This window comes from Hemicordylus capensis, chromosome 3 (assembly GCF_027244095.1).
Source record: "Hemicordylus capensis ecotype Gifberg chromosome 3, rHemCap1.1.pri, whole genome shotgun sequence".
In the NCBI taxonomy this organism is placed as follows: domain Eukaryota; kingdom Metazoa; phylum Chordata; class Lepidosauria; order Squamata; family Cordylidae; genus Hemicordylus; species Hemicordylus capensis.
In genome coordinates, this window is record NC_069659.1 from 70948428 (window position 1) to 71092606 (window position 144179).

The window sequence follows — 144179 nt, forward strand, 5'->3', positions numbered from 1 at the left end:
GGGAGCACACACAACTCCCAAACCAGGATAGGACACAGGGAACTATTATCATAATGGTTTCAGAGGGCAGGTAGGCAGGGCGTAAGGCTATGAAACCTCCCCCCCCCCGCAGATGATACTCTGAAAGTTGCTGGGAGCATGGATTGTGCTCCTAGATGAGCAGCATTGCGCCAGGCTGTGCAGAGCTCCAGAGACCAGGGCGATGTGTCCCGGCCTCCTGGTATCCCAAATGCACCATGCGCTGAGTGTGGTGCATTGGGAGATGGGCACTCTAGCCCCGCCACAAGGAGGCACACAACTGCGGAGACCAGGTCAAGGGAGTGCTCACTCTTTGAACCTCGTTTTATAGTGAGGCTTAGTAGGAAGGTTTGACACCATGGTGCCACCAGGATCGGCCCAATCCCAGTGGTTCACATGCACATGCAAAACTGGACTGGGCTCTCTTAGCCTGTTTTTGCACACGTGTGTGAATAGCCTCACTGTGATGCTCCATTTTGATGTGGTGAAAGAGCTACAGCACATATGTGGTTTGGGTACTTTCACAGAGGTCTGTCTTTTCAATGACATCTTAATGTAATTTCTCCTCTATTCATGAGCACATTTGCTAATAAGCGGCCCAGACTGTTATTTCAAGTGGCAGTTAGAATGTCCACCTATGACTAAATATGTTGTACTTGTGACTAATGCCCCACTCATTATTTCATATAGTTTATTTCTTCTTTTTGTTGTTTGTCCTCACCAGCCATTTATATTGTAACACTGAAATTAATGGGACTGAGCCACATCTAGCCATAGGCAGAAACACACCTTTATATGATATTTCAGAGCCTTATGTGAACCATTCCATTATCCTAGTGATGCATAATAAGTACTGATCTCAGCTAAAATTCATTATGTTGACATGTAAAAACAGGTTATGTTTAAAGATGACACCAATTTCATGTTGTTGACAATAATGCTTCACTGATTCCCAGAAGGGAATTCAAAGTTATTCCTTGATTATGTATAAAAGAAAATGCTTTTTAAAAAGCTACATTGCTGCTTAAAGGGGAATGGTGTTTATCTTTGTCTCTTGACTAGGATGAATGATAAGTACAAAGTAATCGATACACATAAATCAAAGGAAAGATAAAAATGAGTCACAGTGTATTCTCTAAATAACATCTGGGGGGAAAGTGAGGAGGTAGGCTGAAGCGTATGTACAATCATGCTTGGATAACAAGAGACCACTATAACAAGAGACTATGCAGATTCATAGGATTTTTGTTCCTGGTTTTTCTATCATGTGAGGGATGGCTATGATGATCAACAATGCCTCCTTCCCTCTGCAGCTACCTGTGACAACTATGTGCCCGTTGACTGGATGCCAGTCACTTTCCAGTTGTTCCTAGCTGTTTCCTGCTCTAACAGCCCATAACAGGACCAATTGTCACGCCCTCGATCTCAGACAGCGAGGAGGAAAGGGAAGCTGTCAACATTCCAGCTGATGCTGGGGTGTCCGAGGGACAGAGCCCGGCTGTCAGTTTCCAAGAAACGGCTGAGGCAGATGATTTAGAGCAGGCACAACAACCTGAGACAGCAGAAACCGTGACGGACCAATCAGAAGAGGAGCTATGCAAGCAACCTCCACTGACTCCACAACAGAGGAGAATTACAAGATGAAGAACACAGCTAGAGACTATTAGGAGGAGTAAACACCTCTTGCAGAGGGCTGATAAGCCTTGAATTCCTGTCAGCTGGGAGGTCTCGGCTTGTGCTATAAATTGCGTCACCAGCTTTCTATTCACTGCTGGAAAACAACGATTGTCAACTTCCGTGTCGACAGCTTGCAGCCAAGCCCGATAAGAAGAACTGTATCCGAGCCATCTCTTGTTTCTGCAACTTCGTTGGAGACCGTGAACTTCCCTGCCAGGTGGCCAGATACTGACACCAATGCTCTTATTGCATGTACTAAATGTTGTGCCCTCAAGTCGGTGTCAACTCCTGGCAACCACGGAACCATGTGGTTTTCTTGGTAGAATACAAGAGGGGTTTACCATTGCCATCTCCCACATAGTACGAGATAATGATTCCTTTCAGCACCTTCCTATATTGCTGCAGCCCGATTTAGGAGTTTCCCATATTCTGGGAAACATACCAGCGGGGATTCAAACCAACAGCCTCCTGCTTTCTAGGCGGGTCACTTCCCCACTGTGCCATTAGTTGGCATACCTAGTAAAAGTCATATGATAGGAAACTTTCTAGAAGTCCAAGTTTGTGATATCCATAAACATGCTTATCTACATGTTTCTTTATTTATATCTCTGTAAATATACCGTGTTTCCCCGAAAATAAGACAGTGTCTTATATTAATTTTAGCCCCCCAAAATGCACTAGGGCAATTAGCGGTACATCAGAAATTACTGCTAGGTCTTACTTTCGGGGTAGGTCTTACTTTCGGGGAAACAGGGTATTTATATTCCACCTATCCATCTGTAAAGAGATCCCCAAGGTGACTAATGAATATTATAGCAAATCAAATTAGTTGATATACTGGTGATGCAATGCGCATGATGGAGCTACACCAAATTCTTCTCTTCAGACCTTTTTTTTAAATTGCGTAGATTAAAAGGAACAATATAAAAGCTGCAAGTAAAGAACAAATGTTTTGACATACAAACGCCAACTTCAGTGTTCCATGTCTCACTGCTTAAAAATCCACACTCTTATATCCCAAACACTCCCTAAATCTAATCAGGTACCTGATTAGCACATGAAGAAAAGGGGGAGGAGTGGAAGGCAGAAATTGATGACTCACCGCTTTGCCTGCTTATCAGCAACTCTAACAGAAAATGAAAGAGGGGAAGGTGTGAACTAATTACTGCTTACCTGTTAGTAGCCTATGTATTTAAAAATTTCAGATTACAATAATTTATTATATACCACAAGAGAGAGAGAGAGAGAAAGAAAGAAAGAAAGAAAGAAAGAAAGAAAGAAAGAAAGAAAGAAAGATGGTATTTGTTGACACAGAATCACTCTGATAGTGGTTTATTGTACTGTTCCTTCTGCTGCATATTTCTGTTTACTGTATATTTCTGTTTGTTGCTGGTTATATACCGTAATAAAGAGCTGAATTGAATCAAACTATTTGTTGACACTATCAAAGAACTCCAAAATTTTGGGAGACCATATTTTCATGTCCAGTTCCTAATAATCTTGCTCAGCAAGGCTAGCTGTCATATACATTTAATCACTCTAGTTTTAAAATTAATAACACAGAAGCTGTAGGATGCAGAGTGCAGCTTTCCTTGTTTGAGACATCTTCATAAGATTTTCACAATATCTACAATTTTTAGAGGCTATTCATGGTTCTTGTCAGAGTGCAATACCTATAAATCTCTCACCATTACAAATCTTGGCTTTAATTTGTTCGTTTCTTGCTTATATGACAATATACACTAAACAAGAATCCTGAAGTATAAGTGTGGCTGCCAATAAAAGAGCTTTGTGTTTCTGTAATTTTAATATATTTCCATAAATTACTTAAAATGTCATATGAATTAATTAGAAAATAGCACACATCTTCTAACCAGCTGCAGTTGGCAGGGCTATAAAGAAAAACTAGGTCAAATTGAAGTTGTACCATTTAAAATTAAGTGTTCACTATTTCCTATGTTTCTGTCTAGTTGCAGTGCCATCAGTGACCAGGTGATCATGCTGTTTTTAGAGTCTTCCTTTTCCATTTAATTCTAATTGGGGTTCGTGTGTGTGTGTGTGTGTGTGTGTGTGTGTGTGTGTGTGAGTCTGCTCATCAAGCAGAACATTTTACACAATCTGATTAGACAGTGTTAACAAAGCATTTATGCAAACTGCTACTATAATCACAATGTAGCCTGCCATTTCAACCATCATTATTGCATTGCTGATAAGGAAAGAGAGAAAGTGCTTTTGTGTTATACATCAATAATTTGTTAAAGAAATTTTAAGATCTCAGTATCTGCACTTTCTCTGAGAGAAGGATTGAAAGAGCAGACTACACTTGAAAACTGTCACTGTCAGTAATGATATTCAAGGGACCAGAGAATAGCTTTTTTGCTTTTTAAACAAAACAAAACCCTGTGGGCAATCCCAGGTATGTTACCAATTACTTATCCACTTGTCCATCTACCTTTTGTTGCATGAATATTTCTCACAGTATGAATGTCTTAAGACCCACATAGATGTTTGCTACAGCAGATCACCAAAGAGCTGTTACTGAAAAGAGAGAAAGAGTGATAACAGTTGATAATGGGGCCACTGCAATCTGAACCGCTCTGCAGCAACCACTGTGCACAATAGAAGAGAGGCAGATATCTACAGCAATTATTTTAGCTTTGCTGATAATAAACCATTGGGCAATTTGGTCAGTGCATTTGCTGACAAATTTGTTTTACCCATGGTTGCCTACAAGCTGAGCCTCCTGATGGCCTAACGTACTAAGAGACAAAAAGTATTTAGGAAGACTTCTGGAAGGGGGAAAAATTGTGCTCTCCTTGCTTTTGGTAATCCTCATTTCTTTTCCTAACACAAGGCTTCTTTAAATCTCATCTGCAGTCACATCCTTCTTCTCCATCAACTGTAATGCCTTCAAGAAGAGCTCTACCAAGTGAGGGCCAGCTAAGTGGATTTGTTGCACTTGGCAATTCCAGCTGTCCAGCTTCTCTGAAATGTGTAATTGGGTCTTTGCTCATGCTTCATCAACCCCTTTTTATAAACGAATCTACTGCTTAAGGAGCCTAATTGGAAAGCTCTGTCCATTACATCTTGGTTTTTGTGACTTCAGTCTTCTATTGGTTATTACTCAGAGGCTCATCCGACCGATAGTGTTCAGTTGTGTCTGTTGCTTATTTGCAGCATCGTGGGTGGTTTTTGCGGGTAAGCCTTGGTTAGATCAGGGGGAAGGCATGAATTTAATTTAGGGTTTGTGGTTCGGTTGGCTATTGTGGAACCCACCAACATGATTGGCCAGTCGGAATGATGGGGCAGACTTGTTGCTTTCATTTAAGCCTGACCCCATTTGCCTTGCCTTTTTCCATATCACAGTCTTAACAGCCTTCACACTGTGAAACCTGAGTGAATGGACTTCAGGTACAGGTTACTTTATTGCAGTGCCGGGAAGGAATTCTCTGCAGTTACTGATTGACTCACAAGTGCATAAATGTTTGTTATCCCTCATTCTCTTCCCTGTGCTTCTTTGATCATTGTCGATTTTCATTGGGTTTTTAAAGGAGGCTCTCTCTCTTGGTTAGTTTTGTCAGAGCTTGGAGCCTGAGTTCAGTGGCATTGTGATGGGGTGGGAGTGGGGAGAGATGGGTTGACTGCATCTTTTACAATCTAGTTTAATCAGATCTGGGAGCCCATTAAGGAGCTTGAGGAGGTGGGTATGCTTCCTTATGGACCAAAAAATTCTTGAAGGTGGTTTTGATAATTCCTTACTTGGTTTCAAGTTTAATTATTTCTGACTCACAAATTTATATTTGTCATGTAAATTGCTATTCCATTTTCATGCAATTAGACTTAATTCACTCTGCTCCTATTTATGTGGAGAACAGTTTTATGCTTCAAACTGTCAAGCTTGGCCTCAGGGGTTTGATGCCTGTTCTTGCCTATGCTTCCATTCTATGGGTAAATGATTGATTGCACTGAGTTATAATGAAAGTGTAGACTCCACTGACCCAATCATTTGTGAAGCCCTTTCAATAAAATTATGGCTTGGTTAAAAACCTAGGTTTTGTGTCCTGGTTTTCTTTCACTTCAGCCTGGAAGAGGAATTGTTCAGTATCATTTTAGTTCTTCTAATTGCCACAGTACTATTAGTCTATTTTGTATGGTCTGTTCGGTCCACTTTGTTTCCTACTGATTCACACAGCTGATAATTGCATCAAGACTGATTTGGACTGTGCATGGTTAACTTCTTGAGCTCACAATGCCATAGAATTCACTGAGTTATAGTCTCAGGAAAATAGATACCTGCCTTTCCTGGGAACATGCCTTTTGCCCCAGTTCCATTTTATAACACCAACAGTGTGCACAGGTGATGGATCCCAAAGAGGTGATGGATCCCCAAGATGTTTGTAATAAAAATCAAGAGCTACAGGAGGCAGTGGGGCAGAGGCGTATATAGGGAAAATAACGCCTAGGGCAAGCACTGAAATAGCGCCCCTGTCGAAACATCTGATGCCCATCTTTCAGATAACTTTACCATAATATCAGCTCAAAAATACAAGACAAGTTCATTTATCTTTTAATTAACAAATTATAGCACTAAATGAAACCGGGAAGACCTGAGATCAAATCCTCACTCAACCATGAAACTCATTGGGTGATTCTGGGCCAGTCAAGTATCTCTCAGCCTAACCTAACTCACAGGGTTGTTGTGACGATAAAATAACCTTGTTATGTTCCTCTGAGCTCCATGGAAGTAGAGCGGGATATAAATGTGAAAAATAAAAATAATAAATAAATAATAATTAGCATGAATGTGGAAACCCACATCAAGGATTCTCAGATTCATCTTGGGCTATCAACCACCTTGGCATGGATTCACACAATCATGCTAATGTTGGTAACCCACGTGAAAACTAAATTAGAAAAATTGGGTAAACCAAGCTCTAGTCACAAAAATTTATCTAAACCCTTATGCCTGTTTATCCAGTTTTATTTGTTAATTACAGAGCATGTCTGTCTGTCTGTAAGCAGAGTGTTTGATTTTGTGTGGGAAGCGGACTGTATAAATGTTTATGGTGCAAAATCAGATTACCCCTGTTGGTCCAGTAGAACAAAGTCAGTAAGAAAAATAGTATGCAGCCAGCCAGTGAGTCAGCCCATCACATACCAAATGAGGTATGTGAGTTTTCGTGTGACTCAGAACTCTTTCTCAGATTGAATGGTCAACAAATTTAAAAGGAAACAAGGTATTTTTGAGTGTGGGCATGATAAACAGAAATATCTATACTGTTCCTTTTTGGAATAAATGTTCTCCCCCATGTAGCCTGAAGAAGAGCTCTGTGTAACTCAAAAGTTCACATGCTGTATTTTGAACACTTTGCTCCTAAAATAAGACATGGGACTGAGCAAGATTGCAATGGTTGAAATGGGGCTTTAGTGCCCTCCACATGGTTACTTAGAAGTAAATTCAACTGTACAAAGTTAATTAAATTTATGCAGATATATTTGATTTATTTATACAGAGAATTCTGCATTTTTGGTACAGAATCTGTGTTACCCTAGTGCAAAAAGTACAGAGTGTACACAGTATGGCAGGAGTGAGCTAACTTCAGTTTTGTGTTGTTTTGTTTGTTTTAAACTAGAATCCCTGTGGTCCACTAACATGCTTTAAACAAAGCAAGAGCGCACACATACTCAGCATCCCTTAACAGTTAAGACATACAGTCAACCCCTTGTGCTTCCCCCCAACCAGCGAGCACTTGCCGTTTATTTCAGGCAGCCTTTGCTGCCTAAAAGCATCTATTCCCCTTTCTCTCCCTCCAGAGATGGAGAGAAAAGAAGAATAGATGCTTTCAGGCAGTAAACACTGCCTGAAATGACTCCGAAAAGCTTGCTCAGGCTTTTTGGAGCTTGAGACCATGCCCCCTTTGTATGTGATGTCAAAGGGCGTGTGGCATTAAGCTCCGGGGCTCGAGGCCACACCCCTTCACATGTGATGTCAAAGGGGGCATGGCCTCAAGCTCCATCGAGCAAGCTCTTTGGCATCATTTCAGTCAGTGCTTGCTACCTGAAAACATCTATTCTCCCTTTCTCTCCCTCTCTGCCTGAAATAAACAACAAGTGCTCACTGGGAGAGGGGTGGTAGGGTGCCTTTCTGACCACAGTTGGGGGGGCAGGGCATGGCAGGCACTTTGCACCCCCTTGCAATGGCACCCAGGGCATGTGCCCTGCCTGACCCACCATCGTAATGCCCCCGCAGTGGGGCTATTCACATGATTGGGTGGGTGTGGGGGAAGGCTGGTCCAACTCACCTTCCCCCCAGATGATCACAGAAATATTGCTGGGAGCACAGACTGCGTTCCCAGATTATCTGTGCTATGCTATGCAGCACAAAGCTTCGGAGGCTGGGATGATGCGTCCCAGCCTCCGGATAGCCCAGAATGCACTGCATCATGAGTGTGGCAAATTTATGGAATCTCCTGGTAGATGGATACTCTAGGCACCCATCTCTGTGTCGCTCTAGCAAACACATGATCCTGGAGCTGGGTTAATGGTACACTAACACCCTTACCCTTAGCTAAAACCTGGGGTTAAAAGCTGGGCTAGGTGGCTATGCCCCACAAACAGCCTAACCCAGGCTGGACTTCCCTAGCCTTGGTTATGCTGTGCGTGAGAACAGCCAGTGTCAGTGTCTATGCTGGTACAAAATGTGTAGATTAGTTTAACATGGACTGTACATTGATTTGTCCCTTGGGAAACAGTTTTTGTTCTGGCTCATATGCACATCATTTGTAATATGGCCCCAAGTTACTTTGTCTAAGCTGTGGCTCAACAGTTATGCCTAACCAAGCTGCAGATGGCAAATTAGGCAAAACTTTCAATACCAAGGCTACCCCAATTATTTTGCTATCCAAGTGGTGTGTTGTATGATTCATGGGGTACATCACAAGCAGGGGCAGCTCTGCCATGAAGCCACATGAGGCAGTGGCCATCAGCAGAGCATTCCACCAGTGGCTGCACAGAGGCTGCACATGGATGCATCCCACCAGTGGCTGCACACTGATGCATTCCACCGGTGGCTACCTTGTGTATTTTAGATTGTGAGCCCGTTTGTGGACCCAGGGAAGCATCTTATATGTTGCTATGTAAACTGCTTTGAACACTTTTGTTGAAAAGTGGTATATAAATATTGATAGTAGTAGTAAGGGTGAAGAGGAGCAGAGTCTGCCCATGAGACAGGATGGACCAGCAAGGCTGATGGGAGTGGACCTTGTGAGGAGATGTCAGAAATGGCTCTTATCCAGGGAGTAGAATGCAAAGGTGGGGGGAAGGTGATGTATGTATAGCCAAGACACAAACAACCCAACCAACAACACCAGCAACCCATGTGATTACTTGGGGCAATACAGTTTTTAGCAGAATCAGTAAAGCACTGTGCGATCACACAGTTATATATCTGTATTCCTTGCAATATTAGAATGGATGCCAAGTTGTAATATTCAGGTTGCACTAAGTTGTGCCCTGGCCTCTTCTGAGATATTACAATGGATCCTGCAATCAGCACTAGGGGTGTGCATGAACAGTTCTGAAACAAACTAGTCCACTGCAAACCAGATCATTTCATAGGTTTGATTGTAGACCAACGAACCGGTCAAGTTCATAGGTTCAATCGCGAACCAGACCGGCCTTCAGGAAAGGGGCCCCAGTCTGCGATCGTGAAAAGTTGAACCTCATTCAAGGTGAACTGGCTCAGCAGTTCATGCTGCTATATAAAGGGGAATCTGGTGAGGATTCCCCTTTGCTTGTAAATGGTAATTCTTTAAAAATACTTATTAAAAGGATGGTGCTGTGGCGGGGCGGGGGGGGGGGGCTGTGAGAAGCACCTATAAAAGTAAATGCTAAGGTGCTTACCAGTGGTGCTACTGAGCAGCGGAGCTATCTCCCAGCCAGCAGCCCATGTGGCGCCACATCTCCCCACTCATCTGGCCTTCACACATGCACAGAAGCCATTTGTGTGGTCATGCATGCAAGGAGACAAGGTGGGTGGGGTGTTCACCGGATTCCTCTTAATATTTCAGCATGAACCGCTGAACTGGTTCGAGCTGGTTCAGTCGAACAGACTGAGCCAGCCAGTCGGTCCGCGGATCTATGGATCAGTCCAAGTTCGGTCCAAATTTGGACTGAACTTCGGTCCAAATGTGGACCAAACTGCACAAAAATAATCTGTGCACACCCCTAATCAGCAGTGGCTCATTTTTATTTTTTTGCTCTCTAAGAACAAATCTCTTGACTCTAAAACAAGTTAGTTCTAAAACCAGAAATTCTGAAGTGCATTGTTGATCCTCAATGAGCACATTGTTGATCCTGGTTTGTCCTGGTTTTAGAGCTAACTTCTAGCTAGATATTGAATGAATGAAATTCAGTAGTTGAACAAAGACATTTTTGATGCACTGAGAAGTTGCTACCAACAGTTTTCTCATGTCTCTTAGTTCCAGCAGTCACATTTATTTCCTTAGCAGTGCATTGCAAACATTGGCCTCAATCCAATACAGTGTTAACATGCTTAAGCCTCTTAAAATCAATGGGCTTAAGTGTACTTAACTTCATGTCAGCTTATAACACTTAAGTATAAAGATACCAGAAGGGATGATCCACAAAAATGCAGCATGTGAATAAGATATCATTCACTTACATTAAAAATATCACAGAACAGTTGAAGTGAATCCTTCAGGCAACTCAGACATAGTGCTACATATTGTGATATTGGAGAGCTGTGTTGTGCAAACAAACTCTGAGATTAATCAGCAAATACCATAATGTATGATTTGATTAGAATGCTCCTGAAGCAATATGGCAGGAATTTCTTTTATTACTTGTTCTTACATAAAGGAATGCCCCTGAGATTTGTTTAATCTTACTTTATGTGCACGGTCCGGAGAAGTCCGGACCGGCACCGAAGGGGGGCCTTGTTTTTAGGGCGGGGAGGGCTTGCTTAGCCCTCCCGCCTCCTTGCCCCCACCAGCGCCCGTATTTAACATTATAGGGGCGCTGGAAACCAGCCGCCCCCCCCCCCCGCCGCCGCCCCCGCCGCCGCCGCGAAATCACTCTTAAAAACATCCAGCCCTCCCTCCCTCCCAGCTAGCTGCCCGCCCGCCCCCCCCCCCACCCACCCACCCACCCAGTCGCTCACCCGGTCGGTAGATACTAAGCGAGAGGAGCTCCGGCAAGATCAAGTTAAACATCAGTATCCCCCCAATATAAATAATTGTACTACCTTTTGAAAGCGCTTCGTGAACTCAAAAGTTCCATTTGCTAATCACTATTACATTGTTTGGGCTGGCCAATTTTTCATGCATGCAGCTTGACAATTGAGCACAGTCAGACATTTGTATTAAAATGGGTCCAAGAAACAAATCTTTTAAAAAGCAAAACAAAAAACCACGTGCCCAAAAGTGGATTCTGGCTCAATTTGTAGTCAATATAAATTGTCATAGCTGGTTTCATTTCAAATTGGTCTATACCTCAGGATGGTATGCAGCAAAAATGGTTGAGGGATACAAAATGTTTAGAGGAAATCTCTTTGAATGTGGAAAGGTTCTTCTGTCTGTAGTAGCAGTCTGTTCCCAAAGAATGAACAAGTCAGGCAGTTAGCAGGCACTTTAGATGGCGCCATCTCCACAACCTGGCACCTTCACACAGAGACAACCACGTTGTCTCTGCTGCAGGTAAAGATCTGCTTGTAGCTAGCTGGGAACAGGAAGTTCCCTGTTCCCAGCATCCCATGGGGTGATGTCACACTGCAGACACCTGAGTGCTACTGGGCACTCAAGATGGCATCCACAGTGTGACCTCACCCCACCCCACCCCACCCCGCAGGATGCTGGGAACAGGGGACTTCCTGTTCTCAGCTAGTTATAAGCAGATCTTTACTGGCAGTAATGCCGGGCTGTGGAGAGGCAGTGGGGGGTAGCAGCAGAGCAAGGAGGGGCAGGCAAAACCTTCCCCTCCCCATCCAAAGTGTGGATTCCATCTGATTCCTCTGGCATTGTCATTATGTCCTATGTTGTTTAATATTATATGCCCTGGATATTTTATCATGAGCAATTTAAGTCATATGCATCATTGACATTGTAGTCTACTATGGACATAATGGTTCCATTGATTAAAAGTCAAAAGGAATTCAGTAATTGTCCCTATTTTCAACATTTGGTCTTTGTTCATGAGAACCAGCCCAATAGTTTACGAGTTATTAATCAATTGAGTCACAATGATAGTGAATTGTGATTAGCTGAAATTGGTGGTTCTACCTTGGGAGGCTACATCTGTAACTTTTTGGGAAATTGGTTGGTGTAAGCAGTGCTGTTTGCTTATAGGAGTACATTTGCTTTCACTCTGCTTTTCTCTAGATACATAAAGTACGTGTTATTTCTTTTTAAAAAATCTGTAATTTATGTATACATAGAAAAGCAGAGAGAAGGTAAATACACTCCTATATGTAAAGCATATATTATGCACAAACAAAATAATTGATGCGCTCATCAAATTTAACTAAAGCTGTTAGTACTATCCCTCGTACTCCTCACTGCTGGGGATTTTAGGAGGTATAACACAATGTTTTATCTTTGTAGATTCTACTGAAAAGCAACATGTTCGTAACAGCAAAGACAACAATCAAATCACCTCAAAATTCAGTTAATGACAACTTCATGATGTGTGAGGATACTCAACAGTCAGGCACTTTGATGTTTTCTTGCAAATACTTACTTCACTTCAGTTCTTCCCCTTTTTGTTGTAGTAGTTTTACTTATTGTGAGGGATTACTTTCTTATATAGAGATCTGATACACTGGAATGGGTTCAGATAAAAGCAAAAAAGATGGTGAGGAGTCTAGAAATCAAGACCTGGTTTGGTTTTGGTTGAAGGAGCTGTTGATATGTTGGGTTGTTTTGTATGTTGGTATGATTGGTTGAAGGAGCTGTTTGGTATGTTGTTGGCTTGGAGAAGAAAACACTAAGGGACACTTTGCCCCTGATGATAAGACGAAAACAAGTAGGTTGACATTACACAGAAGTAGATTCAGGAGAATTTCCTGACTGTAAGAGCTGTTCAGTTGTCTGCCTCACACTGTGGTAAACTCTCCAACAGTAGAGGTTGGACAGCCATCTGGGTGCAAAAGCAGATTACTGCACTGAGCAGAGGACTGGACTAGAATATCTCACAGGTCTATGGTTGTCTATCTCCCCAACACCCCACCGCCTTTATGAACCTGCAGAAACTGACAGCCAAAGTACACATATTGCATATTACTAATTTGCATATTATTAATACCTATTTTAATGAATTTGCATATCACAACTATACACATTTTTAAAACTGCCTTCTACTTCAGAATGCTGTTTACACATTTAATCCTTATGTGCCAATATGTAAGAACAAATGTATAATGACAACTCATTCTATTGAACATTTCACATTCATTCTATTTATCTTTAAATTATTTGACATAATCCAGCCAAAGTGAAGAATTTTTAAGCTCCATTGATTTAACTGGGAGAAATTTAAGAATGCTCTTGACGATCCATTTGAAAGCAAGGGTATTTATATAATCTTAACTTTTGCTTTAACTATGCTTTTCAATATTGAAAACTCCAGACCTTGTATTCTGGGATAGGGTAAGCATGAATGGTTCAAAATGAACCAGTTCACCATGAACCAGGCTGGTTCATATGGTTTTATTGTGAGCCAGTCTGGCACTCAGGAAAGGCAGCTGATCTGTGATCAAATTAAATCAAACTGTTCAATGTAGCCACCATTTTGTCAGCTTATTTGTTTTTCTCCCTTGCTGATTGGTTTTCTGCCACTGCCTTACAATTGACTTGCTATCTCCTTTCCTCTGGTTGGCTTGTTATAATTCAAAATCAAGTGCTGTCAGGGCTACTCTACCCCCATTGGCTGGGGGGAAGGGATAAAGGAGGGGAGAGCAAAAAGGAAGGAGTTTCAAACTGTATTTAAAGCCCAGGCAGACAGTGGCCGCATTCAGACATAACATGAAACTGGACTGGAGTTAAATGGGGCAGAAGTTCGAACTCCATTACATCCATATTTGTGCAACTGTGGTTTCGAGCCAACAGTCTGGCAATGCCAGTTCTATAGAGCTTGCTTAGGTGTGGCCTCGGCAGACCAAAAAGAGGGAGGGGATTCCCTGTCTTGAAACTAGAGGTTGCCATGATTGGATGAATGTCTGTGATATGCTTCATGGTTTGACAAATTAACCGTAGGCTCGCTGACCTCTGGTTTCACGTTATGTGTTAATGCAGCTAGTGCCTGGCTTTACTCTGCCTCTGGATCTCTGGAGGAAGAGCTGGCTTACTCTGAATTGCTGCCTTGTCGCCTTTCTTTTGCTGGATTCTGTCCTGCTGGAGCTGCTGCTGCCTGATATGCTCACTGCCTGCTGGTGAGCTAGATCAGTGGCCTTCTTCTGGTGGGGAGAGGGAGAGAGAGAGAGAGAGAGAGAGAGAGAGAGACTTTTCTGTCTCTCGTTTTTCTTTTTCTCTTACTGCTGCAGTATGAACTGTTTTTTGTTTTCCCATGTTCCAGCACTCCAGTGACTTCAATTGGTTGCTGTGGTTATTTTTTTTTTCTTCTGCTCCCCCTACCCAGCTTTTTTGGTTATTTTCTGTTATTTTCTGTTATGTTCTGTTATTTTCTTTTCCTCTGTGTTTTTGTTTTTTGTGGGTTGGTGGTACCTGCTGGTGCCAATCTTCCCTTCTGCTTGCTGTTGAGTGCCGTAGGTGGGTACTATGACTGGGCAGCAGAGTTAAGAGGGTATTCGTTACAGCTTAGGTCACAGCAATCCTCTTCCTCCCTTCCCTTAGACTTATCCCCCAAAAGACCTCCCCCCCAACAAGACTTGGTTCTTTGGGGGGGGGGATTTTTCTAGCTTCTGTGAGTGCACTATAGTGCTATAGATAGCACCATGTGTGGTGCACACAGCATAATAAATAGACCACCCCGTGTCCCACATCTCCTACAGGCACTTCCTCCCCATCCAACAGAGCTAGGACTTTAATTTAAAAACCTATGGAAGATGTCTGAGCTTATGCATAGAAGAGCTAGGAGCAGAGTGGCAGGCAGAGGGAGGGGTGATGCTGCTGGTCATGGGATGTGAAGGTGGCAAGACGGGCCTTCTCCCAAAGTTGTTGTCATCTCCCTAGAGGTTATTGCACATTTCAGTGGTTCTGCTCTATCTCTCAGGCAGATTCCAGATGGTCAAGCTTGGTGACAGTTCCTCTTCAAAATGGGAGCTATTATATGGAGTCCCTTGGGGCTCCATTCTGTCACCAGTGCTTTTAAACATTTACATGAAATTGCTGGGTGAGGTCTTCAAGAGATTTGGTGCAGGGTGTTATCAGTAAGCTGATGACACCCAAATCTATTTCTCCCTAATCATCATCATCATCATCATCATCATCATCATCATCATCAAATGGCTCTTGGATCCAGGCCTCACCCTGGTATTTCAGGTGGAGGCTATGGTCAGGAGCGCTTTTAATCAACGCCGTTTGATTCAACAGCTGTGTCCATTCCTTGAAGAGAACGATCTCAAAACAGTGATGCATAAACTGGTAACCTCCAGGCTCGACTAGTGCAATGCACTCTACATGGGGCTGCCTTTGTATGTAGTTCAGAAACTTCAATTAGTTCAAAATGAGGCAGCCAGATTGGTCTCTGGGGTAACCCAGAGAGGCCATATTATACAAAGTGCTGGTTATTGCCTTTAAAGCTGTGAACAGCTTGGGTCTGGGCTACCTTAAAGAGCACCTTCTTCGGTATGATCCCCATCACTCGTTGAAGTCATCTGGAGAGGTCCGTCTCCAGTTACCACCGGAATGTCTGGTGGCAACTTGGAACCGGGCCTTTTCTGTAGCTGCTCCTGGCCTATGGAATGCACTCCCAGCAGGTATCCACAATTTAGGCTCACTGTCAGTGTTTAAGAGAGCCCTAAAAACTTACTTGTTTGGCCTGGCCTTCCAAAGTTTGTAATTTTTTTAAAAAAGTATTTTAATTAGTTTTTAATTGTTTTTAATTGTTTTTATATTGCTTTTAGCACTGCGTTTTAAATGGTGTGTGTTTTTATGTCTTTTTAAATTTGTTGCACACCTCCCAGAGCCTTTGGATGGGGCTGTTTATAAATGAAATAAATAGATAGATAGATAGATAGATAGATAGATAGGGCAAAGGGGCCAAGAGGGTTCAAAAGCACCAGGCAACCCTACAGAATCCTCACAAGGATGATCTGGTGGCCCAGAATCCTGAGGAATCCATCCATCCATCCATTCATTCATTCATATGAGAAAATGGATGGCCAGGGAGTTCGGGAGATGGATCGGAAGATAGCTGCCTCTGGAACCTGTGGAAAAACACTACCACTGCATTCAAGCATAGCCAACCTAGAAGACAAGGATTTCAACAGTTCAGCCTTAGCTGTGCTCTGAGTGCACTTCTTGATTGTTCGTGGAATGCTAGAAGTCCCAATCCCCTTGTCCGAATCCTTTAGGTTTTCTCAAGAGCCTCCATATGTGCTATCGGTGCTTTAAGTTCACTCAATCCTCCTCATCCTCATTGGATGATACATGGAGGGGTGAGGGCCTCCTTGGAGGTCTAAATAGGACTGTTGCCATATTACCTTTGGCTTTTTTGGGAGGCATAGCCAGCAAAGAGGCCAAAGATATGTTTATTGAAAAAATAGTGCCCAATGGAGAGCACCTTATTAAACCAGACAGTACTAAAGCATTGAAAAATGCACGAACAACCCAAATAACTTGACTAACATATCTAATTAAAAGAGCTAACTAGTAAATTCTAAAAAAAGTATTGAAACCTATGAATTTCACTTTCTACACTTCTTTAAATCACAAGCTCTATGTAATCATTTCACAATACCAATTAAAAATCTATTGTAAATTCCAAATCACAAAAAATCAAAATAATTGTAAGTTTAAGTATATTTATTCATTTATTAACACAAACACACACAAATGACTAACAACAAGAACCAGAAACAAGGCAGTGCACAAGACAACCAATCAAAAACCCACCCACCCCATGCCAGGACAGATGTCTTAGGGGCTCCCCTAGGGGAGGAACCCCTAGGTCTTAGGGGACCACTAGAAGAGAGGGGAACACAAAATGATTGGCCCAACAACCCCCCAAGAAGTGTCCCACTAACACCCACCACTAGAAAACAAAGGTAAAAGCAGCTGAAGAAGTCCACCAGGTGGAAGGTCTGGACAGGGAAGAGTGAAAGGAAACTGCCCCACAGAGGTGACAAAGGAGGAGCAGGAAAGTCCAGCAACAAGACACAGCTGCCACAGCCTCATTGCAGCACCACCGCAGCATAAGGAAAGCTGGGGAGGAAGGCCAGACATCCAGCCTTGAGACTGTTCCTCAGTGAATGAGGGAGAGCAGCAGTGTAGCAGCAATGGCAGCTGTGGCCATGCCTCTCCTCCAAACCCTCCAGTGGCCCTCTCCTCTGCCCTGGGGCCCTGAGATATTTCACTTAACTTCATTTAAGGACCATCCCTGCTCTCAACATTTCACATGGAGATTTCCATGCTCCTGTCATGTGGTTAATTCAGCAGTTCTATGCCCTAATACTTCTGGGAAAGCAAACCTTTCTAAAGCATAAGCTTCATGTAATCAGAAAATTGTCACGGGATTAAAACATTCTAGGAAATCTTCCAAGTAAATTCTAGTTCCATCCATCAATAACTACTAGGATTTTGCACCAAAGAGCTATCAAATGTCACAGCATGGATAGGGGGGACTTATTTCCACATGGTTCAAATGTGATGACTTCCCATGGCATGATAATGTGCTACGAATCTCTATTCCATTTAAACAATGGCAAAAATATTCTAGGATTTATTTATTGTTTTAAGCCAGTTGAGAAATAAGCCAGTTGATGAAAATGGGAAGGGAATGCAAAACAATAATACAAACAAGGTCCTGCATTCAGAAGATACAATTATATAATAATTATATGGTATATAAAAATAGTTTAGAAAAAGAAATACTTTTAGTATAAATCTAGATCTAGTATAACATGAAGAACAAACAGGTGTAGTAGAATTGGGGGGATTGCTGTTATAATGGTTTTTAGTCAGACTTGTTGCCAAGTGCATCAATTTGAAATGGCAGCAAACAGATGATGGTACTTTCAACAGCTTCCTACACACAGATAGTGATAAAACTAGTGCAGCAAAAAATAAATTTATCCAGGCTTAAATCCAGCTTGGTTCCAAAAAGGACTGAAAACCTCGGAAGTCCATATATTACCACTGTATCCTTGGCTTACTCAGCATCATTTCTGTAACTGGGTCATGGGAAATCATTTTCATTCATGGCAAGACATAAATACATAACATTTTCTGCTATTGTGAAAAACCAGAGGATTCTGCAAACTCAACTCTTTACCTTCCATTTTTCCTTTTAAAACACTATGTACAGAAGCAAAAGTAATAGTTTGTGGTTTAGAAAAGTATTGGTTTGTGGTCTAGAGAGGAAGGGGAGGGAGATGGAGAGAAGATGTAGTCTTGCTGTAAGCGTCTTTGTTATAACTAGCCGACCCTGCACAGAGCATCTGTGCACTCTTTGGGGCCGGCGCTTACCTCTTCCACCCTGCTCACCTTCTGCCCCAGTCTCCGCTTCCTAACCACTGCCGGTCTGTGCCAGGCCCAGTCGCCACTCCTCCCCACCGCCACTTCTGCCCCCCCTTCTTTCCCTCCTTCTGGGCCTTGCCTTCGCGGCCGGGCTGGGCCTGCCGCTGCCTCTGGCCTCCGCAGCTGGCTGCCGCCGCCACGACAACCAATCCTCCTGGGTGCGCCTCAGCCAATCAGGCACCTCCGCCACCCAGCCAATCAGCTGGGCTCAGGGACGCACATTCCAAGGCACACCCAGGAGAATTAATAAAATAGATAGTTATAGTCAAAATGTTTATATTATTGTAATTGCTTAAAATTTTACTGTTTGACATCCAGACTACTTATTAGTAGTCCTACTAAAATTAATGGAACATGTTTCTCATGACTAACTTCTGACATTAATTTCAATGGGATTACTCATGAGCAATTGAGTGTGATGAAAGCCACTAAGGACAATTTCAGTAGTTTCTCTGACTGCATATATACACGGTATCTCTTACATTACTAACATCTACCTATGTATATATTTAATTCTCTAAGGCAGGGATTCTCAACGTTGGGTCCCCAGATTTTATTGGACTTCAACTCCCATAATCCCCAACCAAAGGCTTCTGGGGCTGGGGGTTATGGAAGTTGAAGTCCAATAACATCTGGGGACCCAAGGCTGAGAAACCCTGCTCTAAAGCATACCCATAGCTAATCCTGTGCTTGGCAGCTCTTGCAAGAGTTTGTGAGCAAAAGCACCTGACTGGGCAGTGGGGATTCCATATGTAGATAGGGAGGAGGAGCCTGTGAGAGCAGAAGCACCATGGTGATTGGGCAGTGGGGATTCCATATGCATATAGCAGGGAGGAGCCTGTGATGGTTAAGGTCAGTTGGAATGCAACTGTTACTGGTCGGAAGATGTTATTGATTGTAGAGGAGAGAAATCTATGCATCTATGTATGTATGTATGTATGTATTTTCTATACCACCCTTCCAAAAATGGCTCAGGGCAGTTTACACAGAGAAATAACAAATAAATAAGATGGATCCCTGTCCCCAAAGGGCTCACAATCTAAAAAGAAACATAAGATAGACACCAGCAACAGTCATTGGAGGTAATGTGCTGGGGGCGGATAGAACCAGTTACTCTCCCCCTGCTAAATAAAGAGAATCACCATGTTAAAAGGTGCCTCTTTGCCAAGTTAGCAGGGGTAGCTAACTTTTTATATAAAAAAGGATAGTGGGCGAAGAGAGGGGTCGTGAGGGAGGAAAGAGCCCCTTCAAGAGAAGGAGGCTGCTGCTGTGTGAATTAGATGAGGAAATAAGTTGAATAGGATCTGTTAATGCAGGAAGGGACAGAGAAAGAAAGAAAGAAAGAGAAGACAGACAGAGTGGGAAAGCGTGTGGAGGAGAGAGAAAGAGAGAGAAAGGGAGAGGAATAGAGAAAGAGGGAAGGGCAAGGCATGGTCCAGAGCCTGTCAGCAGCCTGAGGGGAATGAGCGGCCATGGCAGCAGCAGCAAGGAAGTGCCCAGTCAACCACTGCTGCTGTTTGGGCCATTGGCGGAGGGAGGCAGGGAGGCAAGGGACGAGCCCAGGCCTGTCAGTGGCCTGAGGGGAATGAGTGGCCATGGCAGTGGCAGCAGCAAGGAAGGTCCCAGACAACTGCTGCTGCTTCTGCTTCTGCTCCTGTGGGGAGAAGCAGGAGTGGGCTGAGAGTGAGAGTGGGGAGGTCTCTGGGGATAGGAGGCTGCAGCTTGGCCAATAGGTGCCAGCAACACTGCAGCCATGACCAAGAGGGGTGAGGGGGGATGGAGTAAAGGGATCGAGGAGTGACCAAGAGGTGTGAGAGGGATAGAAGCAACTGGATGGAGAAGAAAGAGGAGCAGGAGTGCGGCTCTGGTGAGGGTGGAAAGATCTCTGAGGTGAGCGGGGCTAAGGCAGGGGGTGAAAGGAGCAATCAAGTATTAGCGCGCAGATGCTCTGCATGGTTTAAGCTAAAAGCTTGTCCATCAGATAGGATGGACTTATCAGAGACTTAACAAAGCAAAATGTTTAAGGCTATAATACTCTACTATGTGAAGGGCAGGGAGTGCAGTTATGCAAGGGACCAATAGGTCCTAGTCTGTGTTGGAAAGGCACTGCTGGGTTCCCATCACTGACTTATAAAAGAGCAGTGGGTGGGGAAAGTTCATACTGATCCTACTATGGTGAAGTGTTGAAAGATGAAAGTGCAGGTTGCCAAATCTGCATGACTATGGGCCAATGACAATATCAGGCAACACTATTATATCACACATGACATCTGTGCGATGTAGTAGGCAGCCATATTGTATAGGCTGTCTACTATACAATATTGTATAGACTGTCTACTCAGTCTAGTTCAGAGGACAAGCAAAGAACAAGGAAGGATAGGACAAGCACAACCAAACAAAACAAAATAGGACATAACACATAAGCCCTATTCACCTATGTTCTACACTCATACAGTCAATGTGCACAGAAACAGATCTGTACATAGGTACACTTATTCATGTGTCATGTCAACACAGGTACAGCAGCACACTTCCTATCGGCATCATGCATTTAGAGAGCCTGTTTCCAGGTTCACTTTTTAAATGAGCACAGGTACAGTCATCCACACAAAGGCATGTGCATCTGAACTCAGGGATGACATAGTGTCGGAACAGGGCTATAGTGGAATGTAATTGCAGCCTACTACTTTTGTTTTGCTTAGAGCTAAGCCAAAATGCTCTGCCCAACCTTACTACCTTGTGTGCACACTGTGAGTTGGAGCCGGAATAATGATGGGAATTTGAACATGAACAGGAGCAAAGCGAACACTCCACTTGCTGCAAGTGGCATTTCTGCTGCCTGCTGCTGGGCACAGCTTTTCTTCAATATTTCTGTAATGAAAGGAAATGAATTGCTTAGAAAGGGCTCCAAGAGCTGTGATCAAGAGAGGAGTTCCCTCCTCCAAAGAAAGGAGAACACTGAGGCGTGAGGCAAAAACAGTTGCCTTCTGGCAGATATCTTTCTGAGGTGATTCTGGCAGTTAATTCTAAGGAAAGGAAGCTTTAACTCTAAAGAGAGAGGGAGCTTGGAAGGCTCTTACATTAACATAATCCACATTAAGGGGAAGAAAATCTGAGTTACATTATATCTAACTGATAGTGACTGGCATCCTAACTGAAGCATGCAGACTTCAAGGGACTTTGGGGTGCAAAAGGAGCCTTTAGTTTGAAAACACACACCCATCCCCCTGCATGTGTGTTGTTGCACAAGAGCCCTTAGAGTTGGGAGACTCCCGATGCTCCAGAAGGGCTTTACAAGTTTGGAAAGAAGTTGTTGGGGTTTGTTGCCTTCAAGTTAGCCTGCTCTGTGTGTTCCTATGTGGTTTCCTTTAGTTTACTTTGTAACCTTTAAGTACTAAACAAACAAACAAAACCCTGACTGTGCAAAAGAAAAACCTTGGCTTGTTGACTGAATGAAGATTCCACTTGTGATATTTCCATCATTTATTTATCTCTATATATAATTCTCTAAGGTGTACCCGTGGCTAATCCCATGCTTGGCAGCTCTCATGTGAGTTCATAAGCAGAAGCACGGTGGTGATTGGGCAGTGGGGATTCCTTATGCAGATAGGGAGGAGGAGTCTGTGATGGTTAAGGACAGTTGGAATGCAACAGTTACTGCTCAGAAGATGTTCTTGATTGTAGAGGAGAGGAATCTATATATAAAAAAGGATAGTGAGCAGGGGACTACAAAGAGAGGGGTCCTCATTGGGTGGTGGGGCACATAATGAAGAAGACGTTCTCTTATAAGCACTTTGTATTTTGCCCATAAACTTAATGGCAGCCAGTGTAGCTCTATCAGCAAAGGAGTGATGTGGTCTCTCCAAGATAAGAACATAAGAACATAGGAACAGGCCTCCTGGATCAGGCCCACAGCCCATCTAGTCCAGCATCCTGTTTCGCACAGTGGCCCACCAGATGCCACTGGAAGCCACAGACAGGAGTTGAGGGCAAGCTCTCTCTCCTGCTGTTATCCCCCTGCAACTCGTATCCTGAGAGGCATCCTGCCTTTGAGGCTGGAGATGGCCTCTAGCCCTCTAACAAGTAGCCGATGATAGACCTCTCCTCCATGAAGTTATCCAAATCCTTCTTAAAGCCATCCAGGTTGTTGGCTGTCAGCACATCTTGTGGCAGAGAATTCCACAAGCCGATTATTCATTGTGTGAAAACGTACTTCCATTTGTTGGTCCTAGATTTCCTGGCAATCAGTTTTAGGGGTGTGCAATTCAGGTTTTCGGTGATTCGGTTCAGGACCCGAACCGAATCACCCCCATTCTGTTCTGTGCCTGAATATGGGCTACCCAAATCACCCCTGATTCGGTTCGGATTCGGATTAAATCTGAATCCGAATCGATTCAGGTTAGAAAAATGGGTCCCAAGGGCAAAATAGTGGGGTGGGGTGGTAGTGCCCAATGGGTGGAGGCTACCACCCAAATTTCAGGGGGATTGGGCAAAGGGCTGGTTTTTGGGGAATTTTTGAAATTTTCGTGTCTTTGGGGCAGATCGGGGGCATAGTTTTGGATCTGTGCAAAAAGAGTGGGGTGGGGTGGTAGTGCCTAATGGGTGGAGGCTACCACTCCAATTTCAGAGTGATTGGGCAGAGGGCTGATTTTTGGGGAATTGTTGAAGTTTACATGTCTTTAAGGTTTTCCCCCATAAAGAAGCATGGAGGTGTCAGCAAATGTATAGCTTCACGTTGGGGGCAAAGGGGTGGCCTAGAGCAGTGTGGGGTTGGTGGTAGTGCCAGGTTGGGGCAAGGAAGCTACCTGAATTTTTTCAAAGGATTTGGACAGAGGGCTGATTTTTGGTAAATTGTTGAAGATTACGTGTCTTTAAGCTTTTTCCTCATAAGGTATACATGGAGCTTTCAGCAGCCCCATAAGTGCACTTGGGGGGTGCTGGGGTGGCCCAGAGCGAGTGGTAGTGTAGTGCACATAGGGTGCCAACCACCCCCATGGGTTTCTAACCCATGGGGTACAGGGTTCTGTTGTTTCTGAGGTATTCTGAGTGTGGATTCTATGATAACAAATGAGATTTTCAATGAGACACCATGAATCCACTCTAATTTGCTATCAGAGTGCTCGCTCTGCAAACCCGGTTTAATCCCAGTAGCTCCCACGATCATCCAAAATCGGGCTAGGCTCCCCTAGCCCAATTTCGGATGATCGTGGGAATAGCCTCATAGTATGTTTATAGTATAAAGAGCCCCTGGTGGTGCAGTGGTAAAAAAACCTGCCGCCCTGTAACCAGAAGGTTACAAGTTCGATCCTGACCAGGGGCTCAAGGTTGACTCAGCCTTCCATTCTTCCGAGGTCAGTAAAATGAGTACCCAGAATGTTGGGGGCAATATGCTAAAAAATCATTGTAAACCACTTAGAGAGCTCCGGCTATAGAGCGGTATATAAATGTAAGTGCTATTGCTATATGTACCACTGTTTTGAGGTCATTCATCTCAAGAAACAGACACAGTGAGTGCATCATCCAAAGCTGATAAAAAGCCCCTCTGGCCACCACCTCAAACTGAGATACCAGGGAGAGGTGAGGATCCAGAAGTACTGCCCGACTGGGTACCTGTTCCTCTTGGGGAAGTGTGATCCCTGTCATGTCCCCTAGCTCTGACAGCGAGGAAGAAAGGGAAGCTGTCGGCATTCCAGCCGAGTCTGGAATGTCTGAAGGGCAGAGCCCGACTGCAGTGGAATTAGCTGACGGTTCAGAACAGACTCAACAGCCTGAACCAGCAGAAAATGTCAGCGACCAATCGGGGGATGATTTAGGCATTGGAGCTCCACCGACGCCACGGCAACGCAGGTGTTTCAAACGCAGGTCACAACTGGAGGCGGTGCGGAGGAGCAAGCGCCTGTTATCGAAGGCTGACAAGCCGTAAATCCTGACACCTGGGAGCTTTCGACTGGCTCCATAAATTGGAGCCTCTGACTCCCACTCATTGCTGAGTTTCAACAATTGTCATTCACCCACAGCAAGCAGCCGAGCCGTGTACTTTGCTGGCCTTGGGCCAGACCTTGACAATCCCATCCAGAACAGGTAGATCAAAATCATCCCTGGAGTTCTGACCCTGCACAACAAGTACCTCCATCTTATTTGGATCAGTTTATTCTCCCTCATCTAGCCCATTACTGCTTCCAGGAAGGCATTTAGGGAAGTTATGCCAACTCTTGATGATGTTGACATGGAGAAGTAGATCTGGGTGTCATCAGCATACTGATAACATCCTGTACCAGATCCTCTGATGATCTCTCCCAGAGGTTTCATGTAGATTTTACAAGAGCATTGGAGACAGTATGGAGCCCTGAGGGACGCAATACATCATTATGCCTCCCACCTGACCATGCCCATTTTATGAATGATAGCCACTTAAAAGAGTTCTTCTTAAGAGCCCCAGATCCCTGGGTGAAATGAGTGGTGGTAGCTATAACTGAGCCGATAGTTTTGCATTTTGCTCAGAAACCTATTGGTAGCCAATGTGATTGATTTAAAACAAACCTGATAAACCTCAGAGACCATTCTAGCCAATACATTTGGAACCAACTGGAGTTTCCGAACTACATACAAATGCATCCCCATGTAGAGTGCATTGTAGTAGTCAAGCCTAGAGGTTACCAGAGTGCACCACAGTTCTGAGATCACTGTCTTCAAGGAATGGACATAACTGTTGTTTCAAATAATGTTGATAGGAAATGCTTCTGGCCATAGCCTCAGCCTGAGAAACCAGAGTGAGGTCTGGGTACAGGAACACTCCCAAGCGATGCACCTGTTCCTTCAGCGGGAGTGCAACCCCATCCAGAACAGGAAGAGCTATCTCTGAGTGACACCATCTGGAATCTACTGGAGAGATAGGAACAGAACTACTGCAGAGTTGTGCCACCTATTCCCAAATCCCCCAGACGATCCAGAAGGATACCATGGTCGATAGTATTGAAAGCTGCAGAAAGGTCCAAAAGAACCAATAGAGTCACACTCCCTCTGTCCATCCCTTGGTATTGTAAATCTGTTAGCTCGGCTCACCCAACAGGATTTGCAACCCCCTTCAGTATTCCCCCTGTGAGATAACAGAAAGCAGCAGCGAAGCTACATGAAAGAAAATAAAAGGCTCACAAAAATAATAGTAAATGAATTAAGTCCCCCTGAACTGAACTAGGTACCCCCCTCTAACAATAACTGAGTAAGAACTGAAAAGAAAACACAGAGTGAAGAAAGAAAGAGCGAAGGACACCAGAAACAAGGGATTAATGGAACAAAGCAGGAAAGCATAAACAAGGGCAAACTGGAATTCGGAAAAGTTAGGAATTCAGAATAGCACACGGACTGTGGTCAGCGACGCTGCTAGCAGCATCTGAGCAATTGATAGACTGCTAAATATATATGCTTCAAGAGAACCAGCAGCCAATCAGGCTTCCCTGAGTCAGCACTTCTGCTTCCTCTCTTGTTATCTCCTGCACCTGCGTGACTCCCACTGAGCTTGCCTCTTGAGACGTCTTCTCAAGGCAGCTGAAATCCCAGGCTCCTCCTTATCAGAAATCATGTCTGGCAGCTGTTCCGAATCCTCAGCTCCAGAGTCTGGTCTCCCTGCTAAATCCTGTTGCTGTGCCTCTGAGCTCTCACTAGCAGGTGAATCCTCCTGCTCTGACTCTTCTGAGTCAGAAGTCGGAGCCATGACACCTGGTAGAGATCATTCATCAGGCCATCCAAGGCTGTCTCCACCCCATAGCCCATTTGAAATCAATCTAGATAATCAGTATCTTTCAAAACTGCTTGGAGTTGATCAGCCACCACCCTCCTAATTATCTTGCTCAGCAAAGGAAGGTTGGAGACTGGCCTATAATTATCCATCACTGAAGCTTCTTAAGTAAAGGTCTCACAATTACGTCCTTCAAACATGGAGGCATCCTGCCCTCCCTCAGCGACACATTTAAAATGTTAACTAGGCCATCTCTAACAGCCTCCTTGCAATGAGTTATAAGCTATGTGGTGATATAAGGACAAGTGGTGTCCTCCCTGCTAGGTGTTATAAGGACAAGTGGAGGGCCAAACTCTTTCAAGGAGCTTGTCACACGTTGAAACTTATCCATTCAAATTGAGCCAGAGGAGTTTCTGGACACCTCCGCAATTGACCCAGCCATAACTGTGGAGTCCAAGTTGGATCGAATATGAGAGATTTTATCTGCAACGAAGTTGTTAAAAGCATCACAGCGACAGAGTGAGAAATCCAGATCTATGTTTAGAGAGGAGGAAACCTGAATCAATCCCCTCACCACTCTGAAAAATTCCGCTCTACATGAACTTCTTGCAGCACATGCAGAATAGAATTGCTTCTTTGTTGCACATAATTCCACAGAATAAGCCTTTAAATGGGCTTTGTGCCATGTCTTATTGGATTCAAGTTGAGTCTTCCTACACTTATTTTCTAGTCTTCTCTCTTGTCGCTTCAGCTGACGTAGCTGTTCAGTACACCATGGAGCCAGTTCTGAAGGCGCTTGGGGTGATATTATCTAGTGCCCTGGTAAGCTTCCTATGCCATGTCTCCACCAGGGCATCAACAGAATCACCAGCAGAACCAACTTTAAAACCTTTCAAGACCTCTTGGAATCCTATAAGATCCAATAGACTTGGAGGACCATCCTACTAGCAATAAGAGGAAGCTTGGCACAATAGGGAAGGAGGCCAAGACAGTAAATTGGCCTCAGCCCTCAGTCCCACTCTTGAAGACCACAACCAAAGGCCAGCCCCGTTTGGCGGCCGGCTTTGGTGGCCACCTGCAGGTTGCTTATGCCAGCAGCTGCACCGCCAGCTGCTGCCCATCCTAATAAGGGCCAGGAGGTCAGAAGCCCAACAGGTGCAGCTCTCACCCCCACAAATCAGGCAGATCAGTGCAAGATATCACAACACAATTAGAGCAAGCTCTGCCCCCGATAACAAACAGGCTGGGAAAAAGAGGAAAAGAGCACAAAAGCCTCAGCTAGTCCCTTTCCCTCACCCGGAAGGAAAGTGGTGGTAGAAGCCAGATAAAAAACTTCTTACCCCACAGCATGTCTTCCAGTTACCTTCTGACCTGCCTCCAGCTGCTGCCCACCCTAATAAGGACCATTATCTTATCAAATTCAACACGCAGGGGCGTAGCAAGGTTGGAGTGGGCCCAGAGACAAGATTTTAAAATGGGACCCCCCCACTCAAAGTCCAAGGCCTCCGCACACCCCAGGCCCCCAAGGATTTAAGTCTGATATTCCAAAATAAGTATGCTGCCTGGAAATACATTTCACTGAATACACACACGCACACGTCACAATATATAGTGATATACATTGAGTACTATACATTTGTTTTACTTTTAATGCCTAGAACACACTAGAAAGATGAATGATTAAAATGGGCCCCTTGCTGCAGATTAGCCAAGGAGACTTTCAACCATGCAGGGTGAGCCTATGTTTGTTTTCTCAGAATTCTGAACAAATTCAGTCAAGTTTGATTCCAGGAGGTTTTTCACAGGAGGCTTTTAAAGCCCTTTAACACACATCTCCTCTGGAAGGGAGGTGCTGCATTCACATGTTGGCCAGATTTACCCTGAAGTCCCTGCAAGTTATTGGGAAGCAGTTCACACACAAGAAAAATAAAATAAAATAAAAGCACAAGACATGCTTCACAGTTCTCACTCAGACCTTCTGGGTTGCAAAACAACTTGAACATAAGTGCATTTATAAATGAATGAATAAAATAAATATAATACTGTTTCTTCCAGAAGTTTTTGTAATTTTCTGCCATGAAACAAGCCACTTATAGGCCTTTTTAGATAGTTTTTTTTAAGCCAGCAAATTTTCCAAGCTGTTTAAAAATAAATATTCAGAGACTTCTCAGTCCCTCCCCCCCATATCAAAGCCCTATGGCAAGCAGATCCCTATATATCCGCGTGGGGAAGGTAACCACAAAAAGGAGCTCACACTCTACCTGGCAGCAGGGGGTCTTCTGCTGCAGAGAACAGTGGAGGCCTCTCTGGCTGCCTCCTCCTTCCTGGCTGGCTTGGGCCCTACTGGAGTTCAGGCTTCACAGAGGCCTACACGAGGCCTCCGTGGAAGCCCCGCCCACCCGCCGATCAGCTGAGAGGCGGGAGAAAAGGAGCTCTTTGCAGCTTGTCTGCTGCTCGATTGCCGGCCAGGAGAACAAGCTGGAGAGACGGCGAACAGGGCAAGTGGCTGAGGGGCCTTGGGGCTGGGCAGGGGGCAATGGGGAGTCACGTGAGGTGCCTCTGGGGGGCCCCTCCAGGCAGTGGGGCCCCCAGACAACTGTCTCCCCTTGCCCTATCATTGTTACGCGCCTGTCAACACGAGTCATCCTCCATTTGCACTCCAGCCATCTACCTTGCCACTTCAATGGCATCTTCTCCACAGAAAGTATGGAACATCTTATTTAGCATCTTCTACAGCTCCAAGAAGCATCACCACCACCAAATGATCATAAACAGGCAGTAATAGCAAGAAATATGTCAGAAAATACCCTCATACAACATTTCAACATTCTAAAGCATCCTGGTTTGAGCCCAAAAAGTTATAGTTCTTTAGCTCAACTATTTTCTAGTTCTTTAGCTCAACTCTAGTTTGTAGCTCTGAAGGAATTTTTAAAGTATCTGCTGTATTTGTGTTACTTTGTTTAGATGCCTAATTTCTTCAAAGGAACGGACCTATATTTTAGCACACCATTTTTCTAATGCAGTAGCATTTCCCCCCCTTTTTAATATACAGTCTCTGTATATTAAGATGACTTTTCTTAAAAATTTATCTTTGATGTGCTATAAATTCTAGGAACTGAATTTCTTTAAGTATTTGTACACTCAAACTTTCTTGGGGGGAAAAAAATCAAAGGTCAGAAAACTACACAAGTTAGAGAAATTATTCTATAGTGTATCATATGATTTGATGTGATCATATCTTTAGCCCTAAATATAATTTTGTCTTTCTCAGTTTAAAGGCTACACTGAAAATTCATATTTATTAATAGAATTAAAGAGGATGCATCAAAGCACAGCTGATATTAGGAAAGAAACCATAGTGAGATATTCATGATTGTATTTGTTCTACGTATTTGTTGTTGATCTCTTGATTTAATTACCCTCTGCAATACTGCAGAGGTGCAATCAGTTTTGAGGAACTTAATTGTGTGCAGAATTGCAACCAACATTCCATTTGATTTTTGGTATCTTTGGGTGATAAACAAGGGCAGTTCAAGCACATGAGCACAAAACAGGAACAGGCCTAGTTCCCAAAACTGAGTAGGACTCATCTTTTACTCCATTTATGTTCAGGTGAAATGCCCTTGTGTATCACCCCAAAGCACCAAAAAAAAAAAAAAAAGGGAATGTTGGAAACAATTCTGCACACATTTATGTTCCTCAGAACTGATTGCACCTTTTTCACTGTCCTCAAAGGATGTTTTAAGTGCACAAACTAACAGAAACATTGTTTACTATGACTAACATTTTCAAAGCATGATATGAATAATCTAAACTTGAGTTCAGGCAGCTGACAAAGCACATGAGTGGAATCTGGAATGTGGGGAAATCTGTATAGTTCTCTCAAAATTCTTGTTAAATTTTGGATCCCCAAAATTATTCTAACATTAGATGTGATATTTTTGTTACTCAAGAAGGTGCAAATTTAGTGCTAAGTAGAATGAAGATCAGCTCTGACTCAAGAGTAGGGGAGAAAACTGGTCTTGTGGTAGTGATCATGAATTGCCCCTTTGCTAATCAGAGTCTGCCTTGGTTTGCATTTTGATGAATGTTGACATGTAAGAGAGAGGATGAGGCTTTAGCTCAGTGAAATCATATCTGCATCTTTACATAAAGAGGATCCCAGGTAGGTTCACTCCCTAGCATCTCCAGTTAGAGCTGGGAGAAACTCTTGCCTGAAACACTGGAGATTCACTGTCAATAATTGTAGATGATAGTAAGCTAGATCTGACTCAGTATAAGGCACATTCGTACATTCCTAGGAAACGAAATCTAGGTATTTTCCCCCAGTTAAGAATTTTTATTAAGAAGTAAACCAAAGAAGACAGAAACAAGTCACATAAAGACAATATAAAACCAATCATTTTTCATAAGAGTGGGATATAAATGTAATAATAATAATAATAATAATAATAATAATAATAATAATAATAGTGCCCCGAGTGAGGCACTACCTTGGCGTGGTTGTGGGGCTTGTGTGCTCTGATGAAGGTGAGAGCTATGCCAGAGGTCCAACCATACTGGACAGGTCTCACCAGAGGAACCAGACAAAGAGTGCCTCCCCCATCAACAATATGGTGAGACGTAACTTTAATAAATCTATACCGGATCGGTCGTTGCCTGGGTCAACAAGGACCGCGCCAGATGCTATAGTCCCTGGACATCTGGTGGCAAGTGGGCAACAGGACTCAGGATCTTCAGTTGAGCAACCAGGGCTGGAGACAGCAAAGTTACTGGAAGAAACGTTGCTTAACCGAAAAAAATATACGAAAAATGCCAACAAGGAAATAATGATCTGCTATTAAAAGTCTAGTCCAACTAGAAGAGGTTATTTAAAAAGAATGTACCAAATTTGGAAAGAGAAGCATCCAGATACAGAAATAACAGAACAAAGGCTAGCAGACCAGAGAAGATTCATAATAAGAAATAAAGTATTCACAGGAGTAGAGCTGGAAGAACTGCAAAGAGCAACACAGGCTCAAGATATGGAAGAAGAATTATCACCAATTGAAGAAGTTGCTCAGGTGCAGGTGGAGGAGGTGTTGGAAATAGAGGATGCCACAGTTGCTGAACTGTTTCAAAATCAAAACCAGGCAACCTCCCCTTTGCCTTCACCTCAAAAACCCGAATGCTGTTTAACAGAAAAGCAACAAGAACTAAAGCAAAAAATAACTGAGCACATGAACCAAACAACCACCAGGGTCCGACTTCCAGCTCTAAAAACAGTTGCCAAAAAACAACTTGCTCAGGCATTAAAAGATGTCAATGCTGCACTTGCAGAAATAACAACCAATAATTTGCAAGAAACAAACCAACTAATGTACAGTGCAGCAACAATAACAACACAAGAGCTTGGATATAAGATCACTGGACCTGTCAAAAAAGAAAGCAGTACATCACCTAAATGGAAGATTAGATTAGAAAATAAAATCTCCAGGCTTAGATCAGATGCTAGTAAATTGAAAGATATGAAAGACAAGAAGCTGAAGAATGAAAACACCAAACAGTATCTGATCCAAAAATACCACCTAGATTCAAGGAAAATTAGAGAAGTCCTGGAAATAATAAAGCAGCAAATAACAGCAGTGTCAAAGAAGATTAGCAGATATGAAGCCAGAATTACACAACACAGGCAAAATCTCCAATTCCAGTCGAATCAGAGAGGTTTCTACCAAAGCCTAGAAGGAGAAACTGCAAGAAACGTAGAAACACCAAATAAAGAAGAAACAGTGAAATTCTGGGGGAAATTATGGGACAATCCAATAGATTATAATAAAAAAGCAGGCTGGATGAAAGAGGTCAAAAATGTAACCAACAAATGCAAGATCTAATAACACCAGAATTAATAAGTCAAAGAGCAAAGAAAATTAAAAATTGGACTGCGCCAGGCGACGATGAAATGCATGGCTTTTGGCTTAAACACCTAACAAGCCTTCATAAACAACTATCAAAACAGTTCAATCACATTATGAAAGGCGGTGATATTGAACAATGCCTAACAACTGGGAAAACTCATCTCATCATGAAAGACCCAGCAAAAGGTGCAGTTCCAAGTAATTATAGACCGATCACCTGCCTGCCAAGCATGTTCAAATTATTAACTGGAATAATAGCAGATGAAGTGATGCAACACTTATTAACTAACAAACAGCTTCCAGTTGAACAGAAAGGAAATTGCCCGAACACCAGAGGCACAAAAGACCAGCTGCTGATTGACAAAATGATTTTAGAAAACTGCAAGAGAAAAAAAAAAACAAATCTAAGTGTTGCATGGATTGACTACAAGAAAGCCTTCGATTCATTGCCTCACACATGGATATTAAAATGTTTAGAAACAACTGGTGTCAGCAAAAACATTCAGATATTTATAAAAAAAGCAATGAGCATGTGGAGTACACAGTTAACAATCAATGGCGAGGCACTTGTACAGGTTAGCTTTAGAAGAGGCATTTTCCAAGGGGACTCACTATCCCCTCTATTGTTTGTAATCGCCATGACCCCACTTTCACAAATACTAAACAAAACAGGCCTTGGATACCAAACATCTAAAACATCAAGTCAAATCAACCATCTGCTGTACATGGACGATCTGAAATTGTATGGAAAGTCCCAGTCAGAAATCGAATCACTGCTAAACACTATATTCAGTATATTCAGTAGCGATATAGCAATGGAGTTTGGACTAGACAAGTGTGCTGCATTAATAATGAACAGAGGGAAAATAACAAAAACAGAAGGAATAGAACTGCCCAATGGAAGGAACATCAAGAACCTAGAAGAGAAAGAACGTTACAAATACTTGGGCATTCTCCAGGCTGATAACATTGCACACACTGAAGTTAAAAGAAAAATTGGAAGTGAATATATCAGGAGAGTTAGAAAAATCCGCGAGTCCAAACTCAATGGCGGGAACACCATACAAGCCATAAACACCTGAGCTATACCTGTTATCAGATACAGTGCAGGAATAATAGACTGGACCCAGGCAGAGCTAGAGATGCTGGATCGTAAGACCAGGTAAATCATGACCATCAATCATGCTCTGCACACCCGCAGTGACGTAGATAGGCTATACCTCTCTTGCAGCTCAGGTGAAAGAGGAATGCTGCAAGTCCATCAAACAGTAGAGGAGGAGAAAAGAGGCCTTGAAGAATATATCAAGGACAGTGAAGAAGATGGACTTAAAATGGTCGAACGAGAAACTATTCAACACCAATGAAAGAAAGCAGGCCTACAAGAAAGAACAAGTCAAGAACCGAGCAGAAAAATGGAGAAATAAGCCCCTGAATGGTCAATATTTGCACAATATAACTGGAAAATCAGACATCACCAAGACCTGGCAATGGCTTAAGAATGGCAACTTGAAGAAAGAAACAGAGGGTTTAATACTGGTTGCACAAGAACAGGCACTAAGAACAAATGCAATAAGAGCCAAAGTAGAAAAATCCACAACAAACAGCAAGTGCCGCCTTTGTAAAGATGCAGATGAAACAGTGGACCACCTGATCAGCTGTTGTAAGAAGATCGCACAGACTGACTACAAACAAAGGGATGACAAGGTAGCAGGGATGATACACTGGAACATCTGCAAAAAATACAAGCTACCTGTAGCCAAGAATTGGTGGGACCATAAAATTGAAGAAGTTGAAGAAAATGAAGATGCAAAAATATTATGGGACTTCTGACTACAAACAGACAAACATCTGCCACACAATACACCAGATATAACTGTAGTTGAGAAGAAAGAAAAACAAGTCAAAATAATTGACATAGCAATACCAGGGGATAGCAGAATAGAAGAAAAAGAAATAGAAAAAAATCACCAAATACAAAGATCTACAAATTGAAATTGAAAGGCTGTGGCAGAAAAAGACCAAAATAATCCCAGTGGTAATTGGCGCCCTGGGTGCAGTTCCAAAAGACCTTGAAGAGCACCTCAACACCATAGGGACCACAGAAATCACCATAAGCCAATTACAAAAAGCAGCTTTACTGGGAACAGCCTATATTCTGCGACGATATCTATAACAACAGTAACAACATTGACAATAAAATTCTGGCATCCCAGGTCCTTGGGAAGGACTCGATGTCTGGATAAAACAAACCAGTCAATAACACCTGTCTGACTGTGTAAAATAATAATAATAATGAAAAACCTATCTATATTATTAATTCTCCTGGTTGCACCTTAGAATGTGTGTCCCGTCGCCCAGCTGATTGGCTGGACAGCAGAGGGGCCTGATTGGCTGAGGCACACCCAGGAGGATGGGTCGCCGCGGCGGTGGGCCCAGTCATGGAGGCCAGAGGTGGTAGTGGGCCTGGCCCGGCCGCTGAGGCGGCGGCACACGCAGCCGTGGAGGCCAGGTGGCACACTCAGCTGCTGAGTTGGGCGGGAGGAGGAGGGAGGGAGGGCAAGAGAGTGGGGCAGGAGGGCGGGAGGGAGGAGAGAACAGCCATCCCAAAAGAGAACACAGATGCTCTGTGCAGGTCGGCTAGTTTTTTGCAATTAATTACATCAGTAAAGAGAAAATATCTGGAAGAAGATAAAGCAAAAGAAATTTAGACTCTTAAAGTTATAAAATCTGATCTGATCAACTTCTTGTAAATTACATATCGAGAACAATATAAGTCAAATCCAGAAAACGGGAACAAAGTTTGACCATAACGGATATTATAATTTATAAAGGGTTCCCAAACAGACATGAATGATTCAGTAGACATATCATGTACATAAGCCGAGACTTTTGAAATTGAAACAAAGTCCTGCACTTTCAAAAACCAATCTAAGGAAGGCAAAATCCAGCTTTATCAACTAAAGCAGCTGCTAGTGTGCTTCTCATATCTGCAACTGGAATCTATAGAAAGAAGTACTGGAAGACCTCCTCAAATCAGGACTCAACTTTCCCCGCTGTATGGAGCATGTGGCTTGTGGCTGTACGTGAGGCTCATAAGAAGAGTGTGGGAAAGCCTGTTGGAGGTAATTGCTGTGCGTTGCCTGGCATATTTGAAGTTCTCCAGAGAAGAAGGCTTAGCAGTAGATGCTGTTGTATGAATCAGCCCTTGTAAGCTTAACCTTGACTTCGGCTCTCAACCTATTCATTAAATATAGTATATGCAATACAAGTATTCATTTTATATCTCTATTCATTCTCTCTGTTTCCCAGTTCTTTTTGTTTGAACCTTTCACACTAGTGGCTAATGGAAACATAAATAGCACAATGATTGCTCGACTGTGTTTATAGAACCTATATTTCCACACAACAACAAAAAAATGCAGCTATTACAGATTTTTATTCACCACACAGTTAAGCTGGCTTAAATTGGTCTCTTGTGGTGAAACCACTTAAAGGTCATTTGCTGAATGAAAAGCTATGGTTTTACAGCAACCCTTAATGTATTCTTCTTCCTCTGCAGTTTTATTGACTTCCAAGTAATATTCTTATTCTCTAAAGTGAAATACATAATGCTATACACATGATACAAATGTATTAATTGATCTAAACAGTCAAGTTTTGGAGTAATAGGACATGCTGGCAATGGTCTGATTTCATAAAATGTGAAAAAAATGTCAGTGTATTTGGTTGTAAAACCTGGACAGTACTATAATGTCCCAACCTTGCCTTGTGGTGGGTTTGCCAATAATCTCCATACACTGCAGCATTGGCCTGTGCACAGACCTAAAAGTCAGAGTTGGGTTTGACCCGACCTTTATTGACCCCACAAATGTCAGGTTGGGGTCCTTTGGACCCTTCCAAAAGTTGAGTCAGATTCAAGGTTGGATACAGTGTCAGTGTTGGGATTGGGATCAGGAATAGGTCAGAGTTGCGGCAAGCTGAATTTGTTTTGAATAACCATGGATGCTCACTATTTTAACCTGGAATAAAAGTAACACACCACCAGAAAATCGCAGAGGAACTACAACAGAGAATCCAAGGGGAAGTGATGTAACATCAGAGAATGGTGCAAAAAACTTGTAATTCAGTGGATAGTGAGTTTTAAATGGGCTAAAAAACTTTATTACTTCAAGAACAGATGTTTAAGTGCTTTGTTAATAATGTATAATCTCTTCAGCTTAGAAAGCAGTGTTTCTTCAATCATGACTCAACATTTATTGTATGACTAGGATCAGATATGAACACTCTGCCTGCATTGAATTATCTGACTCCAAAATGGTTTGGGCCTCCATGCATGTACAGAGGCTATTTGTGTCACCACACAATTTGCACGGTGATGCAAATGTTCTCTGGAGGTCATGTGGAGGTCTGAACTGGGCTGATCTTCAAGAGTCCTGAGCAGGGTTTGGAGGAGCCCTTGCTTCCTCCACCACCACCACTGCCACCACTATCTCCGCTGCTGCCTTCAAATAGTAGGTATCTAGCTTTTGTTCCCCCTGTCCTTTGGTTAGGGATTGCCCCTTTACTTGTATACACAAACCAATTTGGACCAGTTCTTTTAGACCTGGGGAAGGTCTTGTTCAAACTTGGATTGGCACTCTCCTTTGAGTGGCTGGCCCAGTTCGAACCCGGACCAGTGGAACTGGGCCTGTTTGATTTGAACTGCGGTTCAAATTGAGCCAGCTTGCACATCCCTAGGCTGCATCATTCCAAGCAGCTTATCCACATCATCAGGACTCAGAAACTTAAATTGATTCAGCATAACCTCACAAGAAGAGTTGCTGGACTCTTCTTCATTAGACTCTGCAACAATTTGGGGGTCTGAAAGTAAGTCCAGTATGAGAGATTTTATCTATGAAAAAACTCATTAAAAATATCTCAACAGGTAATTGATTACAAATTTTGATTTAAAGGCACAGGGGCATGTTTTAGCCTTCTTACAATGCTAAACAACTCAGCTTGCAGAGTGAGTTTGCAGAACTCCGCTTGCAGATGTGAGCTTGTGGATGCAATATGGACAGAAAAGAATTGCTTCTTTTTCATATGAACTGCCTGAGCATAGATCTTCAAATGTAATCTGCTGGATTCAAGTTGAGTCTTTTTCCCACTTGAGCTCCAGTTGTCTACTTTGCCACTTCAGCTCCCATTGTTCTTCGTATACCAAGGGACCAATTTTGAAGTGGGTCAGACAGGATGCTTAGGCGTAATCATGTCTACTGCTTTGGCAAGTTTGCTGTTCTAGTTCTCCACCAGGGCATCACAAAATCCCTGGCAGAGCCAACACTAAATCCTTCCAAAGCTTCTTGGAACTATTGGATCCAATAACCTTCTTTGGCGGACCATCCTAATAGGCTCCTCACCCCTCTGGAGTGAATGTGAATGTTATCTTTCCATACATTCTCAACAACAAATATTGAAATGGAAGAAGTAAAAATGTAAGGCAAGCTCTATTCAGTATATTCTATGAACAGAACACATGCATGATAAGATCTTGCTTTGACTGATTAATATTTTAGAATACATGTTACTGTTCATTGGATGTTCATCATATACATTGGATGAGGATGATGGAAGCATGACAGGGCTGTTACTAGGGGACCACAATGTTCCATCTGACTTGCCCAGCCTGGTGTGTGACTTGATGGTGATAGACACATGAAGTGTTATTCATACAGAAACATATACATGTATATGAACACATGTATGCACCCACCATGTAATGCCTGAATTACCCTAGCCCAACTTCAGTTAATTTGGATCCTGAAAATTACATTTTTTCTCTGCTTTCCTTAATGCATATTGCTACATAGTGTGGACTGTGTCAAGGAGATTTCTTATGAATGTATACAAGCCTGGCACTGTGAGATGTTCTCTGATTTTGAAAAGGTAACAGCAATAATGTTGTACTGTTGCTCTGTAACATTCTTTTGATGCAATGGGCTGGTGATCAGTGTCCTAGTTTTCCATATTTATGTGCAGAATCTCTTACATTTCTCTTTTAGCCCAATCTCTTTCTTAGCAACAGCAATTTTGTGCACAATGTGCTCTTAGTATACACCCGAGTAAAAATTTTGTTTGCAGGAGAGTAGTTTTCTGATTACTCATATTATTTATAACTTGCCTATCCCAAATATCAGCAGTAAGAAAAACCTCATGTTTCCCCCATTCCTCGCTGCACATTAGTGGGCAAGCAAATTTGCTTAATTGTGTTTTTATCTGAGCTACGAGAAATTGTGCCAGGTTGTTAGACATGGAAGACTGCTTAATACCAGTTTTGTCCCCAACTGGGGTCTCCAAAGACCCGGTTGCCAGGAAACGCAGAGCCAAAGGTACCTCAACAGGCGCTAACAGGGTATGGTCGCATTCAGTAGAACTCTCCAGATCTTTAATTGCTCAGAGAAGTCAGCGATCATCTGTTTATCTGTTGCCATCTATGCAGCAGTTGCTTGGCGGTACCCCCCCCCCACACATTTCATTCCTTCAGCTACATCAAACATTTCTACTGCTCTATTGAACATATTTAGAATGGATTCTCTTCTTTCTATTGTCCTGCATTAATTTATGCCATGTCTCCAATTAATATGCACCCTATTAAAATTCTTCAGAGTAAAACTCTTGCATTTACTTTAAACTTTCCTTCATATTCCAAACTCTTTAAAAAATGCATAAGCTTGAATGAATCCTTCCCTCTTGACCAAATGCTGTTTTCTGCAGACATTTGAATACTGTATATGGGAACCATCCACAGATTTTTTTTGACAGCTTGAGTACATTTCCAGATGGTGTGTAATCACCATTCCTTTTTAAATCTGTTTTTATAATGGTGATAATTAAGAATTATTTTCTAGGACTGAATAGACGATACATGCAAATTGCTAATTGGTCAAGAAAGTGGTTGGCAACAAAGGTGTTAGCTCAAATCTATTTTGGTAGTACAGGAAGGAAACATTGTGGTAGCTGTAGCTGAAACAAAATCCCACTAATTAGTCACTTTGAGGGCCAAAACCTTCTGCTTTAGATGCAGCATTGACATATGAAACACAATTATTTTATTTGTTGAATCAATCATCTGTTAACATTCCAAAACATTAATTTTGATAGTAAGTTGACACTCAGGTATGCTGTATGATAGCCTATACTCAAAGGCTTCTCAGATAACCAAGTCCTATATTCTTGAAATGTAATACACTAATATATGCTCAGTCAATTGACAAGAGCCATGATTGAAGCTCCAGTGTTTCTGCCAGACTTCCAAAGTACTGATGCCAAACTTCAGATTCATTCTAAAAAACTCATAGCTATATATGACAGAGCTGTCATTACACATTATATTTAATTGTGCAACATCATTCCCATCTACTTAATCAATTAATGTGGTCCATTTGGTATGCAAATAGCTATAATTAAAACAAAAATCCAAAACATAGTCATTATAATCTTAAACAAAGTTTGAGCTTAGAACAAAAAAATGTTACATGGGACAGAATGGGAATGGAAAGCAGACAGGCAGATACCTTACTTAGCACTGGTAGTGTTATCTCAAATGGTAGAGGTTACCAGTGCTGTACACTGTTGAGCTGGAAGCCCAAGTTCAAATCCCTGTCCAGATGTGATGCACTTTAGCTGGCCATGAGCAAATCTCAAGAGCTCTCTTCTCAAGTCATTTTCCACACATTAAGTAAACACTTAACAGGAGGTTATTGGGCTAGTGCTCACTTATCATGCCCCGTGGTGACTGTGTGGCTTTGGAAGATAGGAAGCTGCCTTATACCAAGTCAGACCATGCAAAGCAGATGCTCTTCCACTGAGCTATTGCTCCACCCCCAAAGGTGCCACATATGTGTTTCCCATCCAAGCACTGACCATACCAAGACCTGCTTAGCTTCAGCAAGATGGTTTCAGTATAGTGGCCCTTGGACCATGCTCTGGGCTTCTGTGAGAAAAGGGTGGTTTGCATGCACTACAGTATCAGGAAATCTGAATCAGAGGTACTACATTCTCTTTTTTTCATGAAAACCAAGTGTGTACACAATGACCTGGCCAGCAAACATCAGCATCAGGGATGTAGCCTGCTAGCGCATTCACTAAACATGCTCATGATAAGTTATGGAGGAGAGAGTGAATGTGATTCTGTTTTTCAGTGCTGTGCCAAGACTTTGGAGCTTTCCGAGCTGGGAGATGAGACTGGCATGCTCCCTTATGGCCTTCAGATGATAGAGCGAAACATGTTTTCTCTTAACAGGCCTATGAGTTGAATGGCTCATCAGTGCTTGATCTTATATCCCTCAAATCTTGTTTCTTGTAGGTGTTTGCTTGGTTTTGAGTTTATTGTGTCATTGTTTTTAACCAGATTGGTGTTACCACCTTGAGTATCTTGTTATACTCCACCTTGAGTGGAAAGGCAGAATATAAATATCTTAGATCTAAGCCTAACATATGAATTTAAAGTGGTCCTTAGAAAACATACCTGTCCAGGCTGAGGTCTTACATAACCTTCCTGAATGACTCCAGAAGTGGCAATATCTTGGCAATGCTGCCAGCCCCTTGCCCTAACAACACTGATGGTTGCTTTCAGTTACATCTCCCAGATCCCAGTCACACAGATCCTCCATACTGGCTCTGCTCCCCCTAACTGGTGGTTAAGTTGGGGGACTCCTGATAGTTTTAAAGGGCCATTCCTAAAGACCAGTGCACATAATACCACTAGACACACACACACACACACACACACACACACACACACACAAATAGTTTCTAATATATATTATGGTACAATACTATTAAATCAATCAATGATAAAAATAGAAGCCAAAGAGGTGTGTGCGTGAGAGAGAGAGAGAGAGAGAGAGAGAGAGAGAGAGAGAGAGAGAGAGAGAGAACAATATCCCTTCTGCAAATATAAACATGAACATATTATTCAGGATATTTTTACACCTGATAATAAAAACACCTTTGAGAATTTTTCACACAATTTGTGTGCCTCAGTGAATGTTTCTAATGTGAGATGGAAAGAGAAGAGAACAATTTAAAAACTGAATGTACAATTCAGCTAGGACTTTTAATTAGGCAAACAGGAACCTTCCAAAGTGGTGATTCTCTTTATATTAAGCAGGGGGAGAGCAACTGTCGTTTTACAACCTCAGAACAGCATCCTTTCAGTGGCTGTTGCAGATGCCTACTTTTTGTTTGTTTTTCAACTGTGAGCCTTTTGGGGACAGAGAACTATTTTCTTTTTACTAATCTGTTTCTATGTAAACTGCTTTGAGAACTTTTTGTAGAAAAGTGTAAATACTACTACTAATAATAATAATAATTGATAATAATAGTGATGATGAAGAAGAAGAATCAATAAACTAATCATGCATGTACTGATTTGTGATTCTATTATGTAGTACAACAAATTTAATTTCTGATAGAAGCTCTACTCCTGTATATAGGTAGCCACAAATATCCATTTCTGTAACTCTTGTCATGAACTAATTTAGTAGAATCCACATCTACTAACCTTTCTAGCAGAACTTTCAAACTGACTTACTCCCTGTAGATAAAACAGACAAAACGATTGTAGGCTGATTAACCTTGAAAATAGAACTTCAGTGACTCCTTCCATGTATCTTCTCAGATCACTCAGTGGCAGATTGTAACGACACTTAACTCGCACTGCTGAACACTTACGAACAGGAACAGTGATTTTGGATAACGTGCCCCTGTAACTGTTCACCAAATTAAAGGTCCCGTAATCTGACTCTCTGACATTAGAATAAAATGTGTGAAAGGGCTGTTGAAAGCTGTCATCTCTGTTATGTTGGAGATGCAGCTCCTGCATGGTATCGACTCTTAGCACCAGCACCACTAGAGGCATGAGGGGTAGAGACAGCCACTAAGGGCATTCCCTCAGTCCATGCTTTCTTTACTCTATGTACCCTTTGTTATACTGGTAGTCTCAGGTTTCATTCTCTTATCTGGAGAGACAGACTTCCTCTTTCTCCCTCTCCTCTTCCTGTATGTAGCTAGGAGTCAGGCATGTAGGCCTTATCTATCTCCCTGATGGATTTCCTAAATAAACTGCTTTATTTGGACTTCATGTCTCCAGACAACATTAATTAGCAGTGCTCCCTTACTGTGTACTTCTGCTGTAGCTGCGGCAGATAAAGAAATCTCCCCCCTGAGCTCTCTAACATGTTAGGGCTGGACAAATATTTGAGAACAGATTTTTCAGCCATAGAAATCATTATCTTGTTTGTATTGCAAGCCTAGTCCATCTGTAGCTTGATATTTATTAGCCATGCAAGCATAACAAGACATATTTCAATTCTATAACATACACATCTACAATTATTTAAATATCTCTAGTATTGATTCAAGAGCTGAAGTTTCCTCTTCCACTTGAATTGGAGTAATGAATATAAGGCAGGATGCAGGCTGCTGTTACACTTGCATAACGCAAAAAATGCATGCCTCAAAGTGGTTTGCGCTACTCCCTAAGGAAATTTTTCAAGATACGAAGAAGTTGGTGCAATGTGTTGTGCAACTATTAGCTAGTGTCTTATCTTACTCTACATGCATGCAACATCTTACCCTAGCACAACCCCCTTTAGAAAAATGCTTACACTAGTGAGATGGCATTATTTTAGAGCAATACTAGTCTGGATCCTGGTAAAGAAAGGATGAAAATATTAGCCTTGGGAAAGGTGTGGGAAAAGATAATGTATGTATCTCATTCACTAATGATGGTTTAACAATGGTTCACGGATGGTTTAAATAACTATTCAGCCACTTGTGATAGATTCACATCAAAAGCTGTAGGTCACTAAGGGACAGTTGGGGAAAAGAATGTGAAATACAAGGAATCAAGTGCTGGTTACTAAACCTGACTGTACAATTGCACAAATATTGGTTAAGATTAACAGTAGAAGGCAGAGGGGAAGTCCTAAGAAGATGTCAAATATTGTAATCCACAGCCATGTTTCCAACGTTTAAAGCAGCTGAGGATCAGGGCAGCACAGAAAGTTGCAACACTGCGCCAGATCATTCAACTATTTTTAAAGTATTATTTCAAGATCAGAGCCCTAAGTACAGCAGTGAGTTATAGTAGACCTGTACAACCTGTGAACCACCAAGCCAAATGCCAGCAGACAAGTATTACAGCCTTTCAGATGCTTGATTTATTCTGCCCCCCACTTTTTTTTTTTTTTTTTTGCTATATGGGCAATATCCCACTCTTACAGCTTATGGTGTAATAACATTCATGCTCAGGAACCTTTTGAGCTTTCCCCACAAAGGCCTTGGAAAGCTTGCCCTCAGCAAGTCCCCCCTTGCTCAAGCAATATTACACTTAGAAAGGAATAACAACAGTAGATACAGAGACAGGAGAAAACTTGCATTTTATTTTATTAGATTTTTATACCTGCTCACCCAGATGGCTCTTGGCAGTTCACAAGTATAAAAACAGAGAAAAACAAAATAAACAACTCATTAAAAACAAATAAAATTAAAACCAGTTTAAAATCATTTCAGTAATCACTAAAGGTCAGGCTAGAAATGTATGTTTTTAGGGCAGAGTTGTGCCCTCAGAACAGAGGATGTTGGCAAGCTGCTTTAGACAGTATGTCCTACCACCTGTTTTCTTGACCCTTGCCCAATTTGGCGCTTTTCATCTGCCAATACAATTTTAATGTCTTTTTATTTATTGAGATTTTATCAGTTTTATTAACGTTAACTGTTTATATTGTTTTATTTTATGTTTTAATTTGTACACTACCTGGAGATTTCTATATCAGATGGTACAGAAATACAAATAAACAAACAAATAAATAAAGCTAATATCAGAGAGTGTCTGCGGCATATTATAATGCTTCTCTGAGGGAGGGTGTGGTGAGCCCCCTGGGATTGGGACCAGCAGCTCTGCAGTTCCAAAAAGCAAAACTCAGGCCTTTTTCTAAAATGGTTGGTTTGCAAGAGACTGAAGTGTGAACTTTGGTTCTGCTGAGCCAAAGTAATTGAATGGGACTGTTTTCGCTATAGTCAAGGCCTGAAGAGAAGGGAAATTTACCCCATCCTATCTTGGAGTTGTTTTTGCATTGTCCTATGCTAATGTCAATCATGAGGACCAGCTTGAAACTTGCTATGTTAATCATATTTAGAAGGTCTTAGAAAATCACATTTTAGATATCAGCACATGTATGTATTTGGAGTACATATTTTCACACAATAATTGCTCAATTGCATTTATAAGATATCTCCTGATAACATTTCTTATATGCTATTTTCTAATAACAGTTCTTTGCATGCTATATCCTAATAACATTTCTTGGAACTGGAGGTGTCAATCAGGCTCAAGAACTGGCCACAGGCCGTCAAGCTAGGCACAAACAGGATTGTTGCCATCTAAATTCAGTAAACATGTTAGACGGATCCCACTTAAGTGGAGGGTGGGAAACCCGAAGACATTTACACTAGGATGGTGGCATTAAGAGTTAATGTGACTGTCTTTGATGGGAGCAATGACAAACAGGAGGCTGAGGAGAGTTTATAAAAGGGACATACACACCCCTCCCACAGGCAAGTGGAAATGGCAGGGAAACAAGCTGGAAAGGAAGCGACTCAGAACCCCAGGAAGGCACATCCTCTGGTCCCTGGGCTAATATGTGAGCCTTAGCCTGTAAAGTCAGATCTGTGCCTCACAGATTGCCATGGCATTCGGCTTCCTACGCTGCCTGGATAGCCCATAGCTCAAGGACAGTCCATCCTCAAGGCTCCGGAGGACTACAACCAACTGACTGGTAGTGTTATCAGCAACAATGCTTTCCTACAAAACTAACTTACCTCTCTCATCTTATTTCCATCAATACGTCTCATCTTATTTCCCCTCCATGCAATCTCTGCCCTTCCTGCTTCCCAGAAGGGTCACTCTCAGCCTCTGTTGGCTGGCCTAACAGCATTCTGCTTCGGTCTGCTCTCCGCATAACCATTTTTCCTCTCCTTTTCATTCCCTCCGCCTCTCATCCCCTTGCTTCTGTCTCATCTAATACGTAACCAGCCTCTCCCCTGCCCATATCTCAGCTCTTTCCACCTCAGTCTATAGACAATAAGTTGAACTTTCTCTCCCTCCCTTCCTGTGCTCATGCTGTGAAAACTATTCAGCATTTAGCCTGCCTAAGAAGTCAGAAAGGAATGCTCTTTTTCCTGTTAAGAATTGGAATTGCCTTGCATTATATTCTTGATATGATTTAACTGTCATAGAAATCATTGGAGGGAATGCCCATTTTAGCTGGAACTGGGCTATGTGGAAATTGTTTTGGTTTGTTACTAGGCACCAGTAGAGATAAGAATAAGTTTGGCCGCTAGCCAGACTAGACAGGAATGTATTTCGAATGTACACAGAGCAGAAATGCCTTTTAGCTGTTAACTGTTTCCAGTGAGGATGGATGAATGATTCTAAAATGTTGTTGAGAACTCTGTATTAGAATGAATAAGTATTTTTGCTTACATGCTTGTGTGCTTAGTTGCCTGAATGCAATCATCGTTTCAAAAAAGCCTTTTAAATTCTAGTCTGTGTGGGATGCTTCTTATTTCCCTCTTTCCCGAACATACATCCTCATGGTCTCATGGATAATGAAACTGAAATAGCCTGATTGGCTACATTTGTGCTAGTGACAGCCAGGCTGCTCACAACAAGAGCAGGATGCCTTTAGGAAGCTATTATTAGACATTATTTGAAGAAACCTGCACTGGATCCCTCAGAATTAGCCAATTATAGACCTGTCTCCAATCTTCTGTGATTGGGCAGAGTGATTGAGAGGGTGGTGGCCTCTCAGTTCCAGGCAGTCTTGGAGGAAACAGATTCTCTAGACCCATTTCGAAATGGCTTTCTGCAGGGCTGTGGGGTTGAGACTGCCTTGGTCAGCCTGATGGATACTCTCCAACTGAATGTTGACAGTGGGAGTGTGACTTGTTGATCCTTTTGGATCTCTCAGTGGCTTTCAATATCATTTGCCATGGTATCCTTCTGGGTCATTTAAGGGAGTTGGGATTGGGTGGCAGTGGTTCCATTGCTACCTCTCTCACAGATTGCAGATGGTATTGCTTGGAGACTGTTGCTCTACAAAGTGGGAATTACTGCACGGCGTTCCACAAGGCTCCATACTGTCTTGAGTGCTTTTTAACATCTGCATGAAAAGGGGAGATCATCAGGAAATATGGTGCTGGCTTGTTATCAATATTCATTTATTTATTGTTAAATTTTTATATTGTCTTTCATTAAAACATCTCAAGGTAGATTACAAAACATTTTAAACAGTATAAAACTATAAAACAGTTACACAATAGGAATACTAAACTGGAATATAAAAGTCAGTGTGGTGTAGTGGTTAGAGTGCTGGACTAGGACCAGGGAGACCTGAGACCTGAGAGTCAGTGTGTTGTAGTGGTTAGAGTTCTGGACTAGGACCAGGGAGATCTGAGTTCAAATCAGCCATGAAACTAGCTGGGTGACTCTGGGTCAGTCACTTCTCTCTCAGCCTAACCTACTTCACAGGGTTGTTGTGAAAGAGAAAGAGAAACTCAAGTATGTAGTACACCGCTCTGGGCTCCTTGGAGGAAGAGTGGGATATAAATGTAAAAATAATAATAAATAATAATAAAAGTACAAATCTAACTAAAAGTTTAAAAAACATACACAATGAGACCATAAAATTCAGAGCAGAATCAAGAAAAACAACAACCATATAGCTCAGGGGCTGCATAACTAGTTAGCATGCCAGCGTCTCATTTATTATCAGAATTAACCAAACAAATCACTCTACCAACTAAGAACAGCCATGCTCCACCACCCACAGAACTGAGAAAGAGCTATCAATCTGACAGTCTTTTCTGTGTCTGGATGTCCTGTGTTGATGACACCCCAAACTATTTCTCTATTTCAACTTCATCAGGTAATGGCATCACTTCTCTAAAGGCCTGCCTGGAAGTGGTAATGGGCTAGAAGAAACTGAAATTGAATTCAAATAAGACGGAGGTACTGACTGAATAATCAGGAACCAAGAGAGAGTTTAGATCTGCCAGTTCTCGATGGGGTTACACTCCTTCCAGAAAGAACAAGTACATAACTTGGGAGTGCTCCTGAATCCCAAACTTTCTTTGGTCTCTCAGGATGAAGCAACAGCAGGGGTGCTTTTAATCAGCTTCGGCTGATATGTCAGCTCCACCCATTTCTGGAGGAAAAGAGTCTTAAAACCGTGGTACATATGCTGGTAACCTCTAGCTTGACTACTGTAATGCACGCTATTGTGGGCTGCCTTTGTAAGTAGTCAGAAAATTACAGTTAGTGCAGAATATGGCAGCCAGCCTGGTCTCCAGGATAATGTAAAGAGTCAATATAACACCAATCTTAAAAGAACTGCACTGGCTGCTGCTATGTTTCCAAGTTTCTGAGTGAAAATCAAAGTGCTGGTTATTACCTATAAAGCCCTTAATGGCTTGGGTCCAGGGTTTTTAAGAGAGTACTTTCACGAACCCTCCTGCCTATTCACGAACCCTCCTGCCTGGGGAGGTCCAGCTATGGCTACTACCTCGTTTGGCGGCTGCTCAGGATTGAGCCCTTTTTGTGGCTGCCTGAGGGCTCTGGAATGCATTCCCTGTCAAAATAAGTGTTTCTCCATCTCTGGTTGTTTTTAAAAATACCCTTAAGAGGCACCTGTTTTCTCAGGCTTTTAATTGATTTTATATCATAATTGTTTTAATCATTTTATCCTGTTTTTATATCTGTTGTACTTTAACCTATGTACACCACCTAGGGATGCACATGTCAGGCGGTACTGAAATATGATAAAATAAAATAAGCTATTTAGGACTTTAAAGGTAATTAACAGCACTTTGTATTTTGTCTGGAAACTTATTGGCAGGCAGCGCAACTGTTTTAAAACAGGCAATATATGGTATCTCTGATAAACCTGGGAGACCAATCTGGCTGCTGCATTTTGAACTAAATGAAGTGTCTGATTGACATATAAAGGCAGCTTTATGTAGAGCACATTGCAGTAGTCAAGCCTAGAAGTTACTAGGTGCACCACAGTTTTTTATATACCTGCTCTTAAGGACTGGATTCTCCAGAACATGCTAAGGAGCATTACTTCTTGCTGGATTGCATGGAATTGTAGTTTCCAATTTGTTGCAGGTCCCACAAATTGGGCTGAGATGCATTAGTCCATGAGTCTAATACACTCCATCAGGAAACTATGAATCCCATACACCAGGGTTTCTTAACCTTGGGCATGGTTAAGGCCCTAGACATGGCCTTTGTGGCTGAGGAAGATGGGAGTTGTAGTCCAACAACATCTGGGGGCACAAGGTTAAGAAACCCTGCCATACACTGCAGAAAATTATAGTCCTAAAGATCCCTCTAATTCTCAGGAGCTTCTAGGCCTAAAGGATAAGGCCTGCAAGGACTCTCCTTTCTCCAGTGAACCCTTCCCATGACTGGGAAGAGTTGACAAACTGGCCTGCCCCCATGTGTGAACAACCTGGCAGACCTGGTTCCCTTTAAAGCCAGCAGCTAACTCTACCAGTGTCTCCTGGAGGCCAGGACTACTAGTATGAGAAAGCTGGCAGATAGATTTTGTGCCAACATCCAGGGCTACCCTGGAATAGGAGGCCAGGTTTACTCGTGACATGCTGGCCTTTGTTGCTTCAGGAACCAGGTCTACTGGTTGGTAGACCTGGCCTCCATAATTACATTTCATTCATTCATTCACTCACTCATTCATTCATTTATAACAATACCCTGATCTGGGAAGTTTATGATCAATATTCCTCCTATGCTGGCTAAGGAGGGCTTTTGGAGACTTGAGTCAAAATTCTCTAGCCTGGCAAATCTACCATGGTCTTTCAGAAACTGTCAACAACAGCCCTCTTTTGCTGAGCTTTTGGCTTGCTATTAAGTTGAGTCTGCTATTTATTACCTGATAGGTGATTCACTATATGTGGCTTCAGTTTGATTTGTTGTGTTTTTATATTTAGTTGCCTTTTTGAAGACAGCAGGGTGGTATATAAAACCTTATAGAAAGAAAGATGGAGAGAGAGAGGGTGGGTATGGGCTGATATACTTCACAAAGGTGTATCAGGCTCAGCTGAGTAACACTGTGTGATGCAAGTTGTGTGCATGCAACATTACCAGGCAGATGGAGCCTTGCATGGTATGTCAGCAACGGATTGCTATTGGAGAAATTTGTATTCCAGAACACCCATTTCCAAAAATTTATTCCATTTCTACTTCATTAAGATCCTCTGGGCCTGAATGATAGGCTTCATTCAGTTGGTTTACAGCTGTACAATGGGTTTCAGGGTCTGCTATTTGTGCAGCCTCCTTGTCTGGACATAGTTTACTTCCTTTTCATACTTCCAATTTAAGTTCTGCATTAATTGTCCTGCAGTATAGGAATGAAGTTTATTATCAGGCAGAAATTGGTCTAAAGCAGGCCTACTGATTTTGATATAGTCACTTTGGCAAAAATGGAATATGGATTATAGACAAAAATGAAATTATACACCAAATGGAACAGAAGTAAGGTTAATAATACCATAAGTGGCATAAGGATTAAATAGTTATGTTGTTTTTGTTATATTTGAAAACACAAATGTGAATAAAAATAAAATATTTTGCAAGGAATCTGTAAGAATGGCACAAAAAGCAGACTGCAAATGAATTCAGCATACTTTCTTCATTATGTTCTCTGAATTCTTTTTGCCATGGCAGTGTTTGGAACATAATTAAATGCAGCATTGTGTCGCATGTATTTTTTGTGATTATATTCTTTCTAAATGTCTGTGTGTATCCACACATTGTCACTCAGCTTATTTATTTATTTAGTACATTTAGTACCACCCCATACAAAAAGGTCCCTAGGCACTCCATAAATAAAAGTCCCTGGCTTCTATAATTTAGTTTAATTGATTTCTACAATTAAATTACAATCACAAAACGTGCAAAGACCAAGTCATCATTTATTCTCCAAAATTAAGTACTTACTAAAGTATTTTTAGTAGGTAAAGATACCTATTAACTGAGCAAAGAGGCACATATTAAAAGTACTACTACTTCTATTTATATACTGCTATTCAACCGTTTCCAAAGCAGCTTACACAGAAAAATAAGCAACAAATAAAATGGTCCTCTGTCCCCAAAGTGCTCACAATCTAAAAAGAGACATAAGGTAGACACTAACAACAGCCCATGCTGTGCTGGGATTGGATAAGGCAAAAGTGGTGATTCTTTAATATTTACCAGGGTGAGAGTCCAAACATAGTGCAGCATCATTCCAGTGGCTGTAGCTGGTGTTCTTTATGGTTTATTTTTTAAGATTATGATCCGGACCCTCTTTGCATCCAGAACCACGTTATTTATTTCTTATTCTTCTGTGTTAGCTGCTTTCAACTTCTGTTGAAAAGCAGTCTATAAATATTTGTTGTAGTATTATGGTAGTAGTTGTAGCAGCAGTTATCATGTGATATATTCTAAGGAATAACTAAAAAGAGGCTGTTTCCTGTCTTTTCAATAATTCTGACCTTTTTTGTGACAAATAATATAAGGGTTTGTTATTTGGAGGAGCAGGACCAGAGTTGCACGCATTTGGACGTAGGGAAACCTCTAGCTGAGGCAAATCTCGTTCCATGTTACATGCACATGTGGCCTCTGGCTCCAGAAGTGCCTTCTGTCATCTGTAAGAATAGCCCTTAGGTGTCACAGGACACTTCTGGAGCCAGAATACATACTGCTATGTGCCCAGTACTGTACAACTATGAAGGTTTTCTGCAGCACAGAGGAAGTTGGGTCCCCGAAGGATCGGTACTGGGACCAGTACTCTTTAACTTGTTCAAAAACGACTTAGAATTTGGGGTGACTAGCAAAGTGGCCAAATTTGCAGATGACAATAAACTATTTAGGGTAGTGAAATCCACAACAGACTGTAAGGAGCTCCAAAAAGATTTCTCCAAACTGAGGGAGTGGGCGACAAAATGGCAAATGTAGTTCAATGTAAGCAAGTGTAAAGTGATGCACACTGGGGCAAAAAACACCAACTTCACATATACACTGATGGGATCTGAGCTTTCAATGACTGACTAGGAGAGAGATCTTGGGGTCGTGGTGGACAGCTCATTGAAAGTGTCATCTCAGTACAGGGCAGCTGTGAAAAAGGCTAATTCCATGCTAGGAATCATTAGGAAGAGGATTGAAAATAAAACTGCTAATATTATAATGCCCTTATACAAATCTATTGTGCGGCCACATCTGGAGTACTGCTTACAACTTTGGTCACCATACCTTAAGAAAGATATTGTAGAACTAGAAAAGGTGCAGAAGAGGGCAACCAAGATGATCAGGGACCTGGAGCACCTTCCTTATGAGGCTAGGCTACAGCATCGGGGGTTCTTTACCTTGAAAAAGAGGCGACTAAGGGGAGACATAATCAAAGTGTATAAAATTATTCATGGAGTGGAGAGTGTGGACAGAGAGAAATTTTCCTCTCTCTCTCACAATACTAGAACCAGGGGTCACCCCATGAAACTGAAGGTTGGGAAATTTAGGACCGACAAGAGAAAGTACTTTTTCACACAGCACATAATTAATTTATGAAATTCTTTGCCATGGGATGTGGTGATGGCCAACAGCTTGGATGGCTTTAAAGGGGATTAGACAGATGCATGGTGGACAAGTCTAACAATGGCTACTAGTCTGGTGGCTGTGGGCCATCTCCAGCCTCAGAGGCATGATGCCGCTCAATACCAGTTGCAGGGGAGCAACAGCGAGAGAGAGGGCATGCACATATCTCTTTCCTGTGGGCTTCCCAGAGGCATCTGGTGGGCTCCTGTATGAAACAGGATGGTGGACTAGATGGGCCTTGTGCCTAACCCAGCAAGGATGTTCTTATCTTCCTGGTGTATCCACCCTCAGTTGTGCTGGATGTCAGCCATTCTTCTTTGGATCCAAACCATAGGCTGTAATTACCTGGAAATGTCTTGTTTAACTCAGTCTCTGCATAAATATGCATAAGAATCAGCTGATAGACTGTATTCCCATATATTGTAAGTCTTCTCAAATACCCATTATTTTCAATAGAATTTACGCAGCTTATGTGCAAAATTAGAGCTATGCCTCTGCAAAATGAGACAATGTAAAATAAAATCAGAAATAGAATAATTTTTTTGTAATCTGGGTTAGAGTTCCCATACATTTTTTCTTAGGCAACTGATTTTTCTATCATTTGATCTGACACTTTTCACTAGCAGGTAATTTAATAATATTTCAAATAGAAACATAACTACAATCTCCTGCACCCATGATGCGACTTTGGTCATAACATTAAGCTGTACCGATAACGAAGGCTGACATTCTGACTAAATTTACACGAGGAAGTCCCACTGTCCTTTTAATATCAATAGTACTTCCTCAAGTAAAGTTAGTCAGGATGTCTATCAGCCAGAATTTCTAGAAGAGTAGTTGTGTCAGTCTGTTACAGCAAAAACAACAAAGAGCCTTGTAGCACCTTTAAGACGTACAAATGTAGGTCAGCATAACCATTCTGGACTGTAGTCCCCTTCATCAGATATATAAATATTGAATAAGAACAGAATGTGATACTTAATGTGTGACATTAAGGCTTTAATTCTCTATCTCACCCCCCATCGAAACCAATTCATCTTATTTTCACTGAATATATTAGATCTCAAACACTCTCCCTTCATTACCCAAACAACCATTATATAGCAAAATATTCCATTTCTGTCTGAAATAAAATTTGCCAGCACTAATGTAATTGCTAATTAAATTAATCCTTAAAAGACAGAACTCATGCTATGCATGTTATTTAAAACCAAGAATAGTAGTTGGCATGCTCTCAAATTAATGAACACTGTTGTGTGATCCAATCATCTTTAGATCATGGTAATATGGGATGAGAACCAAATACAACCAATAGGGTTCCATTCATTGTAATACACACATTTTTTTAAAAATATATATGTTGAATTGATGTGCTTGTGTATGTGCATGTGGCTTTCCAGCACTGTTCCGGAATTGACAGAAAGGTAAGAACATAAGAACATAAGAACATCCCTGCTGGATCAGGCCCAAGGCCCATCTAGTCCAGCATCCTGTTTCGCACAGTGGCCCACCAGAGGCTGCTGGAAGCCACAGGCAGGAGTTAATGGCATGCCCTCTCTCCTGCCGTTACTCCCCTGCAACTGGTACTCAGAGGCATCCTGCCTTTGAGGCTGGAGATGGCCTTTAGCCCTCCGACTAATAGCCGATGATAGACCTCTCCTCCATGCAGTTATCCAAACCCTTCTTAAAGCCATCCAGATTGTTGGCTGTCACCACATCTTGTGGCAGAAAATTCCTACCACATTTCTACCATATCTTGTGGTAGAAACTGTTTACATGCTGGCCAACATCCTGACTGAGGAATCACCAGGGCTTCTTTCAAAGTTTCTCACAAAGAGCAGCAGCAGCAGCATGGCAGACTAACATAGCTGTGGTGTTTGCACATGATGGCAAATTTTGCTGAACTCTCCAGTCCCCAGATGCAGGGGCAGAGATGAAATCGTGCCAATGGGTTCAAATAACCTATTGTGCCCTGCCTCCAGGAGCTGTTGAGCCTCCAGGAGGAGCCTCTGAGCAGCCCCCCTCCCCCAGGTTGGTGCTCCCGCTGCCACCTCCAGCAGCGTCTTTTGGGCTCACTCGCCCAGGGAGTGAGTGGGGGGGCCATATGCACCTAAACATGTACACCACCACAGAGGGCACTGCCACAAGTGTGACGGCTGCCATTGTTCTGGACATGGGCCTACTCTTCCCTCCCTATGCCCCTGCCCAGAAGCATGCCCTGCAATCTCAAGTGCTTCTGATGGCAGGGAGACTGGTGAAAATTGCCCTCTCCTGTGGGCCCTCTGTTAGTCCAGAGCAACACAGCAGCACCCATGCAGTACCAGTGCTTCACTCGAAGCACTGTTGCTTCCTCAGAACAGAGCAAATAAATAGCTAACTTTCATTTTTAAGACTGTAGGGCAAGGATGTATAGTGGTTAACACAGTGTCAAAGGTGGTGGGGCAGATTAAGACCCCCTGCTACCTCCCACACACTCCAGAAGTGTTTGTAAATGTTGGTCATTCATTCCTATAGCAGGAACTAGTTGAGTCCTTGCCCTGGGTTGAAGGGTTGAAACCTTGCCCTGACTGCCTGGCACTGAGGTCGCCATTGTTTAGGGAAGGCAGAAGGGTTACTTTCATTTACTTTGGACAAAATGCTGCACTAGTTAATAGCGTGTGTTCCTTTGTTTGTTTCTAAAGTGCAGGGTTATCAGGTCTGTCAGCCCTCTGGTAATTACTTCAGAGCATTCCTGCCACAACCAAACAGAAAGCTAATTCAGATATTATATGATAATACCAGGACTATGTGGGAAAGACCTGACAATACCACAGAACTCCCCTGGGAGGATGAGGTGTACATTGGTTTATGTTAGCTTACTCTTTCAGTGCAGTACACTAGAGCCATCTTTCTCTTTAGTGCAGCCTAAGGATTGCAAACTCCCCAGATGCTGGTTTCTTGATTACAAGGAAGCAATTAGTAATGGAATCTAAATTTGTATTCCTCGAGATGGAGGAATAGAAACCCAGTGAGAGTAAATTTGATGAGCTGCATTTCAAAAGCCAGCACACCTAGAACAACAACTTCCCCTGTAGAAAGTTGATACAATACCATTTTAATGATGCCTCATAGTGCTGCTGTTAAAGAAATATTAATGCTTTCAATTTTCACTAGTTTTTTATTGTTTTTTTAAAGCAAATGTGTAATTTATACATTTGGGAGATATGAAGTTTTCGTCTAAATATAATTTAAATGCATTTCATTAATTCACACTGCTTGGAAGTTTAGAAAAGGCAAGATACTTCAAACAATTAAAATGTTTGAAGAGCTCCTACTTGAATAAACAAGGGTTTGGGGTTTTTTTAAGCACCAAAACCTGCAGCTGTCATTTGTCTTCTGACTGTTGTTCAGACTTGACACTGTGTCAGTCCCATCATTGCCATAGCTCTATATCAGGGGTTATCTGGTTATATCTGGTCACAATAAATTGTAGCTGGGAATGATGCAAGTTGTAGTTCAGCAGCATCTGTAATACCAAAGGCTGGGAACCCCTGGTCTACATTACACTGTGTTTCTGTTTGCCTTAGGGACCAAATATAATTGTTGTTTTATCATTACCTGATTGCCTTTTGGTGGCGATTCCCCACCTACTTCTCACAGAGTATCTTTTGGGCTATGCTGACCCATAATAGGGATGGTTGCCAGTAAGTTGTATAGTCCTCAGTCATACTGGTGACTGCAAGTATTGAGCTTAATTTTAGTAGAAAGTCTTTACAGCTTATATGTAGAAGTTAAAATGAGCATCTTAACTTGCAGTTGCCTCACTTTTTAGGGTACAAGCAAAAACTGAAAGCATCTTAATTCTTATCTAAACCAAAGGCTTTTGAATGACAATATATATTTCACGTTACTGCTGGAACTACATTATTACCTTAATCACTACCTTAAATCATGAGTTTTTCTGCAGGTCCAGATGAATAACAAACAGATACTGAAAATTCTTGCAGAAGTGATTTCAGAACCATTGCTGACATTCTGTGATACCTTATGGGGGTTGAGAAAGTGTTCCATCCTCACCCCCACCCTCCAAAAAATAACTATATGCAAACAAGGCTTGGCTTGCAGTGCTGTGCAGGCAGAGAGAGGGAAGAAGTGATCTTTACTTCTCTTCCCTCCCCAAAAGTGTCTGTTCAACATCCAGGAATATGCCCATGAAGGCTGTGGAATCCCTAGAGGTTCCCAGGCTTCTGCAAGTTACCAGTCTGAGGAGCCCTTCACTTATGGGTCCATCTCATTGAGCAAAAAGTATTATTGATAATATATTGGTGTCAATCAATTTCCGTTAGCTGCATTATCTAGACCCATTTCAAACTGGCTTTCGGGTGGGCTGCGGGGTGGAAACTGCCTTGGTCATCCTGATGGATGATCTCCAATTGGGAATTGACAGAGAAAGTGTGACTCTGTTGGTCCTTTTGGATGTCTCAGCGGCTTTCGATACTATCGACCATAGCATCCCTCTAGAACGTCTGAGAATGTTGGGGGTGGGAGGCACCGTTTTACAGTGCTTCCGTTCCTACCTCGCAGAAAGATTCCTGATGGTGTTGACTGGAGATTGTTGCTCTTCAAAATCTGAGCTTAAGTATGGTGTCTGTCAGGGCTCCATACTCTCTCCAATGCTCTTTAACATCTACATGAAACCACGGGGAAAGATCACCAGGGGATTCGGAGCAGAGTGTTATCAGTATGCTGATGACACCCAGATCTACTTCTCCATGTCAACTTCTTCAGGAGATGTCATAACCTCCCAAAATGCCTGCCTGGAAGCAGTAATGGGCTGGAAGAGGGAGAATTAACTGAAGCTGAATCCAGATAAGACGGAGGTATTTATTGTGCAGGGTCAGAACTCCAGAGATAATTTTGATCTCCCTGTTCTAGATGGGGTCACACTTCCCCAAAAGGAACAGGTTCCCATCTGGGAGTACTTCTGGATCCACACCTCTCCCTGGTATCTCAGGTTGAGGCGATGGCCAGAGGGGCTTTCTATCAGCTCCAGCTGATACACCAGCTGCGTCCATTTCTTGAGATGAACAACCTCAAAATACTGGTACATATGTTGGTAACCTCCAGACTTGACTTCTGTAATGTGCTCTATGTGGGGCTGCCTTTGTACATAGTCTGGAAACTTCAGTTGGTACAGAATGCGGCAGTCAGGTTTGTCTTCGGGTCATCTTGGAGAGACCACATCACTCCTTTGCTGATAGAGCTACACTGGCTGCCAATAGGTTTCCAGACAAAATACAAAGTGCTAGTTATAACTTATAAACCCCTAAATGGCTTAGGCCCTGGATATTTAAGAGAACGTCATCTTCGTTATGAGCCCCATCACCCATTGAGGTAATCTGGAATGGTCTGTCTCCAGTTGCCACCTGCTCGGCTGGTGGCCACACTGGGATGGGGCTTCTTGGTTGCTGCCCCAAGACTGTGGAATGCACTCCCTACTGTGATCCGAGCCTCCTCATCTCTGACAATTTTTTAAAAGCACTTGAAAACCTCCTCACACAAGCTCTCTCAGCTTTTTAAATTTTTAGTTTTTAATCTCTGGTTTATTTTTAAATTGTTTTATTGTTTTAAGTTTTTGTATATGTTTTTCAACTTGTTTTATGCTATTGTTAACCACCCAGAGATGAAAGTTTGGGGCGGTGTACAAATGTAATAAATAAATAAATAAATAAATAAATAAATAAATAAATAAATAAATAAATAAAATAACAATTTTTTTTTAACCGAAAAGGGGTTGTGCTGCTGCATTTGTTCTAAACACTTTGAAGAACCTTAAAGGTGCTCACAATAATCTTCCTCCCCTGAGTCCTGTCCCATTAATCAAGGACTTACTCCTGGGGCTAATGAAAGGAAGAGCAGTGGCAGTGAAGGGGCATGAAGTATCCTAGGGTTTCAGCTGATTGGCCTTTCTAAGTAGGCATGGGTCTGAAATGGCCAGTCCCAGAATCCCCATTGGCAAGATGATCATTATTGCCATTGTGTATATTATATGTCAATTGTGTTCTGTATGCTACTCGGAATAGTTTCAGGTATTTCTTTAATGCTTTCCAATACTTGGAAATATTTCCACAGTTCTCTGAAATTTCGTAGCACTTTTCTTATTTAGAGTGTAACATTTTGACAGCTACAGCACTTTCTGAACTGTCTGCAAGTTTCCATCTTCGGGTTTTATGAAGGATCAGGTGAATTTTGGAAACTTCTCTATAAAGTCAAATATAACAGTCATTACTATTGTTTAGAGAGAGCCTTGCTGACCTTTCAGGCATCCAGTCTTTGGCTCCATGAAGAACAGATTATCACTTAAAATGAGTAAAGCTAACACAGAGAAAGTTGGCTGTCACATACTACTCTGAAAAGAAATGTTCACGAGGAGTGGAATAAGACAGAGTCTTAACAGAGCTAAAATATGCTGGAAGCATTCTTAGATTACAATGGAGTCCGATTTTGTTCAGAAATTCCTTCACTTGTTTAGTGTGGCAAAGTTAATATACCTGGACTTTATTTCTTTCTTCAGTGTAAATGCAAAATACATGGGCTTGGATCCACAGATCCCACTACATACGTGGAAGGTACCACCCATTCAGGATTGTCTTTTATTTCCATCTAAAGTCCTCCGTGGTCCTTTGAAAACTGTATTCAAAGGGTTGTGTGATTCCAGAGGGAATTTGTGGAATGGGAGGGGCTGCAAATGGGGGAAAATCTTTACAGTTTCAAGATGCAAAACTGGTTACTTGAATTATTTATGATCTTTTTCTTAAAGGAGAAATGATATAAGGCAAGGCTAGCCTCCTATAACTTTTCTATGGGAATGATATCTCATATTTGATATTTGAGCACGGTTATTTTGAACATAGTTTCTTTGAACATTCTTATTAATTTGTTGCTACGTGAAAATGACATTCTTTAATTGTCCTTGTAATTATCCTGGTAAGCGAAACACATGGGCTGACATACTGCACAACATTATGCATGCAGTGAAATGTAACACTTGTGCTTACAATGTTTGTATAATTTTTGTGTTTGGGCAACTGCATGACTATTAATGAGCATATATAAGACTCAAGGAGCATTGATACTCTAGTCTTGCTGAAAAAAATTAGTGGCAATTTATTGAGGAACTATACCCAACACAGAAGGAGTAGGATATAAAATGAGAGCAACAGAATAAATACTTAAGGAAAACAGACCATTAATAAATTAATGAATCTTTAAGGCTGGTGAAATGGCATAGCATTAAAGCAAATAAGGCACAACAGTGGAGAAATGTCCTCACAATGCATTATAATACATGACAATGTGTTTTATAGCTGCTTCCCTTGTAAATACAAAGCAATCATGTTTAACTAAGACTTTATTCCAGAAAGAACTCAATTTTCTCCCTCTCCTTTCTCATCCATTTATTCTGACTCTCCCCCTACCCCAATCTCTACAGGATCCCCACTGGGACAAACTTCTAATCAACCAGCATGGTATAGTGGTTAGAGTGTTGGACTAGGACCAGGGAGACCCAAGTTCAAATCCCAATTCAGCCTGAAACTCACTGGGTGACTCTGGGCCAGTCATGTATCTCTCAATCTAACCTGCCTCACAGGGTTGTTGTGAGGGTACAAATAACCATGTACACTGCTCTGGGCTCCTTGGAGGAATAGCGGGATAGAAATGTAAAACAAACAAATAAAAACATAAAGGACTGCTAGATATAATACAACACATCCCTTCCCTTTAGAACCAACAGAGTTGAATTGATTAAAATTTGGTGACAAAGTCTTAAAGTCTTTTAGGTGGTCTCCTGTCACACACACTTCTGCTAATTTGGGGGGTTTCTGGCACAAGAGATATTAGTGGACTGTTTTGTTTTCTGGTACAGAGGATTGTACATCACTTTCATCAACCAAATCCATGAGGTCAAAACTGGAGGCAAGATCAAATTCCTCTACAGTTCCTCTCTTGAGATTAGTCTTGAACTGTTCTGGTTCTTTCCATCACCCAATATGACAGACTCTCCTTGGATTTCAATTATTTATTTTGGTTCAGAATATTAGGAACATCCCTTTATAAGGCAGCTGTACTCGAACAAAATCACCCACTTGAAATGTTTGACTGGAAAGACTGGAATCTGTTGCTCAGGTTGCCTCTTGTTACTCCATGGGGGTGATTAGTTGCAGTCTCTTGTGTGTAGCAAATGAGTTAAAATGCTTTTCCTGCATTCTTGTATCTACAGGTAGCTGTATGCTTAGTAATCCAGTGTCAATAAAGTGATACTGGCCACCTTTGCACATAGCATGAACCTTTAGGTTGATTAACCAAAGGTTAATTCTCGAAGCTGGGAATCATCCTGCAGATGATCGACCAACCACAGTCCGGCAACCTTCAGCTTCTGGGCGGAGGAGCCCTTTTGACTTCCTGGTCTGCCAAGGCTGAATCCAGCAAGCTATGGGCCACTCGCATCACCAGAGTCGACACTTTCAATGAGCTGTCCACCACGACCCCAAAATCTCTCTCCTGGTTAGTCACCGACAGCTCAGATCCCATCAGTGTATATGTGAAGTTGGGGGGTTTTTTTGCCCCAATGTGCATCACTTTACACTTTCTTTACATTGAACTACATTTGCCATTTTGTCGCCCACTCCTTCATTGGAGTTGAAGGAGTGGAGAAATCTTTTTGGAGTTGCTTACAATCTGTTGTAGATTTCACTACCCTAAATATTTTATTGTCATCTGCAAATTTGGCCACTTTGCTGGTCCCCCAACTTCTGGATCGTTTATGAACATGTTAAAGAGCACTGGCCCCAGTACCAATTCCTGGGGGACCCCACTTCCCACCTCCCTCCATTGTGAAAACTGTCCATTTATTCCTACTCTCTGTTTCCTGTCCGTCAACCAGTTACCAATCCAGACATGAACCTGTCCCCTTATTCCATGACTGCTAAGTTTACTCAAGGGCATATGGTGGTGAACTTTATCAAAAGCCTTTTGGAAGTCCAAGTATACTATGTACCAAGTATACAAGCAGATAACCTTTATCTACATGTCTGCCTGTTGACAGTCTCCAAAAGGTTAGGGAAATAAAAATTGTCCCTGCAGAAGCCATGCTGGTTCTCCTTCAACAAGGCCTTTTAAGAACATAAGAACAGCCCTGCTGGATCAGGCCCAAGGCCCATCTAGTCCAGCATCCTGTTTCTCACAGTGGCCCACCAGATGCTGCTGAAAGCCACAGACAGGAGTTGAGGGCGTGCCCTCTCTCCTGCCATTATTCCCCTGCAACTGGTTCTCAGAGCCATCCTGCCTTTTGAGACTGGAGGTGGCCCACAGCCCTCCGTCTAGTAGCCATTGATGGACCTCTCTTCCATGAAGTTATCCAAACCCCTCTTAAAGCCATCCAGGTTGTTGGCTGTCACTACGTCCTGTGGCAGAGAGTTCCACAAGTGGATCACGCATTGTGTGAAAAAGTACTTCTGTTTGTTGGTCCTAGACCACCAGGCAATCAATTTCATGGACTGACCCCTGGTTCTAGTGTTGTGTGAGAGGGAAAAGAATTTCTCTCTCTCCAAATTCTCCAAACCATGCATGATTTTGTAGACATCTATAAGGTCTCCCCTCAGTCGTCTTTTTTCTAAGCTAAAAAGCCCCAGGTGTTGTAGTCTTGCCTCATAAGAAAGGTGCTCTAGGCTTCTGATCATCTTGGTTGCCCTCTTCTGCACCTTCTCCAGTTCAATAATGTCCTTTTAAAGATGTGGTGACCAGAATTGTACGCAGTACTCCAAGTGTGGTCGCACCATAATTTTGTATAAGGGCATTATAATATTAGCCATTTTATTTTCAATCCCCTTTCTAATGATCCCTAGCATTGAATTTGTCTTTTTCACAGCTGCCGCACATTGAGTCGACACTTTCAACGAGCTGTCCACCACAACCCCAAGATCCCTCTCCTGGACAGTCACTGCCAGCTCGGATCCCATCAGCATATATTTGAAGTTGGGGTTTTTCATCCCAATGTGCATCACTTTACACTTGCTAACATTGAACTGCATTTGCCATTTTGTTGCCCACTCCCCCAGTTTGGAGAGATCTTTTTGGAGCTGCTCACAATCCGTTTTGGATTTAACTACCTGGAAGAGTTTGGTATCATCTGCGAATCTGGCCACCTCACTACTTACCCTGCTTCTAGATCATTTCTGAATAAATTAAAAAGCACCGGTCCCAGTACAGATCCCAACTTCTTACTTCCCTCCATTGTGAAAACTCTACATTTATACCTACCCTCTGTTTCCTGTCTTTCAGCCAGTTAGCAATCCACACATGTACCTGTCCCCTTATCCCATGACTGCTAAGTTTCCTCAGGAGTCTTTGATGAGGAACTTTGTCAAAAGCCTTTTGGAAGTCCAGGTATACTATGTCAACTGGATCACCTTGATCCACACACTCATTGACACTCTCAAAGAAGTCCAAAAGTTTGGTGAGGCAAGATTTACCTTTGCGGAAGCCATGCTGGCTCACTCCCAGCAGGGCCTGTTCTTCTAGGTGCTTTACAATTTTATCCTTGAGGATGCTTTCCATCAATTTGCCTGGAACGGACGTTAGGCTAACCGGCCTGTAATTTCCCGGATTGCCCCTGGGTCCCTTTTTGAAAATCGGTGTTACATTTGCTACTCTCCAGTCCTCTGGTACAGAGCCCGATTTCAGGGATAAGTTAAATATTTTATCAAGGAGGTCGGCAATTTCACATTTGAGTTCTCTGAGGACTCTTGGATGGATGCCATCCGGCCCTGGTGATTTGTTAGCTTTCAGTTTTCCAGACAGTTTAGTACATCATCTCTTGTCACTACTATCTGACTCAGCTCTCTAGCCTCCATCCCTAAAAAGCCTGGTTCAGGAACAGGTATATGCTCAGTATCCTCTGCCATGAAGACAGATGCAAAGAACTCATTCAGCTTCTCTGCAACCTCCATATCCTCCTTAATAATCCCTTTCACTCCGTCATTGTCTAATGGCCCAACCGCCTCCCTGGCAGGTTTCCTTCTTCTGATGTATTTAAAGAAGTTTTTGTTATTTCCCTTGATACTTTTGGCTAAATGTTCCTCAAACTCTCTTTTTCCTCCCTTAAGGTCTCCTTGCATTTCTTTTGCCAGAGTTTGTGTTCATTTCTGTTCTCTTCATTTGGACAGGCCTTCCAATTTCGGAAGGAAGGCTTCTTCCCTTCTATGGCTTCTTTGACCGTACCCGTGAGCCATGCTGGCAGCCTCCTGGACTTAGTGGTATCTTTCCTCCTTTTGGGTATACAATCTAACTGGGCTTCTAGTATTGTGGTTTTGAGTAAACTCCATGCACTCTGGAGCGAAGTGACTCTCCTGGATTTCCCTTTCAGCTTTCTTTTCACCATACTCCTCATTTTGCAGAAGTTTCCTCTTCTGAAATGCAAAATGTCCGTGTTAGACATCCTTGGTGATTCTCTCCCCACATGTATGCTGAATTTGATGGCACTATGGTCACTGTTCCCTAAAGGGAGAGAATCACCAAGGATGTCACTGTTCCCTTTTCTTCTATATGTTTAACAATTTTGTCCTTAAGTATGCTTTCCATCCATTTACCCAGCACCAAAGTTAAGCAGACTGGCCTGTAATTTCCAGGATCCACCCTGGATCCCTGTTTGAAAATTGGAGTCACATTGGCAGATTTTGAGCCCTCTGGTACAGAGCCTGGTTGTACATTATATATTTTTGCTAGGAGATCGGCAATTTTACATTAGAGTTCCTTCAGAACTCTTAGATAGATGTTGTCTGTCCCTGGCAATTTGTTAATTTTTAGTTTTAGGTACAAAGCCACCACTTCCACATTCTCCAAGCTTCTTTCCAGATATTCTCCACTAAGCCGCTGACCTCTTCCTCATACCAAGTTGGGCTCCCCCTTCAAGCCCTTGGGGCAACTCTACAGTATTATGCCAGCAGAGGAGAAGGAAAGATTCACACCTGGCACACAACCTCCCCTCCCCCTGCACTTCCTCTGCACATGCCGGGTATGTAAAGGGCAGATAGTATTGACATAGGCACAAGAGACTATGTCACTTTTGCCTAGGGATGTGCAAACCCGCTTGACCTCGAGCCTGTTCAACATCGAACTGGTCCAGCTCAAGGGCTCGCCTTCGAGCCAGAAACCCCTCACCCTTTAACACTAATGCCTCTGGTGGTTCCTCCTCCCTACCAGCCTCCCTCTGGTCTCTCCTGGGATGTTTTGGTTCCAGCCCTTGCTGAGGTGGCAGCAGCCACTTTAGAGGCCACCACGCATGTGCCCTGGCCCCCTGCAACTGCAGCAGCACCCCCTGGAGGTGAGTATGCAAACAAACAAGCAAACCTCTAGAACCCCTCAACTGGCTTGAAATCAAGCTGAGCCGGCGGGTTTGTTTGGGGTGCCAAAACCGAACATGCCCAGTTTGGTTCAAGTCTGGTTCATACTCGAACCAAACCAGGCAATCTGGTTTTATGCTCACCCCTACTTTTGGTGGGAAATTTGCACTTTATTTTTCTCACCCATCACTGCACTTACACTGGACTCCATTGCACTGGGCTCTGTTGCAATGGGTGTGGCCACCCCAGGTGTATCTTTAATGGATCATTTATGGAATCACAGCTGCACCTGGTGGCAGAATCCAACCTTCAGAATCCAACCTTCAGAATCCAACCTTCAGAATCCAACTGAAGCAGCATGCCCTTCCAACAGCACACACCTGCCCAACTTACTTTTGGGCAGGTGGAAGATGCTCCCATGTGTATCTTGTGAATGTTGCTCTTACTGCCCACACCTCCTTGCTGCTGCTCTGGATCCTCTCTGACATGGTGTGGGGGGGAGTGCTGCATCACTCTTTTCCTGTATTGCCCAGGAATTGGCCTGCTCCCACTGCTGGATGTCTCCTCTGGACCCACAGATGTTGTGAGGCTTGCAGGCCACCATAAGCTGTGGGATGAGATCCTCCTCAACATCCAGAAAGGTACACAGGGCATGCCAGTGGGCCTTCAGCCAACCCAAAACTGCTCTGCTGCCATTTGTATGCTGCTGTGCTTGAAGTTGAAGTAGAAGTTCCTCTTGAAGGTGCTCTGAGGTGCACATTGCGGGGTTCCTAGCCACTTCTGAAGGCTATATTCCTGGTCCCGAAATATAACAGGCTTCACAAGATGGCCACCAACAGTTACAGATGGTGCATTTACCCCTGAAGTTTTTATGTGAGTGGAGAGGTCCAGAAGCTTGCTGTGTCGTGTCTTCTCCCAGACACCCAGCATCCATGAACTGTCCAGTGGAGCCTACAATGCCTTGCAGGGTCATGGTATAGTGCTTGCAGCTGCAGTACTCATAATGGTGGCAGGGGCACTAGAATCTCTATGTGTGCCCCATGTATACAACCAATGATGACAGGAAAACCCTTCTGCAGGAACCATGCCATCACCTCCTGCAGGTTGCCCACCCAGATCACACCCGAGGTTGCCCACCCAGATCACATCCTCAAGGAACAGTTCATTCAAAAGATTAACTGCCTCCTGGAAAATGTTGCATGCTGTCGAGGTGCCAGCTGTAAGCAGGTTGCAGAGGTTTGAGTTGGAAGCCAACTTGTACAATGTGATGGCAAGGCGCTTACACCCTGGCACTGCATGGTGCATGAATGTGTCCTGACGGCAGAGGATTGGCTCATTTTCCCTGACAAGGAAGTCAAAAGTCTCTCTAGACATTCTGAAACTGTCCATGAATGGCTATTCATCCCGCTCTGAGATGTCTTTCATGGACTGCCAGGTGTTGTCATGTCTCCTGTCCATGGTCCATTCCTCCTGCATAAAGTGTGCCAAGGAGGATAGTGACTCCTCACTTCTTTATACACTTGCTTTGGCAGCTCTCAAGAATGCAGTCAACCCATTGTATCTCATTGAAAAAGCACAGAATCTCACAGCTTCCTGATGGGCAGAAGCTTCCCCCCATGCTCCCCAAGCTTCCAAGAGCCTTCAGTAATTTCCTCATCTCCTGAGATCTATGTCTGGCTTCCTCCTCCATTCTGTGAAGGACCATCTCCATGGTGCTGTGCACAGTCATGCTGGGTGCCCTGCCTGCACTGCAGTTGTAAAAATGTTCCTCAATGCCCAGAAAAGAAGTGGGATGGGTGGACAGCCATAGCCATCCATAATCCCTAGGGATGCCCTCCTATCCAGGAGGACCAATGCCAGCTGGTTATAGTAGGACATGCTTCTCAGCTCCACTCCTGACAGCTTGTTGTGGGTGGTCACCTCCTTGAACTTCTGGAGTCTCTCCTTGCACTGGGCTCCAATGCATTGGTATCCCCTCTGTGCCATCTGCCAGGAAATCCAACTAAATGTGGTCCCTGAACTGGTTCTTCAGTTATGACTGCACACTCTCAGAGGTCCAGAGGTCCATGAACACCCCTGTGTCTGCATCCATCCACAACTTGGGACAGACCTTTTTGCCTCGATCCCCAGCCTGGCTGCTCTTGGTGTCAGTACCATGATGGTGAGGCAGTGGAAGGTGACTGGGACTGCATGGCTGGTCCCAGCTTTGAAAGCAGGGGATTTGACGATCATGAAATTGTAACCTGTTGTCTTCATATGAGGGAAATGGTGGATGGATGTGGTCATCTGTCACATGCATGTTTGGCCAACCCACTGCGTTGGAGGGTGTGGCAGTAAACCCATGCATGCACAGCAGTTATGGTGCAGAGGCCAGCCCTCAAGGCCTTTTGAGAAGTATCAACTGTGCTCCACCAATTGCCTAGATGTAGAACAGGTGCCACTGCTCACTAGAGAAACAGCACATAAGAACTGTCATGACTCATAAATCACCATTTTGGCTCTAAATTCTAGTCATTTTCATTCTGATGAGTCATAGGCTCATTAATTTTTAAATGATCAAAATAGATATTTCAGGTGTGTATTTTTTGTATGTTATCATCAAAATCAGCTCTGAATTAATGCATCAAGGCTATGATTCCCTAAGAGCTTTTGGTCATCTGAAAACATGTTGCAAAATGGTGCCATATACCGGGTCAGACCATTGGTCCATCTAGCTCAGTATTGTCTACACAGACTGGCAGCAGGTTCTCCAAGGTTACAGGCACGAGTCTCTCTCAGCCCTATCTGGGAGATGCCAGGGAAGGAACTTGGAGCCTTCTGCATTCAAGCATGCAGGTTCTCTTCCCAGAGTGCCCCATCCCCTAGGGGGTATCAGTGATCACATGTTGTCTCCCATTCAAATGTAACCAGGGCAGACCCCACTTAGCAAAGGGTAGCATTCATGCTTGCTACCACCAAAACCAGCTTTCCTCTTAATACAGTCATTGTTTGCACAAACAGGTGCCAGGCAGGAGATAGCACCAAGGATGGACAGTGCTGAAAGATTAATGGAGGGGCTTGTGGGGAACAAGTCTGGACTTAATGTCCATTTTAAGGGTAATGTAAAGCAATGGTCATTTGATGGATGTCACTGAGAAGGCAGAGCCATCCACTCCCACCACAGCTTCAGTGTCCCCTCCTCCCAACTTGGCCCTGGCAGATATTTAGAGTGCTGGACTAGAACCAGGGAGACCTGAGTCCAAATCCCCATTCAGCCATGAAACTAGCTGGGTGACTCTGGGCCAGTCACTTCTCTCTCAGCCTAACCTACTTCACAGGGTTGTTGTGAAAGAGAAACTCAAGTATGTAGTACACTGCTCTGGGCTCCTTGGAGGAAGAGCGGGATATAAATGTTAATAATAATAATAATAATAATAATAATTAATAAATAAAGATGATGGTGGTGGTGGTGGGACCATAAAATTGAAAAAGTTGAAGAAAATGAAGATGTAAATATATTATGGGACTTCCGACTACAAACAGACAAACATCTGCCACATAATACACCAGATATAACTGTAGTCGAGAAGAAAGAAAAACAAGTCAAAATAATCGACATAGCAATACCAGGGGATAGCAGAATAGAAGAAAAAGAAATAGAAAAAATAACCAAATACAAAGATCTACAAATTGAAATTGAAAAGCTATGGCAGAAAAAGACCAAAATAATCCCAGTGGTCACTGGCATCCTGGGTGCAGTTCCAAAAGACCTTGAAGAGCACCTCAACACCATAGGGGCCATAGAAATCACCATAAGCCAATTACAAAAAGCAGCTTTACTGGGAACAGCCTATATTCTGCGACGATATCTATAACAATTGACAATAAAATTCAGCCATCCCAGGTCCTTGGGAAGGACTCGATGTCTGGATAAAACAAACCAGTCAATAACACCTGTCTGACTGTGTAAACAAGATAATAATAATAATAATAATAATAATAATAATAATAAAATAAATAAAATGAAACAAAGCAGGCCTACAAGAAAGAACAAGTCAAGAACCGAGCAGAAAAAAAGGAAAAATAAGCCACTGCATGGTCAATATTTGCACAATATAAGTAGAAAATTAGACATCACCAAGACCTGGCAATGGCTTAAGAAAGGCAACTAGAAGAAAGAAACAGAGGGTTTAATACTGGCTGCACAAGAACAGGCAGTAAGAACAAATGCAATAAGAGCAAAAGTCGAAAAATCAACCACAAACAGCAAGTGCCGCCTTTGTAAAGAAGCAGATGAAACAGTGGGCCACCTGATCAGCTGTTGTAAAAAGATCGCACAGACTGACTACAAACAAAGGCATGTCAAGGTAGCAGGGATGATACACTGGAACATCTGCAAAAAATACAAGCTACCTGTAGCCAAAGATTGGTGGAACCATAAAATTGAAAAAGTTGTAGAAAATGAAGATGCAAAAATATTATGGGACTTCCGACTACAAACAGACAAACATCTGCCACACAATACACCAGATATAACTGTAGTCGAGAAGACAGAAAAACAAGTGAAAATAATTGACATAGCAATACCAGGGGATAGCAGAATAGAAGAAAAAGAAATAGAAAAAATCACCAAATACAAAGATCTACAAATTGAAATTGAAAGGCTGTGGCAGAAAAAGACCAAAATCATCCCAGTGGTCATTGGCGCCCTGGGTGCAGTTCCAAAAGACCTTGAAGAGCACCTCAACACCATAGGGGCCACAGAAATCACCATCAGCGAATTACAAAAAGCAGCTTTACTGGGAACAGCCTATATTCTGCGACGATATCTATAATAACAGCAACAAAATTGATAATAAAATTCTGGCATCCCATGTCCTTGGGAAGGACTCGATGTCTGTATAAAACAAACCAGCCAATAACACCTGTCTGACTGTGTGTGTAAATAAATAAATAAATAAATAATCTGAAGCAGTGGTCCTTGTATAGAATTAGCAGGCTTTGCATTTCTTCAAACTTGCCCTTCCCTCATAAAACCTGCCAAATATATCCCCGGAATGCCCCCTTTATGTTGTCCCAGAAATATCCACTGTCTGGCTGCCAAACAAAAGTGTGTTCCTGCAGGGTGCATTAGCACATCATACTGATCCCCTAGATCATGGCAACATCACACATTAACACTTTGGGCCACTTGGACATTGGCCAGGTGGCACATTTGTGAAGTCTTACAGAGCAGAGTCACATAGCACAAATGCCGTGGAAAGCTGGAGGGAAATGGGTATGGGAGGAAGCAGCCCACATTGAAAAACACCATTGCTGGTACCGCCTTCTAAAGATGGGAGGACAAGGGGGATGGGGGGGGTGAGAGAGTCATGAGAGCTATGGAGCACACTTTTCTACTACAAGGGCCCCATGTTTTTTTTTCCATGAGTCATCGCCAAGATGGGTCACCAGAAAACTTCTGATGTTGCCGTATCTGTATAACGTTCATCTCCTGGAAGAGAACAGCCAAGTCCGAAAACATGCAATAGGAAGTGGGCATCTGCCAATGTGCTGCTTTCCCTTTAAATCCTGTGACTAGAGGGACATAGAGTCCCTACTGCCAAGCAGCAGTAGGAGTGGGAAGAAGACAGCAGGGGTAGAGCATTGGCTCTGAGAGGTGTCCAGTGAGAGGCGCGGCCAACCTAGAACTGACACATTTCTGAGCTGACCTCTTGATGGTGATGGGAGGAGCTTTGGCCTGAAACCCAGGTTACAGAGGTGACAGAATGTGGACGACATGAAGCAACCTTCAAACCTGAGGTAACAACAAAACTCACTACAAATAGAAGGTTCAAATTTTGGTTTGGAGTAAAAAAACAAACCCCTTATTTCTTCTGCACTATGGTTTGGTAGGTTGGGTGACGAAACCATGGTTTCACACATGACCATGAAATCAAATGACGATGATGATGACAATGATGACCATGAAATCAAACCTCTGGCTTGTTTGTCTCTGGTTTTGCATTACGTCTAAAGGTGGTCACTGTTTTAAGAATCACTTTCTCTGGTTGATAGAGATCAAAGATAACAGAATATACAGGAGCTCTCTAGAGCAGAGTTTCTCAACCACCGGTCCGGGGACCGCTGCCGGTCCCCGAAGGGTTGAGCGCCGGTCCCTGACTGGGAGTCAACCCCCCCCCCAACAACTGCAATCAAGGCACTCACTTCCTCAATTTTGCACATGGTACGGAAGAGGAAGAGTATCACCTTCTTGTCCCTTGCCTCCACGTGCTGCTGTGATCTTCCTACAGCTATTTTATTCCCTATCTTTACAGCTTCAAACTGTATGCGGTGTGGGGGCATGAAAAGGTATGCCACCTGAAGGGCTGCCACTTGAAGGGCTGCTGGTTCTTGCATGCTCATTGTTTGCAGCCAAAGGTTGATTGATTGAAACCCAGCTGCCTATTGTGGTCGAGGCGCCTTGAGAGGGAACGCTGTTTCCCTCTTGCATCGGTGGGGTGTTGTGGTCCCTCTGCCCCCTGTAACCCCCTGGTCTGCACCGCCGGTGGAGGACGGCGGTCCCCTTTATGACCTCGCCGGGTGCGGGGGACAATCTCTGGCCGGGATCATGCCGCGGTGAGGGCTAAGCAGAGGAGGGAGGGAGGAGGGCCGCCCTGGCTCACCTCACAGGTATGCGCGGGCAGCATGTGGGACCACGTGAGCTGCGTGGCCCCAAAGGCAGGCTGGTGTGATTGGCTCCCGCAGGGGAGTTGGGAGGGGGGCACAGAAGTGCACATTGTGAGAGAGGATGGGGAACACTTGCTACACTCTGGTGCGCAAGCACAGTGGCGGCAGCTCTTGGACCCAGGCGACCTTCCGAGTGCAGTCCGGTGCACCATTGCCTCACCCACCCTGAACAATGCCTCGTCTCCCCAGCGAGGAAAATGAGGCATCTACCACTACAACGCCCCACACCCTCCGCCATCTCAGAATCACCCCCTTTCTTTTAATGCCAGGTATCCACCGCTCTTCTTCACATTTTCTTTCACCATTAAAAAAAACCCAATTCCCAGCACCTGCCATGTAACAAATTTAACGAGTTTTGGAGGAGCTGCACGGGTTTCATTAGGTCCACCTCACAAAGTGCACATCTAAGAGCAGGATCCAGATCAAGTCAGGTGATCATGACCAAGCAGCATTGACACAAATGAGAGATGATTAAATTAATTTCAGTGGGTGGGCGTGACTAACGTTGTCTGGATCCTGCCCTGCGACTACACAACTCCTGCTAATACTCCACCTCCATCATGAGAGGGTTAAACTGTAGATTTCCGGCTCTACTGAGCTTGCCCTGCTCTCCTCTCCTCACCTCCTTTTTGCTTTGCTTGACATCCAGCCTGATGAAGCATTTTGGGGGATTCAAAGCTTGCTTGTGTGTTGTTTTCATTGCCCCCATGTAGCTTTTGAATTTTTCTAATGGCCCAACATCCCCTCTCCATTGAGTAATCACAAGCACCTCCACCCCCACCCCACACATACTGAAGACATACTGGTGACAAATTTGTTCACCCAGGCTTTTAGATTCAGGGGTTCTCAACCTTGGGTATCCAGACGTTGGTGGACTTCTACTCCCATAATCCCCAGCCATAATGGCCAAATGCCATTGTGGTTGGGGGTTATGGGAGTTTAACTGAGGGACCCAAGGTTGAGAACCCCTAATATTCCATGTTTGCAAAAGATTCCAAATTTAATTATTTTAATGCTTATATTATTTTAATTGTAAACTGCCCAGAGATGCAAGTTTTGGGCAGTATAGAAGTCTGATAGATAGATAGATAGATAGATAGATAGATAGATAGATAGATAGATAGATAGATAGATTTGAAACCCCTTTACTAACTGCCGGTCCGGGAAACTGCGCATGAAGAATGTAGCGGTCCTTGAAACTCTGCACGAAGAATTTAGCGGTCCTTGACTCCAAAAAGGTTGAGAAACACTGCTCTAGAGTGTGGAGAAGGGAGTACACTAAACAAAAAAACCCATTAAATATAGAGCCTATTGCAAATTCCCTGTATCATGGGAACAAAGAGAGGTAAGAGCTGGAAGCTGGGTATTACTTGTGTGGATGGTACCTAGTTAGTTCACTGTGTGGAATACAGTTTTTTTACTTGTTCTAAACATCTATTGAAATATTCTGGCTTTAATACAGAGATTCTGATGTTTAATGGTGCAATTTATACTGGCTTTGTAAGAACTAAGAGTGTCTATAGAAAACCCAGCAATCTGTATTTCAGCCTTATGCACCTGAATGTGCAAATGTATCAGAAGTTGAAGTGGGGTTCAGGGTTTTGAATACAAGATAATTGGTCATATAGACAAGTCTGTTTGCAATTAACTGTTAATGTTTGCACTGGTGATAGATAAATGTGGGATATAATGAGCAACTCTGTGTTTGAAAGGAAGAATGGAACATATCTGCTTCCCATAGAAATGTAGGATAGAATTGTTCTAAGAGAAAAACACCCACATGACACTGAAGCTGAAATTCTTTTTTAAAAAAAATGTTTCCTATAGGCAGCCTCTTTCCTTTCAAACCCCAGTTTAGCAAAGAAAATATATTTGTGAATGAATGGACATCATCCTCTTTGGCTGTTGTTGGCAGCAAAAGTGCAGGGGGTTGATGTTCTGTTGGAAAATGAGTTGTTTTCCTGCCAGACACTAGGAAGAAATGTGTATTTTTCCCCCTTCAGCTTTTGAAGATGCTCAGTTAAGAGAACTATGGCATGACACCCTAATTCTTTGATTCAAATAAATCCTCTTCCATAGCTGAGCCATTTTGCATCACTTTTATCTTGAAGTCGCTGTTACAATTTAGGACTCAATTCAGTGCTTTTTGTCAATGAAGAGTGGAGAATTTAAACCAGTCCTGTTCCATCTTGAATCACTAGATAACAAAGCTTACACTTTTCCAAATCTGGTGGGAGGCTAACACTACCTTACAAAAATGAACTAGAATAATACAATCCAGGACCACCAAAAATATGTAGTTCTGTAAATATAGACAATCCAATGAACCTAATGAAAAAAGCCTTTCTGTAGGCCATATCATATGAAGTTTATACAGAAAAGGGAGCAATTATGACCAAATATAGATTTTCTGATGAGACATTTTGGGCATAGGAAGGAAATAGAAAGAATATGTAAATTAGCTAGTGGTGATAGGTCAGAAAGATCTGGAGAAAACTGGAATATATCCCATCTGTCACATTCAATTTTGTTTTGTTTTGTTTCTTAAGTAACACCAGTGTACTTTCTCTCTTACAGTGTATATTTGACTGTTGCTTTTGGCATGCCACAGAAATGTGCTGGGTCCACTCCTGCCAAGTTGAAGCACATCCTCAAATAGTCATTAAAATTCCATTTGGACTGCAGGGATGCCCTGTGCCTCAAATGAGGTGGTGGAAAATGGCTAAATAATTGCAGTGATGGGGGAAAATTGAAATTTAGATAACGTCTTTAATGATGGGAGCTGAATGCAGTCATGCTTGAAAAGCATTTCCAAATGCACAAAGAGCTAACAAGTACACTGGCAGCTGCAGTATGCTTTAGTGCACTAGATAGTAGATATGACCAATGATCTAAATTCTTTATCAAGAATTTTTGCACTAGGTATTAAGTTGGAGTCAGGGATTACTTAGATAAGTGTCTTGCAGGGTTGGAGGCTTCTTGTTTGATTTGGGGCATTAGTTAAGAAGATCTTAATTCTGCTTCCAGTATATAAAACTAGGTAAATGCTATTACCTAATAAGGCTCTCTCACTAGCTAAAGCTTATGGTATATTTTCCCTTCGTTAGAATGTCCCCAAACCCTTGAAATACTGTATCAGCATTACTGTTTGTCATTATTAGTGGCTTACATATATATAGCACACCCAAGAGGGATACAAGCTTGCTGACTGTGTGGGACTCCTCACTCCATCTGTATTTCCAGATAAGGCAGAAGAGGCTTTTCACAGCTCTGGCCAACTCTGTACTACTACTACAATGATGAATGTTCTTCAACCAATGTTCTCAAAGCGCTTTACGTGGAAAAATAAATACATAAATAAGAAGGTCCCCTGTCCCCAAAGGGCTCACAATCAAAAGAGGAACACTATGTAGAAACCAGCAACAGCCACTGGAGGGATGCTGTACTGGTTGGATGGGAAAATTGTTTTCCCCTTGCTCAACATAAGACAGTCACCACTTTAGAACTACAAGCATTCCCAATGGGAGTCAGGTGCAGCAGCAATGATGCAGGACATCATTCACATGGAGCCTTTACTAGAAGACTGTCTTCCTTGAAGTCCTTCAGGAGAGTCTTAAGAACCCATCTCTTCAGCCTGGCTTTTAATGCTATCTAGTTTTGCACTTAATTTTAATGAGATTTAATTGAGCTAAAAGTTTCTTGATTTTTATTGTTTTATTCTGTGTTTTTTATTTTACTGTAAACCTCCCTGAGCCACTTCATACATACCGCCCTGAGCCACACACACACATACATATAATTTATTTATTTATTTATTCAATTTATATACCACCCTTCCAAAAATGGCTCAGGGCAGTTTAAAACAGAATAAAGACAATTAAACCAGCTAACAATGAAAATCGAAACTATAAAAACAGAATAAAACCAATTAAACATTTAAACAGTTGAAACCCTAGAAAACCAGTGCAAACATTTAAAACAGTTTACAGCAATTTAAAAACCCTGGAAGGCCAGGCCAAACAGATAGGTTTTAAGGGCTCTCCTGCAAGACAATAATGAACTCAAATTACAGATTTCTGCCGGGAGTGCATTCCATAGCCCAGGAGCAGCTACAGAGATATATATGGATTGAATCAATATAGATAGATAGATAGAGTGAGTGAGTGAGTGAATGAATAGAAGAATGAACAGAGTAGTGAGTCACATGCAGCCAGCGAACTCACATCCCTCTTGGGTGTGAGACTCACTGTGCTGTTTGGAAGCCACTGTTCTTAACTGTGCACCAACTCCATACTTTTGACTAGGGCAGGGGGGGAAATGAATTTACTTCGTAAATTCTGATTTCCATCAGATTTATGTTATTCAATATACCCCAGAATAGCAATTCATGAGGAGCAACCATAGGAAAGGTCTATTTGCCGGAATGTTTTGCTTCTGGGCTTCTCTTAGGGATCAGCTTGGCACTGGTGAAGAAGGATGTTGGACTAGATGGATTTTTGTTTTGATTTTGCATTCAGCATTCAGTATTCAATATCTGATATGCTACATCAGAATGTTCCTCCAACAGTGTTTGATATTTGAAAGCTGATATTGGATAATATTTGCTAGTTGACTGGCAATAGCATTTGACAGCAGTTGTTTGACATTTGACAATGTTTGGCATTTGACAGACTGCACAACTTGGTATCCTGCTCTGCAGTAAAATAGACATCCAGAAAATTCAGTGGGGTCCAGATGGACAGTGCAGTTTAGATGCACATCTTTGCATCCACATTAGTATGGAAGACTGCTTCCTTGCACAAATCTGCCTTGATGCATCAGGGTAAATGGCCATTATTCAATGGCTACCTACCATTAATATAGCTGATGTCAGGACTGCTAAGATTTCTAGGTAGCAGTTTCCCTTCCTTAATAGTAGCCCATGCGCTGCTATTTTTTGGATTATGATTTTAGGTCATCCAGCTAAAAAGGTTTACCTCAGTTGGGTGGGGGATAGTATCTTCCAATAGAAATTGAAAAATTATTTTGGAAAGACCATGTATCATATGAAGTTCTGATGGTGAAGAGCACTACATCAGCAGAGCAAAGGGACCATTATATATCATGAAACTGTATTATTCCTAAAGCTGTCAGTCTGATGATGTGTTGTGCAAATACTCTGATGATATAAAGTACTGGAGTGCAGCAGTCAGGCTTCATTCAGCAGAGAGAGCAGCACAAGTATTTTACTTTAACTCATGTAGTGCCATGAAAAGTGGAAGATTAGATTGTTCATTGATTGGCTCATCATGAGCTTGTTTGAGATGATATGCCTCTCCCTGGCCACCCAATCCAATTTTGTCATCAACTGAATGTTTTTAAAATGTTACAAAAAGACATGGTTATAAATTCAATAAAATGTAATTGCAGGAATTTCCCTGAGTGTCTCATTCGAGAGGAGGAGAAATGACAGCATAGTTCATTTGGTTCAAACTGACAAGATGGCTTTTATACATAGGTAGGCTTCAGAGCAGAAATTCTAAACACCCTCACCATTTTGCAACATGTTTTCAGATGACCAAAAGCTCTTAGGCGATCAATGCCCTGATGAGTTAATTCAGAGCTGATTTTGATGATAACATACAAAAAATGCACACCTGAAATATCTATTTTGATCATTTAAAAAGCAGCCCATGACTCATCAGAATGAAAATGACTAGAATTCAGAGCAAAAATGGCAATTTATGAGTCATGACTTAGTTCTTATGTGCTATGTTTCTCTAGTGAGCAGTGGCACCTGTTCTACATCTAGGCAATCAGTGGAGAAAGGTATTTCTAGCAACACAGGCACTAAACTGTCTGTGCAGGTGATTATACTGATTGGTCCATTGGGCAAGATACCTGAATGTTCCTCAGCATTCAAGCTTGTCATGGATCATTGTCTCCGAGTATAAAGCATCTCTGAATTTTATGAAAAGTGTCAGACATAATCTCTAGTTTATGCTTGAACTATTTTTTCATTGATACTCCAAGAAGGAATGGGCAAAACAAATTAACCTAATTTAATAATAAAAAACAAAATCAGTAAACAACACAAGGAGCCATGTGTTCCGCAACTATAGGGCAGCAGAAAAAGGGATGCAACCTTGTAGAAAGGCTGCAGCATACCTGCAGTGAAATACTTGTTATGCAGCAAGCATGGGGAGGATGGAGATATGATTTTAGCTACTCTCTCTCTCATCTCTCTCCAAAAGTCTTTTTAGCTTGTAGATATATGTCCCCGAGGGCTGTGTAGTCTACAGTTATGGAACATGTGGGCCAGTCCAGTCAAAGATCGGTGACTATTATATCCCAACCAAAGCCAAGCACTTTAAAGTCTCCTTGATTTTAATAGGAGAGTTATGCACATGCATAACTCTCTTATATATCAATGTGGCTTAAAACTGCTGAAGTCCTATGCAGACTTACCTGGAAGTAAGATCCACAGCACACTTTCTTCTGAGGAAAGGATGACACTGTAACATTGGCTATGATGCTGTAACATCGGCTGGATAATCTTTTCAGTAATTCATTAATCATAAATGGAAAGGATTGCAAAAATAAATAAGAAAAAAAGGTGACACAAATTCAGTAAAATGTAACACTTTCATAGCTTTGAAGATCTAAGAAATACAAGAAAGGCAAATCTTGGTCAATAATGAATCCAGAATTTAAAACAAGGTAGTAAAAGTATAATAATTAGAGAAAATGTCTCTTTCTGTGGTCAGCTCCGTGAATTAAGAGAACATTTAGGATTAAGAACTGACAGTTCAGACTGTAAGTTAGAGGTACACAACTCAGATGCCCCAGTGGACTGGAACCAACCATGACTGTTAGGGCTGAAGTCGATTTTCAGCACATTAATTGAATTATTAAAAATAATTATTAATTAAATTTGTGTGTGTGTGCATGTGTAACTGAAGAAAGACAGAGAAAAATGAATCATGAAATTTCACTTCTATATCCTAAATTTATTTTTTAAATGGCAGCTACGACTATCATCCATTCACAAGCCATTCAATAACTTCTTCTTGTCCTACCCACAAAACAAAATAGAGCAGAGCAAGAAAGAATGCTTTAAAGAAAATGAAAAGCCTTTGGGACTTTTAAGCCTTTGGGACTTAAAGGAAATGGGGGAGACAAGCAGACTGCAGGGAACAAATAAGATAAGACCTGTCTCCCAGGTTTTTGTAGACAGTGCTCCCTTAGAAGCCCTGCATCAGGAGTAAAAGCAACCTCTAATTTCAACCAATTAAAAAGGAAAACAAAAACTCTTGGTTTGTGTATTCTAGCCAACTGAGTACAGTCACAAGGTGAAAAAGGTTACTACTAGCATCTGTAATGGGAAACACTGCATAGCCAATGGACAAGGTGTTCTTGGAAGGGGGGTGATGCTACCCAACGGCAGGACCTGAAGTATGGTGTGTAGCTACTGCTGGGAGGTGCTGTCATGCTGTGATTGGCAACTCTATGAGCTACTTACAAAATAGAGGTGGGGTCCACTGCATGAATCGAAAAGGAGCTATCAAAAGAGAATGGATGTTGTTTGAGGGAAGATCTGATCAATGACAATGGCAGTCAATGTGTTCATATTGGACTGATGTACCCTAGTGGTGGGTGGGGGTTGATCTGTGAGAAGTAAGTTCTATGTTGGTTGTTGTTGTTGGAGATGGAGTCATCACGAATAGTGGGATCCTTTTGTTAGCAGATCTATTCTATGCCTGTGGAACTCTTGCAGGCATGCAAAGTAGTCCCTACAAGCCATGAATTGTGCCCTGTAGCTGTAGGATCTAGGTGATTGCCATGGGACATATAGGGCTATTCACAGTCCGATAGCCTGGCAGAGATTGCATGGAGGTATCAATTGTATGTGTCTTCATATGAGGTGTATACATGCAGGTGCTGCAATCTGGAGAATTTAGAAAGTTCAGAATGGGGCAGGGGGAATCCCATGATGACTAATACCTGCAACTGATTTCAGTGAATTCCAGTGGTTGCAGCACCAAACTGTAAGCACCTTTTGCAAAGGCTATTGGCAAATATGACCTACATTTATTAGGACAATTTTAACACTTGTCTCTTGCTCATTAGTAAAAACCAGCACAGTTGGATAATGCCTCATTCTGCAGGCAGCAGTCCCACATTTACAGCTATTTGTCCCTTACTGACCTTTGGCTCTGCCTTCAGGCTGTTTCTAATGCAGTGCTACTGGTGCAATTCCTATACTTTACACACATGGTTCAGTTTATACTAGAGACTAAACTGACTCTCATCATCTTTCAGGCCTGCTCAACCGGCCCTACTGCAGATGTTGGCCTACAACTCCCATAATCCTGGCTATAGGCCACTGTGACTGGTAGGGGTGTGCAATTCGGGATTTCGGGTGATTCGGCTCGGACCCGAACCGAATCACCCCTGTTCTGTTTTGTGCCCGAATCTGGGTCACCCGAATCACCCTTGATTCGGGGGGGTAAAAAGGGGCCCAGGGGCAAAATTTTGGGGTGGGGTGGTAGTGCCCAATGGGTAGAGTCTACCACCCCAATTTCAGGGGGATTGGGCAAAATCCTGATTTTTGGTGAATTTTTAAAGTTTTAGTGACTTTGGGGCAGTTCAGGGGCATAGCATGGGATCTGGGCAAAAGGAGTGGGGTGGGGTGGTAGTGCCTAATGGGTGCAGGCTACCACCCCAATTTCAGGTGGATTGGGCCAAGGGCTGATTTTTGGTAAATTTCTGAAAATTTCATGTCTTTGGGGCAGATTGGAGTATATTGGGGCAGAAAGTGGGGTCTGGGGCAGAATAGTGGGGTGGGGTGGTAGTGCCTAATGGATGGAGGCTACCACCCCCATTTCAGGGGGATTGGGCAGAGGGCTGATTTTTTGAGAATTTTTGAAGTTTGGGTGTCTTTGGGGCAGATTGGGGGCAGAAAGTGGATCTGCCCCAAAGGAGTGGGGTGGGCTGGTAGATAGTGCCTAATGGCTGGAGGCTACCACCCATCCCCAATTTAAGAGTGATTGGGCAGAGGGGGGAATTTTGGTGAATTTATTTTTATGAGGTTTGTCTTCATAAGGTGAAGTGTGCTAAACTGATTACTTCCTCATATTATTCATAGTATAGGAAAGTGTGAAAAAGTGAAAGTGGGGTCATGAGAGTTGTTTAATTGAAAAATATCTCATTTGCTATGATAGAATGAGAATTCACACCTCAGAAGTTTTTTCTGAGGTGTGAATTCTCATTCTATCATAGCAAATGAGATATTTTTCAATTAAACAACTCTCATGACCCCACTTTCACTTTTTCACACTTTCCTATACTATGAATAATATGAGGAAGTAATCAGTTTAGCACACTTCACCTTATGAAGACAAACCTCATAAAAATAAATTCACCAAAATTCCCCCCTCTGCCCAATCACTCTTAAATTGGGGATGGGTGGTAGCCTCCAGCCATTAGGCACTATCTACCAGCCCACCCCACTCCTTTGGGGCAGATCCACTTTCTGCCCCCAATCTGCCCCAAAGACACCCAAACTTCAAAAATTCTCAAAAAATCAGCCCTCTGCCCAATCCCCCTGAAATGGGGGTGGTAGCCTCCACCCATTAGGCACTACCACCCCACCCCACTATTTTGGGGCAGATCCACTTTCTGCCCCCAAACTGCCCCAAAGTCACTAAAACTTCAAAAATTCTCAAAAAATCAGCCCTTTGTCCAAACCCCCTGAAATTGGGGTGGTAGCCTCCACCCATTAGGCACTACCACCCCACCCCACTATTCTGCCCCAGGCCCCACTTTCTGCCCCAATATGCCCCAATCTGCCCCAAAGACATGAAAATTTCAGAAATTTACCAAAAATCAGCCCTTTGCCCAATCCCCCTGAAATTGGGGTGGTAGCCTGCACCCATTAGGCACTACCACCCCACCCCACTCCTTTTGCCCAGATCCCATGCTATGCCCCCGAACTGCCCCAAAGTCACTAAAACTTTAAAAATTCACCAAAAATCAACCGTAAACCGAATCACCCGAATTTTTCATGCCCGAAATTCGGGTGATTCGGCTCGTGCCTGAAAAATATCGGGGGACATCGAGGGTGATTCGGTTCGGCCCCGAATCACCCGAAATTGTTCATTTCGGGCACAGATCGTTCTGTGCCCAAAATTTTTTGCACATCCCTAGTGACTGGGGATTATGGGAGTTGTAGTCCTAAAACAGCTGGGGGGCCGAAGTTGAGCACGTCTGATTCTAGAGACTATCAGGAGGAATATCTCTTTGCTAATCTTGTTAATCTGTCAGCAGCTTTTTATATGGTAAACCATGTTATCCTTTTGGACTGTTTTGAACGTCTGGCATCTCATCCAGGAAAGCTCTTATTCTCATAATATAACCATTTAAACAATCCAGCTGCTTCTTAATATTCTGAAGACACTACTTCCTTTTTTATTATTCAAATACATAACTCAACTCCTTTTCCTGGCATACTTCTTCCTTTGTCAGCTATCCTCGAGAACCCTCACTGTATCCATTCTACCCTAATCTGCTCCTTTTCTTGTATTAAAGGTAAAGTTTGCTGTCAAGTCAGTGTTGACTCCTGGTGACCACAGAGCCCTGTGGTTGTCTTTGGTAGAATACAGGAGTGGTTTACCATTGCCATCTCCCACACAGTATGAGATGATGCTTTTCAGCATTTTCCTATATCACTGCTGCCTGATATAGGCGTTTCCCATAGTCTGGGAAACATTCCCCATAGTCTGGGAAACATACCAGTGAGGACTTGAATCAGCAATCTCTGGCTTACAAGTCAAGTCATTTCCCCGCTGCACCATTAGGTGTCTTTGTCTTGTATTAGCATCTCCATAAAGACCCATTAAATCATCTATCATTGTATCCAGCCCAGAATATAAACTTTTGTCCAGCATAAAATACATCCAAAACAAAAAAACCTATCTACCTTAAAACTGTGGGACAAGAGAAATAAAAATGTGATAATACTGGACATTTTCTCCTAGTGTAGGACCAAATGGTTCTAGTTAAACGGTTTCTCTCCAAAATGCTATATACATTGATTAGCAGCAGCAGCAGCAGTATCTATGTTTACCATTGTCAGTTATTATTTTCTAAGAATGGAGAAGTGACTGCCTCTTTGGCAATTATGCATCTATTGTCTAGTGTCAAATGCTTCATTGGCAGTAAGTAATATTGTGACTTCAGATCACCCAGATCAAACCAATTAAATAGACTCGATTGCATTGTTCATAAGTTTCAAAATGTATGACATCCGTGGATATTTTAGAATATTCATTTCAGACTCTTTTTTAGAATATTTAGAATATCAGGGAATGTTAGAATATTCCGAATGGGAAGCAATATTAAATCTGTGAATGCTGAAAACACATTTCTTGTTTTTACTATAGTATTGAACGATGGTGCAATCATAGCCTAATGGAAAACAGAATGAGAATACAATTAAAGGTCTTGCAATGGTCACATATAGTTCAGGCTTTTCATCAGTACAAAATCTATTATAGCTAGTAACAGAAGGTTTTCTTTCCAGCTTAAGTTGAATTGCTCATAATTCTTAAGATAGTGATTAAATGTCTTTCTTGCTTCCTGTATGTAATATCGTTTCTGCCGTTGACAAATGGGTCTTTAGCCAAAGCTTCTCCAGCTTTTCCAAAATCCCTGAAGAATTGCAATGCTACAGTACATTGGAAAGAAATTTTAAATCTACTCACAGGGGGGAAATGTGTCTTTGGGAACCCATAGTGAAGACTTATTACCAGAAAAAACTGTGTGACCTTCAGAATTTCTTGCTACTACATTTACAGCAAAAAGAAAAGGTAAATTCTTGCGCTAAGTGCATTAATTATGTTAAAGCAATGGACATAAATGCAGGTAAACTGCATAATCTAAGAGCCATAGCAAGACTTTTTCATAAATAATCAATATTTTCTGAGAATTTTTTTCCTATAGATTTTCCAAATCTCAAATAATTTCCTCACACTACCACAGTCCCACTATATAGAATTCAACTCACGTTTAAAAAGAGAGAGAAAAGTAGAATTGCAGCCAATTCCAATAGAGAAGCCAGATGAAGAATGTCAGACATCTGGTCTAGAAATGCTGATACTACAGTTTGCAAATTCTGGGCCTTTAATCCTTGGAACGGCTTCCTCCACCCTTTGCTTCAGCTTCAGATACTGCTTGTTGATTTTTTCCAGATACCTGTGTACATCATGCCCTTTTAGAACTGAACATGGAGATGCCTTTTTGCCACCCTAAGCTCTGATAGACTTCAAGAAGATTTATACCAGCTGAAAAAAATATAACCTTAAAGTGGTAAGGAATTTTAGTTTAATTTATTTTACAAGGATATAATGCGAGAAAAATAAAATTGGAATATAAAAATAAATCATTAGAGGTTTGGTTGGAAATACAAATCTATGTGTTTACAAATCTATGGTGTGGCCACATCTAGAGTACTGTGTACAGCTATGGTCACCATATCTTAAGAAGGATATTGTAGAACTGGGAAAAGTAGAGAAGAGGGCAACCAAAATGATCAGGGGCCTGGAGCACCTTCTTTATGTGGCTAGGCTACAGCATCTGGGGCTCTTTAGGACTGACAAGCAGAACTACTTTGTCACATAGTGCATAATTAATCTATGGAATTCCTTGCCATGGGATGTGGTGATGGCCACCAGCTTGGATGGCTTTAAAAGAAGCTTAGACAGATTCTTGCAGGACAGGTCTATCAATGGCTACTAGTCTGATGGCTGTGGACCATCTCTAGCCTCAGAGGGACAATGCCTCTCAATACCAGTTGCAGGACTGCCACAGCAGGAGAGAGGGCATGCACATACCTGTAGCTCTTGCCTGTGGGATCTTCAGAGGCATCTGGTGGGCCACTGTGTGAAACAGAATGCTGGACTGGATGGGCCTTGTGCCTGATCCAGCAGGGCTGTTCTTATATTCTTATAAAAGTCCTAATTTGTAGCAGTGATATGCCTTACCAAGAATTAGAGGACAATAGCTTGCCAAATGCAAAAAATAAAAGTAATGGGATTGTGAAGTCTTCCACCTAGGTGACTTAAAACTTCTTTCATTGCTGCTTCCCATACCTTGAAATATAATCTACTGACAATCAGTAAGCTATCTTGGTTTGAAATCTCCACTCAGTCATTTCACTGGGTAATTTGGGCTAGTCTGGACAGTGTATCAGAGCCAGCCCAGCTCTGTACACAATGTACACAAGAACATACCTCTCCCCCTTCCAGTGTGCTCTCCCCCTTATTCTAATTGCATGTTAGGAGTGAGCAAGGGACTGCTTTTGGTGGTTCGGTTCAAAGTTGAACCCAATTTGAACCAAACTACCAGTCCACAAACTGGTTCCATCAAACCAGCTGGCAGTCCATTCTGTTCAATCAAGCTGGGTTGAACCAGTTTAACCTAGTTCAACCTGGTTCGAGGGGCTATGCTTGTAAAGGGGATCCGGTGAGGGCTGTGGGGCGGGGTGAGAGGGCATCTTACCCCCAACAGTGATGGTGGCTCCTCTAGACCCCGGCAGTCCCCCCCCCCAAAGTGTGGCCCATGCAGTAGTGGTGTGGTTCCAGCCTCCGCGGATGCGCAGAGGCCAGAATCACACCACTGCCATGAAGGCCATATTTCTGAAGGAAGCACCAGAGTTTAGACGAGCCAGTGCTGGCACTGCTGGTAAAATGCCCTCTTGCCATCCCCCAGCCCCCATTTGGCCTTAGAAACCTTTTAAAGGCAAGATTCCCCTTTGCTTGTATAGGAGAATCCTCACAGATTCCCCTTTTCAAGCATCACGTCTTGAACTGTTGAACCAGGTCAAATTGGTCAGTAATGAACCGGGCCCTGTTCGGTTTGAACTCGGACTGCGAGCCTTTCTTTGAGGTTGGTTTGGTTCAAGTTTGAACCAGTCAAACTGGGCAAGTTCAAATTGAACCCGGTTAGATTCTAACAGGTTCTGCACACCCTTATTGCCTAGAGATGTTGTCTGAGCTGCCTCTTCACACACAATGTAAATAGTGCATTAATACTGAAGAGTACTTAGAACAACCAGCTAATTAGGTATCCTATGACAACACTCTTCAAACACACACACATATCAAAGCTGTAATTCCATACCACCACAGTGTCTGTAGCCCTATTCAGATGTTAATTTAAAGATGCCCTAGCCTCCCGACCATGGAAGCAACCATCACAAATATGGCATTTGCCTCTTGTGGTGATCTGCAAGTGGGACTTCCAGGCCCATTTGAGATGTTATAAATGAGTACAGTGTCTTTAAATTAACATCTGAATTGGGCTTGTGTGTATCCTGAATGTGTATTCAGTGGTTCTTCCTTTCCTGCTCAGCATTCTCTCCCCTGGAAGATAATTAACCAGGTAGGAATGATTCAGACAATTGGCCCTGTCGGTATTGTAGCATTATTTTCATACAACAGATCCCAAGATAGGGGAGTTTCTGCCATGACACTGGATGTATGAGTCAAAGGGTCCTAAGTCAAAAGAACACTGACTCATTCGTGTGACAGGCCTTTCAGTATAAAACTCATCCTCACACATATTAATGTCTATTCTTGCTCCTTACCCATTTCAAAACACTTGAATATATATATATATATATATATAGAGAGAGAGAGAGAGAGAGAGAGAGAGAGAGAGAGAGAGTAGGTATTTTTGGATCCATTTTAAATTTCTCATTAAATTTATACATCTGACAATGAAAGGTAAGAAATGAATTGCATTTAATTTTTTCCTGTCCCACCTCACAGACAAGAGTGCACGCGGTCTGGAAGGCAAGCCAAGCTGTGCTGTAGCACTGCAGATAGTTCATGGATCAAGTTGCTCTGTCAGGAGTCAGAAGAGAATTGAGCTTTTAAATATATCTGAGCTCATGTTAGGGTCCACTTCCTGCCCAAACAGAGGAAGCCTTAAAGGGCAGGTTTCTGGCATGGAGTCTGGCACTCCTCCTCTTTGTCTGATCCTGCCCAGTCTGTTGCTGGTGCCGACATGCAGGTATCAAGGAGAGGTTCTGGCTCCTCAAGTTCCAAGCCTTGCGTGCCAAGGCTTTGGGTGGCACAGATTCTGTTTCAAGGGCTTCAACTCTGGGGGTCTCTCAGACTCTAGTCCCATACTGAGATCCAGGACTTCCTCCAGTACTGGTCCTGAATCCTTAGGACATGGGTATCTGCAGGACCTTGTGTGGGGAGGGACAAAGCCAGCAATCCACCCTCCGGGAGTATGCACCATCGAATTCAACCAGATCTGGCTCAATCCAAGGGGAGGGGCAACTGCCCCCTCTTGTTCCACCCAGACGCCCATGCCTTAGAATTAGTTACTACTGAAATTGGAGTCATATGTTTTTTGAAGACATATTTCCATCCTCTCAGGTGCCTTTTATTTATTGTTTTACTTTTCTTTCAATGTGCTTTTAAGGTATTGTAGTATTATTTCATATGAAGTGTCCTGTCAACATTAATTCGTTATGATTTTTTTTGGACATCTGCTTTTTTAATGTTTGCTTTATTGTTAATTTCTGTTTTCTGTATTAATTTCCATTTTATTAATTTCTGTTGCAGATTCAAGGTGATTTCCAAATCTATAAAGGATATACGTAGAAGATATGGTTCTGTGGTTCTTCTCTGGGACATATATTCATGCTTTGTAACAAGAAACTGTTACAAATGTTTTCATAATACTGCACAATGAGTGCTTTGTGGATTTCACCATGGGGGTATTTCTAGATTAAAACATTTTGCAGATCTTCTAATCTATCATCTTCTTTGATATTAACAGCACTAATGCTTCAGAGAGAAGCAAAATATCATATGATGGAATATGCAGATGGCAAATGAAACCATAATCTTTACATTCTATCAGGCTGACTTTCTAAAGTGTGCATACTAACATTAACTCTGGACTCCAGTACTGTGTGAACAGAGAAGAGGGAACTTGTTTTGTCAATACTTACCATATTTACCTGATCAAGTTGATTCTGAATTTTAAAAGAGCCCTTTAAACAATTGAGGTTAAATACAGGTTATACCCTTATTTACCCCAAAGGAAGAGGACTCTGAATTAAGGATATGCAAACCAGCTTGCAGTCAATATGGCTCACACTTGAACTGGGCCAGCTCTAGGGTTCGCCCTTGACCTGGACAGGGCCTGGTTCAGCTCAAAGTCGGCCAAACCCGCTGGGCTGGGGCCAATTCAAGGATTTTGTGTGTTTTGGGGGTGGGTGGGATGGTGGACTGACCACCATTGCCAGGTTCCAGGTGGTGCTGTTGAAGCTGTGGGGGGTCTCCTGATGTCCCTCCTCCTCCCTGCCAGCCCCCCCGGTCATTTTTGGCCCTTTACAAGCCATTTTGGCCTCTCTGTGATGCCAGTGACCATTTTGGAGGCTTCCATGCTTGCCCAGTAGGCGGATCATGACCCAGGCCACACAGATGGCCATTGGGCATGCACGGAGGCTCCCAAAATGCACTAGCAACACTGCAGAGAGGCCTGTAAAAGTCCTGAAATGGCTGAAAATGGGCCCAAAACAGCCTGTAACAGGCTGAAAACAATTGGGGGGAGGCCAGTGGGGAGAGAGGATACATCTGGAGATCCTTCTCTATGGCCGCGACATCACTGGCCTAGAGCCCGGCAACGGTGGTAAATCTACCTTTTTAAAAAAAAGCCCCCCCCCCGCCCCCAGCTGGGCCCGAACTGGTTTGGACCAGTGTTCCCTCTAACAAGGATTCCCAGATGTTGTTGACTACAACTCCCATAATCCCCAGCCAAAGGCCATGCTGCTGGGGATGCTGGGAGTTGTAGTGAACAACATCTGGGAATCCCTGTTAGAGGGAACAGTGGTTTGGACTGAAGCCGAACTGGGTTTTCTGGTTTTATGCACACCCCTACTCTGAATTTAAGATAACCCCTTGATTTAGAACATCAAATAACTTGGGAAAAACTATTCTTGAATTCAGGTAAATACAGTACATAAGTGTACCCGACTGACACTGTTTGATTCAAAGTGCTGGTTATTACCTAGAAACCCTAAATATCTTTAACTACTTGAATAATCCTCTTCCTTTATGTCTTCCTGCCTGAATCCTTCCTTTTTCATCAGAGGCCATCTTCTCTCCCCCCACCCCACCAACTAGAGTTAGTAACTGGGGAGAAAGCCTTCTTAGTCATGGCCCCCTCAGATATTGAAAATACTCCCAACAGAGGCTGACTCTAACCTTGATGTATTTTCAGCACCAGACAGTAAGCGTATTCTCATGAGCAGCCTAACCCAGGTTGGGGCAGTCCAATCTGCGTTAAGCAGCTCATGTGCACTGCTGAGCAGAACCTGGCACTGCCCACCTGCCTAACCCTAATTTTTACCTCATCCTTTAGTACACCTTTCACCCCTGCGCTGAGGTAATGAGCTCAGGCTGCTTGCACAGAGTTGGGCACCTAAAGCTTCCAACACATAGGGATTTCCCCAGTGCACCACACTCCCAGCAGCACATTCACAATTGTCTAGTGGGGAGGTAAGACCCTCCCTGCCTCCCCGCCTCCCCCCCATCCACCTGATTGATCATGAGTATATCCTTAATCATGTTTATGTTCCCAAATAGATGATAGTTTCTTCAAACACACATATTGGGCAGTACTATGGATGAGAGTAAAATCTGCACAAGTGGAATGCCATGGAATGTATTAACAGCAGGCACTGATCATTTTTATTTGGGTGAAAATCTCTCTTGTCTCATGTGTGAATGAAAGCATGTAAAAGTCTGGATGCTGCACCCTGTGTGTGTGTGTTTGTGTGTGTGTACATTTGTAATATATTTTTCTTCTAGCAAAAGCTTAAAGTTAAAATCTCCCTCTCTCTCCTTTTTTGATCAGAATGAAATCACTGACAAATTCTAGCTCTGATTTTCTGTAAATATCAAAGATCGATTTGATTGCTTCACAACTGAAGTTTTTAAATGAGCTAACCTCTAACTCCAGACAATGATCTACCTGAGGGTTATCTAACTGCTAACATTATCCATAGGTCAAATTTATCAAACATAATAATATGATATCACCAAAGACCACAATTATTACCTGTTTTAGAATATAAATTTGTCTAACCCATAATGTTTGAATGTACTATGAGTCAAATATAATTTTTTCTAGGGTCTTCTACAACTTTTGCATACTTGAAATGAAATTTTGCACTTATGAAAAATGTGCTCTTAGTTTGACTAAGCAGCCACTCCCAAATGATACTTTTTAAGGCTCCAGGGAAGATCAGGGCCCTTGAAGCAAGAAAGCTGTTTAGTTCTTATATTTGTATGACCAAGCAAAGGGAAACTCCCTCACCCAAATGTGCTAAGTATACAGAAGCTCTTTATAGCTTCTCTGTAAATCTTCCCCCCTAGTCACTAGTTTCTTGATCTCATTAGTTTATAGTGAAACCAAAACTTTCCACCCTAAGGCCTCAGAGTTAAATGCAAATGAGTTACTTTTACTATGCAAAGCAACTGATAAAACTTGAAAAACAGTTATTTGGGAGTATTGCTTAGGTCTGTTTGAGCTGCCATTCATATGCATGATTTGTGGACTATTAAAAGTTGCATTCTGCACTTACCTCTTGTGGAAGGGAGAGGCTTTCTTATTCCCCAGTTCTGAGAAAGACTGTTACACACAGTTTGGAGGTTGGCATCCCAGCCTGCTGATCACGGAAACACTACATCACACATAGGGCATTTGTCTATGAATGCCCTACACATAAATAGTCTGGTTGGGAGGATGATTGACATGCTGGGATGGGATTTTTTGACCCCCTTCAGGTATGTTTCACATGTTTGTGTCATCAAACACCTGAACAGGGCTATAGTCTCTATGAGCTTCTCCCATTTCTGTTAGTGTTGGCATGTGCTACCTAACTGATCTAGAAGTTTTATTCCCTAGAACTCTATGCTTCCTTAGCATTTCAGTTGTTCTGCTTGAAGTATATTGATTTTCAGTTCTCATTCCCACTGTTTTATATTGCTTATTCCCTCGGCAATTGACTAAGTGCCAATTCCCTTAATTAATGTGTGTGTTTATATTGTATTTTAAACACTTTGATATATTGCTCATTCTAACCTTGCCTTCTCTCCCTTTTTATATTGGTTCAGCTTCTACTGCAGAGGTTAGCCATGGAACATGGCAGTCCCAAGTTACCACGTGTGTTTTTCCCTGAACACATGCCATAACAAGGACAAACCTCAAGGGTATAGCCTGTTACTGCTCCATAGAGTCACAGGAAGTCCTCTTTCATCCTCGAATGGTGCTTCAGAGTATTCAACAACATATTTCCTCTGCTGCTCTATTGTCCACACTGCACCTGACAGCTGTGACCTATTTAACCTTCCAACTAGCTATGTTCTCCAGTGAAAAGGGGCTAGGGGAAAAAAAAGCATGCATCTATAGCAAATTACAGTTGCAGAGGGTTACATTTTGTTTGGCCCTAAGATGGCCAGGCAGGTGGCCAGTCAGGAACTTGGCCTGGCCCTAAGGAAGCTATACAGGTCATGTGAGCAGATAGGCAAGTGCCAAATGCTGGACAGCTTCAAGAGGAAACAGATTTTCCAGTTAAATACCCAACCAGATCCTGCCTTTGAATAGCTGACGTGAAAGACTGGTGCAGCAGAACCTACAGCCTCATCTTTGCTCCAGCATTCTGGTTACAAACCTGTCCCACGCTCACCTGGTGCAGTGGGAAGATATTTAGGAATGTCATTCTAAAAATATTATGTACAGTTCATAGCTAGTTTCTACTATGCATTATAATAACCCAAGCACAATATTTAGCAATTTAAAATAACGTTTCTTCAAAATATGATTTCTTTTGTGTCAAATCCCTGTTTCCCCGGCTGTAGTACAATTTAGATATTATGCCATTGAAAGTTTACGTGTTATCTACTTAAGAAGATATGGAATGATGTTGGCACATTCTAGATGCTGAAACTAATGGGCAAACTTACAAGTCTGTTTGGGAACAATGTGAGAAGAGTGACAAAAGTGGCACATTCTGTGCTATAGTTCTGGACCATGATATTAATCTCAGGAGATCTGCAACTGCTGCTAACACTCAGCTATGAGATCACTTTCCCACAAGAGTTGCTTTCTGTTCATTTGCATCTCTACAGCTCTCTAAGGTGAGGCTGTTTCTTCTCTGACTGACTGGCACTCAGCGCTTGTTATGTACTTTGTTCTTTACACAGAGAGCAATATGAAGAATCCACATGGGCACAATTGTATCCAAACAACTGTGTGTACTCACCATAAAGCAGCATATGCTTTCTAGTTGCTCCTATGTTCTAAACAAAGTGAAGACTCTCAGAATATGGTGATTCTAACCTGCCTGCAAAATTACTGATTCTTTGTTGGTGTTAACATTTTATTGTGATAAATTTCATAAATAAGCAATGCACATATTAATCTTGGTTTCACTGTATGAATTCCATACTTCATACCCAGAATACCCACCCATCCATGCATCACATTTCTATTTCAGTAGTTCAGGGGGGCGGGGGGGGGAGAGCGAGAGCAAGTGCTCAGACACATTTGTAAGTGATATAAATAATTTTGACTAGTGTATTATATATATATAATTGTTAATTGATTTTAGTTTTGTTTTAATGTAAACTGCCCTCAGCCATTTTTGGAAGGGCAGTATAGAAACTTAATTAATTAATTAATAATTAATTAAATAGGACATGATAGACATAGAAAATTAATAATGTCTTCTCAGTGAATGTAATCATGAAGAAATGCTTACAACTCCTTTAGTATTCACAAATGGGCAGCCCTATGATCGGGACAATACTGTTTGCCCCTGGCCTTATTCATGGAGATTTAATCCTTGGAAGGGTAGTTAACCAGGTCAGATCTACCTATGAGAGGAACTTACCTAGGTATAGTGCCCACACCACTGGAGTGCACAACAGAGTTTTTCTGATCAGCCTCAACAGAGTTTTTCTGATTCAGTAAAGTTGTGGTTCCGTTGTTAATCCATATATTTGGGTTTATTCTTCCTTGAAAGCAAAGGGTCAAAAGGTTGCCTTATAAACAAACCCATAAACCAATTTAGAGTCATTTCCTGATCCAATATTTGAAATAACCACTTTCTTCATCTGTAGTGAAGAAATTCACAGTTGCCTTTCATGGCAATGAAAACCTGAACTATCATTTACTAGGATGAGTTACTTTAATTACACCAGGAAATGCTGTTAAACAATGGCAGGAGCCATGTCATGGTAATGGGAACCTTTTTTCAGATCCTTACTGCTACCCTTTTGTTGGGCAACATTGACTGATTCTCCCAGCAATATGTCCATTCCTGCTAGCTCTTCATCTTCCTTCCTGCACTTCAATTCCCAATCTCCCAAGTTGCGAAAATGCACAATGTGCAAAAAATGCAAGTCGATGTAAAGTTCTTGACTGTTGAAAATAAGAACATAAGGACATACAAACAGCCCTGCTGGATCAGGCCCAAGGCTCATCTAGTCCAGCATCCTGTTTCACACAGTGGCCCATCAGATGCTGCTGGAAGTGTTGCGAGCAGGCTGCAGTGCCCCTCCCTGCAAGAGAAAGAGGGAGCATGCAGCCCCTCCCAACTTTAGCCAACAGAGGCTAATTCCCAGTTCGGTTCTGAGGTCATGGAGCAATCAGGGAGGGAAGGGGGAAAAGACACACCACGCACAACTGTAGTTTTAAAAGTTTTATTAAGGCAAAATAGTAACATCTAAGCAATTAAGCACGCAAGCAAAAATCAATTAATTAATTTCTTCCCCAGCGTAGTGTAGTGTAGTGTTTTTAGTGACAGCGCAGTTTGTAATTAATTCTTATCAACTGAAATTCATTTTCACTTCACTAAGATGCAAGCAGTTTCTAAAACCAAGTTCATTATCTTACTTCAGGCTGCAACAAACCCTGTCTCTTAGCAACAGTCTGTCTTATCACCCTGTTGCCGGCACAAAATGAACACATTTTGTAGCTGGCTTCTGGCTAAATGTCAGCTTCAAGAGCGAGCAGAGAAAGGAAGGGGAGTGAATGCCCAGTCTGTCTTTTAGTGAATGAGCTGATAGGCTGAGAGGAGAGGGAGAGACTGAGTCCTCATCCTGACGTAGTAATAGATGAGCCAAAAGCAGGGGGAGGGAAAGGTGGAGGGACGGAGGGAAGGGGGGGGCAATGAGGATATCAAGCTGAAGCAAGTATGCTGCAGGCCAACTAAAAGGGGCAGAGACAGACTTTTCTAGAAAGTGATTCCACGTTTGGAAAAGAGGGAAGACAAGGTGAGGGAGGTAAGTTAGTTCTGGAGGGCTAATCTGAATGCATTTCTTGTAGGTAAATATTAACTGGTCACGTCGGTTGTAGTACTCAGGAGACCTTGAGGATGTGCAGAAAGGCTGTGGGCTGTCCAGGCAGCATAGGTGAGCTATGCAGGAGTGGAAGTGCCCCTGATGTAGGGAGCTGAATGATATGGCAATCTATGTGGCACAGGTTACCTTTACTGACTAAGGTTCATATACTACCCCAAAGGGCATGAGCATGTGTCTCCCTTGATAGGGCCCACATACTACTTCTCTCCTGGGATCTGAGTATGTTTTCGCTTATTTGTGTGGGAGAGGTATGTCCCTTTTATACCCTCTCCTCAAGCTCATTGTCATATCTCAAATCAAAGACAGTCACATCAATTCTTCTATGTCTCCATCCTGATGTAAACATCTCGGTCTTCCTCTTTGGCTCTCTCTTGCCATATCGGTTCAGGAGCCTTTCATGGCGGGGTCTGGGCCTGACATTGTTTACTAATCCAGATGGAAACATCACTGTTTATGCCCAGCTTGACCGGCTTGTGGTCACTTTCAAGATTTAGTTGGTGCCTTCCAGTCCCAAGAAAATGTTATTAGGAGATAGCATGCAAAGAAGTTCAGCAGTTGATTGTATGAATATAACATACCCCTAAAATATGTAGGTACTGATACCTAAATGTGGTTTCCTAAGATCTTCTAAATATGATTACTCTTAGCAAGTTTTAAGCTATTTCCCATGATTACCCCTTAGCATAGCATAATGCACAAATAGCTTCAAGGCAGGGAGGGGTGAGGTTTTCCCCTGGCCAGGCCTTGACTACAGAACAAACAATTCAATTCAGTTACTTTGGTTCACCAGAACCAAAGTTCACACTCCAGTTTCTTGCAAAACAGCAATCCCAGATACAGGCCTGAGCTTAGCCCTTTGGGCTTGTAAAGCTGGTCCGAATCCCACCAGTGTGTTCACCACTGAAGCCTACAGGCAGGAATTCAGGGCATGCTCTCTCTCCTGCTGTTGCAATATATATATATATATATATATATATATATATATATATATATATATATATGATTAAGGTTTCAATTTTAGGAGCTGTTTTACTGTTTTTAAAGTAATCTATCCTAGATGCTTGTATAATGTTTTATTGTGTGTTATTATCAGTTACTATTTGTTTATATTAGTTATATTTGTTATTCTGATTTTTATCTCTTGGCTGGCCAATGGTTGTAATAAAAAATTGATTGAAATGTGGTGACCAGAATTGTACACAGTACTCCAAGTGAGGCTGCATCATAGTTTTGTATAAGGGCATTAGAATATCAGCAGCTCTATTTTCAGTCCCCTTCCTAATAATCCCTAGCATGGAATTGGCCTTTTTGACAGCTGCTGCACATTGAGTCGGCACTTCCAATGAGCTGTCCAGCATGATCCCAAGACCCCTTTCCTCGTCACCAACAGCTCAGATCCCATCAGCATATATGTGATGTTGGGGTTTTTCATCCCAATGTGCATCACCTTACACTTGACAACAATGAATCGCATTTGCCACTTCGTCACCCACTCACCCAGTTTGGAGAGATCCTTTTGGAGCTCCTCACAATCTGTTTTGGATTTCACTACCTGAAAGAGTTTGGTGCCATCTGCAAATTTGGCCTCTTCCTTGCTTACCTCAACTTCTAGATCATTTATGAATAAATTAAAAAGCACCAGCCCTAGTACAAATCCCTTGGGAACCCCATTTCTTACTTCCCTCCATTGTGAAAAGCTCTCCATTTATACCTACCCTCTGTTTCCTGTCCTTTAACCAGTTACCAATCCACACATGTGCGTGCGTGCGTGCGTGCTTGCTCAGTCAGTCAGTTTTTATACTGCCCTTCCAGAAAGGCTCAGGGGAGTGCCCTTATCCCATGACTGCTAAATTTTTCAAGAGTCTTTGATGAGGAACATTGTTGAAAGCTTTTTGGAAGTCCAGGTGTACTATGTCAACAGGATCACCTTTATCCACACCTTTATCCACACAGCTGTTGATACTCTCAAAGAATTCCAAAAGGTTCATGAGGCAAGATTTACATTTGCAGAAGACATGGTGGTTCTTCCCCACCAGGACCTGTTCTATGTGCTTAACAATTTTATCCTTGAGAATGCTTTCCATCAATTTGCCTGGAAGAGATGTTAAGCTAACTGTAGTTAAGCTTAACTACAGTTAAGCTAACTGTCATTTCCTGGATCGCCCCTGGATCCCTTTTTGAAAATTGGTGTTGCATTTGCTACTTTACAGAGCCTGATTGTAGGAATTATGTTATTATTTTTATTTATTTATTTTCATGGTGGTTGGCAATTTCACATTTCAGTTCTTTGAGAACTCATGGATAGATGCCGTCTGGCTCTGGTGATCTGCTAGTTTTTAATTTTTCAAGACAGTTTGGAACATAATCTCTTGTCACTTCTGTCTTATTCAGTTCTTTAGCCTCTGTCCCTGAAAAGCCTGGTACAGGAACAGATATATGCTCAGTGTCCTCTGCCATGAAGACAGATGCAAATAACTCATTTAGCTTCTCTGCAACCTCCATATCCTCCTTAATAATCCCTTTCAATCCCTCATTGTCTAACAATACACCCACCTCCTGGCAGCTTTACTGCTTCTGATATTTTTAAAGATGTTTTTCTTATTTGCCTTGATGCTTTTAGCTAAATGTTACTCAAACTCTCTTTTTGCCTCCCTTATTGTCACCTTGCATTTCTTTTGCCAGAGTTTATGTTCCTTTCTGTTCTCTTCATTTGGGCATCCCTTCCAATTTCAGAAGAAAGTCTTCTTCCCTTTTATGGCTTCCTTGACTTTACCTGTTAGCCATGCTGGCATCCTCCCAGTCTTGGTGGTACCTTTCCTCCTTTTTGGTCTACAGTCTAACTGGGTTTCTAGTACTGTAGTTTTGAGTAAACTCCGTGCATTCTGGAGCAAAGTGACTCTCCTGATTTTTTCCTTCCAGTTTTCTTTTCACCATACTCCCCATTTTGGAGACGTTTACTCTTCTGAAATTCAAAGTGCCTTTGTTAGACTTCTTTGGTGATTTTCTCTCTGCATGTATGCTGAATTTGATTGCACTATGGTCACTGTTCTGTAAAGGGTCCATGACACTGACATCATGCATCAGGTCCTGGGTGCCACTCAGGATCAAGGCCAAGGTCGCCTTCTCTCTGGTTGTTCCATGACCAATTGTTCTGGGGCGCAGCCATAAGAACATAAGAACAGCCCTGCTTGATCAGGCCCAAGGCCCATCTAGTCCAGCATCCTGTTTCACAAAGTGGCTCACCAGATGCTGCTGGAAGTCTACAGGCTGGAGTTGAGTGCATGCCTTCTTTCCTGCTGTTACTCCCCTGCAACTGGTACTCAGAGGCATCCTGTTTTGAGGCTGGAGATGGCCTATAGCCCTCCGACTAGTAGCCATTGATAGACCTCTCCTCCATGAAGTAATCCAAACCCTTCTTAAAGCCATCCAGGTTGTTGGTTGTCACCACATCTTGTGGCAGAGAATTCCATATGTTGATTATGCAATGTGTGAAAAAATAGTTCCATTTGTGGTCCTAAGTTTCCCAGCAATCAACGTCATGGGATGACCCCTGGTTCTAGTGTTGTGTGAGAGGGAGAAGAATCCCTCTATCCACTTTCTCCACATCATGCATGATTTTATAGACCTCTGTCATGTCTCACCGCAGTCGTCTTTTTTCCTAAACTAAATAGCCCCAGGTGTTGTAGCCTTGCCTTAAAAGAAAGGGGATCTAGGCTCCTGATCATCTTGGTTGCCCTCTTCTGCACCTTTCCCAGTTCTACAATGTCCTTTTTTAGATGTGGTGACCAAAATTGTACAAAGTACTCTAGGTGTGGCCGCACTATCATTTTGTATAAGGACATTATTATTGTTGTTTAGATTTCTATACCGCCCTTCCAAAAATGGCTCAGGGTGGTTTACACAGAGAAATAATAAATAAATAAGATGGATCCCTTTTTCCCAAAGGGCTCACAATGTAAAAAGAAACACAAGACAGACACCAGCAACAGTCACTGGAGGTACTGTGCTGGTGGTGGATTAGCAGTTTTATTTTCAAATCCCTTCCTAATGATCCCTAGCATGGAATTGGCCCCTTCCACAGCTGCTGCACATTGAGAGTTGACACCTTCAACTAGCTGTCCACCATGACCCCAAGATCCCTCTCCAGCTCAGTCACTGACAGCTCAGATCCCATCAATGTATACTTGCAGTTGGCATTCTTTGCCCAAATGTGCATCACTTTACACTTGCTTATATTGAACCGCATTTTCCATTTTGTTACCCACTCATCCAGTTTGGAGAGATCCTTTTGGAGCTCCTCACAATCAGTTTTGGATTTCACTACCCGAAGGAGTTTGGTACCATTTGCAAATTTGGCCACCTCTCTGCTTACCCCTGCTTCTAGATCATTTATGAATAAATAAAAAAGTACTGGTTCCAGTACAGATCCCTGTAGGATCCCACTTCCCTTCCTTGTGAAAACTCTCCATTTATCCCTACCCTCTGTTTCCTGTCCTTCAAGCAGTTAGCAATCCACACATGTACTTGTCCCCTTATCCCATGACTCCTGGGATAAGCAAAACCGAATGCACTAACAATAGCAAAGGAGTTTAGTACGGTGAAACTGGGCCAAAGGCAGTATAAAAAGGTGTGCTAAAAAGGGGTCTTTGATGAGGACCTTTGTTGAATGCTTTTTGGAGTCCAAGTATACTATGTCAACTCGATCTCCTTGATCCACACACTTGTTGACACTCTCAAAGAAATCCAAAAGGTTTGTGAGGCAAGATTTCGCTTTGTAGAAGCCATGCTGGTTCTATGCCAGCAGGATCTGTTCTTCTATGTCCTTTACAATTTGATCCTTGTGGATGCTTTCCTTCAATTTGCTTGGAATGGACATTAAGCTAACCAGCCTGTTATTTCCCAGATCGCCCCTGGATCCCTTTTTGAAAATCGGTGTTACATTTGCTACTTCCCAGTCCTCCATTACAGAGCCTGATTGCAGGGATAAGTTATATATTTAACAAGGAGTTTAGCAATTTCACATTTGAGTTCCTTGAGGAATCTTGGATGGATGCCCTCCAGCCCTGGCGATTTGCCAGTTTTCAGTTTTTCTAGGCAGTCATTAAGCATATCTAGAAATCTGACTTCTTTGTCATTACCTGACTATGAATTTACCCAGTCTATGTATGGGTAATTTAAGTCACCCATTGGCAGTATTATATGACGATTCACAAAAAAATTGATTCTGCTGAGGGCAAGTGGGATTCAAGCATTCATATATGTAGGAAGGCAAATTCTGGACAAGCTCTGATAAGCTACCTGATTTTCCTTTTCTTCACAAAATGTTCAGAATTTGCAGTGATATTTACAAGCACATACTCATCCTTTCATCCCAGCTGAAAAAACTTTATGCTAGGGGTGTGCATTTTGGAATTTTCTTGTTTCGATTTGTATCTGAATCAAAACATCCCCATTTTGTTTTGTAGCCAAATTTTCTGAATCCGAATCAGCCCTGTTTTGTTTTGTAGCCAAATTTTCCGGATCCGAATCCGAATTGATTTGGATTTTTAAAAAGGGTCCCAGGGCAAAAAGAGTGGGTGGTGGTGGTAGTGTCCAATGGGTGGAAGCGACCACCCAAATTTCAAAGGAATTAGGCAAAGGGCTGATTTTTTGGGTGATTTTTTTTTTTTTAAGTTTACACATCTTTAAGAATTTTCCCATAGGGAATAATGGGGATTCCAGCAAATGTATCACTTCAAATCAAGGGGAAAGGGATGACCCAGAACAGAGTGTGGTGGGTGGTAGTGCCCAAGGGGGCAAGGAAACTTCCAGAATTATTTCAAAGGAATTGGGCAAAGGGCTGATCTTTTGTGATTTGTTGAAGTTTATGTGTCTAAGATTTCTCCCATGGGGAATAATGGAGGTTTCAGCAGCTCCATAATTCCACTTGGGGGGCACAGGGGTTGCCCAGAGTGAGGGTTTGTATAGTGCACATAGGGTGCCAAGCACCCCCACACCCACAAGCCTGTGGGGTACTGGGTTTTGTTGTTTCTGAGGTGTTCATTGTAGATTCTCTGGTAGCATATGAGATTTTCAATGAAAAACAAGAATCCACTCTCATATGCTACCAGAGAATCTACACTCAGAACACAGCAGAAACAACAGAACCAAGCACCCCATAGGTTAGCAACCCTTCCCCTCGCCAATGTGGGGTCAGTAAAGAGTGGGAAGAAGCAAAAGAGCCAATGGGGAACAAGGAGGGAATTGTCAGCAGGTCAGCCCATTATTTAGGTCACCGATCAGAAGGCTGGAAAGGTGGGAAATTCAAAGAGATGTCAAACACAAAATGGAGACTGACTCAGAGATCACCACAAAATGGAGGTCTGAAACAACAAAACGTTTTGTAGCCGAAACAGGGACATTTTGTTTTGTATACAAAACTTTTGGATCTGGAAAATGGGTGTTTTGTTTTGTCTACAAAACACCCGAAACAGGCTGTTTTGGGTACAAAACGTTTTGTATCTGAGACGTTTCGCACATCCCTACTTTATGCATCCAATTTTCTTATTTTTAAGTATTTCTAATATTATTTATTTGCATTTCTTTTAAAAGGTGATGACTTCGAAAGAACAGGAAGAAGTAAAGGGCACTGTACATTTTGAAAAATATTCGTGTCAGTCACCTCAGTGCTAAAGTGCACAGATGGACATTCATTGTGAACCAACGATATAATTGAAATGAAACTCACATCTGCTGCACAGTGAAAGCAAAACTGAATGCACTAACAATATCAAAGGAGTTTGGTATGGTGAAACTGGGCCAAAGGCAATATGAAAAGGTGTGCTAAAAAGCATATTTAGAATACGCAAATTGCAGCCTTTAGTGCCATCTTGCATCATTTTCTTTATTCAGAAGCTGTGGGCATGTGTATGGAAGCAATGCAAATACAATGATGCAATAGGTTAGAAAATGGCTTCTTTAGAACATTTCTCAGAAATGTGTACTTTAAAATCTTAGCTTGATCAGTTTCCTCCAGGTCTCTTGTATAGAAAGTGCATATTAACATTGCTTGAACAACTGCCCGGTGCTCTGTGAAGGCAATTTGAAATTGTTTAGCCTACTTTCCTTATGGAAAGTAAGCTTATGAGATGACACAGCTCTGTGTGTGTGTGTGTGTGTGTGTGTGTGTGTGTGTGTGTGTGTGTGTGTGAGAGAGAGAGAGAGAGAGAGAGAGAGAGAGAGAGAGAGAGAGAGAGAGAGAGAGAGAGAGAGATTTCCATCAACTTTGCTATGCCTGGATCAATATGAACCAAATTGGGTACAGTTTTAGGGACACTTCAATGGTGTATTTTGTGATGATGTCATCCACCCCAATTCAAGATGGCAGATGCATAAACATGTGAGGTGTAAGTAGGCTAATTTGTGGACTGCCTAACTGATTTGAAACAAGTTTGATACAGCTGTACGGACACATAGCGACACCTCAATGGCATAGTTTGCTTGCCAGTCAGGATTCTCATTTACAAGCAAAGGGGGAACCATATGAGGTTAAAAAGGGAGTGCAGGGGGTGGGATGGAGGTCACCTTATGTGCTCCGATGGCGGAGTGGTTCTTTGGCATTGTCAGCAATTGGCTGGCAGTGACTCCCTGTACTTTATGATTATGTCAGCCTCCCGGAAAATCACTTTGTTAAATCCTGCTACTTTATTTTTATCTATTTATGTTATTTATTTATTTATTCATTCATTCAATTTCTATATTCCAAAAATGGCTCAGGGTGGTTTATACAGAGAAGATCTCGGTCCCCAAAGGGCTCACAGTCTAAAAAGAAACGTAAGACAGCCACCAGCAACAGTCACTGGAGGTACTGTGTTGGGGGTGGATAGGGCCAGTTACTTTCCCCCTGCTAAATAAAGAGAGTCACCACGTTAAAAGGTGCCTCTTTGCCAAGTTAGCAGGGGTTATATGGATTGTATTATATGGATGGGAATCAGTGGACAGATATATCCTATATTTTGCACTTGTATTCCTTGCCCTCGATAGAGGAAAGTGAGTCTTGTAGCAAAGAAAACATAAGAGATTGGCTTCTTGAGCAGAATACTAGCCGACACAGCAATGCAGAGTAGTCCTCCAAATTTTCATCTCGGTACTGTCAATACAAGAAACATATAAGTTTCTTGCAGTACCTGATTAAGTTCAGCTGTGCACCACTGAGGAAGGCATTTACCATCTCATGCTTTCAAACCTACAGTGCCTACAGTGTATCTTGAAGGTAGGTTTCATAAACTCCCAGGGGAGCAGTATCTTTGCCCTTGTGGTTGAGGACTAGTGGAGAACATTATCCATTATGTCCTACACTGCCCTTTTAATGATGTGATTGGGGGGGAAGTGCTGAGACAGATTATGGATAAATTTAAAGGCTCAGATGTGGCATGTTTAAGCCACTACTACTACTACTACAAATATTTATATACCTGTCTTCAACCCAAGTTCCCAAAGTGATTTACATAGAAAAATAAATAATACAGAATGGTGTCCTTTCCACAAAGGGCTCACAATCTAAAAAGAAACATAAGGCAGATACCAGCAACAGCCACTGGAGGGATGCTGTGCTGGGCTTGGATAGGGCCAGTTGCTCTCCCCTGCTAAATATAAGAGAATCATCACTTTAAAAGATGTCTCTTTGCTCAGTTAGCAAGGGTTAGGATGTAGATGCGATTCCATATGCTAGTTACCAAGTTGCCACCTCTGCTTTATTATCTTTCAAACTTAGAAGGAAATTTATATCTACTAAGACTTTCTCTAAGTTGTAGAGGTCTGGCCTTATTCTATATGCTTTAATTTTTGATAAAACTGCAGATAGGTTTTTAGAGTATTATTTTTAATTGTCTTTTATTGAGATTTTTTCTTTTTCTGTTATGTTTATGTTATATTTCATGGTTTTTGCTCTGTTGTTATGTTATGTTATGTTATGTTATGTTATGTTATGTTATGACCAGTGGTTACACAACAACAAATTTACTTACTGACTTACTTATGGTATAGTCTGGGTCACAAACCGGTTAACCAGGAATTCTGGTGTGCCAGATATGTTATCATAGCTTTTATATCTCCTTTATGTGCAGATGCCATAACCAGATGATACCACTCTATAACCTTTGGGCAATTTGAAGTATTTGACTCCTAAGTTCCACTAATGGAGAAAACAGTTGTTTCTCCCTCCACCCAAAAAAATCTGTTCAGACACCAGTAAATGGTTAGAACACATGGTAGAACAGTAGGATATACAAAGGAAATGTTAGATGCTACAAAGGAAAGGTAGATGCTTCTCACCTAAGCATCTACCACTCCCAGCCTTGCTGAAGCACCAGGCTGATGAAGTCTTCAGATTGGTTGAGGGGCTTGGGATAGTGAAGCAAACTAGCCATTAAGAAGTGTGTGCACCCCAGTCTCATTTCAAAATACGTTAATACCCAGACTAATATTCCCACAGGATAAAAAAAAATTAAAATAAATTGTTTTAGCCAGATTAAAATTAAAATTAAAACTAGATATCATTAAAAGCCAGGCTAAAAAGATGGGTCTTGAAGGCGCTCCTGAAGATCTCCAAGGAAGAAATTATAGGCAACATTTCCTTTTTACGTCCTGATGTTCTACCATGAATTCTAAGCAAGGAAGATAATTCTCTTATATCTATGGGGAGTAGATATTCTCCATAGCATTCCACAACTCAGGGGTGACAACTGAGAATGTCCGATCCCAGGTCACCACCAGATGAACTGGTGGCACCCAGAGAAGGACACCTCCTGATGACCTTAGTGGCGGGGAGCTTGTAGAGAAAGGTGCTCTCTCAGGTAACCCAAACCTAAGCCATTCAGGGCTATAATTTCCCATCACTAGAGTATCCAGAGTGTGCTTAAGAAGGGGTGTAACCATCCTTTAAGCAAGGTGATGGGTATTTGCAAAGGTTCCCCCCTCCCCCTACCAGCCTAGGGCCTTGCAGGGACCATTTGAGCATGTGAAGCGGCCATTTATAAAATAAAAAAATTTAAAAATGGCCACTGAAAACAAAATGGCCACTGCACGTGCTCAAATGGTCCCTGCAAGGCCCTAGGCCAGGCCTTGCAGAGGCCATCTGAGCATGCGTGGCAGCCTTCAAAATGGCCACCACGCCAATGTTTGCAGGCCTGAATGTGCCTGAAAATCAGCCCGGGACAGGCTGCAGCGGTAAATTAAGAGGCCAGTGGGGGAGGGGAAACCTTTGCAGACCTTCCTCCCCCCGTGGCCTTTAAGAAGCCCCTGAAGGGGCTACAGGTTAAAAAAAAAAATCAGCATGGTACTGGTGCCCTTCTTCAAGTGGCATCCAGGGCATGTGCTCTGGCTACCCCACCCTATATACGCCTCTGACTACTAGCCTCCTCAACCAGGTTTCAGCTATACAAGCCAGGCCAGTTCCTTCATCCACTATCAAATCATAGATGATTTTGATCTTATTTTGAACTGACCTGGCATTACAACGGAGCATGGTTAGGTTCAATGGGGAGTTGGAACTACTTCCCAAGGCCTGAGAGATGACAGGACAGCTGAAAGGGAAAACAGTAATTAAATCATGATACTCCATTGGCATGCTGGTCTGCGAACAGGCATGGGCCGTGAACTTGCCTCCGGCGGTGAGGGGGGGGGGGGCTTCTTTAAGTGTAAACGGAGCTGGTGCTCCATGCCTCCCAGCAGCCCCCATGGTGGGGAATTGCTTCCGCCACTTACCTGGCTCCCACGGAGGCGAGCCCCCGGCAGCGGCCAGGTGAGAGGTGGAGGAGATTCCCCAATGCGGGGCCTGCTGGGCAGCATGGAGCACCGGCTCCGTTTACACTTAGCAAAGCTGTCCACTGCCACCCCCCCCCCCCCCCGAGGCTCGTTCACGGCCCGCACCTGTCTGTGAATGACTGATCCTCTATTCCCCAGCTACTAGACCTTAATAGGCCTTAAACTCCAAAACAATGGGGATGGGGAAAGAACATGGATGAGTGTCACTCTCCCAGACCTTCCAACTTAGAAGCACTAACTATGCAAGAAACTGCTGTATTTGAACAATGAACATGCTTAATGGTTTGTTTTAGAGTGGCAACATAGTATAAGGTGGTATAAAATTGCAAACAAGTGTGAGAGGCAATTAATGCATTCTAAAATAGTTGGACACCTTTGAAGTTCCATTGATTTCAATGGGAAATATAAAACATGCTTGATCACACTGAAATGGGTGGAAGCTGGCTGGAAGCTATACTTTTACAGTGACAAACAGTGGGCTAGCCTATGTAACATATTGCTAAAGTACTATATTGTGAGGAGTGAGAATGGTACTGGGCTGTTTTGCCTAAAACCATCTAATTTCTCTCCCTGCTTTTGCCATAGCAGTACAGCAGGTAATGGAGTAGGAAGAAGAGATGGAAGAAAATCAGAGGATTCTTTTCAATAAGACATTGTTTTTAATTTTATCATTTAAGCTTTAAATTCCTTTCTAGGGATTTTCAAAAGCTTTTCAGTTGTATATTACAGAAGTTTTGTTACACATTTGTAAATGGGTGAATTGCAACATGTAATACATTTGTGATTAATTATGAAAGGATTCCAAGCCATTTCAAAGCACTATAGTACTAGTAAATGCAGATACAAAGTACGCACACACTTTTAAATATGACTATATCTGTAATTTACCAGCTGTGAGGGACAAGGCATCTCAAGCTACAAAGTCTTATAGGCAGAAGTCAATAACCCTTTCAGTGGCAATGAAGAAAGCAGAACTGGATAGAATAAAATATTAGTTGTTCATGTATCGGGTTTTTTTAAACAATCAAAAATGCATTATTTCAAAACTTGTTTTCAACAGAAAATGAAATAGTTTTGGCTTTTTTTGTTTTGTTTCTGTTTTATGTGATATATTGATGGTATATTTATACAGTCTGATGCTAATATACTACATATTAGAAAAGTTAATAAGTTTACTTAAGATATGGTTAACTTACTATGGTTAAGTTTAACCATCTATATCTTTGATGCAGAAATTTATTTTTTAAGAAATTTCAAAGCAAAATTTTATTTCCACTGAATGTGAGATCTGAAATTTTAACTCTAAAATTCTGATACAAATACAATACCAATACAATACCAATACAAATACTTTAAACATGTCAGTATTTCTTGGCTGTTTTGATTGATTGATTGATTGATTTGATTTTTATACCGCCCTTCCAAGCTGGCTCAGGGCGGTTTACAATTAAAAAACAGAAATCATTAAAAACAATTAAAATAGAAATACAAATATAAACATCAAATTTAAAAACATCTTAAAAAACAATTTGGGCTGGTTTTTAATATGAAATAAGCTGTCAGCTAGCAAATGTTAATTACTGTTGATTATTATTCATACTAAATACCATTTCATGCTATGTACTGAATACTGAGAGATAAAAATATTATTTTGTGTCAACAACATGTGATGTGATATTAAATACTATGCATGCCAACTACACACACACACACACACACACACACACTGACATGCTATATGTGATCTATCAGTAGTTCATATACTTTTTAGGAGTTATGTAGAAGTTATGGGTTCTTCAGTTAGAAAAGCAACTGAAAAACATTTTGCCCACTAGTTCATCTGTAAAGTCCACCCCCAGGGCAAGTCGGACATACTCAAAGTCCACAGGAAATGTACATGTGCATCTTAATACATGTTCATAAATCCTCTGCAATATGCAAGGATTCTGTGACAGACACACAGAAGATTCTTGGCAGATATTAATATGAACATGTTTCCCCAAAGTAGGAAGCTTGAGAACCACTGTTATATCACTGTTATATATTGGTATATACAGTTCTTTTCTGCACACATTGCTTCTGCAAGCTCATGTCCAGCAGGGTTGTCTAAGGTTGTGAGAGGACTAATATATGCCCCTCCTCCCCTTAATAAGTATTTGGATCCATCAATTACCTGTTGTGACATTTTTAATGAGCTTTTAAAAGATAAAATATATTGTATTCGAGCTGGACTAGACCCTACAGTTACCGCAAAGTCTATGTGGAGGTGTCCAGCAGCTCCTCTTGTGTGGCTAAATTGGATCAATTTCAGTTTGTGACTCATGAGGATATGGGCAAAATACTTTGGACACTGAGTCTCACCACCTGTTCTCTCGACCCTTGCCCAACATGGCTTATACAATCTAGTAGAGAGGTTATTGGAGAGAGCCTTGTTAAGATCATTAAAGCTTCTCTGAGGGAGGGCAGGATGCCACCTTGTCTTAAGGAGGCAATTATTAGACCATTCTTAAGAGGCCTGCATTGGATCCATCATAATTGGGCAATTATAGGCCTGTCTCAAACCTTCTATGGTTGGGCAAAGTGATCGAGAGGGTGGTGGTGTCTCAGGTCCAGGCTGTCTTGGAGGAAGTGAATTATCTGGACCCATTTCAAATTGGCTTTGGGGCAGGCAACTCATAGGTTTGAAATGGCCTTGGTTGGCCTGTTGGATGATCTCCAATTAGGAATTGACAGGGGGAGTGTGACTCTATTGATCCTTTTGGATCCCTTGGTGGCTTTCGATACCATCAACCATCCTTTGAGGCTCCTGAAGGGTTTGGGAGTTGGAGGCACAGCTCTGCAGTGGTTCCACTCCTACCTCTCAGGTAGATTCCGCTCCTACCTCTCAGGTGTGTTGCTTGGAGCTTGGAGACTGTTGCTCTTCAAGACAAGAGCTCCGGTATGGAGTCCCACGAGGCTCCATACTGTCTCCAGTGTGCTTTACCATCTACATGAAACTGCTGAAAGAGATCATCAGGGGATTTGGTGCAGGGTGTTATCAGTATGCTGAGGACACCCAAATCTAATTCTCCATGTCAGCTTTATCAGGAAATTGTCTAACTTCCCTAAATGCCTGCCTGGAGGCAGTGATGTGTTAGATGAGAGAGAACAAACTGAGGCAAGACGGAGGTACTCATTGTGAGAGGTCAAGACTTAGGAAGTGGTTTATATCTGCTGGTTCTGGACAGGATTGCACTCCCTTGGAAAGTGCAGGTATGTAGGCTGGGAGTACATCTGGACAAAAACCTCTCCCTGATTTCTCAGGTTGAGGCAGTGGCCAGGAGTGCCTTTTATCAGCTTTGGCTGATTCACCAGCTACATCCATTTTTGGAGATAAATGACCTGAAAAAGTGGTGCATATGCTGGTAATATCCAGACTTGACTACCGCAATGCGCTCTGCATTGGGCTGCCTTTGTATGTAGTTCAGAAACTGCAGTTAGTACAGAATGCAGCAGCCAGGTTGGTCTCCGGTACTGCTTGAAGAGATCATATTACACCCATTTTAAAAGAATTACACTGGCTTCCAATAAATTTCCAGGTGAAGCCCTAAATGGCTTGGGTCCAAGGTATTTAAAAGAATGCCTTCTTCATCAACCCCACTGCCTGTTAAGATCATCTGTGGAGGTCCAGTTGTAGTTGCCACCAGCTCAGTTGGTGGTGACTTAAAACCGGGCCTTTTCTATCTATCTATCTATCTACCTACCTACCTACCTATCTTATCTATCTATCTATTGTTAAATTTATATACTGCCTTTCATTAAAACAATCCCAAGGCGGTTTACAGCAAAATTTAAAAACAAGATGGTAAAAAAGACACAATTAAAATATTAAGTGAAAAATATTAAACAAATCTGATTTAAAATTTAAAACAAAAGCATAAAAGCAATACAGAGTACAAAGAGCAGCAGCAGAGAATCAAATAAATGCCTGGGCAAAAACCCAAGATTTTACACTCTTTCTAAAAGCTGTGATGAGCCCCCTCAGATGACCTCGTCAAGCGGGTAGTAACCCTTGGGAGCAGGCCGTCCCTCAGGTATCCCGGTCCCAAACCATTATGGGCTTTAAAGGTCAAAACCAGCACCTTGAATTGGACCCGGAAATGAACTGAAAGCCAGTGCAACTCTTTCAGAATGGGTGTGATGTGTTCCCACTGGGCAGCTCCAGATAAAACCCTTAAATATATACCTGTTTTGCCAGGCTTTTAAAAATCATTTTAAAGCTTTGGTTTTAGGTTTTTAATTGCATTTTAAATTGTTTTAACTGTGTTGATGTTTTAATTGTTTTTATATTGTGAACCACCCAGGGACTTTTTTTGTATGTGGTGGTATATAAATGTACTAAATAAATAAATTAATAAATATCCACTATCAATTCTTTTAAACACAAAATACCATTGTATGTTGACTCCTAACTACTGCAAAATATCAAGTGTTCCATTCAAATGATGAAATCAGCATTCAGAGAATATTCAAGCATCTGGTAAAACTGTGGAAACTATTCATTCTCAAAATCTCCACAGGATAATGCTGATGTTTTAGGAGCAATGTTATAAGTTTTGGTTCAGCTGAAGTATAAACCAATTTGATCACAGTGAAGAACAAGTCCCAAAGAGTTTTGAGCATGTTCTTTGTGCTCCTTATCAGGGATAAGAGTTTTTAGGTTCAGGTAGTGTGTGCCACTTTCTGTAAGCCTCAGCAATTGCTTAATTAGTTTGCACAGCTCTAACATGTACTGGTATTACTTTAAATGGTCTAGAGCACTGCTGCTCAACTTTGTCCCTCCTGCAGATGTTGGTCTACAACTCCCATAATCCCAGGTTATTGGACACTGTGCCTGGGGATTATCAGAGTTGTAGTCCAAAAGCAGCTGGAGGGTGCTAAGTTGAGCAGGCCTGGTCTAGAGAATATCTTAAGGTATATGATTCAGTTTTATTGCTAAATATAAGCAGAGTTAGCCCTGAATACTGTCTTCAGGGGAGTCCATCTGGGAAGCAGAGATAAGATGCTCTGACTTCTGTGCAAGAGAAGTGGGTTACTTGGGTAATAAAATAAATAAAATCTCTTCAGAAGAGTTGCTGTATGGTTCTGGCCAACAAGTTCTGAAGTTGTTTGTGTAAAAATTTGATAAATAAATAAAATAAATATATATATAAAAATAATGCAAACATGTGTTACCAGCTGAGCTTATTCTGCCTGCTCCCAGAAGCCTCCCTGGTTGCAACTGCATCTCCAAACTTGGAGATTGCACTTTTGCTATGCTCAGGAGCTGCAGCGCAAAAGAAGTTCCCAGTTTATGTTGTTGCTTAGTTGGCAGTGGACTGGTCGCCCCTAGATTTGGGCTGCAAGTAACACAAATTGCAAAGGGGATTAGCTTCACACACCCTCTCCCTACATGGGGGCCCAGCTAAGCAGACTCCAGAACTAGCTATTGAGAGTTATCTAGCATCCAAGGTCATTTTGGACTTAGGATAAACTCTAAAACTCTCCTCATCCTCTCGCAAGAGATAACACCTGTTGCAAATGAAACAATTAGGCCAGGAAGGGAAAGCAGATAGACAAGTGCATCAGCAGACTCCCTCAAAATAGGGATGAGTTAGTGACCTAACTTTGAAAAGGTGCATATCAAAACTTTTGATAGAACTATTGATAGAACTTCCCAGCACAGGATACTCTTGGATGTACCTGCACACTCCAAGTGTCCTCACAATCAGCCTTGAATACAATTAAGAGATTCACACATCTTCTCACACAGGAAGGACAATCAGACACAATGCATTCTGAAAAAGCCTGCCCGGACTCAGCAGAGCATGACAACAGCAATATGCCCCCAAGGCACATTTTGGGATATATGTGTCCCTAAACCCCATGACTCAGTGTGCTTCCTCATGTATTATACACTTGGGACTCCACTGTAACAAGAACTCCACCTTGGTGTGCCCCTCTCTGTTGAGCTACCTGAGCTGAAATCACTATCTGGATTGGTCTGTGTACCAATCCAGCCAGCTTACCTAGCAGAGGCAGGAAGTTGGGTCCACCAAGAAGTCATTCTCATGGGCATCCCTCCACACTAATTCCTACAACTCTCCTGCTTGCCACTTCGCCTCCCTGGATGGACACTAGTCTCCAGCTGCCCAAGTCGGATCTTCATGAGGACAGGTGAAATAGCCTCTTGCCTGGCTCTTTCAGGGCTGAATATATCCCTCTCTCGAATTTCTGAAACCTTACCCATCATCTTAAAGTAACTCTCTTTAGCCCACCTGGGAATTTACACATAATTTGGAACTTTAAGCTAAATGTGCCTTAAAATTTTCTGGTTTTAAACATATTTGTATCACTTTTATGCTAGGACTGCCTAATAACCTAGTCTTATTGCTTTTATTCTTTTTTCTTACAATAAACTCCTTTTGCTAATTAGAACCTCTCTCTCAAGGCAATTTTCTTAAGTTCTGGTGCTTGCACAAATTAAAACTGCTTGGAACTACAGTATATCATCCTTTTTGAGCTAAATTCCCCACATTTGCCTGAACAAGGGTGTTGACCAATCATCCCTGAGGCAGTTCCATCAACACATATAGCTAGAAGTAGGAAAATAGTACAGGACAAGAAATATAGCCCAATGAAAGCAATGCCTTTATTGGACCAACTGACATAGAAAAGGGTAGAAACAATAACATTGCTTTGGAAATAGGTGTTAAGATTGTGAAGAAGGGATCTGGTATCATCAGATCCTTGAAACTGAGTAAAGAATAGGGCTGTGTGAAATTTTGGGGGACAAATTTGGCTGAATCGAAACAGGGCCCTTTGGCCTATTTATCAATTTAGGTTAGATTGAATTAGGCCCAGTTTGACCAGTTTTGACTGGACCAGTTGGTCCCTCCTTCTTCACTTCCTGCCCACTCCTTCTGAACCCATTTAGTCATTTTCTGGGCCACTCCGAGAAGGTTTTCTTCCAGCAGCAAGGAAGTATCTTCTAACTTCCTTGGCAGTGGCTTCACGTTAAAATGATTTTGTGTAAGTTTTTTTATTTTTTGCCTTGTCAGCTTCCATCCCCCACCACCCAAGTCCTGGCAGTGTTTCTTTGGAAATGCAATGTTTTCTGAGGCTGCTGCAGCCAGCCTGCGGAATGATGGGAGAGTTAGGGGCCAAATCTTTCGTTCAACCAGAAGCAACACTTTGGGGGTCAAACCAAATTGGACTGACCCCCAAAGGGCCAAATCTAATTGGGGGCCTTCTAATAATGAAGCCTCATAATGGACTGCCCTTTTTATTCAGGCTTGTTGCCAATTGCAGCCCGTTGCTCTTTTAAAATATTTAGCTGAATTTGTTCAGTTTTTATGTTTTTATTGATTTTATCTTGTTATTAACCACCAAGTGAAAATAGGACAAAAGGTGGCATAGAAATAAATAAATGATCACAATAGTTTTGCTTTCCTCAGCCCTAGTAAACAATAAACAGTGTCCAGACAGTACAATAATATACTTCCTAACTTTCTCAAACAGTTTAAATTAAAACACGCTCTTTATGCCTAAACACAAAATGTCTATCTATTCTGTTCTTATTCCTGGCTATATGAAACAGAACACACATAGACTTCACTTCAGCAATATAAGAATATTTATGTATGCATTTATTTAAAATATTTATACCCCGCCCCTTCAGTGCACTACTGCTCAGGGCGGCTCACAACAATAAGATAGATACAAGAAACAATAAAAGTAATAAAATTTATTAAATTAGACAAAAAAGTCATCAGATTAAAAACCACAATCATTATTCGGTTCAAATTAAAGGTTATTTTAAAAGCTAAAAACTGAAAATTATAAAAAGCTAAAGAACCTACCAGATATAAGAAAAAATTATATATGTACCTGTATTTTATTCAGTGTCTCTTTCATAAACATTCTGTGGTGTCATCCCTCCTAGAACATAATATGGCACATGGTAGTAGTAGACACTCTCTTAAATACCCAGGGCCTAAGCCATTTAGGGCTTTATAAGTTATAACTAGCACTTTGTATTTTGTCCGGAAACCTATTGGCAGCCAGTGTAGCTTCATCAGTAAAGGAGTAATGTGGTCTCTCCGGTTGCTAAAAAGGGGGCCAAATATTGGACTAGATATTTGGTCCAGTATATTGTAATACTGTAATTGATAACAGTGGAATCTGATGGTACCTGAGAACATCTGTAGCATATTGAGGCTGTTCACACAACCACAAGGGAGTGGGCGGGTAGTAGGATGCCTTTGGCCTGCCAGCCTGCCTTTGCCCAGATGACCAAAGATGCCTGCCTGCCTTTGCCCAGATGACTAGAGCCTGACCACAGCTCCACCACCACATGCCCCCATGAGCAGTTCTGTAGTGAGCTGGGCAGTAATCAGGAGTAGAGGAAAGGAAGAAAGGCCAGCAGGTATCCTATAATGCACCATGTGAGCAGCACTGTGAGAGCAGCACAGTGCACTGGGAAAGCTCCCCACTGCTGGGCCACTCTTCTCCACTGTCTCTATAACCAAGATGGCTACTGACAGTTTGGGAGCAGCTGCTGGCAATCCAACAACCCAGACAACTAGCAAGTGAGAAAGCAGGTGTGTGTTTGTCCTTCTACCTCACTTTCAGCTGGGGTTCTAAATCAGGGCTACCCAGGGGAAGAGCAGCTGGATCGAGAGTGATCCCAAGGCTTCTCGTGACCAACCCTACATAGGCTAGCCCTGTCCTACGCTGGTACAGCTGGTCATGAAAAGAACTTTTATATGCTCAGTATTGATCCCAGCTACTCAAAACAGTACAAAAAGAAACTTCTGTAAAGCACTCCAAATTCTGTAAGGATTATATATATATATTTATAAACTGGTGATTGGACATCATGGTTAGCTTAAGAATTTTAGCCATTATAAATAAGTCTGTTTCTTATGTTATTTGTCTGAATCTACTTTGGTAAAGTTCAGAAACAATCATATATGAAGATGCAGCTTGTGGAAGTGGCTTGCTAAATATGTTTTGAGGAATTAAGTTACGCTTACATGTTGTGTAAGGCTACTTCCTGAACTTTTCTTAAGTTATACTTTATCTTTCCAACATTTTTCAAGCATGCCTTCTATTTCCCATGTTTTCTTTCTTGCACTTGTTTTTCTCCTTCCTTTGCTTTGCCATCTGACACCAAGATGTTCTGTCAGATGGAGCAATTGGAATGCATTTTATTTCAAGTTCCTGAATGACAGCTAATGTTTTCATTACTTATGTATTGACTCTACTGATGAAGTATTCTACAATCATAACAAATTAAACATTGGCATATAGCACTTTCACATTTGTTTGCTTTCTGACTAGCAACATAGAAGCAGCTTGTACTAGAAAGAAACAAAATATATAACTGAATAAAACAAACTCACATTTACTATTTTATGTTTTCTCATATGGGTGTGCTATAGTATGTGTGTGTTTTCATTACTTTTGAACTCAAAGGCTTCCATACATGCATTCATGTCTTTCCAGTTAACTGTGATTTTTCTTTTTTCTTCACTGAAATGCAAAGCAAAATAAAAGATGCATTTAGAGAGCTAGTGTAGTACAAGATAGAATGCTGGACATGGATTCAGTGAGCCATGAAGCTCACTGAGTTACCTTGGGTCATTATTACCTTTTTAATTCAGGCTTTGTCCAATGAGCTGTCCCTTGCTCCTTTTATATTTTTACTGCATTTGATCTTTTTTAATGTTTTCCCCGGCTCGGGGGTCTCTCCAACATGCCCTGTGCATTCGCGCAGGGCATGCTGGAGCTTCCGGGGGCTGCACAGCCCCCGAAATCCCCAGCCCCGGCCGGATCCGTGATGGAGCTGGCAGTTGTATGGGCAGGCGCTGCGGCCACCCAGAGTAGACTATCTGCTTGTCTGCAGGCTAAGCCCGTTCTCCCTGAAAACTCCCTAGAGACTCTTCTCACGGATCATGAGAAGAGCCTCAATATGTATTCTGAGTAATGCTGCACTTGTTCTAGTACAGAAGACTCTGTACCTTGTTAAATCCTGGTGATTTTTAGAATTGCACACTTACACTATTTCACAAAATTTCTCTGCAAAACCTACGAAGCTTCCCACAGATTGCTCCCCTTGCTGTGTAAGTCCAAGATCACTCTAGTGCAGCACTAGTCTAGAACACAAGCTCAAGACTTAGTTCAAATATCTAGTGCAAAAGCTTTGAACCAGCATGCCATCCTTGTGCAAGCGTAGCATTTGTCAGGATGTCGGCCATCCACTTACAAGTTTGGAGGGATAGTTTGGAGGGATAAACTTGTTAAACAACAATGCATTGTCAGTGGTATACCATTCTTCCAAAGACATAGCTAGTATTAACCTTAATTAAATATCTTCCTATTATTATATTATAATAATATATTATTATATAACAATATCATTTTCATTATATTATATTATATTATAATTTCAAGATTATAATATATTATTTTGAAAATATCATTTTCATATTTTACTACTATTTATTAAAGCTTGCATCATATGAAAGTATTATTAAGCTTGCATCATATGGAAGTAAGTAACAGCTTCACTCTCAGAGAAAAGACCTGTAAGAAAATGCAAATGTGGCTTGTTCGAAAACTAGATTACACCAAAGAATGAGGCCTTTTGATATTCTGGTCAAGCTTCCTGTTGCGTTTGATGGATTATCATAAACAACAGAGGTCAGAGTAAAGTGCCCCACTATCTAAAGTTTAGCAATAACATCAAGATGTTGACTTCTAATGAAACATCATTACACTTTGCAGGGTAAGTGAGAAGCATGGTGAGTGAGGTGCACCAGCATCATTAACAACATCATAAACATTTGGCTTCACATTTCTGTCAATTAGGCCCAAGAGCTGCGTTAAAAGAAAACTTTCTTGTATGGTTTCTATAAATCATATACAGTAAAATATAGGATGATGCAGTTTTCTGGGAAGAATTCAAGTAGGACAAATCTCATTGCACAGACACTAGATTGAATTGTATACTTAAAGGATTTTATTTCAACAACTGGCAGCCATGTTATTCTGTTAATGCTGTTCTCATCTCTAGTATTACCTCTGTTTCTGCTTAAATCACTCAAATCTGCTCAGAGTGGCACACAATTAAGCAGAAATAAAAAGAAATTTACACAATACAACATGCTGATGATAACAAAAAACAGCAGGACAAAGAAACAGTAAGCAGATAACATTGAAATTAACAAAATTGAACTCAATAATAGGGATGCGCAAATCGATTTGGGTTCAAAACGATTTGTACCCAAATCTACCTGTTTCGGGCAATTTGTGGACAAAACAAATTGCCCCTGTGCTAGCTGGCCAGATTCAGGTCCAAAACAAATCACCCAGATTTTGGACCCCCAAAATTCATAGATTTGGACCTCCATTTTGTGGTGATTTCTCTTTTGTTTCAGATTTTTTAAAAAATAAAAAAATCCCACCCTCCCAAGCTTCAGATTGGTGACTTACAGTCTGCAACAGTTGCTGGGTGATTCCCCCCAGGTACCAGAATGGCTCATTTCCATTCAAATCTTGTGTTGCCAGGCATGGCTGACCCCGCATTGGATGGGGGAAGATTCAAAGAAGGGACAAGGGTCGGGGGGGAGTTCAACTGGAGGGATTTTCAAATGTACTTAAAGAGGCAGCCAGCCACCATTCTGCCTTTCTGCCTCATGGGAGAGAGAGAGAGAGAGAGAGAGAGAGAGAGAGAGAGAGAGAGAGAGAGAGAGAGAGAAGCTTTGCTTTGCCTGCCTGCTTCCTGGAGTAGATTCTCTGCTTTTTGTTCCTGTTTTCCTGATTGAAGAAAAGAGAAGATTTTTTTTCACCCCTTCCTGCTGCTGAGAGAATCACTATCTGTGCCTATTGTCTGTGCGAATTGATTCGGGTACAAAATAATTTGCACCCAAATCTACCTGTTTGGGGTGATTTGTGGACAAAACAAATCACCCCTGTGCTAGCTGGCCAGATTTGGACCCAAAACAAATCAGTGGTGTTTTTAAAAGGCCAGAACATTGGAAGAAAAAGATCCAGGAAGAGGCCCAGTGTACTTGCCAATATGATCTCGGGCTAGAGGTCACAGTGCTTCCAAAGCTTATCTTACATGCCAGGCAGGACATGTGTTACTTTTAAGAAAGGATATAAAGGGCATTCACATAATCAGCAACCTCAGCAGCCCTGCTGTAATCCTCTCACCCACCTCACAGTAAACATACAAGCAGATGGTAAGGCTTTGGTAGAGCGCCCACAGGACAGATGATTGCCAGTTTCCCTTGAAGCTGCAGCACTGCCTTGCAGCAGCCTGACTGGTGGGTGTCAAGAGCAGTCAGTTAACCCTTCCCTGGCAAGGCAGGGATGGCAGGAGAGAAGGGAGCATCAGCAGCTGCCAGCCAACCCCTAAGTTCTGTTGGTGTACCGATCACCCCGCTGCCCAACGGAATTCCTTACTGAGCTCTCGGAATTGGTCGCGGAACTTGTGTTGGAGTCTCCCAGACTTTTGGTGCTGGGGGACTTCAATGTTCATTTTGGGACCAATGGGAGGCACTGTTTTACAGTGGTTCCGCTCCTACCTCTCTGACAGGTTCCAGATGGTGTTGATTGGAGATTGTTGCTCTTCAAAATCTGAGCTTAAGTATGGTGTCTGTCAGGGCTCCATACTCTCTCCAATGCTCTTTAACATCTACATGAAAACACGGGGAAAGATCACCAGGGGATTCGGAGCAGAGTGTTATCAGTATGCTGATGACACCCAGATCTACTTCTCCATGTCAACTTCTTCAGGAGATGTCATAACCTCCCAAAATGCCTGCCTGGAAGCAGTAATGGGCTGGATGAGGGAGAATTAACTGAAGCTGAATCCAGATAAGACGGAGGTATTTATTGTGCAGGGTCAGAACTCCAGAGACAATTTTGATCTCCCTGTTCTAGATGGGGTCACACTTCCCCAAAAGGAACAGGTTCTTATCTGGGAGTACTTCTGGATCCACACCTCACCCTGGTATCTCAGGTTGAGGCGGTGGCCAGAGGGGCTTTCAATCAGCTTCAGCTGATACACCAGCTGCGTCCATTTCTTGAGATGAACAACCTCAAAACACTGGTACATATTTTGGTAACCTCCAGACTTGACTTCTGTAATGTGCTCTATGTGGGGCTGCCTTTGTACATAGTCTGCCTTTGTACATAGTCTGGAAACTTCAGTTGGTACAGAATGCAGCAGTCAGGTTTGGCTTCGGGTCATCTTGGAGAGACCACATCACTCCTTTGCTGATAGAGCTACACTGGCTGCCAATAGGTTTCCAGACAAAATACAAAGTGCTAGTTATAACTTATAAAGCCCTAAACGGCTTAGGCCCTGGGTATTTAAGAGAGCATCTTCTTTGCTATGAGCCCCACCGGCCGTTGAGATCACTTGAGGAGGTCTGTCTCCAGTTGCCAGTTGCCACCAACTCCGGCCACTCGTTTGGTGGCAACACAGAGACGGGCCTTCTCGTCTGCTTCCCCGAGATTGTGGAATGCGCTCCCTGCTGAGATACGATCCTCCCCATCTCTGGCAATCTTCAGAAAACACCTGAAAACACATCTCTTCAACCAGGCTTCCTCGGCTTTTTAAAACTTGTTTTTAAATTGTTCTGATTATTTAATTGTTGTTTTATGATGTTTTTAATTGTTAAACATTGTTTCATGCTTTATAATTTTTGTTTTAATTATTAACTGATTTTAATGGTGTTTTAACGTAAACCGCCCTGAGCTTTTTTGGAAGGGCGGTATAAAAGTTGTAATAATAATAATAATAATAATAATAACAACAACAACAACAACCCCCAGTGAGGCACTACCTTGGCGTGGTTGTGGGGCTTGCATGCTCTGAGGAAGGTGAGAGCTATGCCAGAGGTCCAACCATACTGGACAGGTCTCACCAGAGGAGCCAGACAAAGAGTGCCTCTCCCATCAACAATATGGTGAGACGTAACTTTAATAAATCTATACCGGATCGGTCATCGCCCGGGTCAACAAGGACAGCGCAAGGTGCTATAGTCCCTGGACATCTGGTGGCAGGTGGGCAACAGGACTCAGGATCTTCAGTTGAGCAACCAGGGCTGAAGACAGCAAAGTTACTGGAAGAAACGTCGCTTAACCGAAAAAAAATATGAAAAATGCCAACAAGGAAATAATGATCTGCTATTACAAGTCTAGTCCAACTAGAAGAGGTTATTTAAAAAGAATGTACCAAATTGGGAAAGAGAAGCATCCAGATACAGAAATAACAGAACAAAGGCTAGCAGACCAGAGAAGATTCAGAATAAGAAAAAAAGTGTTCACAGGAGTTGAGCTGGAAGAACTGAAAAGAGCAACACAGGCTCAAGATATGGAAGAAGAATTACCACCAATTGAAGAAGTTGCTCAGGCGCAGGTGGAGGAGGTGTTGGAAATCGAGGATGCCATTGTTGCTGAACTGGTTCAAAATCAAAACCAGGCAACCGCCCTTTGCCTTCACCTCAAAAACCCGAGTGCCGTTTAACAGAAAAGCAACAAGAACTAAAGCAAAAAATAACTGAGCACATGAACCAAACAACCACCAGGGTTCGACTTCCCGCTCTAAAAACAGTTGCCAAAAAACAACTTGCTCAGGCATTAAAAGATGTCAATGCTGCACTTGCAGAAATAACAACCAAGAATTTGCAAGAAACAAACCAACTAATGTACAGTGCAGCAACAATAACACAAATGATCGGATATAAGATCAGTGGACCTGTAAAAAAAGAAAGCAGTACATCACCTAAAGGGAAGATTAGATTAGAAAATAAAATCTCCAGGCTTAGATCAGATGCTAGTAAACTGAAAGATATGAAAGACAAGAAGCTGAAGAATGAAAACTTCAAACAGTATCTGATCCAAAAATACCACCTAGATTCAAGGAAAATTAGAGAAGTCCTGGAAATAATAAAGCAGCAAATAACAGCAGTGTCAAAGAAGATTAGCAGATATGAAGCCAGAACTACACAACACAGGCAGAATCTCCAATTCCAGTCGAATCAGAGACGTTTCTAGCAAAGCATAGAAGGAGAAACTGCAAGAAACGTAGAAACACCAAATAAAGAAGAAACAGTGCAATTCTGTGGGAAATTATGGGACAATCCAATAGATTATAAGCAGGCTGGACGAAAGAGGTCAAAAAATGTAACCAACAAATGCAAGATCTAATAATAACACCAGAATTAATAAGTGAAAGAGCAAAGAAAATTAAAAATTGGACTACGCCAGGCGACGATGAACTGCATGGCTTTTTGCTTAAACACCTAACAAGCAATAGCAATAGCAATAGCAATAGCAATAGCACTTACATTTATATACCGCTTTATAGCCAGAGCTCTCTAAGCGGTTCACAATGATTTAGCATATTGCCCCCAGCATTCTAGGTACTCATTTTACTGACCTCGGAAGGATGGAAGGCTGAGTCAACTTTGAGCCCCTGGTCAGGATTGAACTTGTAACCTTCTGGTTACAGGGCAGCAGTTTTACCACTGCGCCACCAGGGGCTCATAAAACAACCAACAACAGGGCCTTCATAAACAACTATCTAAACAGTTCAATCACATTTTGCAAGGAGGTGATATTGAACAATGGCTAACAACTGGAAAAACTCATCTCATCATGAAATGCCAACCTCGTTCAAATTATTAACTGGAATAATAGCAGATGAAGTGATGCAACACTTATTAACTAACTAACAGCTTCCAGTTGAACAGAAAGGAAATTGCGCGAATACCAGAGGCACAAAAGACCAGCTGCTGATTGACAAAATGATTTTAGAAAACTGCAAGAGAAGAAAAATAAATCTAAGTGTTGCATGGATTAACTACAAGAAAGCCTTCGATCCATTGCCTCACACATGGATACTAAAATGTTTAGAAACAACTGGTGTCAGCAAAAACATTCTGATATTTATAAAAAAGCAATGGGCATGTGGAGTACACAGTTAACAATCAATGGCGAGACACTTGGACAGGTTAGCATTAGAAGAGGCATTTTCCAAGGGGACTCACTATCCCCTCTGTTGTTTGTAATCACCATGACCCCACTTTCCCAAATACTAAACAAAACAGGCTGCGGATACCAAACATCTAAACCATCAAGTAAAATCAACCATCTGCTGTACATGGACAATCTGAAGTTGTATGGAAAGTCCCAGTCAGAAATCGAATCACTGCTAAACACTGTCCGTATATTCAGTAGCGATATAGCAATGGAGTTTGGACTAGACAAGTGTGCTGCATTAATAATGAACAGAGGGAAAATATCAAAAACAGAAGGAATAGAACTGCCCAATGGAAGCAAGATCAAGAACCTGGAAGAGAAAGAACATTACAAATACTTGGGCATTGTCCAGGCTGATAACATTGCACACGCTGAAGTTAAAAGAAAAATTGGAAGTGAATACGTCAGGAGAGTTAGAAAAATCCTCAAGTCCAAAGTCAATGGCGGGAACACCATACAAGCCATAAACACCTGGGCTATACCTGTTATCAGATACACTGCAGGGATAATAGACTGGACCCAGGCAAAGCTAGATACGCTAGATCGTAAGACCAGGAAAATAATGACGATCAATCATGCTCTGCACCCCCACAGTGATATAGATAGGCTATACCTCCCTTGCAGCTCAGGTGGAATAGGAATTCTGCACGTCCTGCAAATAGGAATAGGAATTCTGCAAGTCCATCAAACACCAATGAAACAAAGCAAGCCTACAAGAAAGAACAAGTCAAGAACCACGCAGAAAAATGGAAAAATAAGCCACTACATGGTCAATATTTGCACAATATAAGTGGAAAATCAGACATCAACAATACCTGGCAATGGCTTAAGAATGGCAACTTGAAGAAAGAAACAGAGGGTTTAATACTGTCTGCACAAGAACAGGCACTAAGAACAAATGCAATAAGAGCAAAAGTCGAAAAATCCACAATAAACAGCAAGTGCTGCCTTTGTAAAGAAGCAGATGAAACAGTAGACCACCTGATCAGCTGTTGTAAAAAGATCGCACAGACTGACTACAAACAAAGGCATGTCAAGGTAGCAGGGATGATACACTGGAACATCTGCAAAAAATACAAGCTACCTGTAGCCAAAAATTGGTGGGACCATAAACTTGAAAAAGTTGAAGAAAAGAAGATGTAAAAATATTATGGGACTTCCGACTACAAACAGACAAACATCTGCCACACAATACACCAGATATAACTGTAGTCGAGAAGAAAGGAAAACAAGTCAAAATAATCGACATAGCAATACCAGGGGATAGCAGAATAGAAGAAAAAGAAATAGAAAAAATCACCAAATACAAAGATCTACAAATTGAAATTGAAAGGCTGTGGCAGAAAAAGACCAAAATCATCCCAGTGGTAATTGGTGCCCTGGGTGCAGTTCCAAAAGACCTTGAAGAGCACCTCAACACCATAGGGGTCACAGAAATCACCATCAGCCAATTACAAAAAGCAACTTTACTGGGAACAGCCTATATTCTGCGGCGATATCTATAACAATTGACAATAAAATTCAGCCATCCCAGGTCCTTGGGAAGGACTTGATGTCTGGATAAAACAAACCAGTCAATAACACCTGTCTGACTGTGTAAACAAGAGATAATAATTAAGAACCAATGTATGCACACACAGAGAGACACTCACACATGCACATTCAGGGACACCCCAGAACCAAAGTCAAAGGCCGCCTAATTCTTACCCACACATCTTCCCTCCAAAAAATATTTTTATTTAATAAGAAATAAAAAGAAATAACATGATTGCATTATCATCTCTTGAACTTCCAGCAGTCACATATGACATATTAAATATGACAATCCAAAATTCCTCTTCCACAGTCTGCCAACCTTCACCCTCACAACAGATATTACAGAAAGATATAAATAATACATTATTCAGCCCTCAATATATTAAAAAATCCCCAAATCTTAAGTTACCCACACGTCTTCTATGTTCCTATGTTACTCCTTTCTCTTGAGCCCATTTGCAGGGTGACAGTCACTTTAAGAATGCTGTAGCAAGTGCTCAGTGCTGGTGATGTCATCTGTTGCCAGGCAGACTTCTGCAAAGCATATTTTGGCCTTGGATGCATCAAGCTGGCTTTGGAGGGCAGCCCCAATCCCACTGTGGTGTCTATACTATATGGTAACCAGAGGCCTTCTTACCCCCAGACTTTGGGCCCTGGTTTGTGGCCTCCAAGGTCCAGGGGGCCTCCAAAGGTGCCACCCCACCCTACACCCACCCTGCCACTACCCCACAGCATTGAACCTCAGCGCCAAAAACTTCAATAATTCTAGCTGCCATGTGCATGGCTGAGGTGTGGAGTTTGGGGGTGAGCCAAGCCGGTCTCCCCCATCCCTGTGGTGATGGTTGTGGGTGGAGTGGGAGTGGCTACCGGGCCTGACCAGGTGCTTGTGCAGGATGAGGATATGTGTTCCACATGAGAACTATGGCTTATGGTGGGAGCAAATTGATCTCTTGATTGAGCCCAGCAAAGCAGTGAATCTTGTGTTTACTTCAGAAATATATAGGCAGTGGATGCTCCTATATATCCTCTTGTCCTCTGTCCTCTTGCTTGTTATAGCCATCCTTCTGTGACTAAAGTTCCACACTACACAGGGTGACTCCCTGGAACTTCAGAAGTTTTCTAACAAATGAGAGGAGAACTGGCCTAACTTAAGGAATCTGTTTGACATGTGCTATGTATGCACTTTTGGAGACCCCCAATGTGCCAAGCAGGTGGTGACATTGTTGCAGAGAAATTACTTATTGCCTATATAAGTAATTTTACAGGAAGCAACTTTAAATGAGAAACAAGAGTTTGATATTTATTATTAGCTAAAACATAGGCTTAGAAAACAATCAACAGGCTATGCAGAGAGAGGGAGAACCTCTCAGTCTGAATTTAGGACAGCAAACTAGGATCAGATAAACAAATTGTGACTCCATTCCCAAGTCAGTAAATAGACACATTCCAAGATAAACAAGCATGTCCCCCATAAAAAATTGAGACAGTGTCTATGGCAATATCCCAACAGACATAACAACATTGCCTTGGTTTGCAATATTGTCTGCTATATTGAAGCAGACAAGAAGAGGCTGAATTATTGGAAGAAGTTCCTCAAGCCACATTATACCTCTGTTCACCCACTATGAGACTCTGGTGCTCTGATGGTTGTGATGTTGCCATCCATTTGCCACAGGCAGAACTACCAATAATATTAGAGAGGCCTAGCATGCTGGAGTGGATTGTTTTATCTATTACAAATGCCAAAAAAGTAAAATTCAAAGACTGCAGAATCTATTCTAGAACGTGGGCGGAAGAAAATGGATGTATTCTATGCTTTGAAAAAACTTTGGAGCAGAACTTAATAGTTCAGCTCAGTCTTATTTTAAAAATAATCTGAGATTAATATTGATATTTGTCACCATGCAAAGGAAATAACCAGAGGTGCACCTAGGTAATTTTGAAGTCTGGACCTAAAGGTCTTTGGAGGCTGCCCCCCTCCAGTGTAAATTAAGCATCATCATGCTCAGTCGGACAACCACACTACTCTGGATAGACTAGAGAGGATTTATGATCCCCAGGAGTTGTGGAGTCCCTGGACATCAGCTAGACTTCAGGTCTAGGGGTAAGAGTGCCTCTGGAAGTAACTCATGATGTGTGTGCACACACTCACAAGCTTTTTTATGTCTTCTCTGTTAATTTTAGATCCTGCTTAGTTTGAATCAAGGAGGCCCCACTCTGAATGCAAGGTCTTAATATTGCAAACTCATTCCGCACACAGATAAATAAAATTAGCAGGAACACTGGACACCAGCATTATAGAAGAACATAAGAAAAGCCCTTCTGGATCAGGCCAAAGGCTGACCTAGTTCACTAACCTGCTTCATGCAACCAGGTGCATCAGGAAAGCCCACAAGTGGCAAAAAGAGGCTTGCCATCCTTGCTGTTGAACGTCTAGAGCCTGGTGTTCAGGGGCCTCTGATCCTGATGGGAATATACAGACATCAAGGCTTGTAGCTATTAATAGCCCTATTCTCCAAGAAGTTGTCTAATCTCCTTTTTAAACCATCTAGATTGGGGGCCGTCACCACATCCAGCAGCAAAACAATTGTGTGAGATATTACTGAGAAAGAGAAGGAAAGCAAATTGATAATGTATTCTTTGTAAAACAAAACTATCAGGCGATGGAAATGCACGATATTGTTTCTATAGGAATTTCAACATGTAAACCTACATCTAAACTAAGCACATAGAATGAAAGGAACGTAAAACTGCAGCTGCTACAAATCTGCAATCAGCAGACAGCCAAAGTTTGGTTAGCTGAAAAGACTTGGCACAAACAAGGTATTATGGAGGGCGTGCATGATTTGGATGATATTAACAGCTATGAAATCAATACAACCTGCTGGAATACTAAGAAACAGATTATTTGTCCACTTAACTGAAATCTAACTGTAATGTAAAAAGTGTCATTAATGCACATTTTTTATTTGGAAACTATCCTGTATTGATTTAATACTTTTCATGTTTAGAATGGAATATATTTTCCTCAACAACATGCTCAACTGGATGGCAGCTGCATGAAATGGGCAGCCATTACACAACTTCATCCCTTTGTAAGTGATGATACATTGCAAGTGAAATGTATTCCACCTATGAGGAAAAACCTCAAAACAGTCAGCAAACCAAGGCAGCTAGGCAATTTTTAATATTCTCCCTTCAGCAGCTCCAGAGACAATAAATGTCTTGAAGGAAGGATGTAACAGAAGCAGCAAAAAGCCAAGTCACTGATAAATTCCACAATACCATATAAGCATATTAACATTTGGGACACTTTCCAGTAGGAATGCTGCATTTTTTAATTAAACATCAGGAAAAAAACTACCTACCTATCTCTATCTCTATCTCTGTCTCTATCTCTATCTCTGTCTCTGTCTCTATCTCTATGCAGTGAAAGAGTTTGTGTGTGTGTGTGTGTGTGTGTGTGTGTATTCACTCCGTATATAGTTGTACTTTCCAGTACAAATGCTGCATATACAGAATAACAGCAATGAAATACGCATTCTCCAAAATCCACAAGCTTTCTAAAAGACCTCTTTAATGCTTAAAAATATAAATCATAAAAACTGATGCCCAGAACCAGCAAATGTTTTGATGTAACACATCAGCTTCAGTGCTGCACACTAGTGGTTGAAGCATGATCTTAAATACAGTAGCTAAGCATCATGACTCAGCAAACTAACAGCTAGGGATGTGCAATTTGGGTATTCGGTGATTCGGTTCAGGACCCGAACCGAATCACCCCTGTTCTGTTTTGTGCCTGAATATGGGCCACCCGAATCACCCTTGATTCGGTTCGGATTTGGATTTAATCCGAATCTGAATCCGAATCGATTCAGGGGGAAAAAGGGAGCCCAGGGGCAAAATTTTGGGGTAGGGTGGTAGTGCCCAATGGGTGGAGTCTACCACCCCAATTTCAGGGGAATTGGGCAAAGGGCTGATTTTTGGGGAATTTTTGAAGTTTTAGTGACTTTGGGGCAGTTCGGGGGCATAGCATGGGATCTGGGCAAAAGGAGTGGGGTGAGGTGGTAGTGGTTAATGGGTGTAGGCTACCACCCCAATTTATGAAGTTTTCATGTCTTTGGGGCAGATTGGGGCAGAAAGTGGGACCTGGGGCAGAATAGTGGGGTGGGGTGGTAGCGCCTAATGGGTGGTAGTGCCTAATGGGTAGTTCACTACTACAGAAAAGGTGTGGATTCTCATTCCATCATAGCAAATGAGATTTTTTTTTCAATTAAACAACTCTCATGACCCCACTTTCACTTTTTCACACTCTCAATTACTATGAATATGAGAAAGTAATCAATTTAGCACACTTCACCTTATGAAGACAAACCTCAGAAATTCACCAAAATTCACCCCTCTGCCCAATCACTCTGAAATTGGGGACAGGTGGTAGCTTCACCCATTAGGCACTATCTACCAGCCCACCCCACTCCTTTGGGGCAGATCCACTTTCTGCCCCCAATCTGCCCCAAGACACCAAAACTTCAAATATTCCCAAAAAATCAGCCCTCTGCCCAATCCCCCTGAAATTGGAGTGGTAGCCTCCACCCATTAGGCACTACCACCCCACCCCACTCTTTTGGGGCAGATCCACTTTCTGCCCCCAAACTGCCCCAAAGTCACTAAAACTTCAAAAATTCTCAAAAAATCAGCCCTTTGTCCAATCCCCCTGAAATTGGGGTGGTAGCCTCCACCCATTAGGCACTACCACCCCACCCCATTATTCTGCCCCAGGTTGCACTTTCTACCCCAATCTGCCCCAAAGACATGAAAACTTCAGAAATTTCCCCAAAATCAGCCCTTTGCCCGATCCCCCTGAAATTGGGGTGGTAGCCTGCACCCATTAGTCACTATCACCCTACCCCACTATTCTGCTCCAGGCCCCACTTTCTGCCCTAATATGCCCCAATCTGTCCCAAAGACATGAAAATTTCAGAAATCTACCAAAAATCAGCCCTTTGCCCAATCCCCCTGAAATTGGGGTGGTAGCCTGCACCCATTAGGCACTACCACCCCACCCCACTCCTTTTGCCCAAATCCCATGCTATGCCTCCGAACTGCCCCAAAGTCACTAAAACTTTAAAAATTCACAAAAAATCAGGACTTTGCCCAATCCCCCTGAAATTGGGGTGGTAGACTCTACCCATTGGGCACTACAACCCCACCCCAAAATTTTGCCCCTGGGCCCCTTTTTACCCCCCCGAATCGATTCAGATTCAGATTCAGATTAAATCCGAATCCGAACCGAATCAAGGGTGATTCGGGTGACCCAGATTCGGGCACAAAACAGAACGGGGGTGATTCGGCTCGGGTCCGAGCCGAATCACCCAAAAATCCGAATTGCACACCCCTAATTCTGACTTAATGCAACCAATACATTAAAGTAATACTCATGGAAAATTGAAATGTATAAGGCCACGCAAATTTCTGCAAAGAGAATGGAATCATTCACCATTCTTCTCACCGGAACAGTAGCTGTTCTCCTTTATGAATATTTTATCATTTATTAATGTGAGCATTTTTTGCTGAGTGAATCATTTGCCAGCAATAAAATATCTGATGAGTTTAACATTTTTCTGATTCAGAGATAACAGTGATAAGAAGGCAACTTCTTTTAAAAATGTATTGTTTTTACAAATCAAGCAAACAGCTCATTCCTTGGCTGTGAATAAACTTGAAGTTGGCTGCACAAGAGCAGTTCATCCTAGTAACAGTGCATTTGTGCAATTCACACAAGTTGTGCAAATGTGACATTTGTGCAAATGGGGAATAATGGGCTTACTCTGGTGTAACACAATTTGCACAACTTTTGGGTTTACACAACTTCTGGAAACACAACCTTGCTAGGCTGGTGTACTAGCACAATATGCCAGCCATTGTTTTACAGTGATTTTATGTACGTACACATTTTTGTATATTCTCAATGTTAATTGTCAGCCTCCTTGAGCACTGAGTAAAAAATAAAGAACACTAATGGAAAGGAATAACATTACAGCAGTAGCATTGCCACTGGGATGGGAATTGCATTGCACCCATTCTGTTACTTGTCCATGACAACATCTACAGTTATACAAGCAACCCTCCCTCATGGGTACAGCTATATCTGCTGAAGGCTCCCTCTGCATGACTGGGCACACTGCTTTTCCAGACTTTCTGATGGGGCACGGGGTGGGGGGGAAGCACCATACATTCAGCTGAATATGTGGAGAACCATTGCAGGTGATGTAATGGACATAAATGGTGATGTAATGGACACTGCAGAGAGATGCTGCAGTGTCATGCACATTCATTAGAGACAATGGAATGACTCCAAAGAGCTTATCTCTTGACTACATTCATAGCCATGTTGGAATATATACTGAGTATAAGAACATAAGAACAAAAGAACAGCCCTGCTGGATCAGGCCCAAGGTCCATCTCATCCAGCATCCTGTTTTGCACAGTGGCCCACCAGATGCCGCTGGAAGCCTACAGGCAGGAGTTGAGGGCATGCCCTCTCTCCTGCTGTTACTCCCCTGCAACTGGTACTCAGAGGCATCCTGCCTTTGAGGCTGGAGGTGGCCTATAGCCCTCCGACTAGTAGCTGTTGATAGACCTCTCCTCCATGAAGTTATCCAAGCCCCTCTTAAAGCCATACAGGTTGTTGGCTGTCACCGCATCTTGTGGCAGAGAATTCCACAAGTTGATTATGTGTTGTGTGAAAAAAAATACTTCCATTTTCTGGTCCTAAATTTCCCGGCAATCAATTTCATGGGATGACCCCTGGTTCTAGTGTTATGTGAGTGGGAGAAGAATTTCTCTCTATCCACTTTCTCCACTCCATGCATGATTTTATAGACTGATATCTATGCATGATGTCACTGGCTGACATCCGGACTAATGAAGCATTTGTAGAAGGAAGTTGTGCTAACTTTTGCTCACTTCATTTAGAGCAGGCCTGCACAACATAAGGCCTGGGGCCAGATCTAGCCTGCAAGGACATTTTTTGCTGGCCCCATGGTAGGCATAACCTGCACCAACAGCACCCCATAAAGGCAGAAGGCCACTCTTTGGGTTGCTTCCTTTTTATCCATCTTTCCATTGTCTGTCCTCTCTGAAAATTGCCTTACAGCACCACCCTATGCATGTTTACTTGGAAATATTCCCACAGCACTGCCAGTAAGGCTTACTCCTAAGTAATCATGCCTAGGATTGCAACATGAATTCAACAGTAATTTAGGGAGAAGTGAGGGCATTTGTTTGGGGCTGGCTGGCATACACTCTGAGTGTCCCCCTGACTGAGAAGAAATATGACTAGGGGTGTGCAATGTTGGTATTCGGTGATTCGGTTCGGGACCCAAACCGAATCACCCCTGTTCTGTTTTGTGCCCGAATATGGGCCACCCAAATCACCCTTGATTCGGTTCGGATTCGGATTTAATCCGAATCCGAATCTGAATCAATTTGGGGGGTAAAGGGGCCCAGGGGCAAAATTTTGGGGTGGGGTGGTAGTGCCCAATGGGTGTAGTCTACCACCCCAATTTCAGGGGGATTGGGCAAAGGGCTGATTTTTTGGGAATATTTGAAGTTTGGGTGTCTTTGGGGCAGATTGGGGGCAGAAAGTGGATCTGCCCCAAAGGAGTGGGGTGGGCTGGTAGATAGTGCCTAATGGGTGGAGGCTACCACCCGTCCCCAATTTCAGAGTGATTGGGCAGAGGGGTGAATTTTGGTGAATTTCTGAGGTTTGTCTTCATAAGGTGAAGTGTGCTAAATTGATTACTTCCTCATATTCATAGTAATTGAGAGTGTGAAAAAGTGAAAGTGGGGCCATGAGAGTTGTTTAATTGGAAAAAATCTCATTTGCTATGATAGAATGAGAATTCACACCACAGAAGTTTTTTCTGAGGTGTGAATTCTCATTCTATCATAGCAAATGAGATTTTTTCAATTAAACAACTCTCATGACCCCACTTTCACTTTTTCACACCTCAATTACTATGAATATGAGAAAGTAATCAATTTAGCACACATCACCTTATGAAGAAAACCTCAGAAATTCACCAAAATTCACCCCTCTGCCCAATCACTCTGAAACTGGGGATGGGTGGTAGCCTCCACCCATTAGGCACTATCTACCAGCCCACCCCACTCCTTTGGGGCAGATCCACTTTCTGCCCCAAATCTGCCCCAAAGGCACCCAAACTTCAAATATTCCCAAAAAATCAGCCCTCTTCCCAATCCCCCTGAAATTGGGGTGGTAGCCTCCACCCATTAGGCACTACTACCCCACTCCACTCTTTTGGTGGCAAATCCACTTTCTGCCCCCAAACTGCCCCAAAGTCACTAAAACTTCAAAAATTCTCAAAAAATCAGCCCTTTGTCCAATCCCCCTGAAATTGGGGTGGTGGCCTCCACGCATTAGGCTCTACCACCCCACCCCATTATTCTGCCCCAGGCCCCACTTTATGCCCCAATCTGCCCCAATCTGTCCCAAAGATATGAAAATTTCAGAAATTTACCAAAAATCAGCCCTTTGCCCAATCCCCCTAAATTGGGGTGGTAGCCTGCACCCATTAGGCACTACCACCCCACCCCACTCCTTTTGCCCAGATCCCATGCTATGCCCCCAAACTGCCCCAAAGTCACTAAAACTTTGAAAAATCCCCCCAAATCAACCATGAACCGAATCACCCGAATTTTCCAGGCCCGAAATTTGGGCGATTTGGCTCGGGCCTGAAAAATATCGGGGGACATCGGGTGTGATTCAGTTCGGCCCCGAATCACCTGAAATTGATTGTTTCGGGCACACATCGTTCTGTGCCCGAAATTTTTTGCACATCCCTAAATATGACCTATTTTCTGGCCCCTATCCTTGGTTAAAATTGTGGATAATGGGAAAGATCCACACAAGTAACTAATAATTATTTTCATTAATATTATAAATAATTATTTTTAATGTAATAATGTAAATTATTGACCTTGGCTCTAGAACACCATATTGTGGTTGGTTACAGCCTACTAGGGCATTTGAGTTGTGCAACCCTGATTTAGACTGTGGGAATCCAGTGTTAGCAGCAAATCATACTGTTTTATTAAGATATAAAGGTGTACATCATTCATTACAATCCATCCATACCTTCACTCATGCATTGTTATCCAGTATTGATTTTACTATCATTAAGTGGATGGCCAGTCCACACTTACAGAATCAAGAAGGAACTAAGGGCTCTGACTGCTGCAGATAGCTGCTTTATAGCGTGATATAGAGTGGGACCTTAAAACCATTACTTCTCCAAAAGGCCTTTCTTATTTATTTATTTGACGTATTTTTATACCACCAAAACTAACGTCTCTGGGCAGTTTACAACAAGATAAAAACAAAAACAAAACATTAGTTAAAAACAAAAACAAGACAGTTAAAACACAATTCAATTTTTTTAAAACAATATTCTAAAAACAACACTAAAACTATCAAAACAATATCAGTTAAAAGCCTGGTTTAATAGATGCATCTTTAAAGACTTTTAAAAAGTTGTCAGAGATGAGGAGGCTCTTATTTCACTAGGAAGCGCATTCCAAAGCCTCGGGGCAGCAACAGAGAAGGCCCATCCCCGAGTGGCCACCAGATGAGCCGGTGGCAAATGCAGACGGACCTCTCCTGATGATCTCAATGGGCAGTGGGGTTCATAACGAAGAATACAGGAGTAATATGGTCTCTCCTAGATGACCCAGAGACCAGCCTGGCTGCCGCATTCAGAGCCAACTGTAGTTTCCAGACTACACACAAGGGCAGCCCCACATAGAACACATTACAGTAATCCAGTCTGGAGGTTACCAGCAGATGTACCACTGTTTTGAGGCCATCTATCTCAAGAAATGGACATAGCTGGCATATCAGCCGGAGCTGATAGAAGGCACCTCTGACCACTGCCTCAACCTGGGAGACTGGGAAGAAACTTGGATCCAGAAGCACCCCCAGACAGCGTACCTGTTCCTTCTGGGGAATTGTGATCCCATCCAGAACAGGCAGATGAAGATTGTCTCTCGAGTTGCAACCCCACACAATGAGTACCTCTGTCTTATCTTGATTCAGTTAATTTTGTTATCCCTCATCCAGCCCATTATCACCTCCAGGCAGGTATTTAGGGAGGTTATGCCCTCTCCCAATGATGCTGAAATGGAGAAATAGATTTGGGTATCATCAGCATACTGATAACACCCTGCACCAAATCTCCTGATGATCATGCCCAGCAGCTTCATGTAGATGTTAAACAACTTTGGGGACAAAACGGAACCCTGGGGGACACCATACAGAAGTTCAGATTTTGAAGAACAACAGTGTCCAAGCAACACCATCTGGAATCTGCCAAAAAGGTAGGAGAGGAACCACTGCAAAGCAGTACCTCCCACCCCCAACTCTTGCAGATGTTCCAGAAAGATACTATGGTTGATAGTATCAAAAGCCGCCAAGAGGCCCAAAAGGACCAACAGAGTCACACTTCCCAGTTGTCAATTCCCAGTTGGAGATCATCCATCAGGCTGACCAAGGCAATCTCTACCCCATAGCCAGCCCGGAAGCCAGTTTGAAATGGGTCTAGATAATCAGTTTCCTCCAAGATTGTATGGAGCTGGGAGTCCACCACCCTCTTAATTACCTTGCCCAGCCACAGAAGGTTGGAGACAGGCCTGTAGTTACTCAGCTCTGAGGGATCCAAGGTAGGCTTCTTCAGAAGCAGTCTAATAATTGCCTCCTTAAGACTAGGAGGCATCCTACCTACCCTCAGAGATGCATTTATAATCTCTACCAGGCCTTCTACAACAAACCCCTTGCCAGATAGTATAAGATCTGTTGGGCAAGGGTCAAGAGGACAGGTGGTGGACCGCACCATTCCAATCAGCTTGTCCACATCCTCAGGAGTCACAAACTGGAACTGATCCAACCTAACCACATAAGAGGAGTTGCTGCATATCTCCACATCAGACACTGAAGTAATTGTGGAGATGGAATCTAAGTCAGACCGAATTTGAGAGATTTTCCCTACAAAGAATTCATTAAACACATCATAGCGGGTAACTGATGGTTCCAGATTCCGATTCAAGGGAGAAGGGGCACATACCAGCCCTCTCACAACCCTAAACAACTCTGCTGGACGTGAACTTGCAGATGCAATACGGGCAGAAAAGAATTGCTTCTTTGCTGCACGTATAGCCTGAGCATAGGTCTTCTAATGAGCTCTATGTTGCAATCTGTTGGATTCAAGCTGAGTCTTTCTCCACCTGCACTCCAGTCATCTACCTCGCTGCTTCAGCCCCTGTAGTTCTTCCGTATACCAAGGGGCCAGTTGTGAAGCAAGTCGGAGAGAACGCTTAGGAGTGATCATGTCTACTGCCCCGGTGAGTTTGCTGTTCCTATTCTCCACCAAGGCATTAACAGGATCACTGGCAGAGCCAATACTAAATCCCTCCAAGGCTTCTTGAAATCCTCCTGGATCCAATAACATTCTTGGGCAGACCATCCTAATAGGTCCCTCACCCCTGCGAAGGTGGGGTGTGACTGTGAGTCCAACCTCAACCAGATGGTGGTCCGTCCATGACAATGGGGAAATCACAGGAGTCACCACCCATGGAACACCACTCTGATCAGAGTGAAAGACCAAATCAAGCATGTGACTGGCAATGTGTGTCGGTAGTAGAGACAGTGAAAGGAAAGTAGGCTGATTAGTTCTTATTAGAACAACTTGTCATTATAATAATGTGCTCTTCTGCTAGCGCAACTTTGCTCATTATGCAAATGCTTTGTTAGACAAGATGTCAGCCACATCTCTTTTAAACAATAAAACATAGTAATGTTATACTATAGGTAAGACAATAGATGCAATAGAAACTTTAAAAACTAGAGCTTATGCAGGACTGGAATTTCTTAGTTTCAGTATCACCAGATTAGTGCCTTATTCAAGCAGGATTGTAAAAAGGGTTTTAATCAATCAAAGTCAGAATTTGAACAACAGTTGTGTGACAAGGAAGACAAACTAGTTTCTAGGATGTATGATCTGTTATTATTGGAAGATATAAGAATGGAAGTAGTGAAAACTTCAATGATTAAATGGACTCAGGATTTTGGTTACAATATAGACTTGGAGAAATGGGAAAAACTATGGACAGAAGACATGAAATACACTGCCTGCTCTAATTTAAAGGAAAATAATCTTAAAATGGTGTACAGATGGCATCTAACCCCTAAGAAGTTGGCTTTAATGTACAAGAACATGTCAAACAAATGTTGGAAGTGTAAAAAAAGAGGAGGGTTTCTATATACATTTATGGTGGACTTGTAATAAGTCTAAAGGCTATTGGGATTTAATATACAATGAGCTTAAGAAAGTGTTTAAAATGACTTTTCCTAAGAGCCCAGAAACAATACTATTAGGCATTAATAATAGCTCATTGCCTAGGAAATACTGGATCCTCTTTATATATCTGACAGCAGCAGCAAGATTGACATTTGCATACAAATGGAAAGACAAATGGAAAGACATCCATTGCCTGAGTAAAGAGGACTGGATACTTAAAGTGTTAGAGTTGGCAGAAATGGCAAAGCTAACAGCATTATTAAGAAATAAATTTGAAGCATTTAAAAGGGAGTGGGACCGTCTTCTTATTTACCTAAAAAAACATATTATAAAATGGATTTCTATCAGGCTTATGAGTGGTAACAAAAATGTTTAATAATGCCCTAGAGCTGACATGCGTACGATTTCACGGGGGGAGAACGATTAAATTACAGGCAAGATTTGGGTATTGTAACTGATACTTGTTCTAATGATGAGATGGAAGTCCTTTTGTCTTTTTTTTGTGCTTCTTTCTTTCCCCCCTGCCCATTTTTCTTTTTGTGCGTGCGTGTGTGTATTTTTTTTGTGAAAAATTGAATAAAAAGGTTTTTTTTTTTTAAAAAAAAGAAAGTAAATGACGAGCATGTCACTGCTTTTGTGAATCTGGGGTTGCTAGTGAATTCCATCCCAGTAATGAATTTGGATGATTTGATAGGACTTGAGGGATTATCAAGAGATTCCTCAGCATCATACACCTCATTTTCAATTTAGCAGTGGGTGTTGTGAGCTTTTTCATATTTAAGGCTTAGCATCCTAAAAACTGCTTCAGACTTTTTTATTTTGTAGTGACAAAGGTTGTTTGTTTGTTTGTTTGTTTGTTTTGTAGAGACAATTCACATATTCCTAAAATATGTGCACTGCCTATCTAGCTGGTCTAATCTTAAACTCTTGGTTCAATGTCTGCTCAATGGTAATTTTTCATTAACTGGACTGATAGTATCTGCCAACTGTTATGCCAAAATTTAGATATTTATTCCAGTGTTCAAAAATAATGAACAGTAGAACCAGTAACTGAAACACGATCAATAGATATAGTACTCATAATATGCATAAGGTCTCACTTTGAAGATTTGACCAAATTCCCAGGCAAGTCTTTAATGTAAACTTCATTTAAGTTCCATATTCTTCTAACTATAAAGATGCTTCATGATTCTGCCTGATTAGAGATTAACCTTCCCCACTGGAGGAAACCTAAGTGTGGACTCTTCGTGCAGATGTCAGGGTGGGAGGTCTTGGTACTTAAGGCAATGTAGCTCTTTCACTGATTTCAGCTGACTTAGAAACAAACCACCACAGAGCAAGCAGCAAGCTATTGAACAAAAATGTGAGAAAATTAATGGGAAAATGCTGGTGCTATTCATTCTTCTCAAGAACAGACAGATACACATTTATTAGTTGTTGAATCACTAGAGCTATGGGAATCATCCTTTCTAATTTTCTGACTTTTGTGCATTTAAATTCCCAATTATGGTGATGATGCCTATTAGCATAACTTTCCTGCACAATGTTTCTTGGGAAATGTAAAAGAAAATGCTCATATATCATCATATTACATTCCCATTCTGTTCTTTTCTCCATCAGTTCCAGAAGGCAAGGTGTTTGCTAAAGATCATTAGGAAGCCAGAAAAACAGGGTAAGTGTAGGGTCTTCATTTTAAATGGAAATGCTTCACATACACAGCCCTGGGGAAAGTATACTACCAGAAGCTACTGAGTCAGCCTCTCCTGCCTCTCCTTCAGAATCTTTCAGCTGCATCAATTCACCTTTGGTCCCTTGACTTGACAGTTTTTGTGTTAGCCTGGGCACTCTAATTTAAGATGGGAAAAAATGTTTCTATATGCCTGGTCACCATTTGATGATTGCCTCTTTTCCAGTTACCTCCATGGTCAATATGCTGTAATACAAAAGTGCATAATGGATTAAGACTGGGGGCCAGTATACATAAATAGCATTTAGGGGTGTGCATGAACCTGTTCTGAGGCCCTTTGACGGGCCTGAGAACAGGTTTGAAAGACTGGTGATTTGGCTGGTTTAGAGGTGAGTGGATAACTTTAAGGGTGCGGAGGGTGCTCTTAGCACTCCTGCCATGTTTGCCCTGCCAGTGCTGCACTTTAAAAGAGTCCAGAGGGGCGGCAGCGTACCTCCCTGTTGCCCCATTGCCTCATTGACCAGAAATGACTGGAAGCACCTGGCGCGTGTGCGCACCAAGGTCAGGTATACCCAGGGTTGGATTAAGGGCAACTGATGCCCTAAGCACAGCCCAACAATGGTGCCCCCACCCCTCGGCCCCCTCCATTGCTTAACTGATGAGACATTAAGACTCAAGCAAATTATTTATTAATTTATAATTAATATTATACCTTAATATTTATTTAAATTTTTCAAAGTTTTCTTCTAGATTTTTAAAAGGTAAAACAAAACAGTTCCACTGCCTATAATTTCATATAAATAGCCGCAACAGAAGGAATGATGGAGAAAAATATTTCATCTTCAAGGTCAGACATCATAAGTTATGACCATCTTTTACGTGAAGTTTTATCAATATTTTGTACTGCTCTTTACAGTAATCTCGCAAATCAATGACTTTTTACTTCAGATACATAGTTTAGTAGTTTCTCAAAACTTTAGTCGCTCACTGAGCCAAATAAAACTTTTTTTAACAATGCAGAGTAAAGTCGAACATAGCAGATAAAAACAATTACAAAAAATCAACTAAAGTTGAGTGTGGCAGTGAAATGCAAGGTGGCAAAAGAAATGCAAGATGACAATAAGGGAGGCGAAAAGAGATTTTGAGGTATGTTTAGCTAAAAGTATCAAAGGGAGTAATAAAAATTTATTTAAATACATCAGATGCAGGAAACCTTCCAGGGAGGCTGTTGGACCATTAGATAATGAGGGAGTGAAAGAGATATGGAGGTTGCAGAGAAACTTAATGAATTCTTTGTGTCCATCTTCACGGTAGAGGATACAGAGCATATACAGTACCTGTTCCTGAACCAGACATTTCAGGGATGGAGGCTAAAGAACTGAGTCAGATAGAAGTGACAAGAGATGATGTTCTAAACTGTCTGGAAAAACTGAAAATTAGCAAATCACCAGGGCCGGATGGCATCCATCCAAGAGTCCTCAAAGAAATCAAAAGTGAAATTGCCAACCTCCTTGCCAAAATATATAACTTATCTCTGCAATCAGGCTATGTACCAGAGGACTGGAAAGTAGCAAATGCAACACCGATTTTCAAAAAGAGATCCAGGGGCGATCCAGGAAATTACAGGCTGGTTAGCTTAACTTCCGTTCCAGGCAAATTGATGGAAAGCATCCTCAAGGAAAAAAATTTAAAGCATATAGAAGAACAAGCCCTGCTGGGGGAGAACCAGCATGGCTTCTGCAAAGATAAATCTTGCCTCACAAAACTTTTGGAGTTATTTGAGAGTGTCAACAAGTGTGTGGATCAAGGTGATCCAGTTGACATAGTATACCTGGACTTCCAAAAAGCTTTCGACAAAGTTCCTCATCAAATTCTCCTGAGGAAACTTAACAATCATGGGATAAGAGGACAAGTACATGTGTGGATTGCTAACTGCTTGAAAGTCAGGAAACAGAGGGTAGGGAAAAATGGAAAGTTTTCACAATGGAGGGAAGTAAGAAGTGGGGTCTTCCAGTTATCTGTACTGGAACAGGTGCTTTTTAATTTATTCATAAATGATCTGGAAGTGGGTGAGCAGAGAGATGGCCAAATTTGCAGATGATACCAAACTATTTAGGGTAGTGAAATCCAACACAGATTGCCTACTCTACTGCAACAGCTGATGTGGCATGAACAGCAAAAGCCCAGTAAATTAAAGCATTCAGAGTCCCTGCTTAAATCCCCTCACATACATAGGATGGTAGTAATCATCTTTTTGGTTTGACAGTACAAGTAATAAAAATACAGGCAGTACAGTACAACTACCCAGACAGCTCTTTGAGAGCTATCACACAAGTACACAAGCCTCTCTTAGACAAAGGTTCAAGGGTCCTATGGCCTTGAAACTCATTTGAGGGGTTAAAAAAAGACACCAACTAGGCTGAACAAAGGAGCGAGGACACACAACAAGAGAATCAATAGCTGCACTCTCACAGCCCCCAATCCTGTTAGCTCCTGGATTAGATATCTCTGATGCAAAAAAGATTCAAAGGGAAGGGATATGGGAGAATCAAAGCCAAACTTGCCTTTTGACTGCCTGGCCAGCAACAGTCATATCAGAAAGAAAAGTGCATTTTGTAGTGGGAAATAACTGGATTGTTATGTAATGGTGAATCCAAACCCATTAGGTAGCATCAGCTCCTGCTACACCTATTGCAGTTGGGTTTCAGACCATCAAGCACCTTGCAAAGTTACAGCATCCCATGGGAACAGGAAGGTTGATGCCACAGAGTTACAGCTAGAATGACACTGGCAAATGTTGTTGGTCATGTCATAGGCTTCTGTTGTGGTCTGAATAGCAATGGAAAAAGGAATGTTTCTGCATCTGTTGGGGGGGGGGGGCTGCCTACAGAAAGCCAAGACAGACACAGGGACATTGGTAAGTATCTGCAACACATGGGACCTGAAATGCTTATTAGGTCTTTATGAGCAAGTGAGTAAGGCAAAGCACATTCCAAGAGGCATCACATGATTGGTGTGAAGCACCAGACAGGGTTTGTGAGGTGAGAGTGGGCTTAGCCAGCTCTCCCCACACACGAGCAGTTGCTTGGTGCTGGGCAGCCGGATCAGCCATCCAGACGAGCGGATGCTTCAGTCGGGCACTCCTGTGCCTGGCTGCAGCTCCATAGGGAGCTCCAGGGGTAAAGGGAAGGGTCCCCCTCCCCTCTCCCTCCCACCCCAGTGTGTTAGCCGTGGCTGCAAGCATGCAAGAAATAAACAAGGTTAGCAGAGCACTCGCTCCGTTAACCTTGGTTAGGGTGAGAGGTAGTTAGGCAGGCTATCCGCCAGAGAACCACCAGGCTTGTCCACGAGCCTGGTGGTTCCCACGGTTGCTTGAAACTGGGCTAAGAGGGGCCAGCCCAGTTTTGAGCAATTGTGTGAATAGCTTCCAAGTTAAGCATTGCCTCAATTGTCCTTTCAGTTTTGATGAAACTACTTTAAGTAAGTTTCCTCATCTTGTCACCAATGAAGCCTGATTCAGACATGATGCTCTGTGTTCATTTTAAAAGTGAACCTGGGATGGCTCTTCAGATGCATGGTAAAGATATGAAGTATACTTCTGTATTGCATACAGCATAACTTTGAATGATTGTACCTGTGTACAGATCTCTATCTATATACACTGTACACTTGTGGTACGAGTGCTGAACATAGCATGAGAACATAGCATGAGAATGAACATAGCATGAGTTTATACCTATGTATGATATAAAGTACGGAGGTACTTATCGTGCATGGTCATAACTCTAGAGACGGGTTTGATCTGCCTGTTCTAGATGGGGTCACACTTCCCCAAAAGGAACAGGTTCGCAGTCTGGGAGTACTTCTGGATTCACACCTCTCCCTGGTTTCTCAGGTTGAAGCGATGGCCAGGCGTGCTTTCTATCAGCTCCGGCTGATACGCCAGCTGCACCCGTTTCTCAAGATCAATGACCTCAAAACTGTGGTACATCTGTTGGTAACCTCCAGACTTGACTTTGGTAATGCGCTCTACATGGGGCTACCTTTGTACATAGTCCAGAAACTGCAGTTGGTTCAGAACGCGGCAGGCAGGCTGGTCTCTGGGTCATCTCAGAGAGACCATGTTACTCCTTTACTGATGGAGTTACACTGGCTGCCAATAGGTTTCCGGACAAAATACAAAGTGTTAGTTACAAAGTGCTAGTTACAAAGCCCTAAACAGCTTAGGCCCTGGGTATCTAAGAGAGCGTCTTCTTCATTATGTGCCCCACTGCCCATTGAGGTCATCTGAGGAGGTCCGTCTCCAGTTACCACCAACCTGTTTGGTGGCTACACAGAGACGGGCCTTCTTGGTCACTGCCCCAAGATTGTGGAATGCGCTCCCTGCTGAGATATAATCCTCCCCATCTCTGGCAATTTTCAAAAAACACCTGAAAACCCATCTTTCACCCAAGCTTTCTCAGCTTTCTAAATTTTGGGGATTATGATATCTGGTCTATTTTGAAATTCAAAACCCGATTTCGGGGTTTTTAATCACTGTAATTGTTTAATTGTTGTTTTAAAATATTGTTAATTGCTATATTGTTTTTTAATTTGTTTTAGCTCTTTACTGTTTTAGTGGTTTGTTTTAATTGTAAACTGCCCTGAGCCATTTTGGAATGGCGGTATACAAATCAAATAAATAAATAAGAATAAAATAAATAAATAAAGCCCTTCTACATAAATTGGACTGGATATTCTCTAGGCTTGTTCAGCCTCCCATTTCTTTGACCAGTTTTTCTCATTTCAAGGAGTTAATTTTCTGCACAGAAGTAGCCTTCTTTTTAGGCCTTTTGTGAAGAGAGACATTTGTTTTCTTATACTTGGTCCTTGAAGTAAGAGCTTGTGTTTGTGTCTGAATCTCATAGATTTTGTATTCATTAGTTGCTGAGATACCACAATTCCTGCCCTGGTTTGGTTGCAAGGAGCATATCCCCCTAGGATTCCATCTGCTCCAGTTCTTGCCCCAGGAAAATTACCTTTCCACCATTACATGGCGTTAATGAGCCACACATTCAACAGTGAGGTATTAGGACTGCATCAGCTTTCCGAGAGTCCTGACACCTGCCGGATGGGTGTGTCAAAAGAAGAGCATTGCCACCTGGTTGCAGTTCTGCTTGGCAGACTTTGTAGCTCTGTTTACACTTCACTCAATTATAATTGGCAGTTCTGTCACCATTTCTTCATCAGTTTTGGAGCGTATTGTTATAACTGAATACATATAATAGCTGTCACTTTTCTCTTCTCAGCATTTAGTTCTATTTGTTATTTTTCTCTGCTTTTAGTCGCCTAAGTCATGCCACTTATATTGCATATGCACTGACAGATTTTTGATTGATGCGCAAATTAATTCAGAGGAAAAGAAAAGAGAAAAAGAACAGGGTTGGGTTTTTTTTTTTTGTCCTGACACTTTTATTTTTATCTTCACATGCTGTCTTTGACAGGTTTTAAAATGGTGTTCAATTTTTTTAAGTATCTTTAAATAAAGAGCAATTTGCTACATCAGAAGCATGTTACTCATGCTTTTTATTCTCCCGTTTGTTCACAGACACACAGAAAAGACAGCAGAGTCATGGTAAGGCAGTCCTAAGCCCTAAGTATATAGTGGTTATTGCTTATATATCAAGAGTCACCGAAGAAAAAGTCATAATTTCATATACCTATGTACACTTGTAGCTGTCTATTTGATTGCCTTTAGGTGGTAAAAACTACGTATATGTATCTGGCACATCAAAATGTGTACAAGGATGCCAAGACTACACTGAAATAGGCATGTTTCATTTTCTTGTAAAGAATCGATGTTGCCAGGGTGAATAAAAATGACATCTACATAACAAAGTTTTTCAGGATCAAGATGCCATTCTTCTTTTTCAAAAGTAATAAAGGAAGAGGACATACAGCCTACAATATATTCTCTGTATACAACAGAATAGAGTTATATAGCCAACAAAATGAAGATGCTTGAGGATACGAGCGGATTCAACTCCCATGATTTTGGGACTGTAATATGGAGGATTTCCAATAGTGACATATTTTACAATATTTAAATCTTGCCATTCAAACAATAAGGATCCAAAAGATAACACATAATTAAATATAAACAAAACAGAATCTGGAACAATAAAGAGCATACAGCAAAAAAAGTAATCAGTTGTCCCCAATGCCCACTGAAAAAGCAGTGGCTGGCGTCACTTCTAGGGCCTGCAGGGATGCCACAGGACACAACTATCCCTATTCTCCAGTGTGAATACAGTTGTGCAAGAGCCTTCAGTTTCCATAGCACTTCCTGTGCTCTGGAAGGCCTTACAAGAGCAGAAACATGTTGCTGACCCTCACAGAGTGAATACAGAGAGTTCGAAAAGAAGAGAAGGGATTTTCCCCATGCAAAAAGTATTGGGAAGAATTGCATTTCCCAAATGCCCTTGCACAGCTTTTCGGCATCCCTTTTGTGTTTCCCCAGCATCCACTTCTCTTCTTCGCAACCTCTCCACACATCTTCCCAGCCAGGTTGCATACCCTCCGGTTCTGATGAAAAGCCCCCCTCAGCAACAGATATGAGAGAGGGCCACAGTGGAGAGGGCCACAGTGCGAGTGCCTGCCCCCCCTCAGCATCAGAGCTTACTACAGATTAATTGGAATTGGATGTTCCAATGCACAGGCCTACCATTTACACCAAACAGTGGGGATTAAAGACCAAGGCCTTTGGCAAAGATCCGAGTGCATAAACAAGTTTATGTAAGAGGAGACAGGGCTGAAGATATTCTCGCCCTAGGCCATTTAGAACATCAAAGAGAGGAGAGCTGGTAGCAAGCATGACTTGTCCCCTTAGCTAAGCAGGGTCTGCCCTGGCTGCATATGAATGGGAGACTACAAATGTGAACACTGTAAGATATTCCCTTGAGGAGATGGAGCCACTCTGGGAAGAGCATCTAGATTCCAAGTTCCCTCCCTGGCAGCATCTCCAAGATAGGACTGAGAGAGACTCCTGCCTGCAACCTTGGAGAAGCCACTGCCAGTCTGTGTAGACAATACTGAGCTAGATGGACCAAGGGTCTGACTCAGTATACAGCAGCTTCCTATGTTCCTATGTCAAAACCAGCACTCTGAATTGAGCGTCATTTCCCAAAGGTTGAGCATCATTTCCCAATTTTAAATTATAATGTTGCTTGTATTCTGGGTTCCCTAACCATCTCCATGATAGACTCAGAAGGGCCTTTCTAAAATGCGCAGGAAACACAAAGACAGCCGCACTTTCAGCAGGGAATGGATCTTGCCTCTGGAATGACATTTTTTAGTTGTCATCTTCCAGGAGAAAGCTTCAGGAATATCTTATGAGCGCAAAAGAAAATATATCCTAAATATATCCTTATACTGATCTGGAGAAAGCATGGGCTAACTTCCTGATTAATGCTCAATGTACTTTCTAAACATATGCCTCTCAGTGTTGTTCAAAGGGAGTTCAGCAAAATTCACTTCTCCCCAGTAGTGCCGGTGTAGTGTAAGTCTGGATGTAAACCATGGGTTCCACAAACTCAGACTCCGGCGTACATGTTTTGGAACATATTGATCAGAAGTGCTACAAGGCTGGGGTAGCACACTGTTGCAAGGGTTCTGCCCAAAAGAATTGCCACTTTGTAGCTAGAATAATATTTAAGGGGCTCTAGATGAAAGCTTGGAAACATGCAGACGGAACGAATACAAAACAGGGCAACACATTACACTAGACCTCCCAGATGCTCAACCGTTAAAAGCAATACACAACAGAGTATAGGGATGTAACCTTAAGCTTCTTGTTCAGATGTTAAAATTAGCATTTTCCTTTTGAATTGAAACATTACTTTGATGCCTTGGAGACACCCTAATCAGCTACCACCTGTCTGAAAGAGTTATTTGACCCTTTCAGCTAATACTTCTGGTACGCTGGAAGCTCCCCAGCAGATGTGTCCATTGTATATGCTGGTTCTTGGAAGAGAAATTTATAGATTCTGCGTGATGAACCAGTTACCATTTTCACAAGTTAAAAAAAACCATCAGAGAAGTCGGAGTAAAACTATTAGTCAAAAAGGTACCCAGCACAATGTTAGGCTGGATGACTGGCAAATCATTTTTGTTTCCAAAAGAGCCATGGCTGGAAAGAAATAAATCTGCTCTGAGGTACTCATTCAGTGCCTTTGTTTGGTATTCACAGTCCCTTCAACATCCTTTCCAGACAATATTTCCAACACAAATCAAACTTGCTTGGACTTATGTTGCATGTCTGCACTATAAAAAATATCTATATTGCTTTTTTCGAATCCTGGCTCAGCATTATTTTGATCCTCCAATGCCTTAGCAAAGATATATGTGCTACAGAATTGCTACAAATAGTTGGTCTGCAGTGTGTGTGTATGTGTGTGTGTGTACTTTGCTC

General features: G+C 42.2%; 1 long non-coding RNA gene across 1 annotated transcript; it reads left to right on the plus strand.

Moving 5' to 3' along the window:
• Window positions 1-19284: 19284 nt before the first annotated feature.
• LOC128352535 (uncharacterized) lies at window positions 19285-86620 on the plus strand. Its single transcript, XR_008320473.1, has 3 exons — window positions 19285-19335; window positions 83051-83168; window positions 86438-86620. It is a non-coding gene; the product is annotated as an uncharacterized LOC128352535 (long non-coding RNA).
• The last annotated feature ends 57559 nt before the right edge of the window (window positions 86621-144179 follow it).